At 40.2% G+C, this 139840-nt stretch overlaps 3 protein-coding genes and 1 non-coding gene across 5 annotated transcripts; 3 read left to right on the top strand and 1 right to left on the bottom strand.

Annotated features, from left to right (window-relative positions):
• Positions 1 to 29605: 29605 nt before the first annotated feature.
• Positions 29606 to 39161, top strand: SLC35G2 (solute carrier family 35 member G2). Its single transcript, XM_053461162.1, has 2 exons — positions 29606 to 29877; positions 37738 to 39161. Exons 1-2 carry the CDS (start codon positions 29786 to 29788, stop codon positions 38981 to 38983), a joined length of 1338 nt encoding a protein of 445 aa, XP_053317137.1. The 5' UTR covers positions 29606 to 29785; the 3' UTR covers positions 38984 to 39161.
• A 6363-nt stretch (positions 39162 to 45524) lies between these two features.
• Positions 45525 to 81161, top strand: NCK1 (NCK adaptor protein 1). 2 transcript variants are annotated; one of them, XM_053461163.1, is made up of 5 exons: positions 45525 to 45678; positions 63615 to 63685; positions 68354 to 68597; positions 78082 to 78791; positions 80217 to 81161. In XM_053461163.1, exons 3-5 carry the CDS (start codon positions 68372 to 68374, stop codon positions 80409 to 80411), a joined length of 1131 nt encoding a protein of 376 aa, XP_053317138.1. In that variant the 5' UTR covers positions 45525 to 45678; positions 63615 to 63685; positions 68354 to 68371; the 3' UTR covers positions 80412 to 81161. The 2 variants fall into 2 exon arrangements, with proteins under 2 accessions (XP_053317138.1, XP_053317139.1); XM_053461164.1 differs by lacking the exons at positions 45525 to 45678; positions 63615 to 63685; positions 68354 to 68597 and adding an exon at positions 70292 to 70390.
• Positions 81162 to 84328: 3167 nt separating this feature from the next.
• TRNAK-CUU (transfer RNA lysine (anticodon CUU)) lies at positions 84329 to 84401 on the bottom strand. The gene has a single exon. It is a non-coding gene; the product is annotated as a tRNA-Lys (tRNA).
• Positions 84402 to 89963: 5562 nt separating this feature from the next.
• IL20RB (interleukin 20 receptor subunit beta) lies at positions 89964 to 104144 on the top strand. The gene is made up of 7 exons (XM_053459795.1): positions 89964 to 90103; positions 95848 to 95971; positions 97511 to 97698; positions 99115 to 99236; positions 100531 to 100681; positions 102035 to 102180; positions 103742 to 104144. Exons 1-7 carry the CDS (start codon positions 90043 to 90045, stop codon positions 103817 to 103819), a joined length of 870 nt encoding a protein of 289 aa, XP_053315770.1. The 5' UTR covers positions 89964 to 90042; the 3' UTR covers positions 103820 to 104144.
• Positions 104145 to 139840: the final 35696 nt, after the last annotated feature.

Below are 139840 nucleotides of genomic sequence, written 5' to 3'. Positions count from 1 at the left end.
CACATCTCTCCTGTCACAGCTTCCTATCACAGCTCTCCCGTCACAGCTCTCCTGTCACAGCTCTCCTATCACAGCTCTCCTGTCACAGCTCTCCTGTCACAGCTCTCCTGTCACAGCTCTCCTATCACAGCTCTCCTACCACTGATACCCTTTTTCTGTTGGACTTTTTGTGTACTCTTCTGTGAGTATGCCGTTTATGCATATCGGCACATTTTGTTTCTTGTAACATTGTGAATAAATGTTGTGATTTTGCACATTATCTTTGGGTGTCTCCTATATCATAATACATATACAGACAGAATGAGAGGGATATTTTATGGTCTATCTCCAATTAGCATCGTATGATCGGTGAATATTTGCTTATACTTGTCTGAAGAGCAGATTAGGTCCACGTAAGGCTTTTAGGAAGACTAACAAGTCAGGGTAGCAGATGGATAGCCAGAAAATAGCAACATGAAAATGAACTCTGCAGGTAGAGAACAGGCGCCCATTGCAAGATAATTTATAATGTGTCATATCATGCAGAAGGTGGAAGATATTAATGCTAAAAATACCTCCCAATTCATTAGATACTTAATGTCATCTTAATTTATATCCTTTTATACACAAACTGTACTTTATAATGTAAGCAAACCCATGTGCACCGTGACACTTTATGGCAGATCAATCACCTTTCCCGATGTGACGGCTGTAAAGGATATATTCCCGATCCAATGGGTTCTCGAGTTTTCATTTTTTCACCTCCTTTTAGAACAGTGTAGAAAGTGGAAAGTGCACGAGGTTGAACGTGATTGAGTTGATGGTCTCTTTCAACAAGCATCACAACCAACCGGTACAAATGAACTAAATTAAAGAGACTTGACCAGAGTTTAGCCACAAGAGGTACTTTATAACTCTGCACTTCATTCATGCTCTGAGTTTGACATCTGCACGTTTCTGGGTGACTTGGTGAATATTCGGACAACTTCTGGATGGGCTGGTGGATTCAATTCATTTAATTTATTTAGTTTTAAACAAAGCCTGAACTCACATATGAAAAATGATCAAAAGATATACAGTATCTCTGTGCTCCAGCTATCCAGTGTGCTTTACCAGGCTGTAAATCTGTCCTCATAATACCGATAAACTCTCCAGGGCCAGCGAGACCTTCTAATAATAATCAGTAGACATTTGCATTTTAATATTGGAATGATAAGCAAGCGAGTTGTTTGTTAATCTCAAAATCAGTCTGTGGAGATTTTCTAGATGAGAATCTATGCGGTATAAATCTATAATCTATAAGTGCAAATGTCATAAGTCGACATATCATCACATGGTCACACATGTTTGATGATGTCATGCACATCATACTTTAGCAACAGTGGAATCAAAGCATATATTGTGAAATATACTTATACCAAACACATATACTGTATGCAGAATACTCGCCTATTGCAATATACCATATAAACAATAAAGGGTTCTTGTATAAAACTGAACCTTTAATGAAGATATTAAAAGTTGGTCTCCATATTGCAGTATTCTCACATATTGATGGCTGTATCACATCCGTGTATAATAGAACCAACACAACAAAGGCTTATGCCAGACATTCACACAAAGAAACAACGTCATAAAGTAAGTATATCCCAGGCTCACAGGTTATCAAGAGTCATTGGATGCATACAACAAGCACCGACGTCTACAGAGATATTCCCACCAAGGTGCCAAGCATCCGTTATTTCATTTAATGGGATTACACGTGCGCTGCGTGAAGTGCAGCCATTTTCCAATGGCGTCTTTAACTTTAATCATCAAATTTACCGTACGTTCAAGAGGACAGCCTTTTTTTGTACTTCAATATATTACAGTCAATGTATTTGTGTTAATTAGATGAGCCGTCTCATGCAGGTGGACGTTGCCGCTCAAGGCCATCTGGAGCAGATGTACATGAAGACGTTTCAGCTCTTTTGGCTGGTAGTGAAGCAGAAAATTACTTTTGACTGTGAAATCAGAACTGAAGGAGCTAGCGACATGACTGAAGGGTAAAGCATTATTAATTGCAATGTGAAATTGTATAGATGCAATTACAGCACAAAGACATTGTCTGATAACTAAAACTCACATTCTCTTCATTTGGGTGATATCGGCGGTTAATTTGACTTTGTCCTGTGAGATAAAAAAACAGCAACAAATGACACGTGTTTAAAAATAATAGGCGATGCCCGCTGTCAGAGAAAGGTCTTCATGGTATGGTCCAGTCAGGTTAGGGTTTCCATGTCAGGTTAAACCACTTTTTGTAAAACGTATAATTTATATTTTCAGTTCACTAATGGCTTTGTTGAGCCAGGTGGACCATGAAGATGATTATTTTAGATAGTAAAAGTCCTGTATGTGAGATTTTACCGTACCTATACTTTGTCACTGATGTATGCCCTGTGTAATTTGGGCCCCGTATTTAGGTATCCGCTAAAAGTATACAGCATTTAAAAGGTCTTGTTTTTCCACCTAGGGTGCCATCTTTCTCCCCAATTCACAAGCCCAATTAAAAGGATTATTGCGATACTAGAGGTGCTTAGAAACAGAGTGCTGTCATTCTTTCAAAGCCCCTCCTCTTGTCAAAGCAGTCTGCCCTCCTATGATCAGCCCCAGTCACTTTAAAACTAGAATACCTTCTTTGTTGGCTGGCAGAGCAGTGCAGAGGGAGCATTTTTAGAGACCTTTCTTAAACAACGAAAAACACTACACGTGATTTTTAAACAGGAATATGTTTATTACATGGGTAGCATATAATAATTGGTAAATTAAGTATTTAGGAAGAGTGTGAAAAAAAATCTGGATGGAGTGTCTGCTGTTTCGTAATAAGTACAATGAGAGTATAAGAAAGCAAGTATTATTTTTCATACAATCTGTAGATTTCCTAGCCTTGTTGGACAACCTTCTAGATGGAACTCAGTTTTACTTGATAATGATCATCATACAGAAACTGCTTTCAGTTGTAGTAGTGACCATCAGTACCAAGTACTGCAACTATGTAGGATTCAGTGAAGTTTACTAACGTCTCTATATAAAGATACATTGAAATCCCTGTAGCTTTCTTTTAAAGTAGAATTGCAGAGCTGCAAATAAAAACAAAGAGCCTTAGGAGAGATTAGAACTAACTGGGTCTTTTATCCTGCGCATTTCCAATTTATTTTAAAGGCCTTAGGGGAAGATAAGGTTCTCAATCACTCTTCGCTGTTCTAACAATATATTACGGTGTCGTTATTGGGCACACAGTTATTGTGCAAACCAGAATGAGCTTTTATTTAGATATTTGCTTAGACCAAACGCATTTATGTCAGCAGGAAAAGAACCAACAGTCAGTGCTCATCACCATAGGGGTGGAAATAAATTCCCATCCAAGGAGAGACAATGCTTCTAGGGTTTGTTAAACCAACATCTTTTCTTTCTTCTGAATCGCATTAGCCTCATACTGCCTACCGGTGCCGATCACTGGCTCAGGGTCCATGGGTGAGGGTCATGCCTGGGATGTCAAGGTTCCTACGTCAATCTCGGGCTTAATGGAGAGGTTCTCAGAATCCCATTGTCTGGAGCTGACACCTACATGTCCTACTCCAACTTAATGATATCTGAGCATGCCACCTGATGTGTTTCTTACAGGCACAGCACAGCTGAAATCCTGAAATATGGAATTCAACATCAAATAAGAACCATTGAGCCTGTCTAGTCTGCCCATTGTCCCTGCAGTAAAAACCTCAAACCTTATTTCATCCTTTGTCTTGTCTTATAGTTTGCATGCCATGATTTTTCAGTTTAATCTGTTTTATATCATTCTATAAAACTGTTTTTATATTCTCAGGGTATATTCTAGGAGAAAGTTGGAAAAGGATATCAGTAAAGCTGAATTTATATTGCACACCCCAATTTGCTGAGTGTGTCCCCGTCTTCATACTATTATACCTTACATTGATTCCACTACCATATTCCACTCACTGTCTTCTCATCCTCCTCTTTAAACTTCCAATATTTACTATATATTTTCTAATATAAAGAGCACATTTCATGAAGAAATAATGTTTTATGTAGTTAGTGCCTGCTCCATGCTGATCTCAATCATATTATTCCACATCAGGGTGTCTTATATAACTCTTACATTTAAGATTTGAGCTTTACAATCTAATGAGCGCACTCTGCTTCTGGCTATAGACTGTGTTGGCAAGAAAATGATAGATACCGAGTTACAGATTAACAGCGTAAGATTCATTTGAAGGGGACCATCTTGTGTTCCTTTGATGTAAATGTCCATATATTTTCTTTGACGCTAATCCTAAGACTCTTTACTGTATAGTATTAAACTTAAATTTAGGCTAAATTAGTAACTATGCCAACAATTCCTCTTTATGTTTACTTGTATTAGTTATAAATATTGTAATGAATTTTGCAATTGAAAAGTGTGGAGAAGGCAAACCTTCCATATAAAAGGGATGCCATGGCATAAACACCGAGTATTTAGAGCAGAGACAGATAGTAAATAGTACAGGAATATTGCGCGTAAATGTATAGATCAAGGCAGTTTTAAAAACCTTTAGATCCATCACTTTACATATAAATGTACTCTTATTCTCATGATTCATAGATCATAGATTCATAACAGGAGCCCGATGCAAGTATTTTTTTCTTCTCTGCATCCCATGAAGTCCCATAATGCTGTTAATAATCAGATCACAAGCATATTTGTAACTGTATAAAATTGTTACCTTCAGTGCTGGACTGGGGATAAGAAGGCAGCCGTAGCGCTTTAAGGCCAGCAGCCATCTAATGACGTCAGTGTGGCTTACGTAGCGTGCGGTTGGGCATATCCACTCGGTGGCTGCCATATTTTGGCACCCGCCGGGGCACTGCTTATCATACTAATACTCAGTAGTTTCATTGTGATGGAACTGTGCATAACTTTAATATAACCTTCTTATACTCTCCCTAATGCAACGTGTACCAGTCATCGTGTTTTAATGAACAACGCATGTAAGACTGAGATTAGTGATGATTTTGCCAGTGATAATAATTAACATAGATTGTCTGGAAACAGCTCTAGCCATTTACTTTGACAAATACGTTAAAGCAAAGTTATCCTGTAATCATTGCCAGATGATAGGACTTCATGCAGCTGCTTGTGTTAAAATGAATAAAAAAGGCATTCAGCATTAGAGATTAGAGAAAGAGTTTAAGAACCAGAGCGGAAGAGAGGGTATGAAAATTCTGGAGGAAAATCTAGGTCAGGTCAACGGTTTAAATATTACTGGGCCAGCATCCAAATTCTGTAGCCTGTGAAGACAGAGCAAGGAAGCGTATATAATAAACAGGAGCTTTTAAAGGAAGCGTGGAAGAATGGCTATAGGAAGAAAGCCTGAGCTGTAGAACAGTATGTGAAGGCAACCTTTGACACTGAAGCTGCTGTGTATTCCAACTCTCAGCAGGACTGAGAACATAAAATCCAGCATGAGCATGTCTACCGCTGCTCAATGAAAAGACGGAGTTTGTTAGAGACCTGAATGGGAAGCGCTCCATACAAAAGCATTTTTACCACTGACAGGTGAAACCCAAAGTCGCCGGCAAGGCATTTATCTTCTGCGTTTTCTTAGGTCTGGCCGAGCTCATCACTTCCCGCTTCCTCTGCCGCCGCCATGCTTACTGCTGAGCGCTGGGATATGATGTCATATCCTATTGCTGCATCTATTAAGGACACACAGTGTTTGAGAACAGAGTGCTATGGAAGCTGTGCCGGTCAGACACAGTCCTTCACGATGGAAATGAGACAATAATCTCCCTAGCTGGTGGAGATCATACATCACTGAAAGGCGTTTCAAGCTGTTCAATTGTGAATTCCAGCCCTTCACTTTAATTCATATTATGGTTGAGTTTGACCTTAAAATTGATGTTTTGTTTACCACTGAAATATCCAGGGATCCTGCCCATACATTTCACTTTCTTACCTTCCCCACGAGTTTCTTTCCCTGCATTCGTGTGAATTCATACGTACGTTTGTTTATGTTGTATCTCCATCTCTGCTCAAACGTGGCTGCGCGAGAAGAGTCTGGCGTCGTAGCTCGGCTTCTACCCTGTTACCTCCTGGCACTTTCACCTTTAATTATAGTAGGTGTCTTCCTTTACTGAGAAGGTGGTAGGTAAGTGGAAGCCCTCTGAGCAGAAGTGGTAGAGGTTAATACGGTAAGAGAATTTAAACATGCATGGGATTGATATATGGCTATGCTGAATCTAAGACGAGACCAAGTCTTTACATCAGGAAACATGTGCTGAATGGCTGCTATCTGCCTTTAAATTCTGTCTCTCTTAGATATAGCAGAAAAAAATAGCATTTTCTTTTTTAATTTGTTGTAAGATTCTAAAGCATCTATTACTTACTGTGTCTTGAATTATGTTCTCCTTCACTTCACCAATGTAAAGTCATTTAGCAAACATTCTGTGTTTCATTTACTGGCAACCAACAGTATATCTCTGCAAAGTGAAATTTCGATGAAAGGCTGTTCAGCTTGATTGAACACCTGCAGGACACCAATCAGAAAAAGGGAATTCAAATCAAATGTAACGGGTCCGCTGCCCATCACACCTGTTTCTATTGTGTAGCTTCATACTTCATGCCGCAGTGAAGATCGAGACATTAGGAGTTCATTGTCAATGCAGCAGATAGCTGTCTATGAATATGTTAGACACGTTCTCAAGTATGCCACGGAAAAGACAACACAGATAATCCCTGTATTTATGTACATTGAATGCTATATGTTTTGTTAGATTTTTGAATGTGAATTTCAACAGGATAACCGTACTCATATATTTTAGCATAAAACGCCTATACTTTCCCCAATCAGTGCAATATTCTTGCCGATGTTGTTCTTAAAAAGTAGTAGATGATTTTCCTTGAGGGAAGTGGACATGTGTGGCAGAAGGTGACGCAGCTAGCACATCTCATCAATCTCTTATCCCAAAGTCATCGTTTTTCTCCTCACGGCTACCAAAGCTGCCTGAACCGATCAACAACAACCAGCAACATAACAATACGGAAGAGGGAAGTTGGGCAAGAATTATCATTCAGAGCTTCTGAGAGCAGGAAATCAAGATGGCTGCTTCCAAAAGTATAAATAGAAGGAGTTGAATAATGTGACAAGTCTTCTTTAACTTCCTCTGCTGTAACTTTGCCTTTTCCTGTAATTTTCATTGTCAACTCAGCCTCAATAAAACTGGACGATGGCTTCCTCCTCGTTACCACTCACCATGGCATCTCATGATGCTCACATTTATTGCAATCCATGCTATGTCCCTGCTGGTTCCTTTCCAGCTGTAAACATGAATGATTATGGAGTTTAGGGGCTCATCTACTATAATTGTTAATTATCTGATCATTACACTTCAAGCAGGTCATTTTTCCTCTTTGTTAGGATTCTTGTCATAGCAACATTTATCTTCTCTGGTATGATCCAAGATCTTACAATACACTACAAAGCATACCTCTCCCTTTCTCTTTCTAAAGTAATGGTTTCTCAGTATCATTATACCTGCTTCTGCTTGCATGGAGGTGAAGGCAAGTATTGCACGTGCAAGCACTGGTGACTTCTGGGGAACTTGAAGTGTCCCATGAGTGAAGAATCAGGCAGTCCTCCCGAGAGAAGCCTCCTATGGTATATCTTCATTACCCAACTGTAGTCACTTGTGAACCTCTTACTGAAATTAATATTAAATGATAAACTATGTTGCTAGTACATAGGATACACTTGTAGGGAGCATGGAGCGGTACAAGCAACGATTATTTGTCTTGCTTTCCATGAAGGGCAAACTAGACCCTCCGGTAATGAAAATGTTGCTTAGCATTGAAGCATTTTAACCTTAAAGATTAAAGGGACAGTTTATTGTTCCCACTAAAGAAGAATCCATATTAAAGTACTATGTGAGGTGTGCTGGGACACAAATGTTTATCCAGATCTCTGAAATATAATCTCACCACACTGATTAGTCAAGATGTCAATATTATATCCATATCTTACCATCCAGCAGAAAATGATTCTTAACAGATGCATTCATATATCTATATCTATATACATTAGCTACATTTCCTTTTATTCATTTCTTGGGCAGTCTATTATTTTCACTCTTGCTTGGGACACTACCCTGGACGTTGCTTCTTCCATCTGGTTTCCCTTTTTAATGTGTCTGTGTCGGGAGTACTTTGCCTGTTCCATGAGCCAGTTATCTGAGTTTGAGTGTGCCTCCAGTGAGTCTCTTGTTTTTGGCCTCGTCTAGCTGCTTGATTCACTGACTCTGGCTTATTCATCCCAAATCCAAGTGGCCACATCAACCCAAAGGCTCAACCTGAGGGGAGCATGCCTGTTATTGGTGAAGATATCTACCAAGTCCAACGGGCCACAGAAACCCAAATGTTTATTCTGAGGGGTACATGTTTATTATTGGTGAAGATTCATATAGTTAGTCTTCACCTCTTTACTAAGCATCCAGTCCTTGTATACATTTATTTCCGATGAATTTCGTACGATGAGCCAAATCAAGTGAACAGCAGCTTCAAAAACTGTAATGAGCTGTCCGATCAGAGATCCCACCAGAAGCTAGATGTAAAACAACCCAAGGCTGGGTAAACTGAAACCAAGGGGGGCTTTTTGAGGAGAAGCAGGTTACTAGAACGGAGTGTTGAGTAGAAGCTTGAATTCCAGTTTGTAGCTACCAGGCCAGACAAACAGGTCAGTATCTACCAAAAGGTACTAGCAGTTCCAATATTCAACGATGATGCATTGACGCCGTGAATTGTGACAAATTCCTGCTGTGTATTCAAAATAGAAGAACAAAAGAGAACACAAGAGGTAAGCGATTCGCTAGTGCCGCCTGAAAAAACAGAGAATATTATTGTATCAAAATAATTTCGGCATTCTGAGTAGACAGTATAAACAAGTGTAATGATTTGTAGTCCCATCTGGCAGAAAATTAGTACATTACTGTGTTAGCATTCCGATTGCAGTAATTGTATTCTCTTGGAACATGCATGTAAACTAGGCTAGTGATGGAAATGTATAAAGTGTAAATAATCAGAGAAGGAAATGTGAAGTAGTTCATCCAATAAATAGGTCACGAGACCTGTAGGACTTCATTTAGCATTATATATATATATATATATATATATATACACTGATCAGCCATGACATAAGTGTAGGTCTTACTTTTGCCACCAAAACAGCCCTGATCTGTTGAGACATGGACTCCACTAGACGTCTGAAGGTGTGCTGTGGTTTCTGCACCAAGATGTTAGCAGCAGGTCCTTTCAGTCCTCTAAGTTGCGAGGTGCGACCTCCATGGATGCATCCTGATGCCATGTGTTCTCCAGGTAAGCGAAACACCCCGCCATCCATGTGATGTAAAAAAAAACGTGATTCATCAGACCTTCTTCCATTGCTCTGTGGTATAGTTCTTATGCTCACATGCCCATTGTAGGCACTTTCGGCAGTGGACAGGGGTCAGCATGGGCACCCTGACTGGTCTTTGGCTATGCAGTGCCATACACAACAAACTGCGATGCACTGTGTGTTCTGACGCCTTTCTATCAGAACCAGCATTAACTTTTCCACCAGTAGCTCGACTGTTGGATTTGACCACACGGGCCAGCCATCACCCCCCAAATGCATCAATGAGCCTTGGCAGCCCATGACCCTGTCGCCAGTTCACCGCTTTTCCTTCCTTGGACGACTGTAGACTGGAAACACCCCACAAGAGCTGCCATTTTGGAGATGTACTGACCCACTCGTCTAGCCATCACAATTTGGCCCTTGTCAACACATCAACTTTGAGGACGAAATGTTCACTTGCTGCCTAATATATCCCACCTACTGACAGGTGCCATGATAACGAGATTATCAGTGTTATTCACTACACCTGTCAGTGGTCATAATGTTATGGCTGCCAGGCATGTAAATATACTGTATATATATCAAACTAAAAACTTTAGATGAAATTGGCATGTTTTATAAACTAGAATTAATAATCCCTTTCTTATCATGTGTCAATGAGACCTTGCAGATTAATCTATAAGGATACCTGGGAACTTCCCAGGGCAGGCTACCTAAAAGTCTATGTTAGACTCAGCAGTGTATAGACACCCTAGTGGGGCAGGGAAACAACCCTCCCTTCTCGTCAGGAACATTACACCACCACCCCCCGATGCTGCATTTCATCTATACACAGGGTAGAAATTGTAGGCCCCACAGCCTGTTTGTTCCACGAAACACGTCGCAACTCCATGCTATTGGAGTTGGGTTTTAAATGGCTGATCGTATGCAACATTGGCTGTCCAGACAGATTTTTAGGTGGGTAGAAGGTGCTATTGGGTCGCAGCCCACCAAACATTTACCTAGCGTGTCTGATGCTCTGTCTGAACCTGTTTTAACACAGGAAATAATTGCAATTAAATGTCTTCTAATGATTCCAGTGCTGAGTGAAGAACATTGACCTAAATGATTACATATAATTGTAGCAAAGCCTCGCAAATTATTTTGTTGGCAGGGAAGAGTAATGCTGTTTTAATAATATATTTTGTCAAACATTTACTAATTAACTTGGTTTCTAGCCGTGTTGTCTTCTTCCGCATTGTTTAAAGTAGCTTGCATCGCTCACTTTGAACTAATGAGGACTAAAGACACTGAAAGGAGATGGAGTGCATTATATACAGAACACTCTGAGCTCTGTCACTGTGGCTTTTGATCTTTTAATTAGTATGATTACTTTGAAATTGTTTGGTTCAAAATAAGAGATTGATTCGCCATATGGAACCTCCTCCAAAAGTTGGCTGAACCAGAATTTTAGTGAATATTTTACCTTGATGTTATTTCTTCTTTGCGGACCCAACAGTCACAAAGTCTGCCTATTTCAATAGTCTTCCGCCTAATGGGTTTATATGGCTGATCGTATGCAATAAGCACAAGGGATGTCTCTAATAAAGTCGTGGCTTATGTTAAACTCATGATTAGCAAAATGAAATGATGTTTGGTGACAGTAACAGATCATAATCAGCCTTGAAGCCAAGTGCAGTCCAAAGGACTAGTAATATAGAACCCCCAAAGCACTTTTGCCATCAAGGATCTCCCAGTATACCTTAAGCCTAACAAGACAAAATACCCTGTATACAGAACACAGAGGGGACCTATAAGGGTTTAATTTGTGTGCATGTCTATTATATGTCTCGTGTGTCACTGTTTCGCTGGACTATTAAGAAAGGTCGTCCCCGCAGAAGTTCTTCCGCCCAAACTACCGCTACTGAGAGGGGAATTCCCGGCAGCAGTAGTCCAGGACTTAGACGATCCCAACAGTGGACAACCTCCCACCAGCTGGAGATAAGTTCTGAGCGGCAGGTAGTCGGACAAGCCAGGGGTCTGATACACGGAGCAGGTAGTCGGACAAGCCAGGGGTCTGATACACGAAGCAGGTAGTCGGACAAGCCAGGGGTCAAAACCAGAGATCACAAGCAAAGGTACCGAATCGTAGAGCAAGGGAGAGTCAAACAAGCCAGGGGTCAAAAACAGGAACTTGATAGCACTAGCCAAAGACGTAAACTGAAGACCACAACAGGGTGCCTGTGAAAGGCACAGCCAGCCTTTTAAAACTGGCGCCAAACACAAGCCCCTCCCGCACCAGAACAAAGATCACGCCTCCAGCCGTCAATCAAACCTCAGACGAGCGCGAGCCCGGGAGGCGGACCGACGACCGGAGGACGGTAAGTACCGAGGCTCCGGGAACCATTGTTCCCGGAGCTACTCTCCCCCGACGCGCACCTCGGGCGGATGATTGTCCGCTGCCCGGGGAGATGTTCTCCCGGGAACGCGGACAACCCTCCGCCCGCAACTAGCCCTAGTGCGGCGATCGGAGGACCGACCGCCTTCCCGAACGGCCGGCGTTCGAGAAGCGCGGCCGGTTCTCCTCCCGGCGGCGTCCGGAGTGTCTCCCGGCGGAGACACTCCTGGTGGCGTCCGGAGCCGCCGGGACGGTGACATTGTGCCGTCATTTCTCTAATGAGGTTCCTATAAGGTTTGTAAACATGAAATAGCCCCCAACAGGGAAGTGTTTTCTAGTCTGAGAAAGCAACATTTCGGGTTTCATATACAATTTTCATATACAGTGCCCTCCACAAATATTGGCCCCCTTCCTAAATATGAGCAAAGAAGGCTGTGAAAAAATTGCCGTTAAACCTGTATTTTATTTGCAATCGTTTGATATCCAAGAGAGCGGAATATTTTGTGTATTGTTTGAAGAAAAGATCAAAAGATTAATCAATAAAGACAATTTTCACAGGTTTCTTTGTCCCATATTTACCAAGAGCGCCATTATTTGTGGAGGGCTTTGTATCTCCGCACCTCAATCATCATTTTTTGGGATTGATTACGCCTTTAACAAAAAAAATAAAAATAGGCTGCGGTAAAAGAGGTGAGATCCAAGCAATGGACAGAGGAGCTTAGCTGTTGGCAGAAACAGGTTAACTTAAATTCTATCAGTTCTGCTGCTTATTGATCCATCCGTCTATTACTCTGTTCACTGCTTGAAAGGACATACAAAGTGTGTTCATCATAGCGTGTCCTTTGAAGAGTTCTTTTCATCTGTCAATTCCTTTGGAAGACGTATTATTTCTGGTGGGCTGATTCATGTAATTATCAGCATAATTTCCCCCTAAAGCCAGAAGCTTTAGCTATATCTCCCTGGAAAATGATTTTACTTTTTCCTTTTATCTTAAACTTTAAGGGCAATAGATGGAACAGCCTCCCATCAGAAGTGGTAGAAACTAATACAGTGAGGGAATTTAAACACGCATGGGACAGGCATAACACTATCCTGCATCTAGGCCGGGACCAAGGACTTTTTAATGCCTGACTGTCTACATCAAGAAAAATAGACAGACTAGATGGGCCGAAAGCACTAATATTGCCATTTTGAATAGATATGGATGTAAAGTATGTTAAAACCTACATCTTAGGGGTTTGCGTTGTGTTATCTCATTTACGGTTCTTTAAACGTCTCTTTGGTTTATTAACAAACTAAATATTAAAAATGTAAAAGGAGTTATATAAAAAGTTATAGTATAGATATAACGCAAATACAATCCTAATTATGACCTTTATTGTCAGAACATATTTGTTCTTCCCCTAATGTACTGTCTATACCAGTGGCACTTACCAACTGAAAATGTCTTCTGAGCTTGACTTGCTGCATTTGTCGATGATGTCACCTGTTACCTTGGCAACTGTGACGACTGCAATAACAAAATTTAGCAGACTGCTGAGTTTATTTATGGCGATGCTTCAAAACCGGATCCAAATTTTTATATATATATAATGACATTTATGTTTTCCGTAACTGTGGCACAGTTGACTATTTTTCTTTAAAGATACCATTGTAGAAATAAATAAATAAATAAATACGAAGTGCCCCACGCTGTGTTAGCTCATCCCTCTATTCTCGGTTTCTATCCCCATCCTAAATTCATATTTCATGGGTGCCTCTATATTGTGGTCCCACTTTTACTTATCCTCTTAGTTTTAGCAAAAAGGAAATATCACAGGAGTCACCATCAAACAAACTGACAAACACATTTCCATCCTTGTCTCCTTAGAAAGGCCTCACCATTTCATTCATCTTGAAAGGCACTACTAAGCTTACGGGTGGAAATTTTGGAGATACTTAAACTTTTTAAACATACTACAGTGTCTTGAAAATGTAGCACCCTATCTATTTGTAACCTAGGGAAGTCTTGCGTGATCATTCCATGATGCTTCCATAGAGGAGTAGGTGATCTACGCCATCATTATATGTAAGAAACGGCATGTAAGGCCTGGTTATATCTCTGTGGTGTCACGCTGCAAAAATAACAAAAACTCTACTTAAGTTATGATTTTTGATTCCTTACCCATAGTACATGGGCTCTTTCATTTGCATGTTCCTTGCTGTGTTAGACTTAGCTTTGGATCACAGCGTGGGGTTGATGCATAAGACTCGGTGCCACCTACGTATAGCTTTTTGATTCTCATCATTGTAGGTTCTAGTTATTTCTTTTCCGTGTGTCCCTCACAGAAATGTCTATACGACACTCTATTCATACATAAAGTTGTACTGCTTAGGTTTGAATATTGCTGTTGACCTAGAACTACCCATAAGAACCACCTGAATCTGATCATTCATCCTTTTTTTGGACTTTATAGCTAGAGCTACCTAAAACCTTCAATGCTATCTAAAAACTTCCAAACGTGACAATTTCCTCCCTTGAAAAAATAATGCATTGGCAACTTTGGCAGCTATTTGTGTTACATGCGTCGTGACATTTATGACGCTCAACGAGAGCAACGTCATAATCCACACAATGTTTCTGGAAACGACGTGGACGTGATATCATTATGGACAGGGCCGGCCGAAGACTTAACGCCGCCTGGGGCGAAGTTTAAAACGCCGCCCCCGCCGATGCCGGGGGGGGCGAAGTTTAAAACGCCCCCCCCCCGCCGACGCCGGGGGGGGGATTTTAAACTTCGCCGACGCCATAATCTACGATCCCCCCCCGGTACTTACCTTTAAACAGTCCTGTGGCGAGTCTCCCTGCTCCGCCACGGTGCCGGCTTGTAATGCTGAGCGCCGGAAATTGACGTCACTTCCGGCGCTCTGCATTACAAGCCGGCACCGGGACCGAACAGGGAGACTCGCCGCAGAGGAGAGAGAGAGAGAGAGGCCGAGCGGGTAAGCGAAAACCACTCGGTGCCCCTCTCTCTCTCTCCTCCGCTTCAAAAAAAAAAGCGCCTGGGGCAATTGCCCCAGTCTGCCCCATTATAGGGCCGGCCCTGATTATGGAACAGAAACTGCGGCCTTCCACCAACTTTCTCAGATGCCTTTGTCCCCAATGAAGTTACTGCTGAAACATCATACATTTGAGGACATTTTTTTACTTAAAATGATGGGCCCTTGAGAAGATTTGGCTTGTCACTTTGGAACGATTTCCATACTATCATTAGGGACAAATGGATCATAAACTATTCCGCCAATTGGATACCGTGAAGGAGAAGTGGGTTCCCCATGTCAAAAGGAATCGTCACTGTTGTGGATCTTTAGTTGTGGTGTTAACCCCTGTTGTAGTATATACGTTCCTCCCAACACTTTCCATGGACTGAAATTAAACAGTAGCCGCTTGCTAATAAGAGGAAGCATAAACTCAGTACTCCAGACAAGACTGATATTAAGCATGGCTAATACAATCATCCAGAACAGGGTTTGCTGAACTGACATATTAAATATCGTCAATGGCGCCTCGTTAGAATTAGAATCAATCATGTTTAGTGTAAAGCAATCTAACAGATCACATAAAATCATGATCACAATTCCAAGTAGCATATTTCCAGTGAAATAATTAGCAAACTTAAGTTAGCAAAACAAAGTTAACCATCGCAAGTGATTTTAGCAATTTCTCATCAAATTAAAATTAGCCAAAGCCTATTACAAATCCTGCACCACCGTCTCGCTAATATGGAATGGAGAACAAATAAACACGTGAATTTAAGGTGAACTCTAATCCCCATTCGTGCTGCTGCTTTATTCAGTGATTGAAGCACATATATACATTTTCCAGTTCTCCATTAGATTTTTTGTCTAAAATGTATATTCTTATCAAATGTATATTTTATGTTAAAAAATGGTAAAATATATAATATGTTGGAGACTCTCCAGTGAGTTCTCCGTATGGCTTTTGCATCTTATGAAGCCAGTTATCCTAATTTTTAGAATCCCTTCACTATATAATCATATACAATATGGTATTTACTTGTAAACAGGCCCCCCTGGACCAATAGGGAAGGGGGAGCGTGACTGCTTGCCCATGACCGAGGCTGCAATAAGGGGGTTTCGCCATTGGAGGGTAGCTGCATCAGTGTTGCTGCTAGAAGGGTTAAATTCGGAGTAGAGGAGATTTCTTACATCTTCCCCAGCGACATCAGCAAGTGTTCAGCCAATCGCTCCCACCATGTCTGACTCGGTCTGGTTACGTTCATATGGTGTATAGACCATTGAGTATATACGTCATCGCTGTTGGTTTTTTCTCTCTCTTTTGTTTAGATTTCAATGGGTTGTCACAGCTGCGGTCTGGGTCACCTGGCTAGTGCCAAATACAGAGTCATTTGCCCATAGCCGGCTTGGAGAGATGTGTCCTGTGAGGGGCTTCTGGCACCTGCGGGGCTAGAACTCTTGGTTGAGTGTCAGTAAAGAGCCACCAGTTGGACTTAGTAGTCACGGGGTGTTGTAATTACGGGTTTACCGCTGGCTTGGGGAATTAATGTGCAAACTGGTGTTTCATAAAACTGTGGTATACGCCTTACCCCACAAAATGGTGTCCTGTGTCATTATTGTAAGGGGAGGCTTGTTGGGTGTGGGGTTGGGAATGGACTTATTCTATGGGTCTAAGCATGGACTTATTCTATGGGTCAAGATTACTTCCACCCCAAGCTAATGTATTGCATACAATTTGCTCATCTTGTTTCCACTATTACAAAAATGATGGCCTCAGTTCTATTAGCCATCTTAACACCATTGTGTGCCAACAACATACTAACCAGTACGGGATTGGACTCCCAGCCCACATATCCAAGTAACAAGCCATAGCTATCCAAACACAAATACCGTACATGATTAGCAAACTCTTAGTGGATGCTGTTTTCAAGTAAACAACAACATAGTTTGTTCTAAATCGATGAGAGCAAACACCAGGTTAGTCAAAGTAGTTGAACAGTCAGGTTCAAGTAAGGTAAGCAATCCATAAAAATGTGTCCCGATCCCCCTTACACATTTAATATAGTTTTATATTGCGAGGGTTACATTGTCAAACCCTTTCTAAAGAGTCACCCCCCATATGGTTAAATATCTGGGTGTCTTTATAGACTTCTAGCATTCATGCCAGCAGCAGTAAAATGTATCAGTTTAATTAGCCACTTCAAAGGTATTTTATTGCTGAATGTGCCCTAGCGCTTTACAATTGGAGTCGGTAGAATATATTTAAAATCACAAAGAATAACAAACTGAGCACACACCAGTAAATCTTCATGATTTGTGAAAACCTTTTAGTTTTAACATTGTAAAATAATAATGGAAATTGGCCACAGGTGGTCCTTCATGATGCAGTATGAGTTTGGTGCATTATCCACAACTCTCCGTCCAACTCTCCGTCCAACTCTCCGTCCAACTCTCCGTCCAACTCTCCGTCCAACTCTCCATCCAACTCTCCTTCTGTGAATAAACCCCCGAGAATGAGGACCACATTGATCCAGAAAATAAAAGTCTCACATCCTACTTAATATAAATGCTGCATGTTCTTAGTCACAGTAAGATGTTGAAATTACATGTGGGCGTCTTATTAAGTGTCCTCAGAATTAGATAATTGATACATGCGTGGAATATAATACCTTCCATTTATATCATCCTGAGAGACCGAGTGAAGATGTGCAAAGTAAGTGGATAATCTGTGTATTTCTGAGCACGACAGGTTCTGCATTTATAGAATTAGGATTTTAAGTAATTGATTAGTAAAGAGAAATACTAGTCTCACATAATAGATTGGAATCATATGCATGGTATTAAGCATCATAGTCTCTTGGTGAGTGGGTGCGCATTGCGGGGGCCTTCTAATTATTATCATACCTGGGAGTGTTTAGGCTTCTAACAACATCTCTAGGTGAATGAGACAGAGTTAGACAGCCTAGATCTGACTCCTTCATATTCTACTCTGATTTCATGATATCCTGGCATCTCAATTACATTTTGTTTGTGTGTCACGGAATGTGTTTATCTCATCAATAACAATGGTTTTCATAAGGATTGTTATTAGAACCATGTATTGCCAACATAAGTAAACCACCACAATATATTCTTTGTGATAGACTATTAAATGGTTAATACTTAATAAAGTTGTGGTTGTGGTCCTTCACATGGTTATCAGTGTTTAGTCAAAATCTAAAAATTATGTGCATTTCATGAGAATTGAAGCAGGCAACAATTTGCTTCTAGACTCTGACATAAGCTTCTGGAACTCACCAGCATGGAGATTACCTGTCATATGGAATTGGTTTGGCTTCCCACTTTACATGGACTTCTTCAAGATTTCTCCTCTTAGCCTCTTACTTCAGTCAGATTCTTCATTAATTAAGTCTGGCTTCTAGGCCTCAACTTTACTTCCCTCACCCAGACAATGTGCTTCATGCCACACTACATCTACCAAGGACCACGTACAAGTTTACAAGGTCTACCTATAATACCCTTTAAAGTGTTTCAGTCCCAGCTTCTCGCCTCTATCTTACCTCCAGTATGCATGCAAATGATTTAACTGCATGTGTCAAGCCAAGTGAAGCCTCAGTGAAATTCACCTAACGGGGATGTTCTCTGTATATATTGTGTTTCCCTTGTCAGGCCTCATCACATCTTATTAAAGGCTACACGTCTCCGGCGCCTGCACTGTTCTGGGTTACAGATCATGTTTTTGATCTATAATTAATTGAAGATAACAGAGCATCTTGTAAATCTTTCACCTCTTATCGTGACACATGCATCTGGAATGATTTATGTATCCTTCCATCATACTTTAGAATTATAATAAAGCAGCAAATAAAAGCGCTGTGCCTCCCTCCTTTGAATTTTTGCAATGGTTACACTACGGCATTTATGCAGTTAGTTTTTTTTCCAGAACGAGAGGATGCTGCTGATTTTGATTAATGCATTCATTCACAATACGGGCTATTTAGGATGGAGAAAATCCATCTGGAATAAGCCACCTGGCCTTATTGTTACTGTAATAAGGATCCTTCAAAATACCATCTACCAGCAACCTACTCAGTATAGCTGAGACCACCAACATCATGGAAATTGGACCCTTGCCCAGCTTAGACTCTTTGCCCCAGCAATAATTGTACCATTCCATGCCATAGAGAAACCATCATCAAACCCAAAGCTAAGATTGACCCAGATGTACCTGCAAACTTTAGACCTATCACCAATATCCAATTTGTGGCTAAGGTACCTAGAGGCACCTAGAGGCCTATAGGTTGCCTTCATACCCTCCAAGCAGGATTCAGACCAAAACACAGAACTAAACAGTGCTGGTTAAAGTCTAGGATGACATCCAACATCTCTTGGATAATTACAAAGATGTGGCCATGATTCTCCTAGGGTGATTCTCCTTTTACGGTCAGCCTGATCTTTCTGCCTTCTAGAAGCAGAGCACAAAGAAGATTGAAGAGAGGACCACAAGGATTTGAGACAATGAAAAATGGTATCAAGAGCAGGAACGCCAGATTCAAGGAAGGCTGAAAAGAGACAGGATGAAGGCGGGACAGGATAAGCCAAATCAGCAGACGGAACCATATTCAAGAACAAGCTGATGACAGAGATATACATCCAAATATAATTTTCATTATATAATTCATTAATATAATTATTGGCTGAGTTACAATATACAGTATACACATACACATACTGTAGTAGGACACGATGCCTGGCCACGGAGGATAGTCCTGACACAGAAAGCGTGACATCATCACCTCATGCCACAGAGACATCCAAGACTAGACGATGGCTACCCTACTGCAACCCAACCCACACAAAACTGATTTGATGGTGCTAGAATCCAGATCTCGCTCATCAAGTATTACTTCTCAACAAGCAGCAGAATGCCCCTGTACTATAACTGTTCTGAAATCAATACACATGCTAAATGGAATACACATGCTAAACGGAATACACATGCTAAACGGAATACACATGCTAAACGGAATTCAGGGTTGTCAAGTTTTATTGGGGCACATGGGAAGTAAATAAGTCTGTGTTGTGTTACATTTTTAGTAAGTAAATATGGGTTGCAGTCTTTGTATAAAATGAAATGTACTGAAAAATACTATTAGGATTTCAACTTCATTAGAACATCATAAATGGTATCGTAACTTAGTTAATTGCTAATAGAAAAAGTTTCTTGATGCAATAGCTGTGCATGTGTAATGTCGTGGGAACATGTACTTATCACTGTCTGTGTCTCATGACAAGATCCCTGAGGTTAACACACTTCCTGTTTATTTAACGAGCTTTCTACAAAACCTCCCAATGAAGCCATGATGTCTTGCATCACGTGTACCTCATAACCTCCAAACCTGGGGACGGAACCAATATTATTTACCATCCATGTCAGAGGGTTACACGTGTGCCATGAGAGATACAGCACTCCTTTGATTTAGTTCATCAGCATTTACGTAAAGAACATATTATTCTCAATGTGCATTTCACCATCGTTTGTACCGCTCAGAGGGTTTGTCGGAAACCAGGAGTAGCCCTTTTAGACAGGGGCAGTACCTGTATTTTAAAACCCAAACCCCCGTGCATGAGTTTTAGTGCCATTGAAAAGATTTGATTTGCATATGAGACGCCAGGAATTCTAAAATCAATATTTCCATGTGTCTCTTTGGAGGATCAGTTACGGTAACTGCACAGATTAAAACAAACTTTCACAGCCTTGCATTTTGGGTTCATTCCAGCAGCAAATTTAGATCACAGTGGGATACTCAAGACGAACTGTAGCATGAAGGGCAGGCAAACAGGATAAATACATTACATAATTTCTATCTGTTAATTTACATTTTTTTGTACATAATGCTGAGGTCCTTGGGTAGGTTTGGTTTACATCAGATGGCATCTGAGGCGAGAGACATTCACAGGGTCCTCTCTGTGCAGCAGGAGTAGTAGGTTACTAAATAGGTAACCCAAGGTCCCGGTATATATACTGTTACACATGGGAACAACATCATATTTATAGTAGGATCCTTGGTCACAGACAACTGGGAACAACCTGGGAAGATTGAACCTTCAGGTACAGGGACTGCTAGGAGGGATTAGGTGATCTGTATCATCTACCAATCCTATACAGGTTACAAAGCAGAAGTCTATCTTTCTCCCAGAATCTGCCAGGGCCGGCCCAAGACATTGTGCTGCCTGGGTCTAAGGATGAAATGCTGCCCAACCACATCCACCAAAACCACATCCATTATGTTATAACATGATTAATAAAACTAAAATGAAAAATTATCATGAAGTGACATGCACACACATTTACATACCCAGACACACACACAGTCACACACACTAACATATCCATACACACACTAACGTGCTCAGACACACACTAACACAACATGACATGTTAACACACACACAGACGCTAACACCGCTAGACACACACTCAGACACTAACACATAGTTATATACCGAGAGCTAACATACAAACGTACACTGACACCCACACTAACAAACACTTACAATAACATACTCACACACATACATACCCAAATACACACACTAACATACCAAACACAGGCACACACTAACAAACTAACATGCCCAGGCACAGTCACACTAACATATCCAGATACAGACAGTCACCACACTAACATACCTAGACACACACACTAACATATCCAGACACATACACACAAGCAGACACACACTAACATACACTGACACACTAACATACACTGACACACACATAATTACACATGACACTTACTATGGAGAAGCCTCATCCTGTCCTGAATGCAGCTAGCACACGTAAATGTTATCTGAAAGAACATGACCCCAGGCTTAAAGCAGCTAATCTGCAGCTTTTGTTCTGTTGTCACCCTACCCTTAGCTACAAATGTTCGTGCTCTACAATTTCCTCAATAGCCTCTTGGTGCTCTTTTAAGTAAGAAATGTTGCCTCCCTGTCAGTCATTTACTGCAATGACTGCAGTGTTTCAGTGATTCTGTCTTCACATTCCCTGACAGATATTTATGACCAATGCTCACTGCTGCATGAATTCAATTGAAATCCACAATGTAAATGAGCCAAAAATGATTCAGACAAATGTCTTGATTAGTTTTTGTCTCATTTGTTTTTGGACAACTAATATTGATCCCCGCCTATTCGGTTTGCATTTTTAATTCGGGAACAAAATTTGTCGCCTGGTTCCCACATTCACTTTCAATCACTCTCTCTCGCACACTCACTAAATGTTTCCCTACCTTCTACACTAACCACTTCCGCATCTGCCGACCACTTCCACTCCCGCATCTTCTTGTTAATCTCCTATCTTTTAGCTTCTCTTCTATCTTCAATCTGCTATCTTCTATCTTCGTCCTCGGAGATAACCCAACAAGAACATTCGCCAAAATGACAACGGCTTGCAGTGACGTCCTCTCCCCGATCCTCCAATTGAGGGAGAGAATGGCACAGAAAGTGCCTGCATATTGTCTTGAGTTCAAGATTCAGAATCTATGCATTTGCCCTGCTTACTTGCCCCAGTTATTTGCCTTGTATCAAAACACTCAAATATTTTAGTGAATTGCCCAGATTGAAGATCTTTGTCTCTAAATGTACCATTTAGGTTGGCCTAAACAGTTCTTTTAGTCTCACTTGGGACACTCCTAAGTAAACACTAGAGACACCATTCCATTTCTCAGTTTCACTGGTATTAGACTTTAAAAATTTTTATTAGGGCAGTTGGATTTATTTAATAATAAGGACCAGCTGTTGCATATTCCAGTGACTTTTCAGCTGCTTTCTCGAGTTAAATAATTATGTCCATCCACGGAATGAAAGCATCTTCAATGAACGATAATGAAAAGAAATTTGAATGAGAAATTACAATTATTAGAAGAGTGGTATGGGTTACCACTAGCACTTTTAGCAAATTTAAAAGCATGTAATCAAGGAAATTGTCAATATAATCATTCAACGGTCATCCTGCCCTTATTTTTAATGGCAAACTGCTTCTGGGTTTTTTTGTGACATACACACAAAGATATCACACACCTATTTTAACATGTGCAATTATCCTGGGAATGGCACACATGTCACACATATACCTTCATTTACACCAGCGCTAACCTACACTACACCTTCATTCTATCCATGGATAAATAATAACAAGTCTGAGTTCAGACAAAAGGCTTTCTAGGCATCCTGATTAAGGGCAGATTTCATTAGTACAGACTTGCGTAAGTCACAACCTTGAGCCAGGAGAATTCTTATCAAATGGCAAATCAATGCGTCACTGGGCATTGTCTGAACACATTTAACGTCGTTCAGCGTTATTACTCGTCACTTATTTCACATTACTCGGGCAACCAGAGTCTTCTAAACATGAGTCATCGGCGTGTATCGAGACTGCAGGCACTGATATTCCAAGAAAATGAGTCAGATTTCCCTGTTCAATCAGGCCACTATAATATTGCATTAAGTACCTGGGTGTTTATCTAAATGTTTTTCTTTATGTTTGTCTATTGATATGGATTTTTTTCTGACTGAGCGAGCTGTATCAAAAACATGAACCGGTTTACACAGGCTCATGCGCTACAACTTAATGGAAATGTGCGAAAATACTTTGTTGTTCTTAATACTTTTTATAGGAAACAGGTAGGATGATTAGTTTTTGGGAAATAAAAGAACGTTTAACCCTTACGCAGGTCTTGATGTTCTGCATTTGACACACGTTAAAGATTTACATTTACTATAATGTTAGAATTATTTAGTGTTTTATATAGCGACATCACTGGCGTAACTGCAGGTCCAGCTCGGAAGGGCCATTTTTACATTATTTTGAATCAAAACAAGGACACAGGAACGTATCGAGGTCATGTTACTTCACGTGACCCCGCTGTGAAACCAATGCTGCTCGCACAGAGTTTGTGCAGGAGTGGTGAGAGTTAAGTGAAGGCAGGAGGGAGGTGAGATGTATGTATATGGTTTTGTATATATATGTATGTATGTGAGCATGGGTGTGTGTGTGAGCATGGATGTGTAATTGGGTGTGTGTGTGAGCATGGATGTGTAATTTGGTGTGTGTGTGAGCATGGATGTGTAATTGTGTGTGTGAGCATGGATGTGTAGGTGTGTGTGTGAGCATGGATGTGTAAATGGGGTGAGATGGACTGTGTATGAGAATTAATGTGTATGTGTGTTAGTGAGTGTGTGTAATTTGTGTATGAGTGTTTACATATGTGTGCCAAAGTGTATGTTGGAGGGGGGGCACAGACAAGTTGTTTGGGGACAACGATGGCACAGACCAGCAGAAAGGTCCAGTAGAATAAGCATAGAGTAGTGTCCCTTGGATTTAGCAGTGAGTAGGTCACTAGTAATTGTGAGTGCGGTCTCAGTAGAATGTTGAGAGCAGAAACAAGATTGAAAAGGGTCAAGAGACTTGGTTAATTGGGTGTAAACATTTTTTTCAAGAAGCTTGGAGATGATAAGAAGTAGAGAGATTGGATGGTAGTTGGACAGATCAGTCAGGTCCTGTGATACAATACTGTGGCAGTACAAGGCCCCAGCTAGAAAATATCAGCCCTCCCCATTAACAGTTAACAGTTCTTAGTTAAAATATCTTAACATTTCCAGTAAGTATCCATTTAAACAGCACATGATGGCAGTTTGACTAACTGGGCACAAAACCAAATACAAATAAGCAAACAGAAAAAGGAAGTAAAAATAACATTTTCGATTAAGAAGATATATGCAACGAGAAATCATGTGAACTCATATATTGTTTAGAAATCTAACATACTCCTTGCGGAAGATGTATAAATATAGTTACCAATTCTAACATCAGACGTGATTTCCTTAGTGTTTTAGGCTTCTGTTAAGTATAAAGAGGCAGAAATAAGGGGTTTTTCACATTTTTTTTCTTGAATTGCAACACCTTTTTAAATGTTACACAAAGTATCAAAATAACGTAGAAAAGCAGACTAGCTCTGTGAAAAATGTCTCACTTTACAATATTGTTCACACATTGCCTGCAAGTGGAATAAGATCACCTGTATATCTTGAGGATGCTATAACACTTATGCTCATTTTCTGGGGGAATCACATTTTCACGTGTCTGCAGTGATCTTAGCACCACTTAGCAAAATTTTGCAAGAAGTCAGGCTCTCCATGATGTATATAATAAAAAAAAACACATTCTAAGGCTTCCAGAAAAAAAAGAACATAAACATGCTATTTTCGATCAGATGTATGGATATATTGGAGACTCAAACTAGCTGATTGTTCTTCTTGGACTGATAGTGACAAGCCTTTTATTCATAAAAAAGGGAAAAGGGGCTTGCGGTGACGTCCTCTCCCTGATCACCCCATTGAGGGAGAGGACGCACCATTTGAGGAAGATTTAAAATAAACATAACTACATGTAATCACCTATCAATCATCACAGAACCAAGCTTGCATAGAAGTAAATAATGCTAATGGTGTGTTATTAGGTACTTGGTGTAGGGAAGCAGATGTGTCACTATGTTGACTCAAAGAACTTCGACTTTACTAAAAAAAACCTTAATGTAACAGTGGCGTAAATGAACACACTAATGACAAATGGTGCATTTTTATTTTCCCTTGGCTGTTAACGATCCTGCCATGATCTATTCTACAAACAGTGATGATATTGTACTAAATGACCTTATGTACAGTAGGATTGCTCAGTCATCTCAGTTGGCTGAAATGGAGGATCTTGTCTATCAAGTTAGGTCAACTTAGATGTCAGCTCTTTTAGATGTTGCACCAAGGCATGGAGAAGGGAGAGGCTAGTGTTACCATGCAAGACAGAGGGAGCATCTGGTATTTCTAGTGGCCGATTATGAAAAATAAGCTCCTATGTATCTATATACGGCACAACGTTTAGATTATGCGTAGCATAATAATTTCAGAATTGTCTGTTGGCTCACATGTCCTGGAGACAGAATGTACGTTTTTTTTCCCCTGAAGCCCCAAAAGCCCAGGTTTTCAGGATAGCCCCACACGATGACTTGAGGCTATACAGTACCTGTGAAAAGTAGTCTTGTCCGATCCACTTGAATTAATGAGATTTGGGAATGTTTGTGAAAGTATATTCTGTTAAAATTGTTGTCAAATTTGAGAAATGAGAATCACTAAAACAATAAGCACAGTAAAACATAACGTACCGTATGAACTAAACCACAAGTCCCTAAAAACAGTATATGTTTATGATTTTCGGTCATGCTTCGTAGTTTTACTTCCTTTCTTTCTGCATTATGTAGCAGCATACACTACCAGCTACTTCTAAAATTAACAGTCCGCATGATATATATTTCTCCGCAACTTAACCACCACTTCCCACTCTTGGAGACTGGCTGACCCTTCTGGGCAAATAGAGAGATAATGAACAAAAATCTGTACAAGATGGTAATTTGACTCATTTTTTTTAAGAAAAGATCAAATAATCTTTTTCTAGATTTTTTCTCCTAAAAAATTAAACCCAGGTGCGTTGTTCTGCTAATTGATTGATCACTGATTTTCACCCCTAATCATTCTGCTTACAGGGGTTTATCCTTAGTCCCTGGTCTATTTTAGCAACTATATTTTTTATTGGCTTTTATGATATTTTAGCCATTTACTTCACTGCATATGGGGTGTGCTGGGTGGCTTTTGGTAGAATTAGCCCAGGATATGCCTTGTGAATGTATGAACCAATGCAAGACAGTAAAAGTACATGAGATCCCCCTAACAACTTCAGCTGTACTGAATATTATCAGAGAACAAGCATTTAAGAAATATTTGTATTAACCATATATAATACTGGTTGTGCTGAACATTTTCTAATATACAGCCCATACCCAGGAATATGAAGTACTGAATACTTTAGTCTGGGATCTTATCAGTTTGGATCCATCGAGCTGAGCAGGTACGTTTTATACCAGACACAATCTCAAGAGCTCTGTATGAATATACAGTGATAAAAATAATAAAGCAGAAAGACAATAAATTCAATAGTCTTAAATCTAAACATAAATTACTCCTTGAAGGATATTATTAAACACGGGGAATTCTTTGTAATGAAATTGTTTTATAAATAATAAATGAATGACATACAAAATGTAACAAGAATATATCACTTCATTGCAAATAGATTCATGAACAAATGAATGAATGAATGAATAAAAATCTATTTAATCACCTTGTTTTGAAACAGGAGATAAGGAAAATTGCAGTGCATTTACATTTAAACATTTACTATTTCAGGTTGTCCATTCTCCTGCTTCCTCAGCTATCTGTACATAAAAACTCAGCGTGATGCATATGACATCATAACTGAGCTTTCGGATTTGACTTCATGTGCGGCTTGGCAAAGAAGCACATAGGATGTATGTGTTGGTGGGGTACATATCCCACCAGGTACAGTTGCAGTGACTTTGAAGAAACCCTCACTAACTTAACCAGGGGCGGGCTGGGCCAGGGGGCAATTGCCCCCCAGGCCGCCCGAAATCTAATCTAAATGGCCGCTGGGTGCTGATGCCGCCGGCCGGCGCTACTTTAATACTTTTTTTTTAAAATTTAATATGGCAAGTCGGCTATTAAATGAAAAAAAAAAGTATTAAAGCAGTGCCGGCCGGCGGCATCAGCACACAGCGGCCGTATGCGATGGCCGCCAAGTGATGGGAGCAGCGTGAGGGGTGAAAGCCCCCTCGCACTCACCTTTCACCCCTCACGCCGCTCCCATCACTATGCGGCCATCAGATTGTTGGAAATCGAATCTAAACGGCCGCTGGGTGCTGATGCTGCCGGCCGGCGCTACTTTAATACTTTATTTATTTTTAATATGGCAAGCCGATCCGGCATATTAAATAAATAAAAAAAAGGATTAAAGTAGCTCCGGCCGGTGGCATCAGCACCCAGCGGCCGTTTAGATAAGTTTTCCAGCAGTCTGATGGCCGCATAGTGATGGGAGCAGCGTGAGGGGTGAAAGGTGAGTGCGAGGGGGCGGAGCCACTTCACTTGACTTGCCCCCCAGGCCTTAGGCTGCCAGCCCTCCCCTGAACTTAACTATGCATTACACAGGGCCAGCCAAGCTCTTGCCACAGCAGAAGCTCACTGGCTCTATATAATGTATAGCAAAGCCGAGAAGCCATCTAGTCTGCCCATTTTTCCTGTTTAAAACCTCATCAGTCTTTGGTCTGGTCCTATAGTGAGGATAGCTTTATGTCTAACCCATGCTAGTTTAAATTCCATCACTGTATTAGCCTCCACCACTGCTCCTGGGAGACTTTTCCATTTATCTACTACCCTAAAGTAGTAAAGTAGAACTTCCTTACGTTACATCTAATACATACAGTGGAATTGCCACAAAAAGGCAGATAGAGATGGCTCCTTCGGTTTGAAGAATTTAGGTTATCAGCACAGACTTTCTGTTGTTAGAAAAGCCGCAGATGTATAACGAGCATGTTCTGCAACATTAACAAGATTGCAATTCTGGCTAAAGCTATTTTAGTTTGCGCTAATTACAGACAGAATTGGCCACTGTTAATAAAGCTCGCTATCTTGGGATATCTATGTGTGCCAGATGGATTTCATGGCCACTGTATTACTAGACCACTATGTTGGATTTGCCCTCTGGGCTGAAATCTACCCTCTTGTCCCTGTCTGCTAATGGATTCCTTCCCAAATATTGCCTGCTAATGGGAACATCTCCATTTAGTTTTACAACAGGACGGGACCAGATGTTGTTAAAGTGCCCGTGAAATAGTCTGCCCCACGGGAGCGGATTCATCTATTTAGATGGCATGAAAAGTCCCTAGTTTAACTAGTAGAATTAACCATTTGCTTACCACAAGACAAGCAAAGGCTGCCTTGTGTCTCCTGTATTATAGTAAGGTTTTTAATAACGTGCATTGGTTTCCAGCTCATTCTCTGCTTACACTCAGCTCATCCAAGAACTCAACACCTTTTCATTTAAGAAGCACTAGGGACATTGTTTATAACCAAGACGGACTGGGCTACCGTACTTTCTCAGCTGTTCTTGGGGAGGATGATGGAGGTTTTAGGCTGGGGGGTCCAAGCTGACTACACAAAACCGACGGCACATACAGAGGACATTGGCAAAGTTATGAAGTTCTTGTTCCTGCGCCTGGACCCGTATTTGGGACACATGGGGCCTCCCTGGAAATGGCCACCTAAGGCGACCTCAGATGCTGTGCGTTATAACATTGTAACCCATCATTACCACCCTCTACTATCACCCACATCTCGGTATGGAGAGCTGTTTAGGGTGAAGCAACAATGCAAGAGCTGCCAATGTATTCCGATAATTTACAGAGAAGCTATCTCCATACAATGCAGAAGGCGAGCTTCCGGACACCATCCATGTGTAGGTTAAAGCACACTTTGGATATCATCTACCATGAAACAGCCACAGTCTACACAAAGGGGTTTGCCATATGTGCTGATGCATGATCTACTACTATAGCCCAATCCTCAGTGCATGGAAGGGGTTAAACTGGCAGAGAAATATATATAATAATCAGCAGCAAACACAAGCTTGCCCTGCACATTAAGAAATTACAGGAACAAATAGCTTATGACAGGTTACCAGATGCCCCAAAGCACTGGTGCGCATGCGCACTCTCATCCCCTCATCCATGCATCGCTTACTCAACATCCCCCCCCCCAGCTGCAACCTCCGTCCCTATTTCCTCCCCTGTATGTTTGACAAATGCAATCTGAAATAAGGGAGAGACAGGAGAGTAAAGAGAGGGGAGGGAGGAGAGGGGGTGGAGAGAGAGTCCGATGCCCTCCTGTTATCACCCTTTTTTCTGTAGACAGAGCCGCAAAACTCCCAAAAGACACAGAGTGGGACCCTTGCCGGGGTTTCCCTGTGATGCAGGTACCCATCCAGCGCTAGAGAGGAACAGAGGTCACCTTTCCAAAATGCATGTCCTCCCCACCACCTCCCACTGCAAAGCAGCCCATTCCTGCTGAAGCTCGCACCATCCATAAATGCAGCTCCGTCTTCTGCAGCGAGAGGTAATCAGCGGGCAGCATGCCTTCCAGCTGGATCTTACTCATATTAACCATTGATGCATGTAGCATGGCACCGCTTCGGCTCTCAAAGAGTTAAGATGCGTTGGGGAAGGGTTAAGGAGGAATGCACTGTATGTTTCTATCTGTATGGGGTTTGTATTGAGAGCAGGTAGTGGGGCAGATGCGTGCAGACAATGGAAGCACCGGTCATCTGGCGTTCCATATATTCTTTCACTGGAAGCAGATGGAGGGGTACATTAACCCTTTGGGCTCTCGTTGGGGTCACACATCTGTTTTACCCAATGCAGTGGCCAAGATGCTCAATGTCCTTGGTGAACATTTCGCTGTCTGTGGTACTGAAGTGCTGTTTGGGGAAGGGGAATTTACATTAAGGGAGAGTTGGTTGGCAAAAGGGGTTAATATGATATGGAAGAGGGGCTAAAACATGTTGTTGCAGAGTAAATCCATGTGATGTATTAAGAAGGATGAAATTCAGCAAAATCATGCTACACAAACATATATAATTAATATATCAGTCCCCTGATTATTATTATTAATTATTATTATTAGTAGTATAAATATTATTATTTGAATGTATTTATTTGGCATGTCTTAGTATTCCACTCCATATAAATTTGCCATTTTGATGTTTCTAGTTGTTATGAGTGCTGCTGTATTTAGCATTTTAGAAAAGTCAGCCTTATGACTTATTTCAATATTCAAGAATATCTTAATGTTCTGGAGAGATTCATACGAATCATTAAAGGTTTGCCAGAAGTGGACATATACATTGAATTCTACGTATATGCATTACAATTAAAGCCATCTGGGCATGTGATAAGATTCAAAATGTGATAGGTGATGACATGTTTTATTTCTTATTCATAGATGTGCTCGGTCTTAAATGGTCCATAAATGGCATCACACATGATGCGGGTAATAATCGTACTTATCAGACCTAGTTGCTCTGGAGAACAGACCTCCAGAAGTGCAGAAATATACAAGTACTGTGCACTTGTTTATACCAGAAAATTGTTAAATATCTCCATGTGTTTTTGACACAGAAAAATTGGCTCAAATATAAAATAGAGAATAAACCTAAATATGGACAAAAAATGTCAACCTTCATGATGGAAAGAAATGCCACCACGCAGGCACCTGTTGATGGAATGTTGAGCGTAAGAAAAATATTTAATATAAACGTAATGATATAATAAATAATATTGAGATTTTTTTCTGTTGAATAAATAGGAATAATATAATTTAAAAAAATACACTCATAAAAACATGCAGAGTATATATATATATATATATATATATATATATATATATATATATATGTATGTTAGAACTAAAATAATGTGTCGAATTGCTACCTATCCCCAAATTCTAGTAACTAGAGTCAGAAATAAAGGATCCTTCGGTAAGCTTCCTGACATTTATACCGCACTGGATCCTCATGTTCAGATGATCATCCTTCTTACTTCTCTACTATACACTCATTTCACAAATATGAATGGCTCTGGAGGGATGGATGTGACATGTTGGCATTTATACTTTGTCAGAGATCTGCAGAGTAGTGATTGCATGGAACAGACTTCTAGCAGACAAGCTCTCCTACTAGTAGATGCTATTGAAATGCCATTTGTTTCCATGGATTGTCTTATGCAGAGCTGAGCATTTACAAACAGCTTAGATTGTTTGCTTTGGAAGATAAAGGGAGAGAATAAATACATTTACTCTAGTACCTTAGGTATTGATTGCGTGGGAAGGCAAGGGGTTTTAGTGTAATGGCGCATGTGGAGATAACAATTTCCATTTGTCCCTGGCATCATTCTGTCTGTGAGTCCGACGTTGCCTGTAGTCACTTATCTGGTTAAATATGGACCTACTGGAATGATTGGAGCATCTATGTCGCTCGCCACTGAAGTCATATATTTATATATATTTATATATATATATAGCATAAAAAATATTTGTGATGCCATCCACATAGTGGTTTTTGGACATTAGGGTTAATCAGATGTATTAAATCACAAGAGGGGCATATGAATCGAATTAACAAGCCGGCAGCAGAAAACTAAACGTTCTGAGGTTCAGATGGACTGTAAGAAAGTATGGCTCCTTTAAGAGGGTGGTGGATATATGGAATAAGCTCCCAGCAAGTGTGATGGTCGGTTACCGCAGTGTCTGGATTTACTGACGCGTGGAGCCGGCGTAGACATAAACCAAAGCCAAATAATATACAGACATTTTCATCAAAAGCAGAAAAAATGGTGACATGGGGGGGGGAGTTATTCTCCTTCGCTTGCAACCCATCTACATGGAGGAAGGGGGCCAGGAGACATCATTCTAATAGGGTGCTAGAATATTCTCAAAGAATACGGTCTCTTGTTTACATGAAACTATATTGTCACATTTTGTAAAGTCGCCATCATTCTTGTTTCCATAGAGATCAGTCGTTACGCAATTAGTCGTTTTCCTGCATAGTTAAAACATTCTAAGGCTCCCTTTCATTGATAAATATCACATAATTCACATCGCATCATGACTGCTTCAATGTTCCCTTAATTAACAGCGTACTAAAAAGAGTGGCTTCTTCCTCCCCTGCATCTTGAAAGTTGGTTCTCAGGGCCCCCAGTGGGGCCGGTTCTCTGAGCCTCCTTTCTAACAGAACCAGAACCTCTGTATGTTTTGGATGAGAAGCAGCCTTTTCAAATCCTTTGTAAGCTACCCAGCGTCTCCTGCTCCATACGCTGCCCAGAGGAGAGGGCTGACAAGGAGGCTGGGGGCCCAACGCCCCTGGACTGCTCTGAAGACATTAGGCCCCCGCCAGAAGCCTTTTCAGCATATGTTTTATACTCATGTGTTTATACCCTGACGGAATCTTTTCTGTGCTTCTATACACAGTCCGTTTCGGGAAATATGCATTGAATTGGGGACTTCTGAGGACTGAAGGACTGGGTTGTGTGTCGTTAGTTAGCCAAATACTATATTACTGGTCTATTTAATATGGAGAACTGTGATGCCTTCTTCTGGCGTCCCCACTGTGATGGAGTCATCGTAAGGTTTATTCACGTATGTAATGATGCAGCATACACCGAGATGGTAACCCACACGCAGCAAACACACGTGGCGACATAGACTAGCAGTTACACAGCATGCTGCCAGGACACACAACCATTTAACAGGCAAACCCACCCTTAAACATACAGAACATATGCTGCAAATCACACAGACACCAGTTCTCATTAAATAGAGTAATAGATGGGAGGCGTATGATTTACCATTAAAAAGGAGAGATTGTTTCCTTCTGACAGTAATAACTCACAATGAAACATGATTACATGTTCCTGATGATGTGATTTATACAGTTGTCTGGAGATAACTACAAGTCTGTTGATATTGAAGGGCTGAGGCATTGTGGGTAAAACCAACTGTGATGAACATCAAAGGACAGGGGCTAGGGGCATACGCAGGAACGATCCTGGTTTGACCCGGAGGCTCCTGTTAAAGCACTGCTTCTCTGGATCTCCAGGCCGCTCTACTCAATCTCCCAGGCCGGGGGGCAGGGCTTGGCCATGTCCACTCCCAGCCCCTCACAGTGCTACCCATGTGGTTAGCCCCACCCCCTCACAAAACCACTCCTTTAAAAGAGGCAGAGCTTCGGGTTGCCTGTCCTGAGAACTTACCCCAGCCCCTATTGTTAACAGGGGGATATGGGGCTTTAATGCAGGGACCAGCTTAAACCATTTTGGGAGGCAAATGTATTTTTCTCTGGTTAAAGTGGCATAATGTATTGGCTCTGGACATTTGCATGACTTATTTTATTTTTAAAGATGATTTAGAACATTAAATTGCACTCCCTAGAATGTTAAGCATATAAACCTTAGTACTGTATCTCTATCATTTTAATTTTGAATCCCATAAAAACACGTCTTCGTGTGGGTCACGTGACATTTAAAATGTTCCTGACGGTACTATGTTTCTAAAGCTAAATTTAGTTACAAAAGTGATACATTTTAAATTCCAGACCCGCACATCCTCATATCCTGTAACTCAGCTCAACATAATGGGAAGAACAGACGATATCTCATTTGGATCTAAATCCCGCAGTTTGACCCCGATATCCCTCTGTTCTAGGAGCTCAAAATGTTTGGTGGACATGAATCTATTGTGTTGTACAGCCCTAAAGGCCAGGATAATATGAATATATACAAAGGAAATGTGTTTATATATTACATTGTGTAATAAGTGCATTATTTATTCTCTGCATTATTATAAGTAGCCATCAATAGGTCACAACAGCACATAAAATACCTTGATAAAGCCCTGCCCCAGGACACGCCTCTGACCACACCCACACCTGTGCGCGTTGAGTCCTGCTACAGTCACGCTGCTGACCTGAATTGGCAGGTTTCTCTCCGTAAAAATAAACGGGAGTAAAATGTGCTTCCCGCAGGACCACTGGAGAGATGAATGAAAAACTATTCATAGAACAGAGTAGAAGCTGCTGTGTTTTTATTGCCTCGGATAATGAATGTGTCTTCTATCTGAGTAAAAGACTTGCTTTTAATGAGAATTAGTTTTATGTGCATAAAGAATCGCCTCTGAATCATTAAAGTCTCGGTAATGTTCCTAAATTACTGAAAGCATTAGAATTAAATCCCATCTAAAACACAATATGCAAACGGCCTATTCCTAGAATAAAAGCATGTTTTCCAAGGCTTGCGCTACTAGACAAGAAGATTCCGCAGCTGCTTAAGGACAGGGTCGCCCCATCAGCTATATTTTGGGGGGCACAGAGAGACATATTGGGTACTGTTTGGGTTTGCGTCTGCGGGTGAGGGTCTGCTCACCTATGAATCCCGGTCAGTGTTTTCTATCTCCAGTCTAGCCCGGCTAGCCCAGACCCCACACCCAGCTGGCCTCACCCCTTGAGTGAAGCCATACACCACCCTATATGCACATATACATGTCACATGTTACAGACCGTCACATGCAAAGTGCTGCCCCCTGCAGCATGTTGGATGTATAAACTTACGGAAAGGTTATACACTACTCATACTTCAGGGCTAGCCACAGCATGTATATGTGCTCCTCAATAAAATGGCTCATAAGGCATACATAGGGACCTCATTTGTCTTTGTGGCTTCACAGATGACTAGGATGAGAGACCTAAAGTGTCATATTGATTCCTCATATCACTGTAATATTTTTTCTTTAATTCCAATTTGTGATCCTAAATATCCTGGATATTCCTTTAGTACATTCTTTATTTACAATTATTATTATAATGAATAATAGGGCCCCCGTTCTGCAGGATTAGGTCCTCCAGAGGCCTAGGGTCACATCACATAACAAGATGAGTGCCTTTATAATTATGAAGGCTCATGGTGGTCTTATTTACGTGTCTCTTTTGACCAGAGACGTAATCGTGAACCCTTCCCTTTCTCTGCGGTAGCATGATGATTTATTGCATATTGGCAAGGTCTTTGTTGCTAAGCCTTGTCATCGGTTGCCGTGGGATAATTCATGCGTGTTGTGAACATGGGAGACATTTTGCCTAGAATGTTACTTTGGGTGATTGCCGCATTTATCAGTCACCCTCGCGCACAAGGACAAAATATGTTAACCTCTTTGGGATGAAAATCCTCATTATTGTCCACTCGCTGTGATAACAGTCATTGGGTTAAATTTAGACGCTAGTTTCTCATATAATTTGTTACGTGCAGAAAACTAGCATTATATAAATGGGAAGTGGAGGCCGTTGAGGGTTATGTACCGGTGAACAGAAATGTCTAGTTGGTGAAATCATATCTTTGGTTGCTATGGTGACAAGACTGCTTCCCAAGCTTTGCACCATAATCCCCTTTATTTATATAACCCTCACTTTTATTTTGTTGTATTTTTAGTCACAATGGTCCAGATTAACATGCAATCAAGTAATTAACATTGTGCATCACCAAACTGTAGATAATGTATCGTACAGAATCAGTGACAGAATGGGGATTAAAGTTGCCCCCGGCGGGCAATATAAGGAGTACACGTCGGCCTGGTGGTGTGCAGCGGCCACCCCTTTGCTGCGTGCGGCCGTGAATATCCATCCTTGTTTGCCCAATGGTCCCTCTGGGCCTGTGCAGAATATATTATATTGGATTGTGTACAAGGACGTCTGTGCTCCATACTGTCCGTAGGTTCCATAGCATGTCAGAAATGTTTGCTAGGATAAAATGGAACAAAGCGAGTCTTTTTGAAGCTTTATATTGTTATTTCCTAGACAAGTTATCTAATAGCTCGGGCCGTGGGCAAGATTTCTCTCAAGGTGCAATTTGATTTGTTTTAGTAAGGCATGATGTGTATAACATTAACACGATGTGTATAACATTAACACAATGTGTATAATATTAACACAATGTATATAACATTAACACGATGTGTATAACATTAGGGCATAATGTGTAAAACATTAACACGATGTGTATAACATTAGGGCATGCTGTGTATAACAGTAAAGCATGCTGTGTATAACATTAAGGCATGACGTGTATAACATTAACACGATGTGTATAAGATTAGGGCATGATATGTATAACATTAACACGATGTGTATAACATTAGGGCATGATGTGTATAAGATTAGGGCATGATGTGTATAACATTAACACGATGTGTATAACATTAGGGCATGATGTGCATAAGATTAGGGCATGATGTGTATAAGATTAGGGCATGGTGTGTATAACATAACGCGATGTGTATGACATTAACACAATGTGTACAACATTAAGGCATAATGCATATAAAATTAAATACTTCGGCAAAAACAGGGACATAAAAGATCACAAAAGATACTGCTTTAAGGAAAAAAGACAAAGTCGTAAACGACAGCTGTTTTCTGTGCTTGGAAATCAGGGAAATCAGGGAAAGGTCTATGCCGGTCTTTGTGAGAATCCTTTCATTAGCGTTACAATACAATCCTTGAATGTCGTTTGCTGCTTTCTGATGAGAGTCCTTGCATCATATGAATGAAGGAGACAGCATCATCTGCTTGGTCAGACCAAGCTGCTACACCATTCGTCTCAACATAGAAATGTCCCTTTTTAATGAATGCATTCTTTTTATTTATCATCCTCAGCTTCAGAGTAATGTAAAAAATAACAATGAGCATTTAGTACATTAACCCCCATGTCTCGTTCCCCGTATATTTTTCTGAGCTCGCTATTGAAATGAATGAGTAGCTGAATGAGGCATAAAATTGTGTCTCTGTTGTTTTCATTCCAGAAATTCGCTTGGCCTGGTTGCGTCGTGTTACGTGCCATTTCATGCTCACTAATTTTTTTAAATAGTCCACACCTTGGCCTTGGCATGGAAGATAATCGCATTTGCTTTAGCCAAAATATGGCACCAACCATCCTAATTATTTAACGGAGGTGTTAATAGATTTTATCCTGAGAGCCGGTAATTCTTTGTTGAATCAAACTGAATTAATATTTGCCCTTGTCCATAAACAGCTAAAATGACCACACAGTATAATCTATTTATATGATTAAATTATGAGTAGCAATCAAACTTTAAAGTTTGATTGCTAATCGCAATTTAATTCTCGCTTTGTCTATTATGATTTGAATTGAAATTTCTTGCAGGGTAAAATCGTTGTCGAGGTGTAAGCTATGCCAAAAACATAAACTAATACAAAGAATGAAATATTTTCTTTTATTCAGTTCTGTTAATTTTGTAACCGAAAAAACAATATAAATTGTAAATTTAAATAAAGAATAAATTGTTTAACAGAATTGTGAACTTGAATATAACCGAAAGCCATTTGTATAACATGCTATTTTTCTGTCCTCTGCACTATAGGTCATCTAGCGACATGGATAAGTCTCCATCTAAACCTTGCTCAACCAAGAAAAGGGTAAAAATACACCCCAATACTGTTACAGTTAAATACACATCTCACTATCCACAACCAGGAGATGAGGGATATGAAGACACCAGTGAGGACAATGGTGGATTTGCGGAGGAGAACCCAAAGAAACGACTCTTAGGAGATACCAAAAAGAAAACATTCTTTGGGACCATGGATGCCCGGCAACGACAGATAGATGACCCAGACAATGGGCTCGCCCAGCAATTACAAAGCTTTGCAGACAGCTCTGTCTTTCAGTCCCGGAAGATGTGGGCAGTCCTCTTTGGGTCAGCTTTGGCTCATGGCTGTGTAGCACTTATCACTAGACTGGTTTCTGACCGTTCCAAAGTGCCATCTCTGGAGCTAATATTTATTCGCTCTGTCATGCAGGTCTTGTCCGTGTTGGTGGTCTGTTACTATAAAGAGGCACCTTTTGGACCTCCAGGGTACAGGTTAAGGCTATTTGTCTATGGGATATGTAATGTTATTTCCATAACGTGTGCCTATACATCCTTCTCTATTGTTCCACCAAGCAATGGAACCATCATGTGGAGAGCAACCACCACTGTTTTCAGTGCCATCTTGGCTTTCTTGCTTATAGATGAACACATGCCATATGTTGATTTGATTACTGTAATTTGCAGTGTATTTGGCGCATGCTTGGTCATGATACCAAATATTGTTAATGAAGAAAACTCATTTTTTGGCTTTTGGAAAGAGGCTTTTGGTTATACTATGACAGTAATGGCTGGACTGACAACAGCACTCTCCATGATAGTTTACAGATCTATCAAAGAGAAGGTCAGCATGTGGACTGCTCTCTTTACATTTGGGTGGACTGGAAGTGTCTGGGGAGCCTGCACTATGTTTGTTCTTCAGGAACCCATTATACCCTTGGATGGAGAAACCTGGGGCTACCTGCTTGCCATCTGTTTGTGTTCTACTGTAGCATTTTTAGGTGTTTATTATGCATTGTATAAATTCCATCCGGCCTTGGTCAGCACCGTTCAGCACATGGAGATTGTGGTAGCCATGATCCTGCAACTTCTTGTCCTGCGCATGTTTCCAAGTGTCTATGATCTTATCGGTGGTGCCATCATCATGCTCAGCGTATTTGCATTGGCTGGGTACAAACTCTATTTAGGAAGACTAGGGCGCCAAGATTATCAAGAAATATTGGACTCTCCAATTAAATAGGTCACTCTGTATCTGCTTTTGTCATAGTTCTTGTGTGTAAAATGTTGCCTATTACATATTGTGCCCAGATGAGCGTCAAAAACCTAGCATTTACTGCAGAGTTTAAAAGCACTTTTACAAATATATATACAAGTATATATTTATTAGCTAATTTTCAAACCACCAAAATCTAATATTTGGTAAAGGAAGCAAATTAACTGATAAAATCCTTTGCTCTTAGATGGTAAATTCTGTCCATCTTTTTTCCACCAGCCGATCTTTACTCTTTTCTTGTTTAGAAGAGCACAATGAAAGAAACCACACTAGCCACCTCAAAAAAACACAAAACACTAGTTGCCATTGACAGTCGATGTCCAGTGAAAACATGAAACTCAAACAAGGACTCGTCTATGGAGAAGGAAGCGTAAAACGCTAACATGCAGGGGTCAGTCCCTGTGATGTCACAGGGCCCCCACTGTAACCTTCTGATTAAAAAATGTAAAAAAATAAAATAAAAACACAGACAAATGACTTTTATATAAATATATTTAGTTTTTATGTTTTTAAATTTAAAAAAAAATGGGAAGATTTTAGAAATTGAGAGCTAAAACTGCCACCATCCATCAGATTTTGATTAAGAGGCTGATGAGGGAGTGGTAACTCAAAAGCAGGTATGCAAAAAGGGTGCAGTACTTGTGGGCAATTTTCTACGTATATTTTGTTTAGCATAATTATAGAATTTAACCTGTTGTTATATGTGCCTACCCAGTGTCATATTGTGCACCATCACCGGCATGGGCTGCATGTGCAGTCTACATTCACCACTACCTATATGGAATAAAGTTATTAAGATATGGCAAAATACTTTGTATTTTTACCATAATCATGTCATAAGCTAAATAATAATAATATTTATAATATATACATTAATAATATATTACATATGTATGTATATATATTATATATATATATAATATATATATATATATATTATATATATATATATATATATTATATATATAATATATATATATATATATATTATATATAGAATATATTGTATATAATAATATATACCTACATACATACAGTACATTTCACAGGTGCAGGGGGAAGTTACGGCCCTGCAACCATGCCTAGAGGTGCTAGGGCCTGCTGCTTTACATCATAAAATTGGTGGCGATATATAAAGTACATAGGCACATGATAAGTGAAATACCTAAAATTGAGCTTGAAGTACAATGAATTGTAGATTCGGCTGAACACATATACCTGCACGTCATATACTTATCGCCAGTCAGGCCAGCCAGCCAGTCTGGATTGGCAAATGCTGCAGGCAGGCTTTTAATATGCATTGTTCCTTAAAGGGGGTGTGAGGGACATTAGACTGTCCTTTTAAGAGAATGAAAAAAATAAATAAAAAAATGTACAATTATTTAAGTTTGTTTCCTAGGTTTAGATGCAGAGTTATTAATTTAAAATTATAACTTTTCAGAATGTTTAATTTCAATCTCCCGCTGCAGAACTTGTACTCTTCAACAACATTAAATATTCAACATTTACTTATGCCTTTTCACTTGTCACAAATGACATGAGATTAATTGACTCAAGGATAAAATGTACTTGCAGCTGTGACATGATTAAGTGCTTAGTATATATCTCAGGATGAAAACTGCATTAATAGATTTGAAATGATGAAGAGATTATTTTACCAGTAAGATTTATTTATTTTTATTAAGGTTTTTAATTTAAGGGCTTCGTTTCATCCAGCTACAAAATATAATAAGAAGATTATTGTTAAAGGGAAAATGTATAATCATATCTAATTTTAAAAGAGTTGACTAGCTGGATATACAGAAAAAGTCGTTTCTGTTCCATTGACAGGTTACATGATTTGTCACATGTTATTGTTCTATTTATTCATACATCATATGTTAATGAATAGGTTGATGAATAGGTGTGCAATGCCTGTAGTTTAATGTGCTCTGCATTCTGTAGTAGAAGTAATTATTAGGACATAACCTCACAGGACTGTAATGTATCTATGTTGGGTGTTGACGAAGGTCTGACAACCCCCTTGCATAACCTTCATGCTGAGCAACCCCCATACACACTTTCACTATAGAATGGGACTCCTCCATTGTGGTCTTAATGTATCTGGGTTCCATTAGGAACAAACAATTATGAGATGATTTCCTGTGTGGCTGCTCAGGATATATGACATCATATTTCAACTCTGTAAGAAAACAACTTATAGTGGCACGGTTTTGGGTGTAGCCACGTGAGGAGCCTAGGCCTGGTCCCTTTTGTTGTCGTGTGCCATTCCCTCTGGAAGCCTGTAATAACATAACAGATTAGCAGGCTTCGTGTCCATAGTAGTGAAACAGTGAAAACTTGGCAGTGGCAAGAGGCTTTTATGTTTGCATGAGTGCTGACAGAGGAGGCCATTTATCATGGTCCCCACGCCAACGATAGCGTACATAAAACCGCCACTTCTCATGCACTACTGCGATAGCTACTGACTCAGGTCACTGCGGGGGTACAGAAAGGGAAAATGAGACGGAAGACAAATGGATGAGGGGGAATTAAGACTGACAGGTGGGAGGGATGGAAGGACAAACATGTGGAAAAAAACACAACAGGATATATAAAAATAAGTCTAGTTCCTCAGTACAAAAGAATAGTCGGTGTAAAGTGAGGTCAGTTTGTAAATCTGTGTCCGCTGTGTTATCCTGGAAATCCTATTTTTTCTAAACAATAAAATAAATAATGTTAACTTATTTTGACTGTAATATTTCTAGATAAACCTTTGCAGGAAATATTTTTTTTCAGAGGTGAAAGTTTTCTGTCCTTTACAGCGCTTTTAGGTAGTTGGGCCAGTGGGAGCCAAACTATGACCATTTAAGTGGGACTTCTCGTAGTCTGTTTTAAGCCCAGGCTTATCTAAGTTTAGAAGTGCTACTGGTTTGCTTTCCTGGCAAGATAGAGTGATTGGGTCAACTGAGTGTACGTCCAAGCAGTAGAGCTTTCTCTATGCATTAGCCAGGACCAGTCTTGGTACCAGGTGTCCACGCAGACAGATATACCGACCCATGTGTACACGTCTGCTTCTCTTTTTAGTCCTTCCAGTTCATCTCCACTTGTCTTGTTGCTTGGCAGACCTTTCTCAGCAATGCTATCCCTAAACTCACCCCTTGATTCTCGACAAGCTTACCCCACCCTAGCATAAAAATCCTAGATAGAATGTGTGCAGCTTGTCATGCTTTCACTAAATGGTATCATTTTAACTATACTCTTCTCCTGCTTTCACTAGAACAGAAATTGTTAGACATTTTGGCGTTCTATAGGGAACATGGTTTTTCTTTGCTTTTATGCAATATATATTGACAACTAAAATGTAAAAAAATAGAGGTTGTTGGAGACTAGCTGTACATAGTGTCTCACGTAGAAACAGTATGCAAGGAGGTTTAGACAACTTCAATTTTTAACTACAAGGAACTGCCACGTAAAATAAATATACATAACTTCTTCAATTTCAATTATAAACAATATAGTTTGGTTATCTCAAGCTCTTTTTAGAGATCGAATAGCTGGAACCACAAAAAACAAGGAATACTGTACACTGCCATGTTAGATGATAAAACATGTTAACAGTGTGTTTTTTGTATTGTGCTGGTGAATGAGTGCAATGTTCGTGTCTATGAATGTTATCTGCGCAATAAAAAATATATCAGCTACGTGTCTCTGTTCATTGGCCAGTATGATTCTGCATATCTATGTATGTGTTGATAACAGTGTTAACTGGAAGTTCTTATGAATGAAGACCTTAAACACTACTATTCAAAGGGTGATTTTTTAGTAATCTGACACCTATTTCCAGCTAAAATAGAAAAATGTCAGGATTCAGTTTTAGGGTTTATTTCAATTCAAATTATAAGTCTATAATAAGAATGTTACAGATAGCTTTACACAACTAAGCAGCAGAGCATCGAGTCATTAATCAGCAGAGCATCCAACCATTGACATTGTCGTGGTTCTGCATAAATGTGTATCTAGTCCTATAGTTTCTGCACAGGATAGTGGGTCAATACCAGACCAAGAAGTGTTTATTATGAGCTGTAGCTGCAAACATTTTATGCGGCATTTTGAGGCCCTAGGGTGGAGTAACTGGAAGAGCAGGGTTGGTCGGTAATCCATCGAAAAAAACAGTCCAGATCTTCCCTGGAACCAAGTCTAGTTTAACCCCTTCCTTACTCTATGGATGCAAAGATTAGTTCTCAAAAAGTGTTCCAAGATTACCTTTAAGACATACCTGTATGTAATGCGTTTTTTTGTGCTGCACGAAAGATCTCACTTTCTATAGACAGCATTGCTGGCTCCCAAACAATCATGTGTAATGGAGCTTGATGCGAGCGTCTGTACGCAGTTACATAAGGAATGCCTGATGGGTAGGCATAACAACTTACGCCAACTGGATGTTCGCTGGAGTACAGGATATACCTAGCAGCCACTTTGTTGTCAGTGAAGGAACTATAATAGGGCATGCTAATTTTATTCTACAAGAGGAAATGTTGGATTGTATTGTCAATTGGTGTTTTTATTTTTATTTTGTGGCTAAGCAGACCCACAAAGTCAAGTTGCTCAAGTTAGTTACTCAAACAGAAGATAGCTGTAATATCATTTAACAAGTTCTCAGAGGAGTTTGTTCATAATATCTTGTTCTAATTTTGGATCCACTGACTTCTTGTTATCAATAAACAGGCCCAGGACTTTTAAGCCAACACAGCTCAAGAGTGCGACAGGAACCAGGCCTAGCATCATTTGCCTTCCCCAAACTGTTCCCACAATGTTGAAAGCATAGCATTGTCCAAAATGTCTTGGTATGACGAAGCATTAAGATTTCCCTTCACTGGAAGTAAGGGGCCGAGCCCAACCCCTGAAAAACAGCCCCATACTATTATCCCTCCTCCACCAAACTTTACAGTTGGCACAATGCATTCTGGTAACGTTCTCCTTGCTTCCGCCAAACCCAGACTCACTCATCAGACTGCCCGACAGAGAAGCATGATTCCTCACTCCACAGAACACGTATCCACTGCTCCAGAGTGCTTTACACCACTCGATCCAACGCTTGGCATTGTACTTGCCAAGATATGCCTTAGATGTTTTGAATAGTATTCGATAAAGTGCCTCAGTAATGGTGTCCATTAAATGGTATGAAAATATCCTTGGGTAAAAATGCAATACAGTCCCACTGATAGCAATAGCGCTATGAACAATTAGATACGAGTCGCCAAACTTGGGGTACTTTTACCAAGTGGGAGGCTAAGCAACATATGGCCAGATAATGTGACTGAATCCTCAATATTTATACCTTAGAAAGGCGTTTATTTAATGGTGTTTGCTGAATTCTTGCTTTGTTTTAGGAACAGGGTCACATAATGTGAGGTTACATGACCCCACCCGGTAAAAGTGAGGCTGCTCAGCTGTGTTTGAGGTAAGCCGATGATGGATGGCGCAAGACAGCAAGTAAGCAAGGAAGTATGTAGAATCTGTACGTGTGTGTTAATATCTATTATTAGTTCTTCTCAGCTTCTTTAACCTATCATTACCAAAGCTTCTCAACATACGTAACAACCAACCTAAATGTAAGTGTATGAGAGCATGAACGTGTGTGTGTGTAATTGTGTGTGTTAACGTGAATGTTGTGTGTTAGCATGAGTGTGAGGAAATGTGCGTCAGCATGCAGGTGTATCATAGTGAGTATGAGTAAATGTATGTGTAAGCATGCGTATATATGTTCGCTTGAGTGTCCATGTGTGTACATGTGTGCCACAGAGGTATGCACAATATATGCCATTGCGTAAATAATACTGAGCGCATATTTTACATCACGCAGGGCCGCGCTTACGTGAGAAGGGTACCATGTGAATTACCTAGGTGTTCAGTTTTATACTGGAAAACACAGCAGCATATAGCTATATTACTCTGAGAATAGCTGTAACATGGGTGTGCCAAGCACTACAAAGAGTTAAAGAGGTATAGTACGTGTCAAATGTAGAGTTACAAATAAAGTTTTTTCCTAAAAAACATTCATATCTACTTAATGTACACTTACTTACAAATAAAGTTTTTTTCCCCCCGGGAAAAAAAAAAGACAACCAAAGCTACTTTCGCGCAAGCCCAGTTTACTAAACCTTACATCACCAATCAACTGATGGAATGAAGTCACAAATTACTAAAGTACAGGGGGAATGGACTTTCGGATTGAAGGCGTGGTTAATAAAGGCAACGTCACTGTAACTAAACGTGACTGATACCAACAGGAACACCTTTGCCTCAAGCTGCGTTATAGGTTGAGCGACCGCTTCAGTCTAACGATTCCGTTAGTTTAAGTGACCGTGCAACGTCCGGTTAGCCACGGGCAAGGTCTGACGGGAAAGAAGCGTGTTACCGCCGCTCGTAGCGGCAGGAAGTAGATGAGCAGTGTCGGGTGGAAATAGGCGTGTCGAGCGTCTATCCTATCGTTAGAGGGTGGTGTAGGGGCGTGGTTAGTGCGAATGGGCGGCGCTGGTTGTGTCGCGCTGTCTTGCGGTCGGGCGAGGTGGATGCTTGTAACGGTCTGAAGCCGGAGGACGGGCTTTGTTACTGGTATTAGCGGGTCCTCGCTGCTCGGCTACAGCATACCGGGTGAACGGGCCCTGCTCGGCCTTCAGGTGAGTGCTAAGGAGCATGGAGCTGTCCGTACGGCCTGTGTGGGAGAGAGGCCTGGGAAGCTGACAGGGGAGGGCTGGGCACGGTTAGTTTACATACACACACGTCGGCTCTCTCTCCCTCCATGTATGTATGTATGTATGTATTTATGTATATATATATATATATATATATTTATTTAGTGTGTGTGTGTGTGTCTACTAGACGATTTGAATGGATATACCGAACACCAATAATCCCAAAGGCTGGGTTAATGTAATAATGAACAAATGGCCATCCTAGTCCAGGTGAAGCCCTCCATCCCCAAACCTGTTCTATAGGATCATGTAGCGCTGTGATAATTTCACTGTAATTTATGGCTCCCTATATCGCAGTGTAGCGGTTGTAAAACATATTTGTTACATGTATGCATTAGTGTAACTGATTTTTGGTATGTGGGGATTTACTGTTACTGAGAATTACATTGTTACTGTCTTGATGTCAAGCTCACAGGTATACATATATTGTGCGTTTAATCTATTGTGCTAAATTGGAATATAAAATAAGACCCTAAGTCATTTGGGCAGCTTTACCTATATCGCGTACCTTTTACCCGGCATTGGTATCGCCGTACACGTGTTTTTTTATTATTTAAATTGGATTTTAGTACCCCTCGCCATCTGACATCTGCAGGTTACCTTTATATACACATAGTATGCGTGTCAAAGGATTTGGGATGCTACCGCTATACAGGTTCATGGACATTCCCATGGAAAATATAATTATTGTTTTATATAGCGCCATCATATTCCGCAGCGAAGTACAATGAGAAAACAGTACACAATGTGTAACAACTTGACCTACAGAAACGAGGCATGGAGGACCCCGCTTACAATCTAGGAGTTACGATGTACACATGTTAATGATATGTGCTTTACCAGTACATTACGTGTTACAGTAACGTCTTTGTTCACATGGTGTGAGTGTCATGCATGTGGTTAATTATAATTTAAATATAAATAGGCCTCCTATATCATAATTACTACTCGCAATCATTTCAGTGCCACCAGGTCAGCCACAGTCCAACCTCGGGCTAATTTAAATTAAAATGTGAGTTATCTAAATTCTCTAGACTTCTTATAGAATTTATCTAAGAAAGTATGGATTTTGTTAGGACTCAACATAATGAAAGAAGTAAGAGTCCATATCATGCTCTCTTAGAAACCAGTAAGAAGTAAGTTGACACCCCCGAGTTGATAATGGTTTGGCCCATGCTACAATATATTTGATTGCCCAGATGTTTGAGTGCAGTGTTGTGCTGGTTTACACTGGTGCCATATATGAAGTTGTGGTTCTGCTCATGGTGGGATAAGGGATACATGAGTTATCGGCTTGTTATTCCGTTTATGGTTAACCGTGGTATGGAGGTGAGAATAGGAACCTTGGTTCTTGGAAAACTAAGACAGTACAGACCAGATGTGTCTGTGATGCTCTTCTTAAGAAATGATTTTTAGATCTGAGAATCCATTCCATGACTCTGACATCAGAGTAATGTTATTTAACTCTGTCAGTGTCAGAGTTGAGACAAACAAAACCGTGTGTATGGAGGTATGGAGATTTCATCTAGTAGACTAATCTGTCATCTCTGGAAGTGGTATACTAAGCTCACTTGTCATGTTTTTAAAGGAACACTCATGTCGTGTATTTATCTAAGAAATCTAACAGTCTCTCGTAGCTTCCCCTATAGGGCTGCCTGGTTCCGCCTCTTGCAAGCTAATGCCATGCTAGCATGTTCAGAGAACTTGAAAAATATTTTTACTTGCTGTTTTATGGTCCTGTTTGTACATAGTGTGCCAGGCAGCAACCAGATGCCGGGAGGACCATGAGCAGCGCGGGGCACAAGTACCTTTAGTGTGTGGCGGATGGGCCGCAGACATCTGTGCTTCAGCACAGGTGAGGGGTGGAAGAAAGGAAGCCGTTTCTGTAATGCTCTGTGCGTTTGCTACCGCTTTGGTAAGTCCCAGTATTTAAAGTACTGGCCAGAAAGCACTTCCACAGAAATCGGTGTGTGTTTTGTTGGAGTCCTTGAAAATTTCATACAAGCCAACACAGGAGCAGAATGCGCTTACATAGTGGCATGCAGGAGAGGTGTTCGGCTGAACGCATCTTCTGCAAGCCAAGGACCTGGGGTTGGGAAAGTCGGCAAATGCATAGCATGAATTCTAAGGGAAAAACGTATTCAAAGGGGACACGCTATCATATGCATTCAAGTGTATATGAGAGTTGAAGTCCCTTTAATGACAAGGTCAACCATTCATGTATGCAAATTGTTTTATATCCAAATGTAATTTGTGGGCTTCATACAGTGGTGACATCAGGGGTGGAGCCTTCTATGCAAATTCATTAGTCGTTTGTGACCACATAGATGCTGATAAGAGAACTATGATGCTGATATTTGTTAAGTTTAAGGTTGTTATTCAGCGAATAATATGTTGGTCCCACAAGCTGCTTGTGCCTTTCATGTATAAAATACTAATTAAGATAAAAAGATTGTTCCTTTTGAGTAGCAATGTGCGCGTTGTAAAGATATCATGAAACCTGCATTACTTTGGGTCCTTGAGAAGACCTCTCCTCTGCCATATAATGCACCACCATACCCGAAAGCTTGCATGGCAATGACAGAAATTTGTCGTTAACTTCTGGAAGGCTGTGTTTTGCCTTTTCATGCTTCAATGGATCAACCATTTTTTTAATGCTCTTTTATGAAGCCTAACATCTCTGTATATTCCAGAGGTACTCGTTGCTGATGTTTCCACTAGTGTCTCCAGTGTAAGCACCAGTTAGCGTGGAAGTCCTTAGTGGCATCTCTCTGACATTTCTTCACACATGTGGGATGCAGTCCAGGAGCAACACTGGTTAGTGCTGCAGCTCGAGAACTGAAAAGCATGGACATTTTTTTTTAAATTTAAATATTTTTAGAGGACTTTTTTTCTTTTCCTGAACTCCCTTCACTTCCTTTTGTACTGTAGAGAGTTTCTAAGCATTTCAAAATGAGTCTCATATAAAACAAAATACGCTAAGTCCCTTCACTGCGTGGTGGATTGTCTCGCTTCTTCTCGCTGGCTGCTGCAACCAGATAAGGAGATGGGGGGGGGCTTTTAGAAAGTTGCTAGCTTGGGCCTCTTCATCCTCAGCCAGCCAGCTGAGTTTTGTTAGGTTTATTTTTACTTTGGCTCCCGGGAATTGTGGGATCTGTGCGCTTTTCCAGTGGGGTTAGCACGACTCAAGCCAATGGAAAAATGTTGAAGGCGCATGCCAACTGACAGTCAAAATAGTTTATGGACAAACTGCATCTGTTTTCCATTTTTATTTTCTGTGTCTGGAATTTTCTGCTCTGGGAGTGTGTCGGAAAAAGGTCCTCTGCTTAACATTTTCTTGTATCTGATAATTACAGATTAAAAACTATTCTCTGAACCAATTTACACAATTTCTGAATGATTTTATAGTATTTTGCTACACTTGTTGGCTTTTTCCTGAACGTGAGATAAAATTAAGTTTCTAAAGGAGAATGAATTACTTTTTAAAATCCTACCTTTCCTATTGTATAGAGGACATCTGTCCTTTAGCACACTCATTGCAGAACCATAGTACTTGCGCGGTAATTCAACGCACTACATTGTAGGTCCTTGCCAGATGTTTTCAATAAGGTCTATCGCCAGTGGGCCTTCAGCTATGTTGAATGAAATCTTCCACTGAAAGTTGCCTTTCTTCCAGAATCATGCAAAGTCTTCATGGACTTCTTGGTGTCAGTTTTGAAAGAACACGGAGACAAAATGTGGGGTATTCTGAATAATGCAAGATTAATGGTAGGGGGTTGAGCTGCTGTTTTCATGAATCCTCTTGTTTGCAGAATCATTGCTTATAAAGTGTTTGGCTGTGGAGACAGACACGTGTGATGTTGGACGTGTATTATTGATATCTTTAGCAGGGTTTATGGCCTGAAGTGTACTGTCTCTGAAAGCCCTACTACAATGGAAAGCATATTAAAGTCATCTGTGTATTCTTTAATATTCATCCTTCATGTAGGAAGGAAGTACGCCTCTGTAGCTGCCTTTTTTTCCTCCATGGTCTTCTGATTCTTGCTACTGATTGGCTGCTTGATTGGCTTCTCGGCCTTTTGGTTAAGATCAAGTGAGTACCTGTGAGGGAAAGCTTGGGCCTCTGGCCTTAGGGCTGGGAAAGAATGAAGCCTCGAGGATGTTTGTGCGCTGTGCACCGGGTGAATGTGTGCGGTTAAGCGCTCTTTTTACACCTCAGACTCCTACATGCGCTTTTTATTTGTGTATACACTAGCCCCAGCCTTTTGGCTCGGTGTGCGGCTCATACTGGATACATCTTATATCACACCAGCCACAGGACTGGGGCTTCTATGGGGATCACTTGTAAATATTACTTTCCCACACGATTTGCACTTTTTTTTTTTTTCACTTTTTTTTAATTTTGATTTTATTAATACAAATGAAAACGACACAGGACACGATTTTTCTGAACACTGGAAAGCCATGGTGGAGCCGGTTCCCCTAAAAAGGTCCAGCTTTTCTGCTGAGGAGGGAAGTTAGGTAGCCCCCCCCTCTAGCGACTGTTTCAGTGATCCCAACCCTTGCGCGGAGGGACCAAGAAGATCTGGCCCTTATGGCCAGGGAGGGAAGGAAAGGGCCACATATCCTGTGAGAGTGCGACCCCCGAAGAAAATGAAAAAGGGGACCAGGTGTCCACCGTGGCCTTATGGCACCTCTCACATGAGAATGGGCTGGGGCAAATGAAAAGGAACCATGTGGCTATCGTATGCCTTCAAGTAAATACGATGGCTGGAACTCTGCTCCCTGTAGCTTATTGCATTGTGTGTGCGTGTTCTGGTTTGCGGGATGCATGTAAGATATATGTGGTAAGCTGGGATGATGTCATGGCTGTGTAAGTGCTTGCTCCTATTTATTTTAGTGAAAGTTTACAGAATTGATTTTTGGACGAGTAAAGTTAATGAGTACGGCCAGAAATAATAAACACAATCGGGTTTAATTATTAGCCAATTCCTAGAGAATTTTACCTAGCTGTTATATCTTTTACTTCACTTCCCATTTCCAGAAAGAGGAACTCTCTTTTAAGAAAACAGTAAAATAGCAGAGCAAAGTGCTCGTGGTTTATTTCACCATTAAAATACCAAGGTTTGAACTAATAGAATTATTCCTTCTTAAATTAGGGCGGCTCGTTTGTATTTCCGCTGTATTTTGTATCAGAACGAGTAGTTTATTTAGAATTATGTGCGGTGATGTCACTGCTGTCTCGGGAATGCACATGCCGGCCTGTGAAAGAATGCTGCGTGATCGTAGAATGTGAATGAATAAACACAGAACGCTGACCGAGCAGCTTCACTGAAAAGACACAAAAGTACATTGGAATAATGATCACAATTTCCCATATTCACAAACACATTCCCAAGCGATGTAACAGCGCGTTATCTGAGATCGTGTAGGCTGCCACTCTCTGTGTTATCCCCACATGCAACATAATATTTTCTGCCTAAAGGTGAAGTACCATGGTGGGGGGGGCACCTTTCTCCTTCAGCCTAACATACAGCGCTGTATACAGTATAATGTAGAATAGGATTTAATTTAATTTTGCGCTATAAACTTCCATTATCTTTAGACCTGGAGGGCGCCTTTGTCAGTCGGGATAGTTTGAGTGATTTCACTTCCTGCTCAAACACTAATGAGCTAATTCTTTCGGCTAATTCTTTGGTAACAAAGTCCGTTCCTCTGTAGACTTTCATTAGTCAGAGGATCTGGCTGGTTGGGTGACACTGAACCATTATGTGGTTTAAAACAGACAGTAAAGGCTGAGATAACGGAAAACAAGCAATGGCTTATATGCAGCTGTCTCTAACCATTATGTAAAATGTACATGTGTAGGAATGTTTATTTGAAAATATATTAAAATGTAACAGTGCTCAAAAATAGTGGCAGCTCCACTTGAAATATGAATATAGAATTCTTCTATGTGCTTTTGCGCTGGGTTATGGATCTGCCGTCCTGCCGCAGCACTATATTGTAAAGTGCCCCAAAATGTTTCTGGAAATACATTTAAAGAGTTACTCGATGTGGGTGACGTGTTCCCCTTTAATTGGGTTGGTTGAGCGAGAACCCAGATGACCTGTCTGTGTGAAAGCAGGGACGGGATGCAGGGCTGATGTTTTCTTAAGCCCACTGGATCCTTTTCACATGACAACTCGTGATAGCACAAGATTCGGTGGTGCACGGGACACGGCAGGTATCGACAGTGGGTTATTTTGTGTTCTCGAATAACAACGTCACTATAGTGTAAAAAGTTCCTTTCTCTCCCGAAAGCAGCCCCTCGAGTGATGACACATGATATCCCATGTTTAGTTTAGTGGGTATCGGGTTTTCCGATTGGTCTCCAGACGTTCTCCATGACCGCTCTGATTTTGGTAAAGCAAGGCAAGTTTGGGAAGTGAGCTGCTAAAACCTGCTTGTAATGAAGGGGTTAACTCAAAGAATGCAGTGTTTTAATACATGCAGGTTACATCATTAAGCCCTTCTATGAAATTAAAGGTTGCATCATATCACTAAAAGATACAGCCCTGTATAAATAGATGGAGGTTACCATTCCTTATCGGTCATTATTATTCTAGCAGCTGCCCGGGAATCTGAATGTTTTTATGCTTTTTATACTGTTTAGGTTGTGCGCTCCCCTATTTTTGTATATCTTTTTGGTCTAGCATTGGCAAAAACCTGGTTTGACCTTTTGTTCCAATAACCTTCCTTTTTCTTCCGGCCCTGAGGCTGCCGTTATCAGTCATGTGATATTTTGTGTGACTTTGAATGCTCAGACATCACACTGGGCTGACTCTTTATGGCAATGCTAATGAAGTCTGTTCTTCCATAGACTTTTATTAGTCCGTGTCTGGCGGGAACCCTGGCGGCCCACCTAGAAACATAGAATTTGATGGCAGATAAGAACCATTGGGTCCATTTTTTTTTTTAATTGTTCATTGATCTTGTCTTAGATTCAGGATTACTTTATGTCCATCCCATGTATGTTTAAATTCCCTCACTGTATTGGCCTCTACCACTTCTGATGTGAGGCTGTTCCCTTTATCTACCACCCGCTCAGTAAAGTAAAACTGCCTTGCATTACATCTAAACCTCTGACCCTCTAGTTTCAGATTATGACCCCATTACTTTTACATTTCTCCTTCTTTAGAATAAACTTTCTGTCCTGTACTTTGCTAGAAACATTCACTACTTAAAGGAATTCATAACGTCGCCTCTTTTACTTCTATCCTCCAAGCTATTCCTTATTAATAATTATTAATCTCCCGCACTTGCCATCGGTCAGCTGCACCGCTGCTTCTTTAAGTATATAACGTGCAAGGAAATGTGTTCAGCCAAACACTTTTACAAGGGAAATCGCTTGGGTCGGAGGGCAAAGGGTTAAGTGTGTGTGTGTGTGTGTGTGATTCAGGAGGATGAAATCATGCATTTGAAGGGGGGATTCTTAAAGGGACTTCCAGTGCATATGATGGCTAGAGTGTCCCTTTAAGCCTGAGCCATATGCAGTATGATAAGGAGTCTGGCGGTTAGTTATAGATTGGGCTAATATAACAGACATACAGATGGCTAACATGCAGCTGCCTGAAAACATTATGCAAAACACAGAACTAAAAAAGAAACAATCTGTTACTCGTAATAACTAGTAACTCTTCACAATTTATATTCACTTTCACTTTTGGAACATATGGAATTTCTAGCATTATGGGAAGAAAGTTCTCATGACCCCAGTGCCTTCCATTTTTATTGCGCATTGCGTATATTAGGCTCCCTTGTTTGTGTTTTACTCTCTTTAATTTCCCCCATGTTTCCATATGCCCTTAATGTATTCCATATGTATTTGGATTTAAACACATGGAATATTTTCAAGGACATTTGAAGTTGTGCTAAAATAATTGGAAAAAAATTACAGATCAGTTAGCCTTTTAAGCTTAAACTTGGATCAGCGAACATGATGTGAAGCACAGGAGTGATGGTTGCTGATAAAAGGGCCTTTTGTACGCCTATGAAGATATTGCCATAAGATGAAGTTATTTTTATGGACAAAATTAGCTTTTCTTTCAAAACCGAAGACTTCTGTAAATGACCCCAAAGTGTTGAACTGTATCTTTGTTCCTATCTAGGCCTGGCCCCTACAATGGAAAACTCAACAGGTGAGGACATGAAGAAATCTCAATGATTTCATTATATATTATACAGGGACAGCCAAGGTCTTCCTGCAGCAGAAGCTCACTGGGTTCGACCCTTCATAATGTGAAGAGAAGAAGCTGAAACACAACTCTCCCTTAAGTGAACAAACCCCTTGGTCCCATTCAGTGCATAAGTGTTTCCCCGCACAACAGTTGTGTGGAAAAAAAAAAAAAAAATAACTTAACACTTGGTTAAAGCTTGTGCTTTTAATTTAATCAGCAATGTAACAATAAAGGAGACATGATTCAGGACTGTTAATGAGAGCTAATTATGTAAATAGGGAGGAATAATCATGCACATTTAGAGAACAGGAAGATGAGATGGATGTTCTAAAGTTGGCACCATGAACGCTGAACCCTTAGTGCCCTGTAGACCCCTGGATGTTCTTCTAAAGTCCTTTGCATCTTCCTGAGATATATTACACCCGCTCTTTGAGATATTTTTGCCAGATGGCTACCATTGGGATGATGACCCCAGGCATCCTCCAGTAGGAGAATGGTTTGGAGCCCTAGAAATGATGGCATTCTTGATTGGAAGGGCTAACGTTAGTCAGACTTAAATTGTTCAGGCTTGGTTACCAGTGTCTTCCAGTGTGTGTTCAGTGTTACCGGGTATTCAAACATCTGACTCTAATTAGGTTATGTTTAGCAAGAGTGGTTTGTTTCTCTGACCAAAAGTAATCTGCAGATATGCAACAGTACAGGGGACATTTTCCCACACGGCTGCGTGAAGCTTGTTTAACTTTTTAAGCGCCACATGGAATAATTTAGTATACTTAGCTATTAAATGTGGGATTTTGGGAGTTTGTACTATCTATTCTTTTCTCTGTATAATGTGTGCCACATTTGAAGCAGTTACCAAATGGGATTAAATGAATTTTTCCTAGAAATGTGTCTTTTGTGTACAGTTCTTGCATAATAGATTACCCCTAAAATATTTCTTAACTTTACTGTGCTACTCCGTGCAATTAAGACTCCCAGAGACGATACTTTGGCAGCAATGTTGGTCTTTCAGTGTTGCATATATGGATTACGCAACGTTTGTTCATCGCTCTTGTCAGAATTGCTCATGGTCGGTTACAATGAATTATGACTGCTCATACACGGCAATCCGGAAGTGAGGTCTGGGTGAACGTCCTTCAGGAAGATGATCTTCTACCTTAGCCCCAAGTCCTTTGCTGATGTAAAGAGGGTTTTCATTTAGAATAGCTCTTAACCCCCCCCCCCATCCATCTTGCCCTCAATCCTGACCAGTTTCCTACTGGTAGCATCTCTATACATGACATTGTCGCAGCCCTGCTTTAAAGTCGTGGTGGTGGTATCATCAGCACTGCTTATCACGCTTTGTGCCACAACTAATGTTGTTTTTCTGTCCTTCAGACCAGAGAAACAGTTTCCACTGTTAGTTGGGCCTCATGCATGCTTTTGGGGAAAATCCGAACAGGATATGATATGTCTTTTCCAGTGACGGCTTTATTTTCACAACTTCTATGTAAATTCCACCTGTGTGTAGTATTGTTGCAGTAACTGCCCCATAGGTGTTCCATCTCGGGTGTGGATCTCTCCAGCTTCTCCAGAGTTACTGGGTCATTTGAAATAGTCCTTTATTCTTCTAGACTGTAAGCTGGCAAGCAGGGTCCTCTTTACCCAATATATAGGTTTGTCTTTGTCGGTTCTAGTTTTGTCAGACCCTATGTTTTGAGAAGTGATGAATAAACTATATAGATAAATGATGATGTGTTTCTGGTTAAAGTAGAACCTTTAATATCTTAATCTCTTGAATATCTCTTTAACCCGTCTTGGCTTTAAAACAAATTTGTCGGTCCCTTTTTAGAAAACCACTGTCAGTCCTTCAGCAAAGCTTTATAACGTGTTTTTAAAGCGCTTTGTTGTGTGGGTTGATGTGTTCTGGGGCATTCCAGAAACAGGTGTATTTTGTCAGAGATGATGCCATGTGAATTTACCCCGGAGCTTATTTAAGGATGTCACGGCAAACTAGATGAATACTTATGTGATCATCGCTTTTCAATTTTACTTTTATTTTACGTCTCAATGTAACTCATATAACAAGTGCCAGTGTCCGAATACTTGCTGATGGCACTTTATACATTATTGTGTTTTTGGAAACATGCACTGCGTGCGTTTTTGTTAGGCGAGTGGAGGAGTTTGAGTGTTGCTGTCCACTTTTTAATTTGTTAGAATATTATTCTGTTTTCCAGATGGAGCTCTTCAGATTCCTTCCTTTTCACATTGACTTGTGTGACAGCTGTGATAATAACTGTAGCGTGTAAACCGGGGTAAGCGTTCGTTTGCCCCAGTCAGGTTGTACAAACATTTTACTACACGGAGTTCAGGCGGATCAGAGTGGCTGGACTAAAGGGAGAGTTGTAGATTCAACTCCTTTGCTTCAAATCATTCACTGTGAAAGTCCCAATTATGTGAAGCAGTGATGTCCTGTTGACCCATTTTGCCACGCTGTAGAACCTGATGGTGCTGTATAAATGTGGGCCATCAATTACAAGTTTCACCAGCAGGAAAGGCAATGCTGGCCCGTATAATTCATTCAATTGATAAGTAGACAGAAGAAAGCTCACGGATATATCTGCATTACACAGGACCAGCCACGCTCTTGGTGTAGGGGAAGGTCACTGGAGTCGGACTTTTATAATGTGAAGTCAAGGCGTAGAAACCAACTGCCCCTTTTACTGAATAAATCCTTCGCAATGCTTTGTGCCAAAGGAACATTTTTGTTTAAGTGCTATTTCTATTGTCATACTTATTTCAAGTGGTCCCATCCTGGGGCAGCAGAGCATGTTTAACATTATATTACATGGGTTGCACCTTGACATCATATGGACTCCCATTTTCAGCTTCAACTCTTCTGCCTGAAGACAAATTCTAGGTTATTCGGGCTGTCTTGTCTAATTTGGTGGTGTTGTCAGTTGTCACCCATCTCTTAATATACTGAACTCGTTCAGCTCTATCACATAAGGACTAAGTCATAGTAAACAAAAAGTGTATCATTAACTTTCGCAAGACACGGGGCTAATCCTAGAATAAAGTCTAGCATATTAGTCTCTCTCTAACCCAAATGCTCTTTGTGTCCCTTATGTGAAAGTGTTTCTAGCTGTAATCTAGAGTGAAAGTGTTTCTGCTATAAAGAATGCATGTGGGCAGGGATACTGAGATCAATACCAGAAGGTGTTAGTAGCGGCCAGGTACCGTGGGAGAGAGGTGCTGTCATGTTACGGATGGGTGCCAGGCGGCTTTTGGTTTGGAATGAAAGCCAAGTATTCAGGAGTGAGCAATTCTGAGCTGGCATTGTTTCCTAGGTAGAAAGTCCCTTTGGTATTTGTGTATCTGTGTTTCCTTTATATGCCGTGTGTCGTTATTTTGTCCTTTCTAGTAGTGGTGGGCAGAGCTTGGTCCGTGATTACTTTCCTGGTATACCCTTGGTGCACTACAAATAGACGAACACGCAGGGGACCCCAGTGTCATAAGGGTTTGCTATACTAACTAGTCTCCTCCACAAATGATTCCTTTAGTGGGCTATTCCTGAACGCTTACTTAAGCAGAATGCTCTACGGTGGGAGTGATGTGAGCTCCCTGCATTAACATTTTAAGACGCCACCTTCCCTTCCTTTAATTAAGGAGGGTACTAGAATAATGATTCACAAATATCTTGGCGTAAAACATGATCTTAGAAACCCAGAACTGTCAGTCAATGATTTTTCCGGCACTCATGGCGTATATATGTTTATAAACCGTATTTCTCTCGCCCCGTAAGTCGTCGCTGCTCGTCAGTCCGTTTTGCAGTATTCTGGTTTAAGATGCAAGATTAAATACTGTCCTTGTATAACTTTCTTCCTGTAAACCTTTAATTTATGCCTCCTTTAATATGGCCGCCTGTTGGTAAAGGGGATGAGAAGAAATCTGGGTTGTTAAAATGCGGGAGAATTCTTTGTATTCTTTTGATCTCTAACCTCCTCATGAGGACATTTTAAAACAAGCGCACACATTACAGCAGCTGAAGATATCACCCAAAAATATGTTTGTTTACATTCTCTGAATGAGGGATGGCTTTACATGCCTAGGATTTTCACTAGTTTTGGAAATGAGGCATTATGAGGGCACAGCACCTTTTTTGAGTTGTACGTTACAGTATTCTGGCACGGTTTGTAGAGATCCCGGGGTTATCCCTTTCCATGCTGCCATTTTTAATCTTTTGCAAAGTTGCTTAGATTTCTTGCGCAGGATGTGTGTAGCCGGCAGAACATGCACATTCCCTTATGCTTGCCCATATCCCATTGGGGCGGCTCTTTCCACAAATACGCCCAAGGGTCCGACTTGAGGTGGACCACACAGCTCTCATATTCCGTAAGGTAGATATGATGGCTGGAGAGTCGGTTTAGATATAATGATAGTAGCGTTACCTTAATGTATTACTTCTTCTTATTTGCGTTCCTTTTTGCGATTTGTCTTGCGGGAATACATAATCTGTGGATTTGAAAATGTACGTTTTTTTTTTTTTTTTCTCCAAAGATCAAATCGAGTCTAAAGTGACCTATACATCTTTCCCAATTATCTCTTCCTTTTCTGTAACAGCTGCGATACAGCAAATAGTTTTCCAATAGAAGCCATAACTAAAATAAAGGAGATTTAAATGGTTGGCGTTGATAGATACAGAAAATGTTTACTTTGAACTGGAGTGCGAGTACAGTGTGCATCACAAGTCATAGGATTGTATATGCCCCAAAGCAAGAGCTTGTGATCAATGGAGAAATAAACGACGGAGAAGTGCTTGATGATGGATCAAACCCACAACAAGCAGAGCAAAGGCCATTAGCCATCAAAGCCTCTCGATATTGTTGATGAAATGTGTTTTTAAGAGCAAAGGTCCAAACTCTCAGAGGAAAACCATTTTTGAGTTGAAATGCTTAATACAAAGAAAAAAAAATGAATTATTTTGATCTAACATCTACATTATGACAGCTCATAACCAGCTAATGGATCAGAAGTCAGAGTGGATAGGACCCTGTCGACTTTTGTCTGGGTCCTCGAAGGCAAATGGAAGTAAATACCTTTAAAAAGTTAACCTTTATCATATGCATTGCACCATTGGATGAACCCTGTTTAATTAATGTAATAAAGCTGTAAATGTGTTTTTATGGCTTTGATCTCATCATTTATATATTAGATGTTTGCAAATTACATCCGATGACTATTGTAACAGTACGCCGTAAACTTGATAAGTTTATTCTGGGGTTTGCCATTGCTGGCATCTGCCTTGTTTGTGTACCGTAATACCGAAATAATGAACCTATATTTATAGCTGATGCCAAGTAGGCTATACTATAACTAGTTCGCTATAGAGAAAAAAAACGAAACAGCCATCTTTCCTTTGCTTAGACTTCCTCTCGGCAACATCGCTTCTCCAATTACCAAATTTTATACGTAAAGAACTTAGAAAGTGCTCTGTGGTTAAAATATAATGATATATTAAAATTAAAGACTCGCACCTTTTAGGTTATTGGCAGGGAGTTAAATTCCTGGTCAAAGCTAAAATAAAAAATCTCTATTTAAAGACAGAATATTTATAACAAGCCCCTTTAACAGCTTCAGAAGTTAATATGTGGAATAAGAGCCTGTATGTATTTTTGTATAAATATGCATTCCAAAAAAGGAAATTCCTGTTCAGCCTGTAGAATTTAAAGAGCAAGTCTCCATCCCAGCTTTAAGCACAAGCATGTTTTTTTTATTGAAACTACCTCTAATTTGTACATTTTGTCAATCAGCATACTTGTTCTATGTATATCACATCTCCTCCAAGCTATACGTATTGAGATCCCTCAATCTTTCCTGATAGTTTCTATCCCCCAGACCATTCACCATTTTAGTAGCCCTCTTCTGAACTCACACCAGATTATCAGTATCCTTTTGGATTTAGTTCCATAAATACCGTGTTTGTTCGATTATAAGACAAGGTTTTTTTTCAGAGCAAATGCTCTGAAAAATAACCATTCTTATATTTGAGGTTGTCTTATAATTCGACATCAAATAGAGGTCTGACTACAAGACTAAGATCCCCTGCAGCGCTGCCGGTGGTGGACGTCTGTGCAATGCGCGCACACAACTTCCGCTGCTGCCGGCACTTCTTCTGGGGCTTCTATGACGGATCGTCGGCATCGCATGACCTTCCGGTGCTAATTCACCACTACACACCAAGGAATCTGAAGCACGGGGAGAAGTTGAGGGAGGGTAAGAGTGGCATATAGGGGGTTAAAAAGAATATCTGGGAGGGTAAGAGCGGCATATAGGGGGTATAAGATATATCTGGTGGCAAAGTGGCATATCAGGGAGGTATAGGGGTATAAGGCATATCTGGTGGGCAGAGTGGCAAATAAAAGGAAATAAAAACAAAAAATGCATTTTTCTCAATCATAGTTTTTATTAAATATGAAAAAATAGTTTACATGTGAATTAATATTTAATATAAAAAAAACTTTTTTCTTATATGGTAGTCTTTTATATTCAAGCTTTCTTTTTTTTCCCCCAAATTTATATTCAAATTTTGGGGATCGTCTTATAATCGAGCAAATATGGTAATAACAAATGTCCATAAATACTTTGAACAATGTATTACATCAGAGCAACTTTTTCTGTTTTTGCCATAGACTTGTATATTCAGATTCGTACGGAGACACGGAACCAGACCTCCCCATGAGGCGGGCAAAAGCGGAGCAAAAAGCTCCAAATGTGAATCCAAAATGTGCAGACCCTTTCACTCCCACTCCTTGTTCACACTCTCTAAATGTTTCCCTGCCTTCTCTCCCGACCTTGTTCTTCAATCCTCCACATCTCTACAGGCATAACCTGGCCGGAAAGTCTGCCAAAATTAGCGGGGCTTATGGTGATGTCACAGAAAGTGCTGCGATTAGGGAGGAAGTTTGCGCCAGGACATGTCCAATCGGGTGAGAGGATGTCACTAAAAGGGCCGCAATTTTCCTCTAAGGTGAACTGTCTATATTGATGTAAAGACTAAAACCTTAATCGGTTCTTGTGTTGGATTCAGAATAGCTTTGTGGAAGCTAAGATGGTGTCAGATCCTGCATTATATGATAAAATTCCTCTCCTGAAGGCTTTTCTCTTCCCTTCACCTACCTTACAAAGACTGCCTGAACCAGTCAGCAACTTAACAATAAGTGAGAACCTAGTGAGGAGGAATAATCATGTAGATTTTGACAAAAAAGTAAGTTAAGAGATCTTTTGGTGTGTAAGGTGCGTTTAAAATACTAACATACTTAACGTTTTAATCACATCTTCCATCCACAAAGCTCATGGGAATTTTGACACTTGGGTTTTATTGCCAAACCAGCACATAAAATCAGACAAACCCTAATCATATAGATAATAAATACTGTAATATATACACTGCTCAAAATAATAAAGGGAACACTAAGATTACACATCCTAGATCTGAATGATCTAATCGTATGACATACTTTCGTCTTTACATAGTTCTGACAACAAAATCACACAAAAATTCTCAATGGAAATCAAATTTATCAACCCATGGGGGTCTGGATATGGAGTCACACTCAAAATCAAAATGGAAAACCACACTACAGGCTGATCCAACTTTGATGTAATGTCCTTAAAAGAAGTCACAATGAGGCTCAGTAGTGTGTGTGGCCTCCACATGCCCGTATGACCTCCCTACAACGCCTGGGCATGCTCCTGATGAGGGATGTCCTCCCAGACCTGGACTAAAGCATCAGTCAACTCCTGGACAGTTTGTCGTGCAACATGGCGTTGGACATGATGTCCCAGATGTGCTCAATCGGATTCAGGTCTGGGGAACGGGCGGGTCAGTCCATAGCATCAATGCCTTCCTCTTGCGTTCCTACTGTTGACACACTCCAGCCACATGAGGTCTAGCATTGTCTTGCAGTAGGAGGAACCCAGGGCCCAACCGCACCAGCATATGGTCTCACAAGGGGTCTGAGGATCTCATCTCAGTACCTAATGGCAGTCAGGCTACCTCTGGCAAGCACATGGAGGGCTGTGCGGCCCCCCAAAGAAATGCCATCCCACACCATTACTGACCCACCGCCAAACCGGTCATGCTGGAGGATGTTGCAGGCAGCAAAACGTTCTCCACGGCGTTTCTAGACTCTGTCACGTCTGTCACATGTGCTCAGCGTGAACCTGCTTTCATCTGTGAAGAGCACAGGGCGCCAGTGGCGAATATGCCAATCCTGGTGTTCTCTGGCAAATGCCAAATGTCCTGCACGGTGTTGGGCTGTAAGCACAACCTCCACCTGTGGACGTCGGGCCCTCATACCACCCTCATGGAGTCTGTTTCTGACCGTTTGAGTGGATACATGCACATTTGTGGCCTGCTGGAGGTCATTTTGCAGGGCTCTGGCAGTGCTCCTCCTGCTCCTCCTTGCACAAAGGTGGAGGTAGCGGTCCTGTTGCTGGGTTGTTGCCCTCCTACGGCCTCCTCCACGTCTCCTGATGTACTGGTCTGTCTCCTGGTAGCGCCTCCATGTTCTGGACACTACGCTGACATACACAGCAAACCTTCTTACCACAGATCGCATTGATGTGCCATCCTGGATGAGCTGCACTACCTGAGCCACCTGTGTGGGTCGTAGACTCCGTCTCATGCTACCACTAGAGTGAAAGCACCGCCAGCATTCAAAAGTGACCAAAACATCAGCCAGGAAGCATAGGGACTGAGAAGTGGTCTGTGGTGCACACCTGCAGAACCACTCCTTTATTGGGGTGTCTTGCTAATTGCCTATAATTTCCACCTGTTGTCTGTTCCATTTGCACAACAGCATGTAAAATTGATTGTCCATCAGTGTTGCTTCCTGAGTGGACAGTGTGATTTCACGGAAGTGTGATTGACTTCGAGTTACATTGTGTTGTTTAGGTGTTCCCTTTATTATTTTGAGCAGTGTATATCGTATACAGCATTAAAGTTGCTGTGGATGTAGCAGGCGTTTTGACCCTCGGAAGTACAGAAAATGGCACCCGGCACGCTGACATCTGGTGTCATGCGATACATAAAAAGAAAAATGTTGCTGCTTCGTAAATATTAGACCTGGGGCCATGGGCTCTGTGTAACATACCTTTTGGGACATGCAAAAACGAATCCCCACTTATAATGCACACTGGGAAACTATCGAGCGTGACGTTCACAGCGCTCTCTCCTTTGGTATTCTCAGAGAAGACATGGAAGAAAGAAACGCTTACTTGGTGGTCGCCGTCCGGCTTCGGCTTTGTGGGACAGCTTCCTGCAGAATCGATATCTTTCTGCTGCAGGGGGTGGTAAGCTGGGTCTTAATGACTTTACTAGAATCCTGGAATTGGTCGGAAACATGGTCAGGCTTCTCGTTCATTGCAGGAATATTGAGAAATGATATTAATAACGCAGCAGGCCTTTATGCATATGTCCCATTCAACTATCTAAACTGTGTGTGTGTGTATATATATGTGTGTATGTATGTACGTGTGTGTCAATATTACTTATACACACTTACACACTTTTAATTCTTGTGGAAATTGGGCTTGAACCTTGCTTTTTTGTTTTAAAGAATGAAAATATTTCAAAATCCTATTTTGCTTCGTTTGCAGATGGATTTGCTGCTGTAAAGACTGGGAGGAATCGGAGTTTCACTGGCTGCTGACCAGATTACTCTGTCAAGGTATTTATTAAGTAAAGTGTGTGTGTGTGTGTGTGTGTGTGTGTATATATATATATATATATATAACTTCTTTTTTCTTGCTTTATTAGAATGATAGGGACCCCTCAGCTTTCATATGCATTAAAGTTTATATGTGATCAAGGAGCACATAAGGTGGGCTTTTGTTGCTTTAATCTAAATAAACCCTATTACATTTATTTAAAAAGAAAAAAAAAAAACCTGTGGGATTACCCCAATTATGTAAATTTAAAAAAAGCAGAAGATACAGAATTACTGGAGTAAAACCACATTTTATTGATACATTTTGGTCAGCTTGCGTTTTTTTCTGATGTGGTGGTTTGTGGCTATGGCCCATACATTGCAGTCATTTTCAAAAGGGGTTTCTCTGAAAACGAATGTATCCCAAAAATAACATTATGAAATATCTTGCTATGAACGATACAAAATACCGTATCGGCGTATAACACACTTTTTTAACTAAATTACAAAGCTGAAACCCTACCTGCGTGTTATACGCCGATGAATCCTAGAGCTGCACGATTTGCAGCCACGTCTCCCTCACTTCCGGTCCTGGGGAGGGTGCGTGTTATACGCCGGTGCGTGTTATACGCCGATAAAGTGATCATTAAGGTCAGTGTTGCTAGAAAACAAATGTATTTCTCATGAGCCTGTACTTTTATTGGGATTGCATGAGTGATTGAGGATAGCTGCGTGTCTGCCCCATCCATTAAATTCACTGTATGAACGTCTACCACTTCTGCTGGGAGACTATTCCACTTATCTACATCCTCTCAATACAGTAAAACATCCTTGCATTACATCTGGACCTTCTAAAAAGATAATGACCTTTTGTCATAACGCTTCTCCTTTAAAATAAACTTCCTGTACTTCGTTAAATCCCTTTATGCATTTAAACGTTTCTATCGCATCTCCTCCAAGCCGTACATATTAAGATCATTTAGTCTTTCTTGATAATTTCTATTCTGCAGGCTTTTTACCGTTTCACTATGCTCTCCTCCGAACTTGCTCCAGAATATTGCTATCCTCTTATGGGGTGTCCATAAATAACCTACATCCATTAATACTCTGACCGCTGTATTGCATCAGAGCTGTTTTTTTTCTGTTTCTTGCAACTTTAGACAGTTTGCAAAACTTCCTGTTACTCTTTCTCCACAATACTGTGGAAAACCACGGGAAAGAGTTCTATTCGTCTGAATGCTGCATGCTTTGTATTTCACTGAATAATTAGCCCTGTGGACTAAGGGTAGAGATGTCGTTTTTACTGCTGCGCTTATAAGACACCGCTTTGCTAATGGGACATGCCTCTTAAATCATTTTCATACTCAAACTAATGTTTTTTCACAGTACTCGCTCTACTCAGGTGCTTCCTGGTGCCTAAGGTTTGACTCTAACGCTACGGAGCCGTGTCCGGCGGCTCTATACGGAGCCGTTTCCCCCGCGGCCGGCGGCTCTATACGGAGCCGTTTCCCCCGCGTCCGGCGGCTCTATACGGAGCCGTTTCCCCCGCGGCTCTATACGGAGCCGTTTCCCCCGCGTCCGGCGGCTCTATACGGAGCCGTTTCCCCCGCGTCCGGCGGCTCTATACGGAGCCGTTTAGCGGTTCATAAATTCTTCCAGTAAAGGTTATTGCCAGCTGGCTCCAGCTCTTGCTCTGCAAATGGGGCGGGTGGTTCAGACTAGAACCCTGCGTGGGACTGCTTTTTTAATCCCTGAACTGCAGATTTCCTGCACAGTCCCGCTAGGCTGCCCTCGAGTTGCTCCCTCACAGCATCTCTTCTCTTGCTCCACCCAGGAACAAGGCAGAGTCACGGGAAGTGAAGTCACATCACGTGACTCAGTTTTGTTCCTGGGCGGAGCAAGACGGGAGACATTGTAAGGGAGCAGCGCAAAGGCAGCCTTGCAGGACTTCGCGGGATTACTGGGACCCGCAGGTACAGCACTGACCACCCGCTCCCGCCCGGAGCACCAGCAAGACCGCCCGCACGTTTTTTGGCGGGACCCGCCTCCCAATGCAGTCCTCTAGTTCAGACCCCCGGTGCGCATGCATGGCGTATATGTGCATTGATTTTAATAGGAGTGCTTTTCTGCCAATGACTACTTCAGACAGCAGTGTGGAGCTTCACTCTTCTGTAAACTGCCCCTTTAAATATTTATTCCTTGTTCGTGGAAGAAACTTTTCTGTTGTGTGGTGGAGGCTGCCAAATGACTCCTCAGTCAACCGGCAAGTGAGGCTTCCGTTAAAGAAGAAAGCGGGTTACTGTTAACCTCAAGACTTCCGCTGGGGTGCGGAGGAAGATTGGCAGCTTCTCTAACTATACAATTGGCCCATGGAGCAGGTAGCCCAACATAGTAGCCAAAGCAGTGTCCGCAGATTAGCTGACATGCATCGGGCTGCTATGGAGGGATCAGGATTTTGAAGTCACAGGGGCCATACCCAGCACCACATCTACACCCCCTCTAAAATCAGAGTTTTTTTTTTTAGAATTACTGTCTTTTCCTCAATAAAATAAATGGACATTATTTGGCCAGAATGATGGTGAAAAAAAAATACGGGTAGAAAATCCACAAGTATGCCAATAATGCCATCACCGCTCTACAGAGAGTGCATTATTGGCATACTTGTGGATTTTCTACCCGTATTTTTTTTTTAGCATGATCATTCAATTTTAACCCCTTATGTGTACCTAAACTATATGAAAGCACAGCTATTGGCTACGTTTTCTACGTAGTACCGGAGATTTTAAGCAAATTTAGCTTACATCACTTCTACTGTCTGGGGCAAAATAAGTAAAACCAATCTTGTAATGCGTGGTCTGCCCTAAGCTAAAGAAAAGAAAAAACAAACAAACTAGGATTTCCGCAGGTAAGTGCAAGCGGTAAATAAAGTTCTCTAATATAACCATATCAAAACTATGAAACTAGCCGGGACCCCAAAAGGAAAAATGCTCTGACTCCAGGCACAGAGGGTTCAACCTGATATGGTCTGTAGGCAACATGTGGCTCTGGAAAAAAAGTGGGTATAATGCCAGCCGCTCTATGATGACCTGTTCATTAATAAGATTATACGAAGAACGACGGATCATCCGCTCAGCCCAGAAGAAATGAGTGTTCACCTAAAGCAGCAACAGGGTTCTTTACAGTAAGAACCCTCTACAGATCAGTAGATGCCTTTAAATAGGGTCTGGATGATGAATGAATGTATAATGCACAGGGGGTATACCCTCGTATAACAGTGAAGTCTGCATTTTACTTGTTAAACGTATACGTTGCTTATAGGTTCTTGCATTACGCAAGGCACTACCTATATATAGATTTTTTATTTATAGCAGCTGCCGATCTTTGGCACGTGAGAAAAAAATAATTGAAATATTAGCAAATAAAAACAATCCTTGTCGCTGTCATAGAGGGCGAGAGGGGTCCCGGCCCACTTCCTGACTGCTGCTGTTGGTGTTGTCTGCCGATTAGCATCAGGAACAGGAAACTCAGACTCCTCTGCAAACAATGCTTTGAAAATACAGAGTGTTGTCGCGCCTCTGCGAAGAATCTACAAGCAACCCCAGTGGGATCCGCCGATATTTATTTCAGAATATAAAGTTCCCGACGCACAAAATATCACGTTTTGTTCTTCAGAGACTAAAATATGTGGACAGCAAGCAACTTGGGGGTTATATACCCCTACTGTTATGTACATGCATAGATATTAAAGGGACATGCAGAATCCCCTTTTTCCACCCCAAGCTCCCTGCATGCGACGTGCTTCTGGCCGGGCAGTCTGGCTCCGTGAACGTGGTGCCAGGGATTTATTCAGTCCTGTGTGCGCACGCATGGAAGGCGCTCCCATTGAGTTCAGTGATTGGCTGCTTAAAGCGTCAAATCAGAAGCAAGAATAGTCAGTCCATGGTGGAGGAGAGCAGCAACTACTATATTAAAGTACTCCGAGTGTATTCTTCTCCTTTAAGGGTACATTCATGGAGATCAACCTACAACACGTACCTGTCCCGGGGTATTTAAAAGGAGGCAAAAACAAACTGATGGGGGAATAACTATTAAAGGTTCGTGACTCCAAAGAAATGACTGATTTTTCCTTGACTGGCCCTCATCCCTGCAATATGTATTTAAAGCATCTTTTTAAACTAGGCATCCGGGCCCCTCTTCAGAGGCGTTTGCTGCATTTGTTGGCATCGCTTTTAGTAGCAAGCGCCATTTAACCTTATAATGAATATTTTACAAACGTATAATACCAGGGTACGCAGGTATAATAAAGGCTCCTGTAGAATAAGACCTAAACCTTTATGGCCTTTACTGATCTGTGCGGTTCCATGACATGCAAGAATATTATTGAAACCGGTATGTTCTATTTTAAATACACACGAATACTTTGGATGTTTTCTCGTTTCCTCCTTCTGTATTTAATGCGGTTTCCCATGTCGTCGCTCCGCGTCTGAAATGATAATAATGCGCACGTGGTCATAAAATGAAGCATTCTTTTCATATGAAACATTTGTTTTGACTCCATTTTGTATCTAGAGTTAAAGTTCTGGGCTACTCCAATAGCTTCCTAAACCATTAGAGAGCCTATTCTGCGCAGTTCCCCGCTGCATACATTAACTCCCTACTAATTCTGTCTTTTTGTTTGTGCATTCGTAGCTTCGGTATTCTGAGAAGATGACTGAAGAGGTGGTGGTTGTGGCGAAGTTTGACTACGTGGCGCAGCAAGATCAGGAGCTGGACATCAAGAAGAACGAAAAGCTATGGCTGCTGGATGACTCCAAATCTTGGTGGCGTGTTCGCAACTCTACGAACAAAACGGGCTTTGTGCCTTCAAACTATGTCGAGAGGAAGAACAGCGCGCGCAAGGCCTCTATCGTGAAGAACTTGAAAGACACTTTAGGTGAGTTCCTCCTTGGAATAATATTCAGTTTCAATGCTTTCGGCAGCTGCTTACGGAATTGTGCAAACGCCAGTGATCAGGCCTGCTGTAGAGGTACATGAAAGGGAATAAGAGCTCGGGAACAGGGGCATTTCTAACCAAGAAGTTAAAGAAAACCAAAAGGAGGGGATTCTGTAAAAAACAAAACAAAACACACACAGGGTGTTAATCTGGACCTTCTTGCAGGTATCCAACATCCCGCGCAGTGATTGTGGTTTATATCCGGGTAGAAAGTCTCCCCCTGGAGATGACTCTGCTGATGGCCTGAAGTAAAGCAGCCATTCGTTCGTTTGGGCTCCTGGCTGCTTTTCTTCAGGTCGGACTCACTTTCAGTGACCTTGAGATCTCCTACCTCAAAGGGTTTGTTGAAACCAGTGCTGACCCCTGAAGGAGGCAACGTCAGTGCAGCAATAAACACACAAATGCCACGTCTTGGAGAAATTATCCAACATGCGCAGCTCATGCCTTGCTTTTTCGGTGCTAATGGGGCATCGTGGTGGCATGTTCCGCCAGCACCTCAACACGCCAACCCCCTGCTGCTGAGACAGGTGTGCGGCCTACATGACGAGCAGCGTGTAGCGGTGTATGTGTAGCAGTATGACCGCACCTGGAGGTGACTAAACCCTTATGCTATCATCGTATTCACCAAGCAGACGCTGACGGCCTGCCAGGCATGTGAGATGTGCTGGGTCCTAAACCTTTTAAATCTGCCATTAAAATGACGTTAGAATGCAACTTCCACCATCATCAAAGCGATAAAATGTGAAAGCAGGTGCATGTTATTTTATATAGCACCATCATATTCCGCGGCGCTGTACAATGGATAAATAACATAATTTGACTTAAAGAAACAAGAGAATGAGGAGGCCCCGGCTCAGTCAGTGTGTGAAGATTCTGTAATTGCGGATATTTGCTTTATACTTTAGTATAATTCTGGATTATTACTTATAGTCCTGTCCCCTGTATAAACAATCATACACGTCACATGCACCGGATCCATTTACCGGGGCTTGTAATGGGTACCTTTTGCATTTTCTCAAATAAATGGCTGCTACCAAAATCTAACCAAAGTGGCCTGTCTTCCCGGGGTAACGATGACCACTAGCGGGTTACAGACGTCCTTCTGATGCATGTATTTCGGTTACTGCACTTGGCACGCGGAAGGCAGGTGAACCCTATCCTGGGTAACCAAATCCACCGTGCCCCGGTTTCAATTATAATACGAGCGATCAGAGCACCCCTCTGGCACGGTGAAAGTGGCTTGGCTCGGGGCGTTACCCTCCGAGTAACCGAGCTCGCGCTGCTCAAGGTGTTCGGACTCACGCCATGTAACGTTCCCGTATAGCAGTGATGAGCCGCGGCTGGTATCGGGGAGTAGTCGCCAGTGACGGCCTGCTCGTACCCATGTAGAGCTGCTACTGCCGTCACTACGGTAGCTGCGCATACCTATACCCGTCAGCCTCAAACAAGGCGTTATGGGAAATGTAGTCCTCGGTTACCTATTTAATAAAAGTAATGATTTTCCGTGTCTCGGTTGTATGCATAGGGTTAAACGAGAAAGGGCTGTTCCTAGTTTTGGCCCTCTTCCCGTTGGTAGAAACGGGACATGTGATTTTTTTTTTTCCTTGTCCAATTTCCCTCCCCACCCCTGGGGCAGGAAGTAGGTCGTGTTGGATCGGGGAGGGCTGGTCAGTCAGCGATCGGGGGCAAAGTGGGAAGAATGAATCTGCCGAATCTCTTCAAGCACTGGTTCAGTAAGTCCAGGGCCCGATCGGAGCCTCGCTCTCTCCGTGTCTTGTGTACGGGGGGGGGCGCTCTGTCTCTTCCAGTGTAACCGGAGTCAGCTTCGGGAAGCCGCTCCTTTGTTTGCGGTGTTTAAGATGTCAGATTGTACGGGGCTGCTCTGCCAGGGAGGGGGCTAACGAACGTTTATTATTCGGGGTTATCAGACGCTGCTACACTCGCGTGACGACAAAGTTCTAATGTAGTTTCTGAACGCAGACATGTGATGTCATGTTTGTGTCCTGCTTTAGAAGAAGCCGTTAACGCTTGAGAAGGGGTCAGATCCACAATTTAAAGCGGAACCTCTGCCTACAACACACCCTTTTCATAGTTTATCTGTAAGGGTTTAGTTTTGGTAGATTGTAAGCCTGCAAGTCCAGGGCCGTCTTCTCCTGTCTTCCGATTTGTTACTCTGGTTGTCAGATTGTATATTGTCCGTTTTTAATGTTGGTTATTTTGTAACGCTGTGGAATCTGTAGGCAGGCGATGGCTTCTTTTCTCCCCTTTTCCTGTTCCCCGCTTCATTCTGATGTCGCCAGAACTAAGTCTGTGATTACGTTGTAATAGCGAGAAATAAATTCAAGTTCTCAGGATGTACATGAGAACTGTTTATACCGGTGTATTTGTCTTTACTGGGAGGGTGGTAGATATGCGGAACAGCTTCCCAACAGAAGTGGCGGGGGGCTAATACAGTGAGGGAATTTAAACTTACATGGTATAGGCACTCTCTTGAATCTAAGATGAGACCAAGGACTGATTAAGGTCGGGCGAGATGGGCTGAATGCATATAATCTGCTGTCAGACTCTATGTATATACTGTATGTTGTCTTCTTTTCCCACTAAGGTTGTATTAAACTGAACTGTTAGATGAGCTTCTGCAACACAAACCGCAAACGCTGATTTCACATTGAAATGGAGACTCGCACCTTAATCTTTGGTCTTGTCTTGGATTGAGGAAGGCTTCGTGTCTGTCCCAAGCGCGTTTAAATACCCTGCGTATCCGTTTGGTTATAAAACAATAATATATGACAGAATATGTCTGGGTGTAAGCAGGGCGCTTGCCTATTGCTGGAGTATTAGTATAAATGTGAGGTCTGTCGTGGATCTCCGCTGGATGTGGTTCCTGTTGTCCCTTTTTGGAGTATTTGTGGAAAGCGCAGGATGTTCCCACTTGTTGGCTTCGCGGTCACGTAGGATCAGTCATAGTGCTGATTTTTCTAGATGCTTTTGTTGGATGTTGTTAGTTTGGCAGCTGGCAGTTAACAGGAAATGAAGCGTTGTGCCAGGATATGAAGTCATACTCCTAGCAGGAACGAGCGGACATGAAAAGGGGTTAGGGGACTTGGGTTTGGCTCAAGGGATTATTTCATTAACTCGAACACAAAAGAACCAAGCAGCAGTCCCATTAACAAAAGAAAAGAACGCACGAGTTGCATCGATGACTTCTTCATGCTGCTCCCGCATGGTCCTGTGCGCCTCCGCCAGCGAGTGAACGGCTCGCAAGAAACACAATCTGTCGGCTCACACCAAGACCAGATCTGTGTCTTAAACTCGGCTTTGGTTTAATGAACGGTGTTATTGGCCTTCTGTACACGTTTATTATTCAAGCTCCTCATTCCGGATCATTCCAGGTTTTTAGTTCCTGAGAGAACAGGAGTCTGCGGGATCTATAATGTGAAAGAACTGAAGACCCGTGGCATGTTTGCTCATACGTGTGAAGGGCTGTTTTTTCATGGACTCCGTGTAGCTCGGTGCAGGCGCTCTTTAATATTTGAAGTTAGAATAATGAAAGCAAGGTGCGTTTTCCGTACGCTGGCACATGCTCAGTAGAACTCCCAGTCTAGTCAATGGGAGCAGCACGGACCCATCACACGTATGCTATCGGAACACACTTACTTTGGTAGCATACATGTGATTAGCGTGTGCATACCAGCGTTTACTGCCTTTAGTACTTAAGTCTCATTTTCCAGCTCCAGTAACTAAGCATTGGATGCATCACAATATTAATCAATAAAGATGTGGGCGCTACGTTGTTCCCTAAATGTCAAGTCATTCATCAACATTTCAAGATGCTTAGAATACTTATGTGTGCTGACGTGTCTGCCTTTGCTACATCATAGCCACCCCATTGGGGTAGTTTTTCTAATAGTCTGAAAAGTGTAATGTACAAAGCAGTTTTCATAAACGTGGTTGGCGTAAGGCTAGAAGTGCCCTAAAACCTACTCTGACAGCAAAGAGCATTGTGAATAAAGTAGCAGTGTGTGCACAGTCACCCAATGGCTCTTGGTGCAGGGGACTGCGTGACGCCTATCACAAGTAATAATAAAAAAAATACCCTGCGTTCACCTTTTCTAAGCATTATTAATGTTAATATTTTTACTCACCAACTCATGACCAGCTGTGGATTACAATGCTTATGGTGATGGGAGTTGTGGTCCACAACAGAGAATGCACCAACAGGGCTGGCATACAGGGAAGATTGGCACCTTCTGGCCGGGGGGGGGGGTCTGTAGGGCAAAGTGGCCCCTATCAGACCCTTGTACCCCTCCTCTGGTAAACCACATTTGCACTGGCACACACGTTTACACACACTCACCGTTGCATAAACTTACACTGTCTCACAAATACACAAACATACACATTCATGCTCGCAAACACTAACACATACACATTCATGCTCGCATACACTAACACATACACATTCATGCTCGCCGTGCTTCTACCTTTGGACCAGCCTGGGGGGCAAATGGCTTTTTTTATTTTCTATCTAAACTGTGTACGTGTGGTGTCATGTGATTTAACCCTTTATTATCTATGTGCGTAGCCTTCACTACATGCTGTCATGCAGTGAAGTGAGTGTGCCCTGTAGATTTCAGAATTTATACAAATACACGTTGGCTATTTCTGTCATCTGGAGGGATGACTGAATATGTTTTTAGCGATCTTGAACATAACCTGTGCCAAAAAGCTAAGTCTTTTGAAAAATTGATTTGTTGTATAATTTGCGTGGGTGCAGTAAAAACGAAAATGAGGAATCCTTGCTGAACAAACCGTTTAAACAAAAAAGTTAACAAGGGGTAAAAAGTGAAATCTCTAGCCTTAGGTGTGTGTTTTTATTTTTATAGTATATAGTTATGTACTCAAAACTTTATATGGACCCACTATAAATTACATTGGCTCTACTTGCCAACATAATAGAAGGTGAGTCGGTGAGATTAACTTTAAAGTGACTTAATCATCTCATTAAATGTACTTGAGCAAGCAGACAATTCTTTGTATTTCTACTTTTGAAGCAAAGACAATGCTTTGGGGATTATTTTACGCCTGTAAAGCCAGAGCTGTATCATTTTGCACTTGCCTGTTAATAATTGAACTCCCTGTCAGAGCAGATTCCACTAATATGTGGAAATTAATTATGCCAGCATGGCAGCGCCCAGGTAGGTGAGCATTTTCTTGCCAACCCAAAGCCAGCAGTCAAGTAGGAAGCCAACGATTAATTTGCTGCGGCTTTATCTCTGTAAACAGGATACATCTGCAGACCTCAGGAAAGGTGTATAGTGGGGATCTCTCAGCCTGGAGATGAATGACATTCATTTCAGCATGGAGCTGATGATGATGATGACATGTTTTTCCTCCCTTCTAACGCCACCCAGTTGGAAACTCAGAAGCAAAGAGAGAGAAACAAGATAGTTTTTTCAATTGTGGAGAGTTTACCATAACTTCTCGGGGGGATGCTTATTATACCCGAGTACTTAATACTAGAAGAATGCCTGCATCTGGTCTCCTGCTCCCTCACGTGCAGGAAAATGATGTGAGGACTGCCATGGAGCAGGAGACCAGACCTGCCACCAGCTGCTGGACCTCAGGGGACGAGCCTCCTCCTAAGCTGCCTGTTCCGGCACTGTCAGAAACACTGAACCTGCATTGGGGAGACCCGTGAATGTTTGTCCAGACCCTGTTAAAGTCTTTGACACCTCTCCTGGTGGGTGTTGCTGATCATAACTTTTGGGATTTTTCTGGTGCACTACCTAACCAGTAACTCCACTGCAGGCATTTTTTCTTCATATTAAATGCCATATTGAAATGGCTGCAAAAGAAAGCCCTGACTGTTTCTCCTATATCCATACAAATCATATATGGTTCTTCATTCACAAAACAAGGGATATTTATTATTTGGATATTCTTCTCTGTATGCCGGGGGTCGGGGTGCATTTTTCCTGCTGGATGGCAGACCAGTTGTTGGAGTTTTGCAATAATTAGATTTAAGAGAGAAAAAAATAATAAATAAGCGCATCTGTCTTCTCAAACCCAAACCATAAAGTTTAACCCCTTAAGGACAATGGCCGGTCCCTAAACCCATTGAAAACAATGCATTTTGAGCCTGTACATGTACGGGCTTTGTCATTAAGGGGTTAAAAGTAACAAACCAGAGTTTACTGTTATTCAAGAGATATGGTTGTACGTATATGGAGAATTCATACGCAGCCTATGACGGTCACAATACACTATATAGCACATATAGTCACCTATTCGAAGGGATTAAATACGTTGGGGTGAATGGATGTTTAATATCGGATGGCATACCACCTCCCTATCTCTGATCCCAGCATGGTAACCGGGATCGGCATGTATTATCATGCAATCTAATCAACTAATCTCAGTATGTCAGCCAGTAGCATGCAGGCACTTTAGGATCAGCATTTGGACCACATACTTCGCAGGCAGTCTAAGGGTTAATTATACATATGATTAATGTTGAATACTCAAATGGCTTCCACACAAACCGTTTTAAATCTCCGCGTGCACAGAATCACCGATTTTATGAATCCTCTTTCTACCCTCGTGCACGCATAATCGAAAGGACATGAGAAATGCGTAGCCTTTAAATTCCCAGAGGATAGCTTCCGAAACCACGTTTCAGCTCAGAATTACACATGGAACACAACAAGTTCCTATAATGAAACGTGTGCTAATAATGAAATGTGCATCCTCTAGATCATTATATGATCAATGGATTGCCCAGGATGTCCCCATATCACCAATCCCGGTACCAGTTTGACTGCAAGAGATTGGCTTTACTTTGCACATGGATAGCTATGTACATTTCCGCGCATGTTATCTGACACATTCAGCCTTTTCACGTGCAGTAATTCCAAGAATCTTGTTTCGCAGAGATAAGTAGTTTTTTGTTTTATGTAGCATATACTTTTTTGTTGTAACAGAAAGGAAAGGTGTGTGTAATGGTTGAAAGGAGGAAGCATTTTATTTTATTTTAGTTTTTAAATTTTTTTTACTTTTTTACTGTAATTTTTATTGTATATTTTTTTCCCCCACTCTGATCAGCCAGTAGGGCTCTTTACCCTTTCACTGCCGATCCCAATGCATGCGATCAGCAGGGGAAGCAGTCGGACACTTACTGGAAGAAAATACCCTTACTGGAAGAACACTTTTTGTTCTTTTGCTGAAGGATAGGTAGTTGATATTTGTATTTATCTAGTTGTGAACAGGGTTCAGTATGTAAAACAAAATAATGCTTATAAAAGGGGGATGGGCACGTATAGATGTCTGACCCCACTGTCACATATTTGGTTGAAAAGTTGTGTAATCATTATTTCTATGCATTAAGCTGACGTTGAGATAAATACTACAGACTAAGCCACTTTCGCATACAGCCACTAATATATATACACACACTGTATTTGCACGATTATAAGACAAGGTTTTTTCCTATCCAATGCTCTGAAAAATACCACTCGTCTTATAATCGGGGTCGTCTTATAATAAGACCTCAAACAGAAGTCTGTGAGACTAAGATCCAGATCCCCCGCAGCGCTGCAGGGGACCTAGTTCCTCTAAACCCCCCCCAACTTACCTGTGCTTCTGCCTCCCCGGTGTGTTGTCCGGGTAGCGGGTAGTCGTCTACGCGATTCGCGTAGGCAACTTCCGCTGCAGCCGGAAGGAGGTGCAGTTAGCAGAGGGGGCTGTCTGCGTCCATCGCCTGGCTGTCAGAGAGGAGAGTTCGACGCACCGTTGCAGGGAATTCTCTCCGACTGGTGTATGCGCCATGCGTTTTAACCCCCTTTATGCCACTCTGCTTCCAGATATGCATTTTAACCCCCTAAATACCAGAGTGGCATATAGGGGTATAAGGCATTTCTGGAGGCAGGGTGGCACATATGGGGTCAAAAGGCATATCCTGGGGCACAGTGGCATTTAGAGGGTTAAAAGGCGTATCATGGGGCACAGTGGCATATAGGGGGGTATAATGGATTTCTGGGGCAGAGTGGCAAGCCTGGGGGGCCAGATTTGCATAACTGGGGGGCAGGTTGCAAAATAAAAGGAAATAAAACAAAAAAAAATATTTTTCTCAATCATAGCTTTTATTTAAAAAAAAATAGTTTACATGAATTAACATTTACTGGTAAAACTTTTTTCCTATAGGGTCGTCTTATATTCAGGCCTTTTCTTTTTTCCTAAATTAGTATTCAGATTTTGGGCGATCGTCTTTTATAATCAGGGTCGTCTTATAATCGAGCAAATACGGTATAATCTTTCCAAGCAACACGTGGCACTATCTGGTGCTGAATATTCCATAGGTCCCCATCAGTTTTGCTCAACTGGAGGATCTGCTGAGGCTTCTCTTTCTCAAGAAAGCAATTGTTGTTTCTTTAGAGGATAGAAGCAGGATGCCACTAAACACAACAGGAAGACGCCATTAAAGCTTCTGGATGGAATATTTGAAACTGTTCCAGAAGCTAAAAGTTAAGCAGCTGAACAGCATCCGGCTTCATCAAAACACAAAGACCAACGCTCTAGCGTGTTTAGACTGATTGTTTAATGCAGCCTCACTGCTGAGCATAGAATTGTACTAGTGGGTGCCATTGTTCATAGCTTCTATTTAATGACAGTGTTTTTAGTGCCACTCTCGCTTCAGACCTGTGATGGGAGCCAAATTATAGCTTGTTGTTAGAAAGCACCATGGGAGAGACAGGTTGTAACTAGCTATTTATCACCTCCAACCAGGGCTATTGAAACCGGCAAGGGTAATCATGGGGATAGTCTGCCGATTAAGGTTTAGTACACTTAGACGCATTCTCCCATTACTGATAGATATTGATTTTCTGTGGGTACATCCTCTCCTTGTGTTACAGGAGACCCCACGCCTATCAGAGTGTTATTGCACATACCATGCTATTTTTGCAACGATACAGGACTTTTTTTTAATGCTGTTTGAGGTATCGGTATTTAGGTGACCTCGCAAAACGTGGCCTGTTACGATCTTAAAGAATCCAGTGTTACCAGCTTCTGAAATAGCAGAAGATCTACAACCGCAGGACAGTAACAAAAGGGGAAAAAGTTGCTGAATTGTTATGCCCGGTTCTTAACATTTGCATATATTTATCCTTCCTGATTTGCATGCCTACTTTCAAAAAGACAATCCAGGGGGGTTTTCTTTGCCCCATGAAGTATGATATGCGAAATGGCTGGGTAACTGCAGTCCGTTTTTAAGTATAACTTATAATTTACATATATCTGCTATGCGCTGACATTTGCATTGTTTGTTAAGAATACTACATAAAAATCCCTTCCAATTCTGTACGTAAGTGTTCGACCGATTCTTCTTCTTTTATAATGCATTTTTTTTTTTTTTGGTGTGTTTTAGGTATTGGAAAAGTAAAACGGAAACCAAATATGCCTGATTCTGCAACCACAGCGGATGATAGTTTCCCGGATTCTGAACGTCTGTATGATCTTAACTTACCAGCTTATGTCAAATTCACATATAATGCGGAAAGGGATGATGAGCTTTCCTTGGTGAAAGGAACCAAAGTCATCGTTATGGAAAAGTGCAGCGATGGCTGGTGGCGAGGTAGTTACAATGGAAGAATGGGCTGGTTTCCCTCAAACTATGTTACAGAAGAGAATGATAGTCCTTCGGGTGACCAGATGGGCACGTTGTCTGAGAAACTGGCAGCAGTTGTCAATAACCTCAACAATGGTCGATCGCTCCATGTGGTCCAGGCTCTTTACCCATTTAGTTCATCCAACGAGGAGGAACTTAATTTTGAGAAGGGAGAAGTGATGGATGTGGTCGAGAAGCCGGAAAATGACCCAGAATGGTGGAAGTGTCGGAAGAGTAATGGTCTTGTGGGTTTGGTGCCTAAGAATTACGTTACTATAATGCAGAACATTCAGCCCAGTTCTGGTTTTGAGCCTTTGCCACCACGCTGTGATTATATTGGGCCTTCTGCTACCGGAAGGTTCGCTGGCAATAAATGGTATTACGGAAAAGTCACACGACATCAAGCAGAGATGGCGCTAAATGAACGTGGACTTGAGGGAGACTTTCTCATCAGAGACAGTGAATCTTCAGTAAGTGGAGTCCAAATTTATAAAGCTGTGTACTATATGACTTTAATTTTATGTCGCGATTACTTTTTTGGTTAGTGAGTATATAGACCAATTGTTCCAACCTCAGTCTTAAAGACCTACTAACAGGGACACAACTTGGCAATTACCCTATTCTGTTCGAATAGGGCAATTAATAAAGCCAGGACTGTTGGTGTGTCAAGGGAACTAGGTTGAGAACCAACTGCTATAGCCTTTCCACTGTTTATTTTTTCTTTTTTTTTCCTTTACTTCATAGAAACATAGGTTCTTATCTTAATATCTAAGCATCTTCTTTAATATTTTTTCAGCTAATCTAACCTGCCATGTTGTTCCTGCTGTAAAAACCTCAAACCTTGAGTCTTATGCCTACCGTATGCATGTTTAAGCCCCTTCCGTTTATTTACTTCTACCACTTCTGTTCCAACTGTCTACCTCCCTCTCAGTGAAATAAAGCTTCCTCATATAACGTCTAAGCGCCTGACCCTCTAGTTTTATATAAGACTATACATTTCTGAATTATATGTACATTGGTGTTTAGTTAAGGGGCTGTAATGACTGTAGGAGACGTGCCAAAGTTACATTAAGGTTAGAGCGTGTTACATAATAACACCGGGAGATGTTTAGTGTCCCTTTATAATGCGTAGTAAATGAAGTAATGAAGGGCGTTAATGCCCAACTCACCTGCAATCTCCCAGTTTAGATAATGGGGCTCTTAGGATTCCAGGCACGCAATAATAAACTTACATGCAAACTTAAAGCCCCTTCCACCCTTTCCACTATGTGGAACAGGATATTTTAGGGGGGTAGGTTTGGGGTCTTCATGACAGTACAAAATGTACTGAGCTTTAGGAGAAGAGGTTATTGCATTAGATTTTATTTATAGAGCACCAACAGATTGTTACAACAGGGGAAATTAAAACTAACAACGTTAACCCTTTAAAGACATATCATTTTACTTCCCTGGAAAATGGCCGTGTAAGGTTGAGGACATATTATGAAGAATACAGGTTAGCAGAAGCCACTTCTGTGCATGTGTCAGACGTTGGATCATTCTTTGTAGAGCCATTCGTTAAAGCATGGTTTCCAATTAATGAAAAAACAAACTACTTCTCCTGGAAAAAAATAAAATAAAATTGTGTGGTTAAATGCAAAGACACTATTATGATTGTAGGAAAGAAAGTATTCAAACAATACAAGTTACAGATATATATAATTTTTTTTTCATGGTTAGTAGATGTCTTAAAGAACAAAGTACTGGAAATGAAAACCAATCAATGCATTTATTTTCCTGTTAAATATTATATCTAGATGTTATTTATTATATATATATATATAATATGTTAATTTACTGCCACCAAGTATCCCGAGCTGTTCTTGTAATATTTCTTTTTTCATTACTTTTTAAAGCCAAACGACTTTTCCGTGTCATTGAAAGCCCAAGGAAAAAACAAGCATTTCAAAGTGCAGATGAAAGACAATGTGTACTGTATTGGCCAACGCAAATTTGCCACCATGGAGGAGTTGGTAGAACATTACAAAAAGGCCCCTATTTTTACGAGTGAACAGGGAGAGAAACTCTATCTAATCAAGCCATTGTCTTGAGGATGCTGCATGGAAATAGAGGGAAGGATTTCCAGGATTGGTGCATTCGCTGAAAGACTGAAGATGAAGGCTGGAACTCACCAAACCAACCAAAGGCATTTTGGCCCAGTAGCTGTCAGCACCACCTTTATCACTATTAGCTCTACCCTGAGATTCCCCTTTTTTTAGAATTTGAGTATATGTTTTATTTGCCATCACACCCTCTGTATTTTCTCCAACCCCCCCCCCTTTTTTCTACATTATGCCTTACTATTGCAACATATCAGATTTGGTGTAGATTTGTGTAACCGTCTGTAAGCTGTTGTGTCCTAAGCAATGTGACTGTGGGGTTCGCCAAGAAAAGATCCTGTCTGATATATCGCATCTACATGCTGCTTTTTGGTGTAGGCGGGTTTCTTCCAAAAAAATGTTTTTAACGTTATTCACTCCATGCTATGAACTGAGTTTTAGAAGCGTTGGCCTGGATTGAATGCCGTTTCCACTGTGGATATGCCTTTGTCTCTGTCCCACTTCCCTGTACAATACTTCTGGACTGGTACAGCACCTTTTCTTGTCAGCAGTAAAGTGGGGTGTTTCCTAAATGTTATATTTCTTGTTATTATTCAAGACATTTCATATTTATTTGTTACATTTCAAGTTAACTGTTGAGTAAGCTCTTAAAATGTTGACATACAGGTCATTTACCTAGCGGAAATTTATCGCTTAAAATTGTTCTTTAAAGGGCAGACATAATAAATGTGCAGGAATACACTGACCCCCCCCCCCAAGAGTGCTTGATCGTTGTGTGTTGATCTAAGCGTAATGGCTGCATATACAGGTAATTCATCACCTCTCCTTAAGGTGTATGTATGTATGTATGTATGTATGTATATATATATATATATATATATATATATATATATATATATATATATAATAATGTGTAGAAGTGTCTGCCTTTCAGAGCATTTTTTCTAAATATATTTCCTTTAGGTCAAAGGGCTGTCCAGCAAGTAATTTGTGTCAAATCTAAATCGCTACCAATAAAAAAATGCACGTTAATCACAAGGACTCCTGATGTGGTTTGGTACTGGATGTCTTTTAATGATCTGTGATACCACACACTGGACATTATGCATTATATGAAGATATGATATATAGCACTAACTAGATTATGTGGACACCATACAACGAGTTATACAGGTAACGACGATTATAAGACAGTAGGTGTGGAGGGCCCTGGTAATTATCTGTATGTGTGTTAATATATATATGTGTATATAATATATTATTTGTCATAAGAGAAACAGGACTGGCATTTCTAGGGCATGACCATAGTTTTCTATTGACATTTCTCAACAAGTGAATCACTTTTTAATAACACTTCTTGTAAGCATCTTTGTAAGTGAAGTATTGTTTCATGACTATGTATAGTAAGTAAACTGATCATAAGCCTGTGTCATTTGTTAGAAAATGTGCCCAAGCTCCTGGTCACCCTTAGTCACGTGTCATTAAGTTATTTCAGATGTCACCTGAATTTTCAGTTTTGATTTAGTGATACAAATTGCCTCCTTTAAGAGCTTGTGTGGCTTGCTTTCTGACATGGTTGTATACGTATTCCTTAAAGGTGTAGCTGCCATTGGGTTTTACAAAAGAAATTAAGATCCATTAGCAGGTGGTCCCATGGTGTCTGGTCGCTAAACTTTAAATTTTCCATGTCAGCTGAGGTTGTCTCACCAACTTCATTAAGTGTAACAAAAAAGCCAGGCCCAGCAAACTTCTCTTGGGTGAATGGCATTATATTAGACCAATTTGGCTAGATGATGTTTAAGACACAAGCAGAAACTCATTTGAGTGCACCCTTTACTTAACAGAACAGTGTATATATGCATGTATGTATGTATGTGTGTGTATATATATATATCTATATATATATATATATATATATATATATATATATATATATATATAATATATATATATATATATATATCTATAAAACGCACCATTGCTCTATTCACTAAAGTAACTAGTCCACACTTTAGAGCACATGGAGCAGAGACTAGGAGGTGTGTGTTTTCCATATCCAGTGGTAATGAGCGGTATTCCTAAGGCATACAGGGATTAGTATTGCAAATATAATTTACTGATTACTGAATAAAACCCACCCATCTAAACAGGAGAGTCGGGATATTTTAGCTTGCCTGGAGATATATATAGTTTAGTGAATAATGCCTCTAAGTGCCAAACGGGGTAGAAAACTCAGACTTAGAGGCTGCAACTTAGATTCGTTTTGAAAGAGCCTCAAGACTAAGATTCAAGTTTTTGTTTTTTTTTAAATCATTATGAGAGCTGCACTTTTAATGATTTTAATTCTGAGCCATTACAAGCTACATGTGACATAGATCAGGAACATTTTCTTTCAGCGTACTGTATTAGATTTCTTCCAGTTGTGATGTAAAGTGTTATGGAAAATGTGTTATTTTCATATCACATGTGTAATAAAAGAATATGAACTTTGCTCAGTGCATTAGGATATGGTGTTGCCCAGGGAGGGTAGCAGACTCTTTCAGAGTCACAAACGGTCCTGTTTTCGATATACTTTATATGTAAACGAACAGTAACGTTACATGTTAATTTATAGACATCCCAAACATGTTAAAATAGTGACTTTCCAGCCGTGTTTGTCAATCTTTTCAAATGTTTTATGCTGCATGTTTTTTTTAAATTGCCTTCTGAAAAGTAAGTCAGGTTTGAACGTAGACCGCTCATGTGTTGGTTACAGCTTTATTTCTCTCAAAGAATCCATGATGATGTCTGTATGGGATTTGTAACTATTATAAAATATTGACAGAACATACATAGCTTTTATGAATAAAACATGTATACAAACCTGTTGAATCTGGTTGTTATGGGGAAAATACAACAGTTTCAAGAGAAAACATCTGGATACATTTTCACGGTGGAGACGGCAACCTATTTTGGCAATACTGGGAGATAACGCACCATCTTTGGTGACCTGCCCCTCCTCTGTGCCGCTGGTTATCACCCCCACTTGCCCGTTTACACTCTGGAGGCTGTGCCGGGATGTAAAATCCAGCTTGGTGGGCTGTGCACAAGGTAGGTACGTTGCCAATGTCACGTATTATCATTCCGCTTCCACATGCACTTAGACTATACCTGCTTACATTCTTTGAAAGTACCAATAATTACAAAAGAAACAACAACAATAAATTAAAACAATAAAATTTTAAGCTGGTGTGTAAAAGCAAGGTTTCCTCTTCATGTTGTAAGTTAAACCTATTGTGGATACAATAAAATGATGGATCTGGAAAGTTTATTTCCTTTACTTACTACAGAAGAATGAATGTATTTTCACAATATAATGGTACAAAATCGCTTAATTATAAAAATGTGATCTGTACAATAAGTGTGTTTAAATAAGGTAAGCTTTGTTTATATTTTTTTATTCTCAGTGTAAGTATGTTTTTTGAGGGTTTTTTCTGTAAATGCACATTTTTATATGTATTAATACACACACACACACACACACACATATATATATATATATATATATATATATATATATTCATATTCTGTCTACCTTTGTGCGGTGGGATCTGATATAATAAAACCATAATTAATACAATTGTATAAGGGAAATAACTTAAGTAGGCAGTTATTTCAGATAGAATAATTATACTTTATTATCATTGCAGTTACTTGCACTTAAATATAACTAATATTACCAAAGAAAACAAAATGTTGGTACAATCTGTTTTGTTTCCTTAACGTTTTAGCACAAATGCTTTAAAAATGGCCAGAGTAAATGTTTACACATTGTGAAGGAAGACTTTTTAAAAAGTGATCACAAGTTAACAGCACAAAACAGTGAAAAAGGAGGATTTTGAGAGAAAAGGGAAAAAAAAAAAAGTTACCGCCCAACGTGGGGCTCGAACCCACGACCCTGAGATTAAGAGTCTCATGCTCTACCGACTGAGCTAGCCGGGCTGTTATAGGATGTGTCCCTCTGTCATCCTGTTTGGAATAATTCTATTCCTCACACCAGATGGAATCTCACTTCCTCATGCTAAAGGAAACGAGTAAAAGCATTCATAAAAGCATTCATAAAAGCATTCATAAAAGCATTGGTGGTTCAGTGGTAGAATTCTCGCCTGCCACGCGGGAGGCCCGGGTTCGATTCCCGGCCAATGCATAAAGTTTTTTCTTCCTTCCGCTCAACACAATCACCCTACATTTATTAAGTTACAATTTTACCAAATGTGTGCTAATAAGAATATTTCATTTTTCTATATGAACAGGCTGGTATAGTTCCATAACTTTAGTTTATATAACCACAGCTATGGTCTCCAAATAGCTTAACAAATGAATGTGCAATATTTGTGTTTGTATTATCCCATAGCTATTTTATCTATAAATGGTAATTATATATATATATATATATATATATATATATATATATATATATATATATATACTCTTGTAGCATGACATTAGGTAACATAATAAACTCCTTTATTTTCTGTGCAATTTGCTGCACAACTCAAATAATCAAAGGGTTAAATGAGTGTCATATTTTACAAAATATTAAATGAATGGTTTGTCTAATTCCAGATATTTGGTTGCATAATATTTCACTCAAACCTAAGATTGTATGATTTATTTATGTCTTCCTCTTGAAACATGACAGGCAGGCAGGCAGGCAGGCAGGCAAGGACTTGCAGACATTACAGTTAGTGAACTTTTTATAACAACATCTGCAGTCATGAGACACTTTAGTGCACAGCTTGAAGAGCCAGTAAACCACAGCATGGAAGCATATGTAGTCTTATGACATCACGTGGTCACATAAAGCAATATCAAAGGGGAGGCTTTCCTGGAGCGGTCGTGAAATTTGAGAATCAGTTCATTTTTTCATTCCAAATGCTAAACTCTTGCTCCATCTGGCGTCAACCAATTCTGCTCCACTCAGATGGTTTTTTAAGTAGATTTAACTTTTGGGTAAATGTAGTGAGAATTAATTACCTTATGAGCAGACCCTCATTGACAGTGAGAAAATTACCCATTTAATAGTTCAGGGACAACGATTGTATTATTGTGTCTAACTAATTGTAGCGCCCAAATGGTTCTGATAAGACGCTTTGGGAAAACATTTCTTGTTGCGGGGGGGGAGGGGTAAATATTCTAAAATGATGATTGATATCATAACTCAAAATGGAATGTAGAGTCAGCTCCAGACTGTGATCAAGGCACTTGCTTATAAACCAAAGTATGTGCGTCACTCATTCGCCTGACTACGAGAGTTTAACGCAGGGCTCAACAAATCCCAGGCGCCAGGAATTTTGTCCTGGTGCCTAGGTTTTGTCAGCCTCTTACATCCAGAAAAAATTGTGGATGTAAGAGGCTGAGTCACCACACGGGGGCGCTTCTGCTGTCTGCCCAGGAGTCTGGGCAGACAGCACAGCCACACAGAGCCCGCCCCCGAGCCTGAGATCACTCCCACGGAGTGATCCTGTAGGCTGAAAACATGGTTGCTGGAAAACCAGCAATCGTGTTTTCAGCTGCCACAGGCAGCTTCAGGGAAGGGGGTTGTGTGTTGATTGGGCCCCCACACCCCCCTGCTGCCTGATCACTCCATGAGAGCGACAGTGCAGCGTTAACCGCTTCAATGCCGCGATCATTTAGGGGTTAATTCCCGTTTTGTACGGGGCTCTGCTGCTGGTGGTCTGGCAGGTCCAGGCAGACCAGCAACAGCAAAAACAAGCCCTTTGATGATTCCTGTAGGCATGGAAGCCTACAGCAGTCATCAGAGACTCCCCCCTGCAATGGCTGGTCTATAGACCAGCAATTGATTCCCAGCTGCCAGAGGCAGCTTCAGGGACAGGGGGAGAGGGTTCTTTGGTCTCCCCATGAGTGTGGACACCAGCCCCAACCCTCCCCTGCTGCCTGATCGCTCCATGAGAGCGACAGTGCAGCGTTAACCCCTTCAATGCCACAATTGTGTATAACACATTTGTGGCATTGCAGGGGTTGACATTTGTCCCCACAAGCTTGTTGGGACTAAATATCAGTCAATGCTGTGCTCCAATGGAACATCAGCATCGAAAGAGTTAAAAAAAAAAAAATATTAAAAAATTAATAAAAAAAAAAAAAAAACAGCACTGACCTGAAAGTCCAGGGTGCTTCCAGGTCAAACGCTGTGAGTTTAGTAAGTGGGCTGATGATGATCAGATCACTCCTTACCAACTGTTAGTTTAAAAAAATCCTGGCTCCTAACTTTTTTACCTGGCGCATAGATTCACAACAAATTTGTCAAGCCCTGGTTTAACGCAATATGTCACTCAAATTTAAGTTTGGGTAAAACACGTGGCTTTCAAAATCAAGCCATTTTTAAAGGAGGGATTTAATGATCTCATTTGCATTGTTCACCCATGGGTGGAATTATAGAAGAAGGAAGTGGGCAATACCTGTAGTTATTCCTTAAGTGCTTGAAAGTGGTGATTAACTGCATCCAGGGCTTTTCTCTTATTAGAGGGATGGAAATGAAAGTGCGGTGTGTGTGTACATGTGTATGACATTTTGCAATCTGTGTGTCTTTTAAAAGCATAAGAGCATTTACTCACTCAGCAGTGAAAGAAAAATTGAGTCGTGCCACCTTAATTACTGGGTTCCCTTTAAGCAATTATAAGGCAAGAATATGTTTTTTTCATACAATGATTTCTTAATCATACCTGGGAACCTTTAGGCTCCGGCTAACTGGAGCCCGTCTTGCGGGATGCAGCCAGGAGTACCCGCTGATGTCATAAACGGTCCCGCTGATGTCAATGGCCGTTCCTGCTGACCCCCTTTCCGCATGCCGGAAGATTCGGGTGTTGAACCGGAGAAGTGGCAGGTATGCTCTTAATGCATAATGGACATCACTAAGGAAATGGAGATCATAAGGCTTATGAGTGCCGACTGACCTTCAAAATTTGTTTTAAATAATCTCTGGGAACCAAAATGTTGAGATCCCTGTAAAAAAAGAATCCAGAAAGAAAGGCAGTATAAGCACGTTGCCAAAGTGACTTTTTTCTACAGTCCTACATATGCTGATGGGCCAGTCGAGGAGATATGTGAACAGTGGCGCTACAAGTGGTCCGATTACCCAATAGGGCCAATGGCTCCCTGTTATGTGGCAAAGGGGCTGCGTCCATCCTGGACCTGCCACCCTAGTCTCTCCTGAAGAGGGAAACCTAGGGAGGTACGTCAGGCGTGAATAGGGACAGCTAGTAGCGAAATACAAGGGTGGCTACTAAAAATATTATTATTAATTTAGCTTAACACAGAAAATGGGGCCTCTGGGGTTTTGAAAGGTTATAAAAAATGGAATTGGATTACTATGTCTTGTAATATAATAATTAATAGATGCAAAAGGCAATTCTATGTAAAAAATTAAACTTACATACATATTCATACGTTAAAGTATTTCAATTGTCCAGGTAAGCATTTTTATTTTGATAGAATGTCGTGTTATTGCACAGGAATGTCCCTAGGTGGCACCCTGTGATCAGAAAACACTACACTGAGTATAAGCATGGCCTACTGGGATCATAACGCTTTCAAGAGACCAACTAATGACAACTTCCTACACACATACACACATACACACATACACACATACACATACACATACATTCTTGCTTTTATTCTGTACTTATTGGTCGTTATTATTCTAGCAGGAGCCCTGGAATCTGAATGTATATGCCATTTATGCTTTTTAGGTAGTGCGACCCCCTTTCTGTATATTTTTTTAGAATAAAGAATTATTGTTAATGTTGTAAATGACTATTCTAGCTGTGTGCCAATGGCACGTTGTGTTCACTAATCCACGTTTAAAGGCTGATTGATCATTAGAATACCCTTTTGCTATTATGTTACAGCTAGACATGTCCTTGTTCTCCATGAAAAACAGCTAAGTGACCCCAAACCTTTGAATGGTTGTGTATATCACCTGAGCTAATAGACTAGAAAGGCTGACATAAGTCATTCAAGCGATGGAAAACCCCTTTCGTTTCTTGCAGCTTTCATTAATGTTTCCTGCATACATACCATAAATGTTGTTTGGAACATGTTTGGCTTTTGACCAAATACACATTCTTGGCCTCCGGATCCCACCTCCTATATATATATATATTTTTTTTTTAAATGTATTTTCTCTTATTCACCTTTCTCTCCCCTCTTGTGACTTTCCTGAATTAACCCTCTGCTAGCCATCATCTTTACACAAGCACTAACCCACCCGTCCCTCCGTTCATTTTATTTATACATCTTCTCTTGCATTCTGAAGCCACTTAGCCCTAATTACTGCCCTAATTAAATCTACCAACTGCCTCTTTCCATCCCTCGTTTTGTTTTAATTACCCTTACTGTTCCTTTAGAGTGTAAGCTCTCCAATGGAGCCCTCAAAGGCTCATCATTCATGCCAAGAGCTTTGTGTAAAAGTAACATAAGGCTAGATGGCAAGCTCATAGGCAGGGTTCTGAACCCTGATGTGTCTGTATGTGTTAATGTATGTTTGTCATGTATGTGTTAACTGCTTCACTTAAATTGTACAGCGCTGCATTAAAAATGTGGGTGCTTAATCATTGAAGGGGAATAAATGAAAACGTAGGATGAATCTGTGTCCGTGTCTTACTCCTTCCATATCCTCCTTTAGAACAATTATTACCCTAAGTATATTATTGTACCTGTTTGCAAAAAAACAGATGGGGAAAAAGTAGGGTAGGGGGATATTGGGGAGAAAAAGGGTGTATCTGATGGGGGAAAATGCTATCCCCCCATTTTTAGGGGTTCCTATGCCCATGCTAGTATCGGATAAAGAATTGTACTTTATTATTTTTTTTTTTTACAACAATTCTATCTGTTGCATGAAACATACCTCTGCATATAGCTGTTTTTATATGTTCTAACCCATTTACTAGATGAACACCCTGACTCCTAATCAATCTGCTTGTGGTAAACAATAGAATGGCTCAGTCTTTATGAACCAGCTGGACACTCGCTAGTGAGAGTCTTCCGGGGAGTGGACTTTATTTGCATTGCCATAAAGAATCAGTGTGGTGACTGAGCAGGGAAAGTCATCCAAAAAATCACATGACTGACAACAATGGCGGCCTCCAGATCCAGGATGTTTTTTGGAACAAAAGGAGATAAAACTAATTTTTTTCTTGATGTTAATCTATATTATTGTATACGACACAGTGTTTTATGCTCAAGGTAAAAAAACATTTGTTTTTCCATGGAGCTCCCCTTTAAGCTTCTTCTATAGCAGTGCCCCTTCTAGTGTAATGTCTGTAATATTCAATATCATTTTATAATGTTTATGCTGATTTCAGTGTGTCTTATTTTTAATGTTTTGCTTTTTTGCAGATCTGGTCCACCAGCATTCTTCATACATGATTGTAAAAGCTTGTTTTGCCCGCGGGATTTCGTGTCAGGTGGTGAGGAGTTGCCTTGTCATTACTCGGCTATGTGTGAACTTGACATGGCCACTCCTCTTGGGTTGTAGGTGAAGAACAGGATTTCCAGGTATCGTCGTGGTTCAGACACACAGCGCTTGCAGAGCCACGATGACTGACGGGCCTAGGGGACAATGAGCGCGTTCCAATACACACTGCGAGTGGTGCTGTGTATGACATTAATGACATCTACAGGTAACACACACTCCATGAGAACATTTACACCTGTAGTTTGTTTCTCCTGTATGTATTAATATATGTAAGTGTAATATCTCGTGTGATAATTGTTCAATATCTGCAAGCAATTGATTCCCTTTGTTTAAGTTACAGCTCGTCCTAATAATGTTTATGCTTGTTTTTATTCTATTTACAAGACAAAGGAACAGAACGTTAGAAAAAGTTACACTAATAGTTTTAAAGGTACTCTTCCATTTATAAATAGATAGCAATAAAACCTTAAATGTGCCGTTTTATTATTTGCTTTGGCCGTTTAATCACACAGAAGAAACAGTAGTAACGCTTAAGAAGTTTTTCATGTTTATGTGAGAACCTGCCAGCGTCTCATTTTTTGTCACATGACAATTAAGTATTCCCTGACAGCACTAGAAGAGATAAAGCTCCATTTAATTATACAAGTGTTAAAGGCAGCAGAGTAGGTGGGACGGCACCTTTAACAAAACTTTTCACTGAGTTTCACAACCAGCGTCTTTTTGTTTGGTATTGGATTAGTTCTGTAAGACGGAAACATTGAACATTTTTGTATAACAGGCATTCTTTTGTTAATGATTTAAATTATAGTGTTTTATATATATATATATATATATATATATATATATATATATATAAATATATATAGATATAGATAGATAGATATATAGAAATATATACAGATTTGGTGCAATCCAAATGATTAGTGATATATTTAATCCAACCCCCTCCCCCCAATAATTTTATAGGATTTTCTGACGTGCTTTATTATCATGATTTTCTCTGTCTTGTTTTCAATCATAATCGTATTTCCTGTAATTTAGTGTAACCGCACAAAGTATAGGTTTTACTTATTCCACGTGCCTAGAAATGGGAATATCCATGTTGTTGATGTACAAGGAGGTGTTTTTTTCCTGTTTTTGTGATTGGATTTGATGAGCAGAACCGCTTGTAGTGTAAATACTAGAGCTACAACACACACAACAACGCGTGTTAAATGTGCGAGATGTGAAGATTGTGTAAGGTGGAAAACACACAATCAAAATAGTGTAGCGCAGTGTAAAAGAGAGATGAATGCACACATTATTATGACATTTTATGTATAGACCTACAGCAGATTTTGTAGCGCTTTTCCAATGGGAGCGTGAAGAATGATTACAATGTGCCGGGTAGAATGGCTACAATATGAACGGTGTTTAGAAAATACTCAGCAGTGTGCCTAAAAATGCCGAATGGTTTGCTGGATAAAAAATATTTGGAAAATCAAAATATATTAAGCTAAATAATAATGGCTGGTGGACTGGTGAGCGATAGCACCTCACACACCTGACGACGGGGTAAGTAAAGCACGCAGCCGTGTGTATCCAGCAGACCATCCCTTACATAAAATATTCAGGATACATGAGTCTGTTTTCTAACGATCAATTAGCCTTTTAAACTTAAACTTTGATTAGCAAACACAACGTGCCATTGGAAGGCAGGAGTGATGGGAGTTATGAAGGGCCTCTGTACGGCTATTAAGATATTCCATGAAAAAAAACAGCCTTTTCCAGCTACAATAGTCATTTACAATATTAACCCCGTCTGCGCTGTATTTCTGATAATTTCATATTATTTTTATGGACAAAATTGGCTATTCTTTCAAAAACAAGGACATTTCTAAGTGACCCCAAACTTTTGAAAGGTAGCGTGTGTAAAATGTATTTCTCTTTCCTAGAAAAAATAACCACCACAAAAAATCTTGTATGAAAAACGCGTCTATTTGTTCCATTTGTGAATACAGCCTATATCCTGCTGCAAAAAAAGTGAATGCGTGTGTGCACTAAGCAATGCAGTCGGTAAATGATGTCTTTATTAACTTCTGGGCCATCTTTGTACATAATGGACCCCATAAGACCAGCCAAATCAATAGTGTTCTACGCTTCTCTTTCTCCACGAATCTGTCTGCATTATTCTGGCTTCTTGGAGTACTTCAGCTAAAAGAATGGAGCCACAGTTCTCCGGGAGGCCTGGTTAATGCAGCTGATACCGGGGAGAAGCGGATGAAGACAGAAGAACAAGACGAGGCAAGAGAAAAAGTGGGGCTGCAGAAAAGCAGACAGGGGCAGGGAAGTGTCTTCAGCAATTTTTGACAACATAAAATCTTTTAGGCTTCTGTGAGGTCCGTTCCCAGGCCAATTTTACATACTTGGGACCTCTGCTATCCGATCTTGACTAACAAACATGGATAAAAAAGGACTAAATAGAAAGCTTAGAAGAGGAGCACAATACTGATCCAGCCATGTTGTTAACGTTCACTAAAGTCGTTGTTGCTCATGGTAGCCCATGAAACAAATCACCCCTAACCTACTAGCCAGCACTATCTTGACCTAGCCAAAACCAAAACTGTTTTAGAGCCATATGCTATATTATAAAAAATCATATTGTGTGCTCACCTTCTAGCTTGTAATTTGTTGGGTGGAAGCCTCATGCCTAGATGTTATACCATAGCAATTATATATCCAGACTGGGGATGTCTAGATGGCCCCAGCACCAAATACTGCCAAATGATGTATGTGGGGCAACTGGCTGAAACCATTGGCCACATATTATGGTGGCCCCCTAGGTTGGTCCAAAGTTCTTCAAACAGGGACAGACAGACTTAAATGAGTTCACTCACCAAGGTAAGAGCACAGTGCGGGTCACGCAACATGACATATGACATACGGTATGTCCCGTTTGGCAATATCACTTTAAAATGCTCTGGTGAAATAATAGAGTGCTGCTGTTTTAGTGTGACTGTGTAAGTGTAATTGTGTGTTAGTGTGAGAGTGTGTGTCTTAGTGTGTATATTCGTTGAGTGCATATTATCGAGCAAGGGGCTAGGTATACACTCGGGCTTTATTAGGGCTAGAAAGTGCAAGTCCTCTCCTGAGCCCCCCTGAGGTCCTGGATAATGTATAATGTATGAGTCTGCGTGCACATTGAATTGTACAGGGTCTGCTCAGCCATTCTTACTGCAGAAACTTGCCAGTGTTGTCCGTTATAATGTATAGCGAAGTAAAGGAGTTGTCATTTTTACTCTACTGCGCAGTGCCAACCCTGCCTTCAGTGAATAGACCTCCAAATAACTTGCTTTGAGCTTCAGTTCTTCAATGCAATGGCCCTCTGGAATATGTTAAGTATACAATGTCTAGAGATGCCATTCAAGTTTGAAAAAAGATACCCTATGAGTTTGAAAATAGTTAACTTGTTTTTGTATATAGTAAATATATACCGGTAATATATACTAGTGTTGGGACTTTGAAGATTGAGTCATTGTTCAGAAGTCTCCTACGGGTATATTTACAAATGTTTTAGGATCTTGTGACTTTTTGGGTGAAGTCAAGTGTATCTTGAGGGAAATAAAGTACACATGATTACTTGATTATGTCAAAAATGTTTCGTGTTTCAATAAATAAGCAGTTTCGCTGAAAGTTCTACGAGTTAATCAAGTTTTTCTCTCCTTTCCACATTTGCAAATAATAACATCCAAAAAAAACGATACATGGCATTTGAAAACTATTTCCTGTTTTCACAGACCTTCAGTACTTTAGCATGCTCTCACGCACACACAAAGTACACATTCATGCTCACGCACACACAAAGTACACATTCATGCTCACACACACACAAGTACACACATATATATATATACACAAACACATATATCCCGCCCCCGCTTATCTCTCACCACTCCTGCAGCTTTCCCTCTGGTGCAGCCTGAAATCTTATATTCTACCCAAATGGATTTACATGTTTCGTATGCTACCTTTTAGAATCCCTGGACCGTGGCTAGAAATGGCCCAAGCCTCTTTCATAAACTATGTATGGCGGGGAAAAAAACCCCAAGGATTCAACATTAATGTCGAATAAAATGAAATAGATACTATGAGGCAAATGTAGTCTCTTATATAGCTAATATGCAACTAGAAAATTCAAAATTAGAAGGATGGTATAAAATACAAAGTCAAGTATGTGGAGTTACATGAAATTATATGGAATCCAGCAGAAACAAGCTGGAAAAACAACTTTATACTCCCAATATGGGAAAAAACATTTTTGATTTTATGGAATTAGAACACAGAATTAAATATTGAAATTCTGTCCTTAAAGGAATGGAAAGCCAAACATATTTCCTATATAGGAGATTCGATAATAAGTAATAAATTACAATCTTTGCAAGAATTAACTAATGAATATAAACTACCCAATAACCAAATTTTTAACTATCATAAATTACCTAAAAAAAATAAAAAAATACTACAGGATGGCCACATTTACGACTTAATGAAACCCATTTTTTTCGCAGTAAACCTAAAAGACTGTTAACTAAATGCATTAAACTTATAGAACAGACTAAACGAAGCTCCAGCTCCACAGCTGAGGAATCGTGGAAGAAAGAGCTGAACATCCGGATTACGGATGAGGAATGGCGCAGCATCCTTGCTAAAACAGACAAAATAATACATCATCTCTCTTTAGTTGAAACTCCAATTTAAAATGATAAATAGATCTTAACAGCTATTACATATCATGATAGGAAGACTATCATGATATGTATGGACATACCCTTGTGAACTGACAAAACCCTTTTTTTGTTTTCCAGTTGTTTTTCTCCTCCCATTTCCCCCCCATATAACGATTTACGTCCAATGGGGGGAGATTCCCCTTCTTGCAGCAGTCAGGTCCTGAACCGCCCCTTGATTCTGGTTCCTATTTAAACCTTACAGTTATTATTATTATTATTATTATCTTTTATTTACATAGCGTCCACAATTGGTTGCCTATGTGTATAGTGCTAGTGCGCTCTATCCTCGGCAGCCTTTAGTGTTTAATTTCGGCTTGTTTCCTCGTTTTTGTATTCTCCGGTATACTGACCTCAGCTTGTTGACCATGTTATCTCTCCCCTTGGGTTCTACCTAACTCTGGTGTCTCCAACCTTGTCATATACTTCTGGCAATTACAGGGCAAATGTTACAGTGTACATTTTTGTTCTGGAGCTGGAGGGAAATCGCAAGGGGTTAAAATGGAGTGGAATGCTGACGGAACAATGTATCATTATGTTTTGTCTCTCTCTCCCTTCAGCACAGTTTGCCAAATGGGTGCATATGATCGCTGTGATTAGTGATCAAAACAGTCACATGTCTCTGGCGGGCCAGAACTGGGTCATCGGGGCTACCTTGTTTGTGAGGCAGTTTCTCTCACTATGAATAAACAGGTAGTGCGCCTCTCCATTTTCCATATCACGCCTGTCACTTAGCGCTTTTTCCCCCGAGGACGTAATAGTACATCCTAAGCGTCACAAAGGGATAAAAAAGAAAGCAGCACAATTCATTTGAAGACATATTTTTCATGAGATAATAGTAATAACAAAAATAGCGGGAGTTCCCTTTTAAAGCCCACTTGTAGGAATGGATAAGAAGACCCTGCTCTTCAGAGTTTATAATCTACTAACCTTTGAAGCTTTTGTTTGGCAGCCACCCCTACTGTATCTGTAGTTGTATCTGTATTTACATGTAGATCTTAGCATGTGCACAAAAAATACCTCCACAAATGCCCTGATCATCAAAATGCTGTTTCTTATATGCTGGTAAATAAAGCATGGTCATAAAAAAAAGAGATGGCCTCCTGTGTGAATAATAAGTATATTAATACATCACATATTGTTCTGTACACGTATGATTCACGTGTATTCTTTCTGTCTCTTATAGAAGGAGATGTGATCCCTGTCCCTCAGAACATTCAAATAAATTCTACCAACCTGAAGCATGTTCTCTCCTGGACTCCTTTGTCGCCTGTTTGGGGAAACGTCACTTACACAGTTGAATTCCAGGGGTAATTCCTTTTCATATATATTCTTGTCATCTGAGTAGAGCTGTATCATTAACATGTAAACAATCACTAATTAATTCACTAATTGTATTTGAAGACTAATGGACCTTTACTCTTTACTTTTCTGAAATGAGTCCTCATTCATTAATACAGGTACTTGGTTGACGGAATTTATTTTACTCGAGTAGGAGGCAAGTTAAAGTTGGGCCTGAGGCTACTTGTGTATAGAAAGATCTAAGTCAAACGCATCTTGGTAAACCAAGAGTTCAACCCCTTGTTGGGGGAGTTTTGTTGGCTACTCCTGTCCTACCATCCTATACCGAGGCTTCCTTAGTATTGCCTGGCTCAAAACTTAACACATTGTTTACATTCTGCCATCGTATGTTTTGCACACAACTGTGATATTTGTCTACTTTCACCAAATATCTACGTTTGTGGAAGATTCTTTACCTTAGATCACTGTATTAGTGATAAGCAACACACATTGAGGCAATTGTCTATTAGTACATACTTCAAAAAAGGAGGAAAATAACATTAAATTAAAGTTGAATATTGTTTAATTGCATTAGCAGCATTGGGTTTATATGGTCAGATGAAATGTTGGGCCTGCAGATTTCGTATGGGGGAAAAAGAGAATATTTTACAAAGACAATTTAAGATTACTATTATATCATAACTTTCACATGTGCCCATCATTGAAATTACGTGGCCAAAATGATTTTCCTCTTTCATTCTTGCGCCCCTTCATTCTTTCTTCCCTCTCTCCTTCTCCCTACCCAGGTCTCTCTGTCTCCCAATGTTTCTCTGTTTTGCCTGTTGTCTGTCCTCCTTCTCCTCTCACTTTATCTCTCTCTCTGCTTTTATCTCTCTCCTGTTCTCTCGCTGTCTCTTCTCACCCCCTTCCATATATATTTCCTCATTCTCTCTCTTACTGATTTTCCTCTTTCTCTCTACCTCCACACCTCAACTCCCCTATATTATCCTTACCAAACCTCACCTTTCCTCTCTTTATTCCACTTCTCCTACTGTTTGTACCTACTTTCTGTTCTCCTCCACTCTCCTTACCTCCCATCACCTCAAACATCATTTTCTTGCCCTCATCTCACCTGATCTTACATACCCTTACCTTTCCTCAACTACCATAGTGAGCCTAGGGTTAGTGGCGCTTGGGTGCAGTATTTCATCAGTGGTCCCATGTAACTAAAACTCGGTTACATGGCACTCAGCCAGAGCAGAGGGGAACTGGATGGGTTGGGTCAGAACAGAGGGAGCTAGTGGAGCTGGGTCAGTGTAAAGAGGGATCAGACAGGAGCTGGAGGGTGTGGGATGGGGCAGAGGGACACAGAGAGAAGAGATAACACTTGTCGTTGTTGGAATTTGAATGGTGAGCAAGACAAAGACCAATCAAAGTACAGAATGTGTGCTCTGATTGGAACTTATACACATAGTGACAAGGCTATTATATATCAGATGGTTATACTTTGATTATTATTTATTCCATTACTCTTTTCAGTTATGTTTGGATTTTTTTTTTGTCACAAGGGAATTTGAGCGAAATAAGGACGGTACTTGGAATGAGGCTGCACACTGCCACTCTATTTCTGTTCCTTGGTGCGATGTGACGGAGGACATGGCCAGCAATGTCTTATATCATTTAAGGGTTCGAGCTGAGGTGGAAAAGAAGACATCAGACTGGCCTGAGCTCAACACTACGTTCCGCAGAAACACAAGTAAGGGCCCGTAGTGAAATAACTCTGCCTCTACTTGTTTAACCAACAAAGAGCACATAAGGTCTAATAACTACGCCGTTTCTTCCCTGTTTATAATTCTGTTGTTTTTGTTGTCTATGGTTTCTGCTTTATGGAGGTGATTGCAAACACCCTGTTTTTGGTGTTATCACCTGCTTTGTCCAAACCTGCCCTGCATGGGAAACATGTTTGAAGGGCTTGTCTGCCAAGGCATGATGTTCTATTAATCCACTGTATGCACACCAACCCAAACCAAGGCAATACCAAGACATTTTGGATAATGCTATGCTTCCAACTTTGTGGGATCAGTTTGGGGAAGGCCCTTTTCTATTCCAGCATGACTGTGCCCTGAGGAAGATCCATAAAGTCATGGTTGGATGAGTTTGGTATGGAAGAACTTGACAGCCCTCCACAGAACAATGACCTCAACCCATTGAACACCTTTGGGATAAATTGGAATGTAGATTGTGAGTCAGGCCTTCTTGTCCAACATCAGTGCCTGACCTCACCAATACTCTACTGGATGAAAGAGCAAACATTCCCACAGAAACACCCCAAACTCTTGTGGAAAGTCTTCCCAGAAGAGTGGAAGCTGTTATAGCTGCAGAGGGGCTTATGTATTTAGAATGGGATGTCATAAAAGTCCCTGTTGGTGTCCTAATACATTTGTCCATTTAGTGTATATAGCATTGTGACTGCAGTAGTACGTTGAATCAAGCAGGTGTTTGTTTTGGTTTAGTCTTTTAAGAATGTAGTTAAAGATTAACTTTTACTTTTGTTCCATCCCTCGTGCCTAGGGATACATCTAGTTTTTTTTGCAACTGTTTTATCTGTAACTGTTACAATAAAATAACAAGATCTTGCCAGCACTATATGGCAAAATGAGCTATACATGAGAAAGTTCCTTATAGTTCTGTGCAGAACATACCATGTCAGGGCAGCACCATCACTATGCATTATCAAGGGTCATCTCTGGTGAATGTATCCTATAAGAAGGGACTGTGTAATGCAGAGTGAAATCAACACGCTGAAACTGCAAAATCTCTCCTGTCCTGCTTCAGGGAATAAACCACAATAAGGCATTATTTCTTTCCTTTTATATGGTTTCTGTTCCTTACAACTAACCATGAATTCTATATTAAATTACCAAAGCACTCTTCTGCTTAGCCATGATGCTTTCATAGACAATGTCTCTACATTTCGTTAAAGACAATTCATGGTTTCCTACCCCTATATGGAAAGGTTTTAGATATATTAAAATAAGAAACTGGTCACACTGCATTACATACGGTTACCATGTATTGTGACATGTATTGTGACATGACATCTCCAGTATGTCATACTTAAGCTAAATGAATCATTACTGTCACCGCTAACATGCAGCATGTGTGTTCACAGCTGTCCTTGTACCTCCCAACATAAACATTTCCGTCAGAGAATTCCAGTTGACTATGGACATTGAAGACCTTGGACCATTATTTCGATACCATATATTCTTCTGGAAGAAAGGACAAGAAGAGGTTAGTATGTGTACACTAATGGAGAATGAAGGTGAAGGATGTGAAAGAGCACCAGTTGAATCATAACGTGCCAGCTTTGTGTATCTTAATCTGGTTGTGTAATTTTGTTTGTTGAATTGTTGCTACAAGCAACTGTAGATAGCAATAGCACCGGTTACCATTTGCTTTTTAAAGGTAGTCCCCTGAATAGGGAGTGAGACAAAAAAATTATCTAACTACCTTCAATGGTCAATAGAAGGTGGTTCGTTAATAAGTCGGCATTCTGACACTGCCCAGGCAATTGGTGAAATCTTTGGGCCCAAATCAGTCTATGGTTTAGCTGTTCCCTTATATGCAACAGTCCTGGTGTCAGCTTTGAACGCATCACTTGCACGTTTTACAAGGCCAATGACCAGTATGCTTGTGAAGATGGAAGCTTGGAACGTTCTCAAGTATTATAATGGAAATCATTTGTCAGAAGAGAGGGATCTTGATATTATTACCTTGGAGGAGAGAAGAGATAGAGAGGTGATGAGACCTTTAATCCCCAAAAATGATTTAACAAAGTTCAGGAGGAAAGTTTATTTCAAAGAACACGAAATGTTGAGACCAAGAAGTCATAATCCAAAACTAAAGGATCGGAGGTTTAGATGTAATGTAATAAAGTAATATTTAGAATGCGTGATATTTTGTCATTGTGATTCAGTGGTTCAATATGTTTCTGGTTACGCAATAGTTTCTGGTACCCAAGGTGAATTTTTCTAGGACACATTGCTCTCAAAAAAGTATTATAACACAAAAACCCAGAAGCAGCTACCTACAGCTGTCTCTGCCTTCGGGGAATAATTAGAGTGGACTCTTTTAAGAATAGGGTGTTCCGTGTTGCATAAGTCACAACACATGATTAATTAGGTAGAATTTGTTAATTGATGATGTTTTAACCCCATCATCTCTCATCCACTTAACATCATGCCATATGTCCATCAGTCCAAGGTGCTGACTCTAGTGTGCTCTGACATTGAAGAACATATTAACAATTGGAAATGTTGACACCAGCTGCATTCTCTGCTACAGTAGAGCAGACTCCAAGTGCATTCCAACATTGCTTATGGTGAACTGGGGTCTTTGGTGGACAATTTAATGATGTTCTATGGACCTTCACAAACCTTGGCACAGACACGTTGCCTATTCCTGGGTTCTTACCTGCCACCAGATTTTATATTTGTTAAGGCGCTGACCCCAGATGTGCAGCTGACTTTTTTCATAGCAGAAGAGCGAGCCCAATGACATTATGCATCTTACTCCTGATTTCCAGATGAAAACTTTGGTTGCCGATAGACAAGCTACAGGGATTTATTTGTCGGACGCGGAACCAGCGAGTGAATACTGCGCATATGTGATTGCGCATGCACTACTGATTGCCATAAACAGCAGCAGAAGCGCTCAGAGCTGTGTTCGTGTGCCAGGTAACAGTGCACTTCGCTTAATATGATTAAACCTCTGACATAGGTTGAGATTTGATAAGATTAGCGGGTGGTTTCAGAGGTCTGCATAGCAGTCTAGTACACGTTATACCCAGTTATTATAGCCATCAGTGAACAGGAAGAGGGAAGCTTCTGGAACATTAATAATTTGCATAAATAATTCGTATAATAAGTAATTCGTGTATAGACACATTGGTATTACTCACACGCAGGCACTGGCAGCTTCTACTACTCCACCTATGATAAATTGCTGTTTACATCATCACTAGGTGATTAGTTTGTTGCAAATGCAAATACCCAGCAGTTTAAATGTCAGATACCTGCCTGTTATCATTGACATGGAAATACACAAACATAGAAGTATCTCGGTATGTACGGCTGGAAGGAAAAAGAGACAGGGGAGATGTAACAGAAACATTTAAATTCTTAAAGGGAAGCTTATTTTAGAGGAGAAATGTTAGCACAAGGGACAGTCTGAGGTTTAGATGTAGGGAAGTTTTATTTTACTGAGAAGATGGTAGATGAATGGAACAGCCTCACATCAGAAGTGGTAGAGACTAACAGAGGGACAGAATTAAAAAATACATAGGATAGACATGAAGCTATCCTGAATCTAAGACAAGACCAGGGAATGATTGGGGTTGCGTCTCTACATCAGGAAAAATGGGCAGACTAGATGGGCCGAATGGTTCTTATCTGCCGGCAGGTTCTGTATTTCTATCTTTATGCTTTACACTAATGATAACTCATGCACACACTGGTTCGCCCTCTCTATTCTTTTCCCCGACCCATGCTTTTGCATTTATTGTCGGGGGGTTGACGAAAGTTTTCTGGAAAAGGTGCCTTTGGTGGGCTAACAGGAAGCCACCAAGTCTTGAGTCTTAGGGGGCATTGTGAGCATAGAGCTGTTCCTTCATCAGCACAGAATCTCTCTGGTTTTGTTCCCTGCTTGCTTTAGTTCATAATGCTTGCTATATCTTGCTCTATGTGATAAGAGTGCACATAAGGCTCTGTGCCATGGAAGCACACCTTGCACACCTTGCACACTACTACACACCATACGAAGGAGAAAGAATAGAGATCAGTGATGTAGAAAATGGACAAAGATTGCAGCCAGCCCTGTTGGCCGGTGGGGGCTCAGACTAACTGAGAACTCTCTAATGACTACTACTAATCTAATCTACTCCAAGGGCCAAAAATATCACTACTGGGTAAGGTTAAAATGTACGAGCACTTGTCTCTACTAACCAGTTCAGTGTCTGCTTTTTTTAGCGACAAGGCAGAAGCTGCACAGAATAATATTTTTTTCTGTTTATGTCTCAAATTCTCCATTAGCCAATAAACCTTCCCGTGTATTTATCGGCATCATGTCCTTCCTTGGGGTCATCGCTGGTCTTGTGCTGCTAGCTCTGCTCCTGTGGAAAGCATTCCGACTGCTACATTTTTCCTGCTTCCCAGAAGTGGACATTCCCGAGGCACTGGTAATTATATAATAATATATATCATTTCTGTAATACCGCCTGGAAATTATGCAATTAGATTGGATAATAACAAAACAGCATTTTTTACTATTACATTACATTTACATACAGTAACTTTTTTACATTCCTGGGGCGCTCCAGAGTTTAAATGATATTGCTGATGCCTACCTTCTGGCAGAACTTCATTTCATCTCTGGTCGATCCTGCTATTTCAGTGGAATATAGTATTCACCATCGCATTTTTAGTATATTGCAACAGGGCCGGCCCAAGACATAATGCCGCCTGGGGCAAAGTTTAAAATGCTGCCCCCCCTGCCGCCGCCGGGGGGCGGCATTTTAAACTTCGCCGACGCCATTAATCTACCCTATCGCTCCCCTCTTTGTACTTACCTTTACTTTAAACAGTACTGCGGCGAGTCTCCCTGCTCTGCCATGGTGCCGGCTTGTAATGCTGAGCGTTACAAGCCGGCACCAAGACCGAGCTAGAGGACTCGCTGAGGAGAGAGAGGGGCGCCGAGCGGGTAAGCGAAAACCACTCAGCGCCCTCTCTCTTTCCTCCAAAAACGCTTGGGGCGGCAAAGTGCCGCCTCTTCAAAAGTGCCACCTGGGGCAATTGCCCCACTCGGCTCCATTGTAGGGCCGGCCCTGATTGCAACTAGTACAAGGAAGAAACTGCGAGATACGTTGTACTGTCAGGGGCAAAAATATCCAATGTGGGAATTTACAATCTGAAATTTAAACCCCATATGTACAGAAATCATCGTTGAAATTATTGCTGATCTAAAAGCTATATCACCGCAATCTAATCTTTGCTTTTTAGTAAAACATAGCACTCAACTGCCCAGTTTTTGGGGCCATGGGGATCATGGGCCAACAGGGAGATCGGGGGTTTCCCCCAACATGTCTACTGGGCCGTGAAGTTAATGAACATCTGTGCTTCTGCAGCAAAGACCTCAATCACAGCTCCCACACGATGCGATGTATTGAAGCCCAGTGCTGTGATATGATGTCATAACCTGCATTCTGCTCCAATATTTTGGTAGTGTAAACAGTGAACTATTAGTAAATACAGGTAGAGAAGACATTTCATCTTTTCTTGCAGTTGAAGCTCAGCTGGGAGAATTTTTACCTACTTAAACGAACTCCCCAGTCCTATTTTCTTGTTAAATGCATAGTGGAGTGCATTTTGCGATCACATTCATTTAACAATGCAATAATCTGAAATACCCGTGTGGTTGGTCCATCAGATTTGTTAATTAATACATATATAAAGCAAGGCACCTCAATGAAAATGTTTCATTTAATATAACAATATCTATTAAGTAAAAAATATGTACAATGTTACAGGGTGTTCCTTCCCATCTTACTATGAACATGAGTTCCTGAATCATCATCTTATTTTTTTCCATCAAAAAATACGTTTTTTCAGCAAAATGTACTCAGTCGGAGTCTGAAGCCTGGTTACTTTAGGACATAATAGTTCTCTCCAGAAATTATACTCAGGGCAGGTTAAAGGGTGGAGGAGACTGTTTTATTGAATACCGTGTGTGCTTTCCCCTAGATGATAAACGGTAACCCCCATTCAGTAATGGTTAACAAGGAGCTGAAGTGGATCCAGGGGATATATACTCCCATATAGGACAAGTGACGTTACACATGGGAAAGCAAGACACGTAAGACGTATGGCATAAAGTGTACACATTATCCCGCAAGATGATGAACAGGTCAGCTACTGACCAAACAAGATGACCGGAAGCCCTCAGATCGTGGCCATAAAGGACTTGTTCATACCTTACATCAAAACCATATATTTTGGAACATGCACCATCAAGCACCTGTCAAGCAACGTATTGGACTTCAGATATCTGAGGACTGGTAATTTATTCATCTCATAGGCTGTCAATGATATCATGAAACCATCATGCCTGCCTGATGTGTGCTTCACATAAAAATAGTGCACCCTCTTTCTGGAACTGGCCATCTCTTTTTAGCCAGATTTCTATAAAAAAAAACAACATAGCCTTAATATCAAAGATAGGGTCACTCTTTAGTGGGTTTAAATGTTTATACATTTTGACATAAATACAAAAATGTATATAATTTTGCATAGGCTCTTGAGGAATTCCAGATATCTTTTATGATTGATTATCCTTTATGGATGAGTCTTTATTTGTTAAAACGTTTAGGGGTACTTGACTCAATTAACAGAAAATCAACTAAAGTACATTACATAATTGGAACCATCATTATCCATACCAGACACTAGAGGGCAGTGCAGGACTATATTCACAGAAACTAAGTGCTTTATAACGCTAGTGCAAATAATATTTACGAATCACTTGGGCGTGATTAGGAGCACACACTGACCTTATCCAGTGGCAGATCCGGCGCTGCAGTGTGTGGCCAACAGCCTGATATCCCCGACTGCACGCCGTGTTAGTATGAAAGGGTAACGCACGAACACGCATATTCAGCCGTCAGCCGCACTTATGTCATCAGGCGACCGCTGGCCCTAAGGTGCCAGTAACACCTCATCATTGCCAGTCTGGCACTAGTTGTGATAGAACATAAGATAAAGGTTCCTTATTGTATTAAAGCTTCGTATACATTTGTATTTTACATATTACTTACCAACAAGTACTAGTCGATAATTTTAATAATGTCATTAACTAAAGTGATTGACAATCTACATTCTAGACTGGGAATCTCTAATCGACACACACAGGATTACATCCTACGTTTTTCATTTGTATGTTTATATTTTATCGTGCTTTCACCTGCTTCTCCTATGCATTGTTATGGCAGATAACTGGAAAATGCTTTTGAGTTGAAAGAACATGTAAATGAAAACTTGTCAAAACTACCACCGTAAAGGGGCATATTGCAATCACATGTCTGAAAATCCCTAAATGGGAAATGTGTACTAAACGCAGTCCTTAGTATCTAATCTTTGAATATATTTGATTAAAGATGTCTGGGTTCAGCATTGACCTAAATGAAAAGCTTTTCTTGAATAAATTGATCTCACCTCTAGTGGGTCACGGCGGGAGTGTAACGCTGCACTGTTTTCACGTTCTAAGTACTTAAAGTACTTTAATATGTATGGTGAGGCTGTTTGGGGCAGAGGACTGTCTCTGCATGTGGATAACCAAATCTGTTTAGCCCCAGGGAAGCTATTATTATAATTATCTTTTTTTTATATAGCGCCAACAATTTACTCAGAGCTTAATACAATACGTATATTCAAGGGGTATCACAAGACGAGAATTGACAGACTAAGACAGACCGATACATTAGGTGGAGAGATCCCTGCTCGCAAGTGGGGTGATTTAAAAAAAGATATGAGATAGTGCTTGTTTCTCACCACTCAATAAACAGTAACACATCCCATATAAATATTTGTCACATTGACAAAAACCTCAAAATAAACCACCAAATGTGAAATTCCAACACAAGTATGGATCAAGCAATTCTGCTTATACATTCTATTATTACACGGGCATCGTTCCAGGCATTGTGCCTATCATGCCCTTGAAGTACCTTTATAAATAACCTCCTTTACGTAAGTTTTCTTTCTATAAAAGTATATATCTTTCTAAGTATGTAAACCTATATACTAAGATTCATATATATATATATATATATATATATATATACACAATTCACTTCTGTTAAATGTAAATACTGTATAATGTTTTGTTTTCATTCTGTATTGTATCATATGTTGGAATCAATGTCATTTTTATTAAAAACACATTTTTATGTTTCTATTATTGTTTCTCAGTTGATTAATTCTTTATTTTAGCAACATACTATGATATATATCAGTTGTTTAGGACTGTGGGAGGCTGTGATTGTATAAAACCATCTTAACTGTGACTGATGTTTAAATGTTTAGCACCTTTAAAAGGCAACCATCGCCTTCACAGCTTGTAACTGAATTTAGGTGTCATATTATGTGTATATATATATATATATATATATATATATATATATATATATATATATATCTTAGAATATCTATGTGAACCAATCAACAATAATCATCAACTTATGAATGTGGGGGAGAACTTAATAAGAGGGGAATAATCATGTCTGTTTCAGTTATTTACACTTACATTGGGTTTCTTATGATTAAATAAAATAAAATACCATCAATGTAATGAACTGCAAAATGTATTTTAAAGGAAAACTGCACACGGACACTGTATCAGTTTGTAATCTGCAAAATAACTGAAAATATAGAGAGTAAAGTAAAAAACAATGTTCGTGCATATTCAAAGCACTTCCATTATAGTGACATCTTTTAAACCGTTCAGTACCAAAGAGGTGGGAAAGGGGAAGGAAAGCGTTAATACTTATTTACAATGCTGCCAGATTGCCTTTGGCAGTTAGTGCAGAACTTAACCTTAGGTTGGGGAATTTTCAATGATGTTTTCGACTGCAAAGATAGTCACTGACCAAGCCCATAGATTTCTTTAAAAACAATGAAAATGCTGTTAGGCTGATTCAGAGAGGACACGACAGCTCAAGGCAGGCTGAACAATGCCTGGGTTTGTAATCAGCAATGAAAAAGTTAATCTTTTCTTTTTTTGATATTTAAGAAAATGAGAATATCAGTGCTTGTTTAGGAGCAGGTCAAATGCCCATCAGTTTCAGCCAGTGGCGACTCTAGAAACAATATATAAGGGGGGCACACAAGATACCACAGTCAAACTGGGGGGCATTCATAATTTCCAAAAGTAATGTGCTATGGAATTATACTTTTGTCATTGGGCTAAAATAATACTTGGTCATTCAACATGGGAAGCCTGAAGCCACAATTGAGTGCGACGAATCCTTGAAATAAATATTATAACACAATAAATAACTTTTCCACTAAATGATTTCAGGGCCTTGAACGTTTTGTCCCCTGAAGTCACTACAACTTCAGGAGGGCATTTTATCTCTGGATAAATATAAATTAAATAATTCCTACTGTAAGTTAAGTGCCAGGAAACAGATGACCAAACACACACACCAACACAGGCTCTGTCACACCAACACCCAGACACACACATCAGGACAGGCTCTGCCACACCGACAACCAAACACACACACACACACACACCAGGACAGGCTCTGCCACACAGACACCCACACACATCAGGACAGGCTCTGCCACACCCACATCCAAACATACACACACCAGGACAGGCTCTGACACACTGACACCCAAACACACACCCTAGGACAGGCTCTGCCACACTGACAACCGAACACACACACCAGGACAGGCTCTGCCACACCAACACCCAAACACACACCAGGACAGGCTCTGCCACACCAACACCTATACACACACACCCGAGGACAGGCTCTGCTACACTGATAACCAAAAACACACAAACAGCAGGACACAATCTACGTCACAGACGTCTACATCAGGATGGATTTTTCACACTGCATTGTCGTTTATACCCCCCTTAGTGTTTTTGCCCCTTGTGTATCGATGCCCCTGCTGCCCATATATATATTAATATTAGCCCCAGTTGCCGATAGCAGGTATAGATCAACACATTAACACACAAACCAAGCTTTACATGTATAGATCAACTGATATTCACTTGTGATCTCAGCACTGAAGGTATATATCAAATAAACAGAATCAGACATACAAATCCTGTATTTGCAGGTATACAATAGTATATGAAACGTAGCATTGCAGGTATAGATGAAATAAATACATGGAAACAGCATTGCAGGTATTAATCAACTGAATAAGACATACACACACTGTATTTGCAGGTATACATAAATAATGTATGGAAATATATAGATATGGCTCTACAGAATAACTCAAAAACCCAGCTTTGCAGGTATAGATCAAATGGAATTCACATAAAAACACGTCATTAAAATGTATATTTACACAGGTTGCGTCCACACTGCCCACACAGCAATCACACTCCTATCATACCAAGGCAACCAGTAAATGCTGGTACCTAGACAAGATGGGACTGTGCTTGCTGTGATTGCTGTTAGCAATCACACTCCTATCATGCCAGGTCAGCCAGTACATGATGGTACAGGGTGGCTGTAAGTGATGTGTAGATCCCATACTGCTGGCAGCATCAATACACAAGGGGGCAGCTAGCTAGGTTTCAGCATGTACTGGCTGACTTGGCATGATAGGAGTGTGATTGCTAACAGCAATCAAAGTCCCATTATGCCTAGGTTCCAGCACTTACACATCCAACCAGTAAATGCTGGAACCTAGGCATGATGGGACTGTGATTGCTGTTAGCAATCACACTCCTATCATGCCAAGTCAGCCACTACATGCTGGTACAGGGTGGCTGTAAGTGATGTGCAGACCCCCATACTGCTGGCAGCATCAATACACAAGGGGGCAGCTAGCTAGGTTTCAGCTTGTACTGGCTGACTTGGCATGATAGGAGTGTGATTGCTAACAGCAATCAAAGTCCCATCATGCCTAGTTCCAGCACTTACACATCCAACCAGTAAATGCTGGAACCTAGGCATGATGGGACTGTGATTGCTGTTAGCAATCACACTCCTATCATGCCAAGTCAGCCACTACAGGCTGGTACAGGATGGCTGTATGTGATGTGCAGACCCCATACAGCTGGCAGCATCAATGCACAAGGGGGCAGCTAGCTAGGTTTCAGCATGTACTGGCTGACTTGGCATGATAGGAGTGTGATTGCTAACAGCAATCACAGTTCCATCATGCCAAGGTTCCAGCACTTACACATCCATGCTATCACACACACACATATTCATTCATATACTCATTCATTCACAGATTCATTCCTTCAATCACTCATACTCATTCAAACACCCTCCCCACCCCCTTACCTGCACTGCAGCTCCTCGATGCCGCTCACAGACTTCAGCAGGGGGCTCGGCCTCCCTCTGCGTTCTCTGCTAGCTTCCGCTTCCTCTATGCAGTACAGAAGACCCTCCCACAGGTAAGTAGCAGGGCTCGAGGTGCGGCCCAAGTAAGATCGGTTGCCCTGGCTGCCGATCTTACGCGGGCCGCACCCTCTCTCTCCTCCACATAAAAAAAAAAAAGACGGGATTTAAAGTCGCATTGCGACTTTATTCCAATTTCGGCAGGGGGGCAACAGGGGGGGCAAGGATTAACCTAGGGGGGGCAATTGCCCCCCCTTGCCCCCCTGTAGCGACGCCACTGGTTTGAGCTGAACGTAGTTATCTTGGGTGTCTTATCTGCCTACCATGTTCTGAAAGTGGCCTCATTGATAGTTGGAGAATTACACTTTTGGAAAACATGTTTCCAGTTTTTAAATAGTTCCTAGAGAGCATATCGAATGACAGCAATAAAGTACGCTTTCCAAAAGAATGATGTTAAAGTGAACATGAATTATTGCAGTGACACTTTGGTGCAACATACAAGGAGTTGGACATTCTAAGGAATCCTAAGAAGACATCTGGGGTTTTCTGGAAAGATCTTCTTTATTTATGGAGCTCTATGGAAGAATGTAACTTAAATGTGGAACCAAAAATACACTGCCAGAAATGGAGCTCACTATTGGCTCAATGTGACCTCTTGTAAAGACATCAAGTTCAGAAGGGGGTTCTCCAGTCAGTGGTCTCGTGATTCCACCCTTTGGTGCTTTCTTATCCCTCCTCTTCGTGCTACCGGGGAATGTTTGAAACAGTAAATTATCATTTCTTTTTCTTGACATTTCCGGATAGCATGTTTCTCATTGTTGTTTTGTTGGTTGCATTATTTTTAGGTTATTTTGCTGGGTAAAGGGGGAGGGGTGGTTCGGGGAGTTGTATGGTCTTTCCATCCTATATGGATAGGAGAAGCTATCTTCTATTTTCCCTGCTACTATGAACTGACAATGCCATGTGCTTGTTTTTTTTTAGCGTAGATTGGGGTGTTACCTGAGCAGGGCCGGCCTTAGGGGTGTGCGACCTGTGCGACCGCACAGGGCGCCATGGTAGCAGGGGCGCCTGCCCGGGACTTAACTTAAAACATCGTTTTTTTTTGTTGTTTTTTTTTTAAAACTTTATTTAACATCATTCATGTTAAATAAAATTTAAAAAACAAAAAACGATGCTTTAATCTAAGTCCCGGGCAGGGGCGCCGAGCGGTTGCTCGTGAAGTTCTCAGCCCCTCACTCTCCGTGGCGGTGCCGGCATCTCATGTTGAGCGCCGGACTATTCCGGCGCTCAACATGAAATGCCGGCACCGCGGCAGAGAGAGAAGACGAATGCCTCCCGCTCTCACCGCAGGACTCCGGCAACAAGGTAAGTGGGGGGGGGCAGTGTAGTTTGAAGGGGCATGGGGGGGTGTAGTTTGAAGGGGCAGAGGAGGGTAGTTTGAAGGGGTAGAGGGGGGGTAGTTTGAAGGGGCAGAGGTGGGGTAGTTTGAAGGGGCAGAGGTGGGGTAGTTTGAAGGGGCAGAGTGGAGGGGTAGTTTGAAGGGGCAGAGAGGGGGGTAGTGAGGGGGGCACCAGAGGAGTAGTCCGCATAGGGCGCCACAACGCCTAAGGCCGGCTCTGTACCTGAGGACCCTGGGTGGGCAACTTATAAACAGTAAAAAGAGTAGGGGCCCACTTAGCTATGTATGTACCTAGAATTCCAAATCTGCACAAGCAACAAAAATATATATGACGCTGCAAAAATGTCTGTAAAAACTTTACTACAACAACATACAGGTACAGCATGTCATTTCTAATACGTTCTGGGCTCCGTCTGTTAAGTAGGAACAAAACCAGTTTAGCTAGATCGTTTACGGGTGATTTTTGTTTCTAGCAAAATATTATTTTTTAGGGCATTATCAGAAGTATTTTTTAAAAACACAAATGACAAGACTGCTGAAAGGGGCATGTCTTAGGTTTAGGCTCTGCTATAAGAAGGAGAGCAGGACCTTGATGAGGAAGTAGAGATGTGAACTGCTCTGAAAGATCTGCCGGGTACGCTCTCAAGCTGCTAAATAGTGCAGTGAGCAGGGACCAGATGTCACATACAGGTGATCTACATGTTATAGCCACTAGAGGGCGCTAGAGACAGCGACGTGTTCTGGACAAGTAACAGGTGCTGTTCTCTCCAGAGGAGCCAGGCAGGGAGATGAAACACCTGGGTTAGAGAGCATCTAGAGCTTTACAGTGCCATCATTTAAATAGCTAACATAAACAATACTCACAGAGCTTGTACACGGAGAACATTTTCTGCATACATCAAAATCACTCGCTTTGTGTGATCAGGGACGGATTAAGAGCATCATAGGCCTGGCGCTGAGGATTTTGGTGGGCTTTTTTATAGAAATAAATAAAATAGGCAGAATCCTTAACTCCTCTGCTCCTCAAGGGGCAGCTACCCCTTTTGCCCTGTGTTAAAGACGGCCCTGGCGGCCACATCGGCCACTGACTGGGCCTATTTTCAGGTAGGGGCCTGGAGCTGCAGTGCTAACAACTGAAAGAATGCACTAGCCGCTAAGAAAGAAAAAGAGGTCCCAACTGACTTCTACGGGGAATGCTTTTAACTGAACTTCGAGCCATCAAATTCAGTGAAACCCAGCAGATCTCCCCACACATGCCATGGAAGTCTGTGTTGCTTGTGGAATACCCCGTGCGCTTGATGGCCAAACATCAAAGCCAATTTAGCATCACCCAGCATCAAAATTGTCAATGCAATGAAATGTATTTTAACCATTTAAAATAAAAATGCTTTTGGAAACGAGGTTTATGTTGTAAATCACTGATAAAGAAATTCTAATCATATACCAAATATTTTATTTTAATTTTGTCATGTGGAGCATCTTTCTTGAAAGGGTTAATTATGTATATATATATATATATATATATATATATATATATATATATATATATCTTATATAACTATTTTTATTATGTGGCCAGACTGTCCCTTCAGATTCAGCAAGTTCCCATCCAGAACCTTATCGTCGTATAAAAGGTTGATCAGCTCTGTAAAGGAAGCAAAATTGGAGTTGGGTCCACAGCACAGAGCTGGCAATTTGGTCCCTTTTGTGGCTGATAATTACCCAGCACTCAACAAACCCTTACTTCTCAGCACTAGCTTTTCAACTGGGTGCAATTTGCTGCTTTTTTATCTCTTGTGGCAGCAGACGGAGAATACAGCCCCCCCCCCCCGACCTCCATACAATTACCTCTTCCGATTAATAAGGAGTGTGTCCGTCTGACAGAGAGGGGCTATTCTGTAGCGGACAATGTCCTCCTTACACATAGCGGGTGGCTATTTTGGAAAAGTATTAGATGCTGCTTCAGCCTTTTATATAGAGGCGGATTTATGAATTGCTCTCTGCCATTTCAAAAACCCATTTATTATTTGTATTTAGTCCATTCCTCCCCCAGCTCAACTTTGTGACCTTATTAGTTTTTCCCTACTAGTAATCCTAAACAGCAAATGATAAAGTGGGTTAACCTGTCCTATTCAGCATCTTTTTTTCTTGGAGATCAATAATTGATAATAAATGTGGGTCCCAAATGATCTGTTTTCTTTCCGAATGAAGCATGCCTTCATATATGCAGCATTGTTGTCTATCTCAAGTCAGACGCCACCTGCACCTGCAAAGATTGACTTCATAAATGGAAGATAATTCCCCAGTGTTTACCGCATTCTAATACAAAGATTAAATCAAAGTGGGTGTGCGGGATTTTTTTAAAAAAAACGCAATTACCGGTATACTCCGACACCTTATAATTGAGTTGGCCCTTTATATATTAACCTGTTAACTCATAACTCAGGGATTTATCCACTAAACTAGGAGTTTGCTGTTGAATTTCAATACACCAAGTTTACTGTGCGTTTTGAAATGCCAATGCCGTGGATTTTGTCCCATTACCGAAAAATTGCTGCACTCTCTTTCTTTCATATAGGGCACCAGATAAAGCCACTTTTTTTTTAACCGGATGCATATTATTTCTACATTATCCCAGCTTGGCCATCAAAAGCGACACCCAGCATTATTTTAAGATTATTACTCTCTTAGAAATGTTATTTTATCCTTTTTTTTTGTAATTTGCTTTGAATTGCTGATGTTTCTATTTTTTGTTGTTCTGTTATTTGTTATGTGCTGGTGTTCTGCCTCTTCCTTTTTTAAAATTTTATATATGTCTATATATATTTTAATAACCCAATAAAGAAATAAAAAAAAAAAAAAAAAAAAAAGTGACACCCAGCAAAATGTTTTACTCATTAAGGAAATCAATGAAGTAATTATGCGGGGACTCTGGTGAGCACAGCCGTGATCACTTAATTGATTCTTTAATTCCAGACACATATGATTGCTGTCCAGACAACAGAATTTTAATTATATATGCATCAAGTAAAAAAAAAGTTGTGCAAAGCTTCCTTACAGGATGCAACTTCTTGAAGAGTGGTGACGGCATTTACAATAAGGAAACCTCTTAAATATTTTACATGCTCATATACCAAAGGAGATTATGGGTAAAAATTACTTGCAGACACGTTTTAAAAGCAATCCTTTAGCCATAGTAACCCGTAGAATGCTCTTGCTGACTAAACCATGCCATGTGTTGCTATGGTGATAAGACCATTTTTCAACCTCTGCACTAGAATCGCTTTTTACGTGTAACTCCATTAAAAAAAAATCTTTATTTTAAAACAGACTTATATAGTGGTTAGGAATTCATTTTATACATATTGTTATGATACAAATTGAGAATGTGCTTGTAGGCTCCAAATGGCTCCTCAGAGGCGGAGCGAGGTTCCCCAAGGAGGAGCACCCAGGAGGAAGCTTTGAAGGAGTTTTACACTATTCTGCTCTTGAAGTGATAATAATAATAATAACAATATAATAAAAAGTTAAAATCCATTTGGAAAATGCTAGCAACTCCTGACCTGTCTAAGTCAGGGGCTGAAAATACCTACGTGCATTCAACAATAATTAAAGACAATTAAATTAATACAAGACAATTAAAGCCGGCTCATCGTTATCAGCCCGAATATGACACTAGCGCTAAAAACCTCTTTAATGTGCAGGATCCAAGTGCGGAGGAGAAAACATTGTATCACGCATGGTTCCTTTAAAAAACATGTTAAACATGATTATGTTGTCCTAGGAGGGGGTATCCCTTTAAACAACATTTTTTAACATATAAAGAGGCATCAGTTTGCATTCTAGCGTCCTACAGAGAGCAAAAGCAATTAAAAGAAATCTACACCCAAATAGCCAGCAGTTATTCATCCTTTATCCACTCGATAATAGAAGTATTCACCCTCAGGGTTCTGCGCTCGCAAGCAATGAATACACTTCCCGGGTGAATGAACATAGAACTCAGACTGGTCCCATCTCTATGTATCAGCGTCCACTTTAAATTAATTTATTTTATTTATAATTTTGTTCAGCCGAGGCTCATTATTTTCCAGGCCACTGAGTGTCAGCCGGGGTCTTATTTCTCAAAGGATCCCGGGATGGAGTTATGACTGTTTTGCATAATTCATTCATATTATGTATAGCGCTAACAAATACTTATTGTGCTGGCCATTTCTCCTCTACGGCACAACCGATTCTGCATATCAAGCAAGGGAACAAGGGACTTTTGGTTAATGGTGTTTGCCATGTATAACAGAAGACCTACTATCTTGGGGTTTCTTGGTCAATTCCAGTTTGATATATGAGGTTATTATATGCAGGTAATGAATGCTAAGTGGTGCCTGTCACCTACTCTTTGCCTGAAGGACCAGCGCTCCCAAGACAGACATATTGAGACAGCGCGTCCCTCGGTGTCAGTACAGATGATGATGTGTTCAGGATATTTGTAATGTGTATATTGTTCTTCGGACAGTTAGCACGCGGGTTATACTTTGATATATTTTCACAAGGATACAGTGAGAAACCTCATCATGAAGAAAAAGGCATTCTCGCCTGCCACACACATTGACTACATTTATAATATACTGTGATGTCACCGCGCATTGATTGGTTGATGAAGTTTGCTTTTTTCGTTAATTTTATCTTTTCAACCTTTTGTGACCCAGCATTACTCTTGCACTAAAAATATATTTTTGTTGTGTTATGGAAATCCAGTTGAATTCTATTGAATTTTCACACGTTCATCACTATACCCGGTAGAGGTGTTTTATAATTTAACCCATCAAGTTCTGGTATGCTTTGCAGGTGGTAGAGTAATACATCGCATGTTTTTCTATCACCTAAGAACTTGTGCACATGCATAATATAACTGTACAATGACTTGATGCACATGTCCTGTCTAAGCACAGGACTTTTAAGTGTGGTTTACTAGGCCAGAAGCCCTAGAATGCTACGTCAATAGAAAACAAAGATGGTGTCCCTAGGCCATATTTATAGTCCCCAGACAACCAAATTACACTAGTAATTCAGTCCTAGACCTAGGCTACAAAAAGCCAAGTACATGTTCATTTCGGCTGTAATATGTTTTTAAGGATTAGCCACTTGAAAGACTAGGATATACTTATGAGAGTAATGCGTTAGAAGTGTTGACCGTAATAAGACACAAGCACTCCCGAGTGCGATAACACAACTGGCCTTTTATGCAGCCCGGATTTACACACAAAGTGGAGCCCAGTTGGGTAATTCATTGAGAATGTATCCCAGTGGATGTTTAGAATGTGATTCACTAAGCGTGCGTTGTCAGATGTCGAGAGTAGTTGACGTCCAGGCAGTTCGCAGCGACGTACCTGCACAGACCCACCATGAGCACTGCCGACACTGTGGCAGCAGACTCTTCTCAGAGTCCATTCTGTACATTTCCATAATGTGGTATCAGGGGGCTTGTCGCAGTAATTGACATGCAGATTGCATCTATGGAGCCTGATATTCGGAACAGAGGATCCTTCTACGTAGAGTAATGAACCAACACCGTAATGATGGATGGATGAAGGAATGGAGGAGCGTCAATTTGAAAGGGGACAGCGCAGGTAGGAGAAATATAAAATTATAAATGCATGTTTTTAATAAAATCCATCTTCTGTGCCCTTGTACTTCTTCTTTTGCAAGAACACACTTTTTGACAGTGTTTGACAGATACTTTATATGCTCTATAAAGATAGTATTATTATTTACTATTATTTACTTTTACATATTTTATCCCGTTCATTGGCTCCCTGTTCTACTGCTTATTTTCCTTGACTGTTCCCTCTTTTCTTAAATTTTCCCTCTTAGGGATATTTTGATGGAAGCAAGTTGGAGCTTTGATGAAGTGTTAACGGGAGAGTGAAAGAATTAACCTGGAATCCCAGATCATTAGCTGTATGGCCAATGGCAGTAATTCTACCTGATATTAATTACATTTCCAATTAATTGGCACACAATGGCTTCAGTCAATGATAAGTCCAGCAGATACTGTATGTGAAATAAGAAGCTGTCTCGGCAGGGTGCAATGGCTTATTCTTTACAGAAGTCAGATATGTTTACAGATTACGTCTCAGGGGAGGACTAGCGACATTCAGCCCAAGAGGCAAGCCTCGCTAAGTGGCCCAACATATTTGAGAGACATTACACTCAAAATCCATAAAGGACCCAGCAAGGCAGTGGTGGATTTGCCTTTTGGAACCTTTAAAATGCCTGGTGTTTTTCTAATGCAGTCTGTGGAGGCTGTGCATGGACACTGGAGGGCCTCATCGCCCCCCCTCCCGAATCTGCCGCACTAGGCCTGTCTAGGCCAGGATCATCCCTGGGACCCTTCTGGCTCTGGCTACCCGGGGCCCCTCCTTGCAGGATGAAACCCGAGGCTAGAAACCCCGGTGGCAATATATGAAATTACAAGACATTAAGGTACTGCAGGCAGTGGCCCGAAATCTTCAAATCACAGCAGCCCATGGGGCCATTGTTCCCTGCCCCCTCTGCTAACCCTTTCTGTTACATTTGTACACTGGGCAAATTAAAATATACTGAGTATATATGATCAAAGTATTGTTGAGTGATCATTTCACTACTTGCTATTCCAATACTGTCCCTTAGATAAGGCACTGAGCGGGGGTTGTAAAATGTGTTGGGCTTTCTGTACTCAGTGCCACAAAGGAGCATGGATGCTATTTAACTTATATTTTACAATAAACCAGATGTAGGATATAGATTGACACAATGGCAGTATTGCTGTATTTCTCTTCATTTACTGTCCTGTACCCTTATATTTCTATACCATCTGGTCTTGTTACCATATGGTGACATAGACACAAAAAAATCTCAAAAACAATTAGATCTACCCAAAGGGGAGGTCATAGGCAGAATAGAGTGGAAATGTCAAGGCATTATCTATGGACTTGAGTCCGTTTTATGAAACATATCACCTCGACTTTTGTCCTCAGTGATCTTAAGGCCTAGAACCTGGAGATGGCCTTCTCTGTAATCAATATAAATTGTTTACTTAAAATCAGTAAGATCCCTAAAAACATATATTTTATTAATATTGTGACAGACCATGAACGAGTGTGTTAAATAAGGCTTTTTTTCACATAATATATGAATAAAATCCAGCCAAGTCCAGCCATAGCACATACTAAGTGTATAGTTGTCTAGATTAATCAATGCACAAATGCTACAGTCCTTTAGTTCTTTATAGAGTAAAACAAATCACAGATTAATGAAGAAAGAAAACAAAGGGGGGTAGGGAGGGGGTAGATAGTGTGAGAGGAGGAAGGGAGAAGGTAGATAGTGTGAGGGGAGGTAGGGAGAGGGTAGATAGTGAGAATGGGGGTACGGAGAGGGTAGATAGTGAGAATGGGGGGATAGGGAGAGGGTAGATAGTGAGAATGGGGGAAGAGAGAGGGTACATAGTGAGAATAGGGGTAGAGAGTGGGTAGGTAGTGAGAATGGGGGGTAGGGAGAGGGTAGATAGTGAGAATGGGGAAGGGAGGAAGAGGGGGTAGATTGGGTTAGGGGTGTGGGGGGCCCTTAACAGATTTTCACACCGGAGCCCTGAGGCTTCTAGTTACGCCCCTGAATATAACTATCACAGAATCAGAAATTGGTCACCTTAAAAGTATGGTGGACCGGCAATTTGCATTGTGTGTGTTCAGGTGTCCAGATGGACCCTTCATATTGGTAAGCATAAACATATGCAAATGGTTACTGCAGATACAGCGATCACCTCATTGATTAGATCATCAAGACAACATCAAAGTTGGGCCGTTTCACCATAACAATATGTGATTTGGGACATTCTTGAATTTCTCATTGTTGTTCTTGAGCGTTTTGTACTAATCACCCACCTCCTGTGTCCCCTTTCTGGCTCACCTTTCTTAAATGAACAGAAATACCAGGTTTGGTAGAATTTCCAACGGAATAGTCAGACCAGAGTGAGTGTATATCAGGATTATAATAAAATTAATGGGTTTCCATGCGGATGAGGATATCTATCATGATATATTAATCTCAAGCCTCCTGTTAATATTATTAGGTTGTCCTTAAGAAATTCCGCCAGTATGTTGATGCATTTTATTGGATGATGGTTAATAGATTATATGTTGGTTCATTCTCTAATGCAGATTCCTTAAGCATCTGATTTACCCTTGAAGTCTATTGAAAATCACACTTTGTTCCTGGAACTTTAATGATTAATATCCATTAAGGTTTTTTCACATGGACTTATGCCGTTATCAGGGGTCATAAGACGCCAGTTAGAATGAGGCATGTTGTATAGTTTTGTTAGTAAATGTTAACCCTTGCAGTGAACAACCTACTACAAAGCCCTAAAGGCTTGTTAATAACGCACTGAATGACCTTCGCTAGGCTTTTCCTCCCCGCAGTTCAGTACATTAAACAGGAAAAAAAAGAATATATGTATATAGCTACCATATTGTTTAGTTGTTGTTGTTGCCCATGTTCTAGATTTGTTATAGATTTTGTTACTCTTTTCTTTTGCACATCTGGTTAATAATAAACACACTCCTGAAGTGCCTTAAAATAGAACAAAAAAATAGCATTTTTTTACATTTATTATAGTAAATGAGCTTGCTAAGGCTGTCACCAAGCACCATTTTTTACCATTGAGATGAGGCTAGGAGATTAGACCCAGGGACACCATGGAATAAATGATGGGGAGGGGCGGAGAGATCTGGGTTCCAAAGAGTGACTGCCCTTTCTAAAGGGAGACACTTGGCAGGTATGTTAGCTATATACCTACCTACCCGATTGAACATGCCTGATCTGGTTTTGTAATGTACATATTTAGTTGGTTTCTAAAATACCGTCACATCGTCTACCACTGGACCTATTTGGACGAGCCACTTCCATACAACCAGGAAGGAAGGGCCTTTAACATGTATTTGTCATTCATTTACACAGGTTCTAAGAATGATGGGCCCGCCGACATGCCATTGTTAATTGTTTACTAAGTATAGGAACAACTGACAAAAAACAAATCACTTCCTTTGTTACACTTTGTTCCCAGACGTGGCGGCTGGTCTTGGTGGATCCAACCTTTGACATGTCCCTGCCATTAATGCCCCTTTATCCTGCCCTTTTAACCTTGTTCCTGCCATTGGTACGCTGTAATCCAAAGGGGAAATGTCTCTTAAAAATATGCCCAGGCCTTGAACGTGTGCCTTACATAAACACGCCATAGTCCTGAGAAGGAAACGACCTCTCCAGAAACTGTTGATGAAGTAGCTTGGCTGTTACAAATAATGGCTTCTCAAATGATAAAAATAAATTAAAATACTTCCATTGTAAAAACATCTCGTGTGATATATAGTAGCACATCAGTTAAAAACAATGTTTCACGAGAAAACAAACATAATTCTTATTTTGAATAGCAGCATAATAATAACAGTATAATAAGAGTTTCGGAGGTCCCCAATGACCTTAGTCTGGGGAGAAAAAAGTAAATTACAATCCTAGGGCTAATATGTCAGTCTGTGTTGAAATAAGAACGTGACATCATTTTACATTGAGATGCAAACAAGATCTCCCTCTGATACACGAGCAATTTATCATAATGGCCCACGAAGTCCTTTTTATTAAACATGAAGCTAGTTGAATTATTGCCAGTCCAAATCAGGCTATGTATTCCGCGGGGGATTTGGCAGTTACACTTTCAATGTGCTCTTCTCTGCCGTTTCAAATGTTATTTGGGTGTTAATTGCTTTGTCGTTCTATCTCCACCACCTTCCATGTGCCAAAACTGACCTATTTTGAAAGTGAGTTCAATGTGATCCACTAAAGCATTTACCATTTTTTTGCATATTTATATAGAAATGTGATAGAGGCTCTGGTTCTGCACTAGTGTCCACACAACCATCACGCTTAATGTCTGTTATAAGTTCGCATAATTTATCTTTTTCAAACGTGAGTCGAATCAATTTTAGTAACTTTAGTGCTTCATCTATTAGTTTTTTGTTCGTCAAATAATTTGTAATAAAGAAATGCCATTTATTTTAAAACCTTCTGGAAGCTGTAACCTATTAGTTCTAGCCAAAGTTCTACATCCCATTTAAGTATGGGGAAATATTACTTTTTCATAGGGCCATGTATTTTTAGCAAACACTACTAAATCGCCAATTATTAAAATACATGTATGTAGCAAATTAGAACTGCACTGGTATGTTTTCCAAATCATGCTTTTTTTAATTCCATACCAGTTAATCATTATTCGATGGTTTGTTCAATTCATACGTAGTAGGGATGTGTCTGCCACTTAAAGGGACATACACGGGGACTTTCCAGGGTTGGCTGCAGGGAGCTCCTTGTCCCTTGGGAGTGCCTCTGTCAGAGGGGGTGGGGCTAGCCATAAGAAGGGGCGGGGCTATCACTAAATACACTTTGGAGTTGTGGGAAGTGGGTGGGGAGTAGGGAGGAATGGGGGTGACCAAATAAAGCTCCCCACCCCAGAGACTGAAGATAACCATTTTCCCAGGTGTGGACATACTTGGTACAGTGTTTGAATGTTTTCCTATCCCAAGCCAAACGTGGAATCTGACTCTGGCTTACTTAAATGGCGAGCCCAGTTCCAGTAAATAGTTGCAAAGGATACGATGTGTATATTTCACATTTTTGCTTTTTTGTCACATGATATTTCAAATTATATTTAAAAAATGAGTATATATGCTATGTGTAACGCAACAAAATGTGGGAGACAAAGGGGGCATGGTTTACACAGTAACCATCCTTTAGCAGGGTTGGATTATCCATTGGCACACTGCCGGGGGACCCCCGGTGCTTTACGGAAAGCCTAGAACTGGAAGCACACACCTGTGCAGCAGTATTACCCTGCTTTTTTTCTTTTTAAAGAAAGTTGATTATAAAATTACACCCGGGCCACTCACAGCAGCTAGGAGGAGAACATAAGAGTCAGAGGCAGGTAAGCTGAGTTGGAGTGTAAGAGTGAATGAGTGACTGAGCAAACTAGAGAACAACTACATATTAATGTTTATGTATTTAGAATGTGATGTCATAAAAGCCCCTGTCGGTGTAATGGCCAGGTGCCCCCTTACTTTTGTGCACATAGTGTGTGTTACATATGGCTGAATATATAGATTTATATATTTATTATACAAAGGCATACAAATTGCTAAAACTTAATAGATCGGTCGAAATGTTCTTTCACATGCATCTTAATGTAAAGACATCATATTATTATTATCATTTACGTTTGATATATTCATATTTTTCTTAATAAATAAGAAATAACAAACTGTATATATTTTATTGAAACACTTTTGGGTTTATTACATTAACTGCACTTTATAAAGAGTCGACTGACTTTTAGCCATATCATTGGCGTTAATACCCATTATTGCCCAAACAGAGTGACCTTTAACCGTGTCATTGTAATAAGTTCATAATGGTTCTTGGAAGCACTGACCCTTAAATATGTTATTATTTGTACACTTCAGATGAGGGTTGATTTCTTAAAAATATCAGCAACTTAATACGCTTTATTGCCAGCATGAATTATCTTCTAGAACACGCTTAGTAGAGTACTGTCACTTGCTTACATTAAAGTCTCCACATAAGACCGCTGTTTAATGAGCATTCTTTTTGCCAACATTTATTGTCTTTATCTATTCAAGTGACCTTCACAACAGTTTGATGTCACATTGTGTTACACAGTGAGCATTCCGGGTAGAGAAAAGCTTAAAACAAAAGGACATACAAGGAATAAAACATAACTCTTAATTCCTGCAATTGTCAGGCAAAAGCTGGCTCAGAAGAACACAGTTTGGGGAATTACTGAGGAGTTGGTATAATATCCACTTACGGTTTGAACAACAGAAAATCTCTGGGTGCTGCATTCATTGACAGTACAATGATGATAAAGCTTCTCTGTTCTGTTATTAATCCAGTATTCCATGCTCACACTGCCTACACAGAGGATTTAAGGAACAAAGGCATTGTAAAACTGTGCTGTTTATGTAGAATCGGACTGACAGAATTGCAGAGATCCGGGGTTAGGAGGTGCAATGACTTGCCTTCAGTATGGATTATTGGAAAGCGGGTTCGGATGCTTCAGGCTGCACTCTGTGTGCCGGGGTATAGTGCTTTCACAGAACACGATATAATGTTTCTCATCACATAGTAGCATCGCGTCTAAGAACAGTTGAGAGGGAGAGCTATATTCAGATATTTTAGGACACGGCATATTACTATGGTAAGAGACGGAAAGGTCGGGAAAATCATGGTTGTCTAGAGGATGGAGCAATACTTTATCTGATTTTTAAGATAGAACTTTTATTTACCTTTCCGGCCTCAACTGGTGTAAGTTTGAGGGATGTTTAAACAAAATTTGCATATGTAGGAGGTTGTGGGCTCTTGAAATATTGAAGATCACTTTATTAACAACCAACAAACACCGTTGCAGTTTAGTTCAGTGGAACTTTTTTAACACAAGGCTACAGCGTTGAAGTAATTCTACAAATCAGGTAGCCTCTGAAGTAGAAACACGCTCTACTGAGTTTATCATTTTCATGGAGAGAGGTTTTCCATAGCTTTTACAAACCTTTGACTACAAAGAACGACCATTCAGTGTATCTAGTTAGCCTTTTTTCCTGCTGTAAAATATCTCCAGCTTATTTCAGTGCTTGGTCTTATCTTATATCCAGGGTAACCATATATTTATACAATGCATGTTTAAATAACCTCACAGGATCAACCTCTACCCATTTCTGTTGGAAGGCTTTTCCACTTATCTACCGCCCTCTCAGGGAAGTCACATTTCCTTATATTACATATTTTGCTAAAGGGTCAGCTCAACAAGAGGAGATGATATTTAATGTCACTTTAGGGGCCTTGTTAGGCTCATGCAAACTTAGAAGGTTTAGTCCTTACCAAACTTAAACAGGACATTTAACGACCCTTACCTCACACCTTCAAAACATGCCACCCCATATACACATGGAATAGAAATTTGAATCTCTGCTCAGTTTTTCTATACACTATAGAGTCCCTAATTCATGCAGAATGCATGGTAAAAGTTGTCTTTTCTAAATGAATATACAAAAATGCCAGTAACCCTATCACAAATAGATTTAAACCACTGATGGTCAGGTCTCAGCCTGGTTAAAGGGTGAGGCAGAACCAATTTAAGTACTCCATACATGAGTGAGAACCAACATCTACATAGGGGTTTTTAGCTTAGGTCATTGAGGTGGAATATGACTTGGATGAAGTAGTTGTCAAGCCTTAATACCAACATCCAATATATTCTTATCACTATTACATTGGTGTACCTACAGTATTGGGCACCTGGGGCATAACCTATATTTGCACAGCAATGCCAACACACCCCTACACCCTCATGTTAACACACACTTCCTCTCACACACACTTACTCATACACATTCATGCTTACACTTACACACCCATGCTCACATACAAAGCCATTCTAGGTCAGTGAATTGTGAACACTTTTTGAACTGGTCTCACTTATGAGAGGCACCCAGGGCTGACCGCCCCCACCCTAGGGATGCCACTACACTATTATACGGTTACATGAATGTAATTCAAGTATAACCAATATATACTTATATCTGTTTTTTTTAATGTATTATTTTAGGTTTTTTGTTATTGCAGATGTTTGGTTAAGTAAATTCAGCAAAACTGCATTAATAAGAAGGAAAATACACGAGAGAAAAGGCCAGCAGAGGGCGCTCCCACCATATAGTTACTTGATAAAGTAGACTAACCAAAGACAGGGAAAGGAGATGAAAATAAAACTGATGTAGCAGAGGCTTGGATAGAAAATTAGAGAGTTTATAGGGGATTTGACATATAAGACAAAGGGTTATGTAGGTCAAAATAAAACAATAATAGTAATAAAATATGTTATTCAATTTAGATCAACATTTTAAGAGCAAGTGAAACATTTAGGAAAATGAATACAAATCAGGTTGCCAAGGTTGTTATATCATTATGATAAAAATCCCATCTCTGTGGCTCCTCTTGCACTTCGAATTAATGGCCTGAGGTGATACTGACCACCTTGTCAAACGTTGTTTTATGAAAAGAAATCAAACGTATTTATTAATTTAGAAAATGTTTAACCAGAAAAGGAAAAGGTAGCATTTTTTACTTTTGTTTATAATTTTTATTGGTTAATGCAATTGAATTTTGATGCTAAGTACAATGAAGGAGAAAGATTTGATGGTTTCAGGAAGGTTAATCCATATTTCTGCATCTCTGTAGGAGGCAGCGGCTTGACCTCTTTCCATCACGCAGTGTGTAGAAGGGATGGAGAAGGGATGGAGAGCTGGAGTGAGCATGCTGCTTAGATGTCCAGAGAAGTATTTGTACACTTTAAAGGTGAAGGGTACGCCTAGATTCAACTGGAAGCCAGTTAAGATCCTTTAGTATATCACAATGATGAGTATTGTATTCATACTGGAGAGTAAAGCGCCCCACAGAATTGTTTAAAAGGCGCATTATTTGCTGCAAAATCTGTTTTCCTACTAGGGGACTGAAGCAAGAGTTTTTAGTGTACAAGGATATATTTTTGCAGACATTATATCAATGTGAAGACTAAATAAGTGGTTGGGATCTAGCTACGTACTAAGATAAAAACAAACTAAAGTTCAATGTAAGAATTGGGTATATGATGATGATGATGATGATGATGGTTGATGCGCTATGAGATTTGTGGGACCTGAGTGTCTGAGCGCACTGTATCATCTTTTACAGATTATATCTTTTTATGTAGAAATCATAAGTAGAATTGCCTTTTACCACAGTTATCAAACAAAAAACCAACTAAATGCACACTAAATGTGGGCTACCATCTGTTCAGTTCTGGTTCTGGTATGATCCGGCTTCTAGTAATGCTCAATATGACCTGGATGGAGACACCGAGGTGGCCTTTTACTGTATTTCCCCCTTTCTTACTGTTTACTAGGAGTAAAGATAGAAGCATCAGAAACTCTGCTTTGGTGCCATAGTGCTCTGTGGAGAAACACACCATGGTAGCAGGGTGCAATGTTTCTGGAACCTTCTGGTCCATTCCATCTACTGTAGTGCTTTGAGCTCATACAATTCAATTTCAAACTCCTATTTCTTTTTCTAGCCTCTCTTACATTTTTCTGGGCATAATTGTATTATCAATGAACCTACTAACCCATCCGCTTATATTGTCAGAATTATACTTAACCCCTTCACTGTTTGTTAAATACATTAATGCTGTAGAAAGTGCCTAGAGTCACTTGCCCTTTGGCCTTCTCTCCTCCGGGTTGTTTGCATTAAGGTCCTTTCTTATCCCCGTTATGGGGGATTCACACATGTCCCCCCCTTGTTTCTATAGTTTTTGGGGTCAGAACTACAAATCTGTGTTGTAGATGCAGTAGTAGCTGTGAACCAAGAACACAGTTATCCATAGCAGTTTGTCCGTTCACTGCTATATTTAATCGTTTCTGTATAACCGTCGCTAAAAGGTTTATTATTGTGGTAGAAATATTTATTTAATTTTTTTAATTAAATATATGTGCAGCTGATAGATTTTGATTTAATTAAGCTTTACGTGTATTAGCCAATGCAAATGTAAGCAAGCGATTCAGTTATGTTTAAATATAATATTGATATCTTAATATTATCTATCATCTATCTATCTATCTATCTATCTATCTATCCATCTATCTATCTATCTATCTATCTATCTATCCATCTATCTATCTACATTGCCTTAAAAAATTTTTCTTTATATACGAACCTTCATTTGAAAAATTCTACATTGCTGCATTATTTTAGGGAACAAATGTAACAGTTAAAGCCTAATATTTCACTATTTTCGATGATGAAATATGTAAATAATTCATAAATAGTCCAATCATCATACATCCATAGTAAAATGTACTCTATTCTTTGATTGCATCATATTAAATATATTTTGGGGAAATGTAATCAGGACACAGATTTAAGCAACTGCTGCGTTACAGAATTTCTAGAGGCAAATGCTTTTAAAAATATGTAAACTTTATTTTAGTTGAACAATACTTGTACTATAGCTGTTCCTTATGATAACAATTCACTAGAGTACTAGGGGAGGGATATGTGTATTATACCTACAGAAATAAATCATAAGACATTTTTTTAATAATTGTAATAATAAAGAATTTCCATATGGAAATGATTTTGGGGATATTAAAATGGATTACGCAATAACGATAAAAGAGTCTTTTAAGCAAAAAACAAAAAGCACAAAGAAACAAAAAATTCACACAAAAACAAAAAAACGTATCATTAAGGTTTAGTGGTTAGAACTCGTACCTCAAAAAAGTGTCTATTTGGGACGTGTTGGTTTTGTTAAAAGGGAAAGGTAGAAATAATTAACTTAAAGGAAGAAAAAGGAAAACCTGTATTTACAAATGGAAAAAAAAAATAATGCACAAGGCAATAACCTTGGACGGATAAGAGGAAGAAGACGGAGATGAAGAAATAAGCTTAAGAAAGAAAGAAAATTAACAGCAAGAGCCAGAGAAAGGGAATAAAGGGGAGAAGAGGAGAGAAATGATTCCCACCTGATTTATCAGCTCTTCTAGTGGCAGGATGATAAATACATATCATACCAAGCAGCGAAAAAAAACCCCAAACTATATGAAATAAGAAAAAGAAACCATGAGGTAGGGGCAGCATGCGCGCAGCGAGCCGCCGTGTAAGATTCATAGCTACTTCTTACACGAGAGAAATATGTTGATTCTGAGAATCGTTTATCTTGGATGTATTTTCGCAGATTTGACTTCCAAAACTTGAATGCATTTGTTGCTAAATAGGAACGTTGTCCCCGAAGAGAACTTTTTCTTGTACGCGTATCCGCCGCGCTATAAAACTGTGACAATGCCATCTGTTATTGTATGACTGGGAGGGGAGCCAGGGCTGTGGAGTCACGTGGAAGGGAAAGACGGGGGAAAAACACAGAAGATCGGAAGATATTTCATCGATTGAAGAAAGTTACTAAAGTTGCCATTTTATTTTTAATGGGATGATCTTCCTACCAAAAGGTGTTATCATTCCTCATAACAAAACATATGTGTGCCTTGAAATTACTTTACTGCTTTCAATACAAAATTAAAAATGTAACGGTCGTACAAAAAAGTGTAAGCGTGTGCGCCGGGCCATCTTTATATATGATGCATCGGTTTGCCTTAGTCTGTCAGTTCTAGTTTTGAATGTATGGACTGTAAGAAGCGTAAATTGTTGGCGCTATGGGGGTTTATTGGATGAGATCGCTTTTTTGTTTTGTTACTTTGTTGCTGCTTATTGGATATTTATGTTTTTTTTTTCCTTTGTGTAAAACGTGTACGTCTCTCTGCCCTTAACAGCCCTCAAGAGTTTTTCTGTTTGAAACATATTAACATGCCCCCGGGGCTAGTCTCGTGCCATAGATAGATCTGTCAGTCCTGAACCTTGGAGCCAGGGGGACAACGCATCGGGCCCAAACGCCTGCGCATGCATGTGTGTACCGTAGAGCCTGTTGTGTAAATGAGTAGTGCCACCTGAAAGGAAAATATCAGTAAGACAAACACTGAAAGAATAGGCATTACTGCCCCTTTAAAAACATTGTTATTCCAAGATGAAACGCAATCTATTGCTGCATTATATAAAGCGTCCTTAATGCTAGGCTCTGATAATGCTTGTTATTAAATGCTGACATAGCATCCCTGCGTAGCTCACATCTGCCGTGTAACATCATATGCCCCTTAAACATATCTAGAAATCTCATTTACACCCTCATTTCATGTTTGTTATTGTTCAAAGCAGTTTTCTTCTTACCGTAGTGCTGGATGACTTCCATAGCCTCCCCAGGCCAAAGAATAATACATAGCCTATAACGTCCATACCCTTAGCGTCATCGGATTATTAAAGTGCTGTACAGTGCTACATCGCATCATGAAATAAAAGATCCTGTATTACTACCTTTATTTTTGCCTTTCTCTCAATGTTTGACTCTTTGCTTCAACATTAAACACATTTAAAAGTAAAGTTTACGTGGTTTTTGCTGTAAGAAATTTCTTTAAAAAAATCCTCTTAGGATACACAAAAGAAACAAGAAGAAGCAATGCAAACGCATGAGGTAATAATACATATTTAACCACCAGGACGAAGGGACAAAGACTCTTTGGTTATTCGGGAAGGGCTGCCTATGTACACTGTGCCGCACGCTAGAGAGCTGTATTTAACTTTTGAGCGCACATAGTGCCAAGAACGTCAAGTCGGCTACAAATAGACACGAGGTTTGCTATCTCTAAGCAATAAGCTGAGACTCATTTGATCTTAACCACTTCATGACCACAGTTTTTCCCAACCCTTATGAACAAAGGTTTTTTTTATCCATTTTTGCTATATGTTTGTTCAGTCACGGTTCACTTTTTATGTTTAGTGTACCCACACAATTTATATGCTGCTCTTTTATGGACCGATTTTGATGCGATTGTATATGAATAGTAAGAGAAACATAGAGTTTCAGCAGATTCAGCCATTCGGCCCATCTAGTCTGCCCATTCTTCTGATGTAAAGACTCCTTATTCAGTCCTTGGTCTTGTCTTACATTCAAGATAGCTTTATGCCTCTCATGCATGCTCAAGTTTCCTCACTGTATTAGCCTCTACCACTTCTGATGGGAGGCTGTTCCATTTATCTACCAACATATCTGTAAAGTAAAACCTACATTACAAGTAAACCTCTGACTCTCTAGTTTTAAATGAAGACCTTGTTCTAACATTTTTCCTTCTTTGAAGTAAACCCCCTTCCTGTAGTTTGTTAAGTTCCTTTATGTATTTAAATGTTTCTATCACATCTCCCTTCTCTCTTCTTTCTTTCAAGCTATATACATTGAGCTCCCTTAATCTTTCCCGGTCATTTTTATCCCACAAAACCACAATTTTGGTATCTCTCCTGTGAACTCTGTTAATGTCTCCAGAGCTGTACATAGTAGTGGGTCTGACCAGAGAACAAGTGGCACAACCACTTCCCGCTACTAATGCTTCTCGCTGTACAACCCTGCTTGCCTTTTCCAACGTTTTATTGCATCGTCTGCTTATTTTTACTGAGAAAGAATTACTCCGAAGTCCCCCTTTTGTTGTTACTGACAGCACAGTGCCCCCAATTCTATACTCTGCTTTGGGATTTTTACCTCCCAAGTGCATTATTTTACATTTATCAACATAAAAATGCAGCTGCCACACTCGCCCATTTGGCTTGTTCCACCAGGAATCATTTAGTATGAGTAATATGTTCATTAGTTTAGTATGCGCAATATATTAACATAAGAGAAACAAAATAAACACATTTTTTTTTTACATTTTCATTAGGATTTCATCCACAAATTAGGGATTGAACATCTAGTGTAACATTGCTAACATTTTTGTTTTCATCTTTCAATTTATCATGATTTACTTTTTTAAAGCTTTTGACTGGCAATTGACCCTTTGGGTCTTTTTACGCCTCAGGGATATGTCTTGTAACCAGATGGTACCCCCTTATGGTGTCATAGTGATGTCACTGGTGGTTCTTTTAATTATTTTTTCTATTTGTTTTAAGGTGAAATTCTGTTTCTCACCAACAAACAATACATACTCCATGGAAAGTGCTACAGAACATGTTGTAAAGTGCTACATTTTTGTTTCTATACTTACCTGTCAATGTATAATGTTGAAAAAAATCTCTTTTACAATATATATGTTCCTTATTGTGTATTTCAGATACAGAAGTGACAGTGTTAAAGTAAGTATGATTAATGAACAATCCATATATCTGGCTAGATCACACTTAAGGAGACTGCCACCAATGTAGCTTATTGCATAATTTATAAAAATAACTACAGCTTCTGCTGTTTGTTTTGCCATCTTTCTAGTTGTTTTGTAAATATTTAGTTCGCAAGTAAGGGAGTATTTTACTGTATACAACCTGAGCTCTGTGGCAAAAGACGCCAGATCTAGCAGGTCGAATTTGTATGATCCCTCTCCTGTTTTGTCAACGACAGCCTGAACAAACCAAAGGCCACCAAAGAGTGATGGTAACTTAACGAAGTTGGTAAGTTAATAAGGAAGGATAATTATCCAAATCCTGTCAACAAAATGATATGAAGGCTGCCCCCAGTGGTATACAAATAATTTCATTCTAATTCCATTGCTGCAAGCTTAAGCCTTACCTAGCGTGACTGAGAAGTCATACACTGACAAGAGTCTGTGTGGGGAAGGGAGGCTTTCGTGGATAGTGATGTGTATGGGGACTGCTGGCGAGTGTTAAGTGTCAGAGTGGGGTGAGGAGCTGGCTGAGAGAGAGAGAGAGAGAGAGAGAGAGAGAGAAGAAGAGGGAGAGAGATAGAGACAGAGAGAGAGAGAGAGAGAGAGAAGAAGAGGGAGAGAGATAGAGAGAGAGAGAGAGAGAGAGAGAGAGAGAGAGAGAGAGAGGAGGAGGAAAGAGAGGGAGGAGAAGAAAAGAGATAAGAGAAGATGAAGGAAAGAGGAGAAAGTAGGAATGATAGAGGAATGATAGAGAAAATTAGAGAACAAGACAGAGCGAAGATCAGACACGGTTACATTTGTTTATTTATTGAATGAAACTGTAAATTCTAGCATTTAGAAAGTGACCATGGAAGTGAAACATAGAATTTGATGGAAAATAAAAACCCATTCAACCCTTCTAGTATGTCCCCTTTTCCATGATGTAAAACTCGGAGCTTAATCCTTCCCTGGTCTTGTCATAGATTCGGGATAGCTTTGTGTCTATCCGAAGCATGTTTAATTCCCTCACAGTATTAGCTTCTACCACTTTTCATGGAAGAATGTTCCATTCATCTACCAGCCTCTTGGACACGTAAAACTTCCTTACATTACATCTAAACCCCTGACCCTCCAGTTTTAGACTTTGCCTCCTCATTCTAACATTTCTAATCTGAAGTAAAATGTGTGTGACCCCTGGTGTTGTGTGGTAGATCATGAATCTGCAATAAAACAAATATATTTGCACACTGAAAAGTTTGCTTCTTCATTTTGTTGGCTCCCATGGAGATCTCCTGCCTTCCTGTTCAGCTGTGCCACATGTTAGTATCGGTGAGATTCCATGGAGACCACAGGGGAGACGTGGAGACCTGAACGTTTCCCAGATAGGAACATATGGTACTGAAATAACCACAGGTCCATGCAGCTGCAATAATTCTTTTTTTGCATAAAATCATGTGAATCAGATAACGCCAGTAGAAACTACAGATGCAACAATGAGATCTTAAATGTCCATGGTCCTTATCTTGTCTGATCATTCAGTTCATTGTGAAAACAAAAAGCCCTGGGTGTGCACAGGAACGTTTGCTCTACACTGAGAAATATTGAGTTGTATTGATGGGCACCTGGTATAAATAAAACTTGATGATGGCGCTTTTTTGATGAAAACCCTTAATTTAACTTTTGTTGAGGCTGTTATAAGTAGAACAAACTAGATCAGTGTTAGTGTACAAACAACAATATTAAAAATTAATATAAAATGAGAAACAAACAAAAACATATGTAAGTGGACAGTGTTTTCAGTCCCTCCATTTAGTCTTGAGTCCCCTCAAATGATGTTCTCAGTTGAAACTATCAATTTGATGGGATAAAGGAACCAGGAGACCAGATCTGAGAAGCCATACATTATCAATGTATCTACCATGCAGTTTAGTCTCTATCTGGAAAGAGAGGCCGCTAGATGCTACTCTGTTGTCTGTACCAGAACAGAACCAGTTAATCAGAATGATAGATCTTTGGTGCATCGCCTGTGTTCTTGAACTCTATACATATATTATATGCTTCCCAATTAGGTTTCTCCTATAAAATAATTACAATAAAGTGCATCAGACAAATTCTTTAAAGATTGGATTCATCACAAGCTCATAATAGTACAAGGTTCAGAAAAGTGAATTTCTGCAGGTAGGGCAGAAATTCAATTTCGTCTGTTTTTATTTTATGTTTTGGAGTATAAAGGTAGAAAATGCTCTTTATTTATGTCTGTTGTTATTTGCTTTTAAGGGTTTGTGAGGAAGGCAGCTTCCTGGGATCTGGAGAACGAAATGTACCTGAACATTAGGTAATAAAATAGTTCAGTCCTTCAGAAGACATTCCACAATTAAGCCCTGATAGATGATGTGGAAGGTTGGAGGGGCTACAGATGGTCCTCAAAAAAAAGCTGATTTTTTTGTAACTATGAGGAGATTGGATCCCTAGATTCATGTTGATATGCATATACGGTGAATGTATATTATTTCTATACCTGTTTTTGTATTGTCTTATGCATATAGCACAACATATTATATATTTGTTATAGTAAGGTGGACCATCAGGGGCTTGACATTGACATCGACAGCTGTATCAGTAAGTATGCGACTTTACCGACCAGTGGCCCACCAGACGGATGGTAAGTCAAGGCATTCTCGTATTAATATATTTAACCAATCCTTAAATAATTCTTCCATAATAATGCTAATTGTAGGAAACTGATGACATAAACAACTATAAAATGTCCTAAAATGTCTCTATGAAATGCTGCCACTAGCTACAGTTCTATAATAAATGCTTGATTGCTTTTCTGTTGTAGATTACAGAATATATGTCTAGACCCCTCTAACGTACACCCCTTATATTTACTATTGTTTAGTGCTTGGCCATTTGTTTATTCACTTGCAACAAAATGTACAATAGTTAAGAAACAATGGCCAAAGAATCCCTAATAAAATCCAATAATAATGTAGGTAATTATTTTTCTATATCATCTGAAGTCCTTAAAAGAGTGAAACACAATAGTTTCATCTTTAATGTCTCAGATGAAGAGAAGGGAAATCTGAGCCATACAATATCTAGTGATTACAGTTTGCTTTATACTCTGCAAAAAAACACGTTTCTATGGAGAAAAAGCTGCTTGTTTGTCACAAATAAATAGGAAAGCATCCATGAGACACAATGGCCTTGATGGAAAAGATATGTCGACCTGAATGTAGAGATGGTTTAGTATTTCATATTTCCTAATGCCTAATTAAATGTTCAGTTCCTTCTAGGACTAAAGTATAATAACGCTTAAAGAGACATTATTAAATGATCTGCTCTTACTATTACCTTCTAATCTGGAAAGAATGTGCTCTCCAATTAAAAAGTGGGTCTATATTGATATATATAGTATTGACAGATCATTTAGACGTAGTTGTTAAGACAGGGCCTGGGCAATATCACAACCTTTTGGGGTGAGAAGTCCCCGATTACTGTCACTGTCCACCAAACGGCACAGAGTCCCTCTGATTTACTGTTCACTCAACCCATGGTGTGCAGGCCAACCAAACTTATCCACGACCATAAAAACATTCACTGCCATCCCCAAGTTATATCAATGGACTTTAACTGTTAAAAAATCTTTTGTTATACTTCAATAATAAAAATTCCTGCTTTAGAAAAATATTTAATAAAATAAATATTTAATAAATAATAAAAATGCTGTGTTAAATTTTGAGCACAAAGACAGAACAAATCCAATATATTTATATGTACAGTAATATGCAAAAAAATTTAGGCAGGTGTGAAAACATGCTGTGAAGTAAGAATGCTTTCAAAAATAGACCGTTAACAGCCTCGGTTTCTTCTCTCTATTCATATAAATGTAATGTAACGCTGAAGAAAGCTCTTAATGGCTTCGGCTGAACATTTGGGGCCATTGTCATGCAGCAGAATATATTTGGGGCCATTCAGATGCATCCCTGATGGTATTGCATGGTATTGCCTGTAGTTCTCAGCATTGGAGAGACCATTCGATCCGATTCAATCCCCATTGGCAGAAATGCAGGCCAACTTTAAAGAAACCTCCACCATGCTTCACTGTTGCCTGCTGAATCTCTTGGGGAGGTTTTGAATACAGTTTGTCTGCATACCTGTGGTATCATTTCCTTATATTGATAGAAATAAAATCAAAGGATTATGTCCCTAAGTCTGTTGTCTGTTGCGTTTTTGGCTTTGGAGCCTATGGAATCATCTACCATGGCTTTTCTTTCTTGCTCAGGTGTTGCCATTAATGCGAGTAGCTCTTTCAGTTGGGTCCCAAGCTCTGATCCAGCATATGTATATGGGATGCCGTTAATCCTGATATTATTTCTGTGTTGTGCTTGGTCTTCTGCATCTGCCACTTTCCTTTTAAGAGTTTTGATCTGTTGCTCTTAGTTGAAGTTGATTTATCAAACTATCGTGGGCCTTGGTGTCTATTTTGGTCTCAAGACCTCTGGCTCTGTTTTATCCTTCTTTATCTCCCCTGTGATCAGCTTTTATGTGTTCTCTCATCTCTTCTAGAAGTCTTTTAAGTGTTAATGTTTGGAGCCTCCAGGTAAAATCTTGAGTTCCTAGTTATGACATTGGGGTCTGTCCAGTCTTTAAGAGATCTCCATGGCAGAATATGCCATTTATAAGATATCTAGGTGAACATGCATGACAAGCTTTGTTAATCGTTATTCATGACATGCCATCTTGCATAGAAAGCATTATTACAATGTTAACTTTATGGAAAGAGTATGGATATAATGGGTACAGCTAGTTGTATTTGTCATAATTATCTCATAAAATATTAAAATGTAATGCCAAAAGCATTCAATACAAAGACACGGGGGCATGTAGAAACTGGTGGTTCGCGGTCAGGAGTTGAAAAGGCCATGCGATTGAGCCTATTGGTTGCCTGCAGGCGACCAATAGAGTTGTTTGCGCGGCCATTTAACCCCTGACGGCGAACCTACGGTTTTCCGCTTCCGTCAAACCCCTGTGATGCTGCGTAGAAAGGCCTGCGATGCTGCGTAGATAAGGTAGGCTAGATGGGGAAGGGACCAGGGAGTAGACGAAGACGAAGATTCTGTTTTGCTGCCGTTCGTATGTTCGGTATTCGGGCACCCTTCGTGTTCGTTTTCATGTTCGCCCAAATACGATTGCACAAGTCTAGTTAAAATGGGTAATGCTGCAGAAGAAATTGTTCAGTGTAGGAATTGTAGATTTTTGTAGATTCACAGATAATCACTGATCTCACCAGATCCCAACAGAAAAAGGGTAAAGCAGTGTAGCTTACACCAAATCTGTCACTTTTCTTAAATATTTGAGTTATACCATAGGAGAAACTATCTTAACTTCTTGATCTCAGGCTCCGCATAATTCTCTTTTTACTTATCTCTCCCTTACGGTTATTACTGATTTATCTTGACTTTTGAAAACAAAACTATGACGTGATTAAGCTCAGCTTCACTTATATCATTATTAATAATTATATTACTTATATTAATTATGAATAATAATCAGTAAATTAATAAGTAATAGATCATTAAGGATTTATTACTTTTACAAAATACCCCCAAAAATATTTTATGGTAAAACATTATGCGGCCCTAGAAGCGTCATGCCAAAGAAAGAGTGTTTCTTCCATCATTAACGAACCCCATGCCATGGCTATTTACAGTCTTCCATCATTTAATGGAGCTGCAACGTTCATCAAGTAAAGCTCTGCAAATAAAGTAGACTGCCGGTATATTACAGCCAACCTCAAAGGCAATTATGTTTAGTGCTTTTGCTTATTCAGTCAAACAATAATACTGATAGCATCAAGAGCTTAGAGTTTAGGAAAATTAAGCTTAAATATAATGTTACTCGCGGCTATCTGTCTTAAGGGATATAGTGTAATTAAACGTGATATCTTGTAACAAAAAAAGAATATTAAAAAGTAATTCTAGGGTAACTTGATAATACAAATTGTAAACACCGTGTTATGGTTGCCGTCAATTACATTTAACAAATACATTGATATGTTATAAAATACACTTGTTTTGGTTAACCTCTTCAAGGTTAAAATAAATGGCAATGAGGTGGTTGTGCCTGCTATTATTACTGCAACAAAAGTGGTTTTGTGAAAAAGTCTTCTAAACGCTAATTTGTACGGGAATTTTACTGAAAATATGAGCCTCTTCCTTGACTTTTGAGGCTGAACCGATAAAAAAAAGCGACATGCAGAGGAAAAAATGGCCGTCACCCTCCTATACCCAATTAAAGCTTTCTGAATAGTTTTAAATTTAACTTAATGACCTATTCAAACAGGAATTCGTTACTTATTATATTAAAATGAGGCCTGGCCACAGTTTGTATCCATCTTTAAATATATCACCTCATAAAGATGATTTTTTCTCCCAAACATAGTGGGTTCTATTAACTAAGTCAAATTGGAGCAATTATGGTGCAAAGCATGAAAATGGTTTACAGATCGCCCCTGAATTGCTCTAGTGACCCAAAGAGCTCGTGTACAAGAACCTGAAATGTATGTTTTCTTTTGACACAAAAAGTATACAATAAGAAACCAACATAAAACACTTTAACATAGCCTGGGCTCAAGAAAGAAGAAACAGTCAATTGGTAAGGATTTCAAATTGTCCTTTTTACTTACGCTTTTGATTTTATTCTTACCCTATTTAAACAAGTTTTGATTTTTCCTTTTAGCTATAGGTTAATATAAGTTGTGTGACGTGCATTATAAAACTCTGTTGCTATAATGCATTTAAAAATAAATAAAGCATTTTTTTTTATTCTTTCGTGTAGTAATAAATTGGGACTCTTTAATATATATATATTTTTTTTGCTTGTAGCCATCTAGAGCCATCCCCCTGCCTTTATCGCTTTCTTATTCTGTTGCCTTTTTTTTTCCCAAAAGTCTGCCTCCCTACACCATTTTTCCTCTTCTTGCCTCCCTAGGATCTCGCTTTAAGCTCAGGTTGTATCTCATAATTGAAGCAGTAGGGGACGTTCAGAACCTCTGTGCCTATTAATACATCCTGTCACTGCTCCAAAAACTACGTCCCCCTCTTTCAACCTCACCTTTCCTCCAATACAATTTAAATTCTCAATGTAACGTATTGAAAAAAAAAAAATAGAACTAGAACAGACTTGACGGGCCCAAAAATGGTCGGCATGGCCTCAGCGAAGAAACCCATTTCCATGATGAATTGCCCAAAGCATCTTGAATCAGAAACCGTCTTTTTACGCTCCTCACAAGTTGATTTTCCTCTTTTTTTAAAAATCTTCTTAAAGCCTCTCTCCTAATCTTCAGCTGAAGGAGTTAGAAGCATGAAGCACCCCCCCTTTAAACTAAGAGATGTATTAGCATCCTGGTTGTTGTGCATCAAATTTAAAAATGCAAGGCTGGTAATATTTCAAATCGGCTTCAGTCCCAGCTTTCCTGATAAGCTCTCTTCCTCTTTTTTCCTTGGCTTTATCTGCCTCTCTCTTTCAGTCTTTCTCTTTTTTTTTCCAAGTGTATGGGACTGGGCAGTTATTATAGAAACTCATGTACATTTACGGCAGCTGAATTTGTGTTGAAATTCTCCAAACATGAGCTTATAAAATATTGTTTACTGTTGAACATATGAGGTAAATAATGTTTTTTATTTTTCTGTTATGCATGTTACATCTCGTTTTCTTTTGGTTCTCTGCCGGCTTGTGGAATTTTTAATTTTCTTCCCATCTGTTTTTGTTCTTTTTGTAGTCTTTCTATTGTGCTCTCTTTTCTTTACATCTCTCAAAATAAGTCATCTTTTCTTCGTAACTCCCTCTCAGTTTCCCTAACTTCATTCATATTTGCCCCTACTTCTCCTTTTCTCCCTTAATACTTGCTCCCTTTCTGGACTGGACGGCCTTGATTGAAAAATAACGTATAACACTAGTTTATAGCATTTACAATCAAACTTCACATTTCTTGGATTCTGCTAAATAATGTCCAATGACTTTTTATATGAATAAATACGTTTTTTATCCAAATGTTTTAGGCTACTGCGAATGATTTTTGGGGTTGGGTGGATAATGTTTTCCTTTAAAGCTGGTTTGGGGAATCATTGTTATACACCTGCAGCACTAATACACTCTGCTGAGAATTCGCTGGTTTCACACGTGGCAGAGAATTACAGCGTGTGTAGATTTCTCAGCCATTTCTTGCAGGTAAAGCTGAGGAGACCTGACTGAGCTGTCATTTCCAATCTGTCACGCTGGTTTGATATTGTATCCAGCTGTCCCATGGCTCGTGGCTTTTAGTGAAGACAGACGTCTAAGTGAGATCAAAGCTGGATCATATAATATATGGGACTTGAAGGCTTTACATAAACTAGAGGAGTTTGATCGAAAATAGATATTAAGGACCTGAATCAGAATCAGCTAGCAACTACAAAATGAAATATTAGTAACACTCTAAAGGTGTGTCTCGTGTGTGTATGTATATATATATATATATATATATATATATATACACTCAAGAGACATCCAGCATATATAGTGTATATATCTATATATAAAGTATAATGCAATAATAATAATAATGCAATATACGCTACCCAAAACCCCTTCTTAGGTAGACAGACTCTACAGTTAATGTAACAAGATAACAAGAAATATCATCACAGACAGCTGTATAAATTATTACATTTTGAACATGTCGTGTTTTCAAGCTTTATCGGGGTGCTGTTCTGTAGAATTAAATTATGAACGGTCATATATACATGATAAGTTAGAAGTTCATGTGTTCGACCCAGGGAAAAGAGCCATCCGAAATAATGAAAATAATTTTCTTAAAAATAAACACCTGAGGCAACATAAAATAAATCCATTCAGTGGTGATTGGCATTAGATATGAAAATGGGTGCAGATGGAGCCGGTGGACATCTGCACGATGCGCGCCGACAACCTCTGCTGCTACCCGGCACTTCCTCTGGGGCTTCTATGAGCGAGCACTGGTATGGCATGACCTTCTGGTGCTCCATCATAGAAGCCCCATCGGTAGTGCTGGGCAGAAGCATAGGTTGTCTGCGAGCATTGCACTGATGTTCACCAGCTGCCAGAGAGAAGGATCCCTTGCAGGCATATCTGGGGGGCAGAGTGGCATATAAAGGGTATAAGGCTTATCTGGGAGGCAGAGTGGCATACAGGGGGTATAAGCCATATCTAGGGGGCAAAGTGGCAGATGTGCATAACTAGGGGGCAGGTTGACAAATAAAAGGAAATAAAAACAAAAAAAGCATTTTTCTCAGTCATAGCTTTTATTAAATGAAATAATAGGCTACATGCGAATTAATATTTTCTAGTAAAACTTTTTTTCCTATTGTCATTGTCATTCCTCCCACATTTAGCTAAGCAAGGATATGTCTCAGACAGCACATATCAGTCCAGGCAGGTAATGGTGGGATGCACCAGTATTCTCTCTTCT

Source organism: Spea bombifrons, chromosome 3 (genome assembly GCF_027358695.1).
Source record: "Spea bombifrons isolate aSpeBom1 chromosome 3, aSpeBom1.2.pri, whole genome shotgun sequence".
NCBI classification, from domain to species: Eukaryota; Metazoa; Chordata; class Amphibia; order Anura; family Pelobatidae; genus Spea; species Spea bombifrons.
This window is presented reverse-complemented; position numbering and strand designations above follow the sequence as displayed.

What these genes read in the sequence shown, in the direction of transcription:
- IL20RB (XM_053459795.1), top strand. Translation starts at nt 90,043, where the DNA reads ATGAGCGCGTTCCAATACACACTGCGAGTGGTGCTGTGTATGACATTA. An exon ending in GGAAGAAAGGACAAGAAGAG is followed by an intron (nt 99,237 to 100,530) that starts GTTAGTATGTGT and finishes CCTGATTTCCAG; the next exon opens with ATGAAAACTTTGGTTGCCGA. An exon ending in GAGCTGTGTTCGTGTGCCAG is followed by an intron (nt 100,682 to 102,034) that starts GTAACAGTGCAC and finishes ATTCTCCATTAG; the next exon opens with CCAATAAACCTTCCCGTGTA.
- NCK1 (XM_053461163.1), top strand. Translation starts at nt 68,372, where the DNA reads ATGACTGAAGAGGTGGTGGTTGTGGCGAAGTTTGACTACGTGGCGCAG. An exon ending in GAACTTGAAAGACACTTTAG is followed by an intron (nt 68,598 to 78,081) that starts GTGAGTTCCTCC and finishes GGTGTGTTTTAG; the next exon opens with GTATTGGAAAAGTAAAACGG. An exon ending in TCAGAGACAGTGAATCTTCA is followed by an intron (nt 78,792 to 80,216) that starts GTAAGTGGAGTC and finishes TACTTTTTAAAG; the next exon opens with CCAAACGACTTTTCCGTGTC.
- SLC35G2 (XM_053461162.1), top strand. Translation starts at nt 29,786, where the DNA reads ATGTCCTCCCCACCACCTCCCACTGCAAAGCAGCCCATTCCTGCTGAA. An exon ending in TCCGTCTTCTGCAGCGAGAG is followed by an intron (nt 29,878 to 37,737) that starts GTAATCAGCGGG and finishes TCTGCACTATAG; the next exon opens with GTCATCTAGCGACATGGATA.